Source organism: Triturus cristatus, chromosome 3_2, assembly GCF_964204655.1.
Source record: "Triturus cristatus chromosome 3_2, aTriCri1.1, whole genome shotgun sequence".
Taxonomy (NCBI): Eukaryota; Metazoa; Chordata; class Amphibia; order Caudata; family Salamandridae; genus Triturus; species Triturus cristatus.
Genome location: NC_140584.1, coordinates 151488674 through 151632852, shown reverse-complemented (window position 1 = coordinate 151632852; position 144179 = coordinate 151488674). Strand labels below are relative to the sequence as shown.

General features: G+C 45.7%; 1 protein-coding gene across 3 annotated transcripts; it reads left to right on the top strand.

Annotated features, from left to right (window-relative positions):
• The first annotated feature begins 35409 nt into the window (after nt 1-35409).
• Nucleotides 35410-140041, top strand: LOC146856920 (nicotinamide N-methyltransferase-like). Of its 3 annotated transcripts, XM_085647388.1 has the most exons (4): nt 35411-35597; nt 100977-101184; nt 135244-135449; nt 138804-140041. In XM_085647388.1, exons 1-4 carry the CDS (start codon nt 35444-35446, stop codon nt 138821-138823), a joined length of 588 nt encoding a protein of 195 aa, XP_085503514.1. In that variant the 5' UTR covers nt 35411-35443; the 3' UTR covers nt 138824-140041. The 3 variants fall into 3 exon arrangements, with proteins under 3 accessions (XP_085503512.1, XP_085503514.1, XP_085503513.1); XM_085647386.1 differs by lacking the exon at nt 138804-140041 and having other exon boundaries at nt 35410-35597; nt 135244-138467; XM_085647387.1 differs by lacking the exons at nt 35411-35597; nt 138804-140041 and adding an exon at nt 92301-92443 and having other exon boundaries at nt 135244-138467.
• Nucleotides 140042-144179: the final 4138 nt, after the last annotated feature.

Sequence of the window (144179 nt, the reverse complement as noted above, 5' to 3'; positions counted from 1 at the left end):
GTGTATAGATCATAAGAAGGGGAGCTTGAAGAAGACGATGATGCACTACTAACCCTCCTTTTTCTAGCTGGAGATCCATAAAATAACGGATCTTCTGAAAGGGCAGATTGCAATATTTCAATCTCTTGAACTACTCCTACTTCAGGAGGAACTACTACTGGCAGTTGTGACAGTTCTTTTCATCCACTTCTCTGAGTATCCTGAAATGATTGGGTACTACTTTGCGAAAGAGATAAGTCAATTTCAACATCACTGGTCATTGGGGATGCCATGATTAGACTGTCTGCCTCTGTGATAGACATGGGCTTTGGCCTAGATTGGGGTGGGTCCACTGATTTGGGGATGCTGCTCCCAGCTTGCTCCCCAGAGACCAGAGCAGCAGACACTGCTTTTTTTTCCCCAAAAGATCTGGGGCGACATACCAGTGGTGGTGGTGTTAAGCTCCTTCTTCTTCTCACTGATCACTTTTTGGTGGCTCTTTTCTATGAGGCCATCTTGAAGCTGTCAGTCAGCAAGGGCACTCAGCTTCACAATTTGAAGAGATGTCTGTGATGTGTGACTGTTAGATTTGGTGGTCTCTAGTTGGTATAGGTAGGTACCTGTGACAAATAGGGACCCTTGCGTCTAGTCAGAGTAAGGGGCGACACTCCTAAAATAACCCCTGCTCACCCCCTTGGTAGCTTGGAACGAGCAGGCAGGCTTATCTCAGAGGCAGTGTGTAAAGCATTTATGAACACCTACAGTAATACAGTGACAACACTACAAATGGACATCACACAGGTTGTACTATAAAAATAAGTATTTATATATAGACTTAACACAAGACCAGACGACAAAAATCCACAATACTGTACTCAAAAATAGCTCAGTTCTCTTAAGTTGGAAATGCGACACTTTACTCTCAATGTACCTTAGATGTGTAGCGCAAAGAAACAAAAGGGTTGCAGGCAAGGTGATGCTTACACGCAGGGGAGTGGATGTGTCGGTTCCTTACTGCTGCGCAGGGGAGATGATGCTTGCTTCCTTACTGTGTGGGGATTTGATGCGTCGGTTTCTTACTGCTCTCCGGTGCGATGCGACACGCTGGCACCTCGATGCGATACTCTTCACCGGTGTGATGCGACAAAATGGCGTCTTGGTTGCGATGCGACAACGTTGTTGTGATGCGACACGCCCAACGGCCGTGCGGCAACTCGATGATCTTTGGAGCCGCGACAGGCCCTGCGACGGGCTTCTCCGGTGATGCGACGAAGACCTTTGTGGCACTGTCCCGCATCTCCAGTGATGCGCCGCGCTTCGGCGATACGATGATGACAGCGGCGGCTCGCTTTCTCGCCGATGCGATGATAGCGGCTGTGGCGGCGACACGCTTCTTGTTGTTATGTCACACTTCCAGCTCCCAGCCACATGCAGTCTCTCAGAAGGCCCAGAACAACAGCAGGCACTTCAATTCCCATCAAGGTAACTCCGAGGGGAGCTGGTTGGTGAAGTCTTGTATCCCTGAGACTTCAGGCAAAAGGCAAGCTCTAGTTCAAGCCCTTGGAGATCCTTCTTCAAGATAGAAAGCACACTCAGTCCTTTTCTCCTTTCTTTGGCAATGAAGCAACCACTGCAGGCCAACCCCCAAATACACAGCACAGGGGTAGTCTTCTCCTTCAGCTTCCTGGTTCTTCTCCTCAGCAAAGGTTTGTCTTGATTACCAGAAGTGATCTAAAGTTCTTGGGTCTAGGTCCCAATATTTATACTCCTTTTCCCTTTGTTCTCTGAAGGCAGAGAGGCCTTTGCCTAGTCCAAACCAGTTCTGGTCAGTCCTGGAGCACTTTGTTGACATGTCTCCTTCTTTCCTGTCACAGTGCAGGTCAGAGACATCAGACACACCATAGCAGGTGGAGCCAGCATTGTGGAGGGAAGGCACCTCGATGCGATACTCTTCACCGGTGTGATGCGACAAAATGGCGTCTTGGTTGCGATGCGACAACGTTGTTGTGATGCGACACGCCCAACGGCCGTGCGGCAACTCGATGATCTTTGGAGCTGCGACAGGCCCTGCGACGGGCTTCTCCGGTGATGCGACGAAGACCTTTGTGGCACTGTCCCGCATCTCCAGTGATGCGCCGCGCTTCGGCGATACGATGATGACAGCGGCGGCTCGCTTTCTCGCCGATGCGATGATAGCGGCTGTGGCGGCGACACGCTTCTTGTTGTTATGTCACACTTCCAGCTCCCAGCCACATGCAGTCTCTCAGAAGGCCCAGAACAACAGCAGGCACTTCAATTCCCATCAAGGTAATTCCGAGGGGAGCTGGTTGGTGAAGTCTTGTATCCCTGAGACTTCAGGCAAAAGGCAAGCTCTAGTTCAAGCCCTTGGAGATCCTTCTTCAAGATAGAAAGCACACTCAGTCCTTTTCTCCTTTCTTTGGCAATGAAGCAACCACTGCAGGCCAACCCCCAAATACACAGCACAGGGGTAGTCTTCTCCTTCAGCTTCCTGGTTCTTCTCCTCAGCAAAGGTTTGTCTTGATTACCAGAAGTGATCTAAAGTTCTTGGGTCTAGGTCCCAATATTTATACTCCTTTTCCCTTTGTTCTCTGAAGGCAGAGAGGCCTTTGCCTAGTCCAAACCAGTTCTGGTCAGTCCTGGAGCACTTTGTTGACATGTCTCCTTCTTTCCTTTCACAGTGCAGGTCAGAGACATCAGACACACCATAGCAGGTGGAGCCAGCATTGTGGAGGGAAGGCACGGCCCTATTCAGGTCCCAGGTGCAGCTCCTTCCTCCCATCTTGATGCAGATCTCTCTATTCACCACTGGGCCACCTCATCCTGTCTCCTGGAATTCCCCAGCCCTGTCACTCAAACTCCAGACAAGGACTACACAACCTAGCAGAGGAAGGTTTGGATGGTTAGACAAGAAAATGCCTACTTTCTAAAAGTGGCATTTTCAAACACAGAATGTTAAAACCAACTTCACTAAACAATGTATTTTATCATTCTGAGTTCAGGCATATTAAACTCGAATTTCTACCATGTTCTCTGAGTCAGTTAGGATTATAAAATGTAATAACCGAACTGCCCATTCTGGCCTATGGAGAACAGGTAGCCTTGCAATAGTGAAAAACGAAAATGGCTGTAATTCATTATTAGGACATGCCACACACACCAGGGCATGTCCTAACTTTTACCCACAATGCACCCTGCCATTGGGCCTACCATAGGGGTGACTAATATGTATAAAAGGGAAGGTTTAGGGACTGGCAAGTGGGTGCACTTGCCCAATCAGCCTGGCAGTACCAGCCTCCACACAGGCTCTGCAATGGCAGACCTGAGACACACTTTACAAGCTGCTCCGGTGGGTGGCACAATCAGTGCTGCAAGCCCACCAGCAGCATTTGATTTACAAACCCTGGGCACACATGGTGCTAGGGTCTGACAAGTAAATCAAATAACCCAATCATGGAGTCACTAACCAATACATCAATTTAACATAGGGAGAGTGTTAGACCTGGCACCTTGGCGTGAGTTTCCCTCCCACTTTTTGATGGTGTGCCTCGATTGTTTTGCTGGTGTTGTCCGCTCAGGGCACTGCGCCACGGCTAATCCGTGCCGCAGTGCAAGTGCTCCCTAGGTAAAGTGTACCTGTAATTGATGTTCACGATTGGTTTATTGGATTCACTGTCAGTCCCCAGTAAAGGGCACCAGGGGTGCCAGGGCTTGTGAATGCCAATGCTGCTGGTGGGCTTGCAGCGCTGGTTGCGCCACCCACGGAAGCGGCCGTGTAAAGTGTGTCTAGGGTCTGCCACCGCAGACCCTGTGCGCGGTCCGGGACCGTCCCGCTGACTGCGCAAGTGCCCCCACTTGCCAGTCCCTAAACCTTCCCTTACCTACATATTAGCCACCCCTCTGGTAGGCCCAAGGGCAGGGTGCATTGTAGGCGTAAGGTAGGACATGCCCTGATGTGTGTGGCATGTCTTAGTAGTGAATTACAGCCCTTTTCGTTCTTCACTATTGAAGGCTACCTGCTCTCCATAGGCCAGAATGGGCTGCCGGGATCACGCCAACGCTGTGACCCCAGTGGACTCAGAGAGCATGGTAGAATGTCAAGTTTAGTATGCCTGAACTCAGAATAATAAAATACTTCTTGTAGTCAAGTTTATTTTAATATCCTGGGTTTGTAAATACTACTTTTAGAAAGTTAGTATTTACTGACCTGACCATCTCAGTCCGCCTCTGGTGTGTGTGTGTGTTCTGCCTAGCAACAGTAAGGAGCAGGGTGGGGGGGATCCCCAGAGACAGGTTGGCTGCCAGGTGGTGGGTAGAGAGATTACACCTGGATGGGTGGGAGGAGTACACCTTGACTCTTGAATAGACCTGTGCTCTACCACCACAAAGCCGGCGCCACCCCCTGTGGGGCGGCTGATGTCTCTGCCCTGCTGCTGAAAGGAAAGAGCAGAGTCACCATAACAAAGTGCTCCAGAACTGGACTGAGCCAGGCCTAGGCCCCCTGGCGCTAAAGAACAAAAGAATCATGGTATAAAAGTAGGAGCCTGGCTCCTAAGAAAGCAGAATCCTGTTTACCACAAAGAACCTCTGCCCGACTAGAAGGAGAAGGAGACGCTGGAGGAGCTGGCCTGCTGCCTGCCTTGCTGAGAGAGGAGAGGAAGAGACTTACTGAAAAGACTTTGCTACTTTGTGCTTGAACATTCTCCAAGGGCTTGATCTGAGCTTGCCCCCTGAACTGAACCCCAGGAACAGTGGGTTCTTTGTGCTTCTTGCTCGTCCTCCAATTCGAGCCGTGTGTGCATCCCGCTGGAAAAGAGACTGCGCCCCTCATCGCCCCTCCTAGGGCCGTGACACTCAGAAGCTCGCCTGCCTCAAACCCGTGAGAGCCCCGCTCCGTCCCGAGCCGCTCTCTGTCCCCGGGCCAGGCCGCCTGCATCCCTGTCACCGCCTGCTACTGGAGCGCGCTGACCGCGCTATCACCCCTCCCGCCGGAAGCCGTCCGACGACTGTGATCTACGCCGGGTCATCCAGCTGCACTGACCGTGCCCTGCGACCCCGCTTCGCTATCCCCGGACATCTCAGGCCGCGCCGCCTCCGCTGTGGAGACCCTCCTGCACCGCCGTGCTAAAGGGTCGCTGGCCGCGCCTGCCTACGTGCCCACACCTGCTGATTGAGGACCCAAGAACACTTCCCAAGCCGAGAGTCGCACCGACCTGTGCCGACTCTCCACATCACTAAGGAAGTTCCAGTATCGGGCTCGGGGCCCGCAACGCCTTATTTCCCCGTTCGCAGGAACCGATCTCTGTGAGTACTGGAACTACAAGTAAAGAGACTACGAACTATCCATTTGAAGCTACAAACAAGATCATTTGCCTGCTGTATAACCTGGTGGCCTAGCGAAAACGTTATTGGTCTTGTGATAAGTCTGTTGAGATATATATACCTTATTTTGACATAAAGAATCGTATTTTTATATATATCCAAGTCTGGTGTCCGTTTCTGGGGGGATTGATGTATTTACTGTGTGTACGATTGTAAGTGCTTAACCAACAACGCCTGAGGAATCGCCTTGGCTGCTCACGCCACGCACCTAGAGGGTGAGCAAGGGTCATTCGCGAGGGGTTATCCTGCGCCCTGACGTGGAGGAGAGGGTTCCTGCTTGACACAAGGGCAACCTTGCGCCAACCAGAGATCCCCGACTCTAACATTGGTGGCAGCGGTGGGATTTCGGATTTGCACTTGTAATTTGCATACAGTGAATTATTAATCACCAGATAGTGAGAGCAGACCAAATAACGCAGCCACAGGTTTGTAATTGTTGAACTTTGTTGAGACATCTGCCATTACTGCAACCATGCCTGGCTCGCACTCCGCTGGAAGAGCACTCTCTGTGATTTCTGGAATAGATGAGGTGGATTGGGAGAGACTGGAAGGCTACTCGATGGAGCAATTGAAAGGCTACAGTGTAAAATTCCGAGTCCCCCATGCTGGATTCAAGAGGAGAACCCAGTACGCCAAGGCGCTGAGAGCCTGGAAGGAGTCACGAGACCCACGGAATGCGGGGGACATCGTTCCACCCGACAACCTTGAGGAGCCCAGCAGAGTCCGGTCGCCAGAGGAGCTGGCAGACAGGGCAGCAGACAGGGCGCATGCAATGGAGATGGCAAAGTTGGCAGGACAAATGGAAATGGAAAAGCAGAAGTTGGCCCTGGAGGCACAACAACGCCAAATGGATCACGATATCAGATTGAAGGAGTTGGAGCTGAAGGCGAAAAGTTTGGACACCGCTCCTTCTGGTGGCAGCACTCCACCAGCGCAGGTAGAGTCCAAGGTGTACATCCCCAAAGATGTAGTAAAGGAGTATTTCAGAAAGGATGACATAGGGCAGTGGTTTAGGGCCTACGAGGTGGCCATGTCCTCACACCGGGTCCCTGAGAAAGACTGGGGAGCGGGGTTGTGGGGAAGGTTCCTTGCTGAAGGGCGGGACACACTGTTAGATTTGCCCTTAGAAGTCCAAACCTCATACCCCCATATGAAGGAAGCTTTAATGACCAGGTATGGGTTAACTCCGGAGCTATATCGACAGAGGTTCAGGGAGACCAAGAAGATCCCTGAGAGTACGTATGTGGAATATGTGACCTTTTTCTGCAGAGCGCTGGATGGTTGGGTGAAGGGTAGCAAAGTGAATGATTATCAAGGGCTGCTTGATTTAATTGCATGGGAGCACTTGTCCAGTCAATGTTTTCCTGAGCTACGCCAGCACCTGATAGATAGCAAGCTGTCCAACCCGAGGAAGCTTGCTGAGGAGGCGGACCGCTGGCTCAGCACCAGGGTCCACAAGGGTCAAGTGGGAGACTCCGCCAAAGGTGGGCAGGGTCCCCAGCAGAAGAGTGGGGGGGACAAGGGTAAACAGAAGGGGTTCCAAAAAGGCCCCCAAAGTAATTCCCAAGGGAACCAGCAGAAGGGTTCTCAGCCTCCCCCAACCCCGCAGCAGAACGGGGCCCCGACAGGTAGACCTGTTCCAAAGGGGCCCTTCAATTGTTATAAGTGTGGCGATCCGGGCCACATTGCCTCTGATCCTAAGTGTCGCCTGTTTGGTAAGACCGCACCCACTGGTGCTCCACCCCGGCAAGTAGCTAGTGTTAACTTTGGGGAGGAAGTAGCAGTCCAGGAGGGTGGGGGTCCCGGGCAGATGACCCTAGTCTCGCTAGGAGACAGTGAGATGGTCCCTGTAACCTACCTGCCCTCTAACACTAAGAAATATGGGCAGGTGGTGACCATCAATGGAAAGAAGGTTGAGGCTCTTAGAGATACAGGAGCCAGCGTGACCTCGGTGAGGCAACACCTGGTGTCTCAAGAGCAGATTGTACCCAATGCCTACTGTAGGGTTGTCAATGCTGACAACGTAGAGAGTCGTTGTCCAATGGCTCAAGTTCCCTTTGAGTGGGGGGAGGTCTCTGGTACTCTACAAGTCGCTGTGAGAACTGACATGCCTGTAGATTGTCTGCTAGGGAACGACCTGGAGAGTTCCCCTTGGGAAAAGGTGGAGAAGACCACGCATCTGAGGATGGTGGGTCTACCCGACTGGGCGTGCATGACCACCCGGTCCATGGCAGCCAGTAGGGGTGTTGAGAGGGTCCTGGAGCCTGAGGGAGAGGTCCAGGAACCGGCCTTAGGGAGAAGGCGCAGGAGGCGCGGGAAACCGGCCCCCGAAGTTCCCACGGCCCAGGAGGAAGTAGACCCTGAGGGGGATGCTCTGGAGCCTACCGGGGAACAGATTGCCGAACTGGGAGATCTGCCTGAGCTGACCCATTGGCAGCAAGAAGGAGGTCCCTCCAGGGAGGAATTCTGCAGGGAGCAGAAAGAATGCCCTTCTCTCGTGGGTATGCGGCAACAGGCTGCAGACCAGGCCAATGGTGTTCAGGCCAAAACACACTACGTGTACTGGGAGAGTGACCTCCTGTATTCCGAGCCTAAGGCTGCTGAACCTGGGTCAGCCCGTGTGCTGGTGGTACCCCAGAAGTTCAGAACCTTCCTACTGGGACTGGCTCATGATGTGCCGTTAGCAGGACATTTGGGGATGGACAAGACCTATGACAGGCTTGTCACCCACTTTTACTGGCCCCAAATGCATAAGAATTCAGATTCCTACTGCAGAACCTGTCAGACTTGCCAGGCAAGTGGTAAGAGCGGAGGGAAGCACAAGGCTCCTCTGCAACCTTTCCCTGTGGTCGGTACGCCATTCCAACGAGTGGGTATTGATATTGTGGGGCCTCTGGACCCCAAGACAGCCCTGGGCAACAGGTTCATCCTGGTCTTGGTGGACCATGCCACCCGGTACCCTGAAGCCATCCCTCTGAGGACAGTGACGGCCCCCGTGGTGGGACGGGCACTGATGGGAATTTTCTCCCGAGTGGGATTCCCTCTAGAGGTGGTGAGCGACAGGGGGACCAATTTCATATCCACGTATATGAAATCCCTGTGGAAGGAGTGTGGGGTAACTTACAAGTTCACCACTCCTTACCACCCCCAAGGAAACGGGTTGGTTGAGAGATTCAACCGAACCCTCAAAGGCATGATCATGGGCCTGGACGGTCCAATGAGGTGTAAGTGGGACGTCCTCTTGCCATGCCTACTCTTCGCTTACCGAGAGGTGCCACAGAAGTCTCTAGGATTCAGCCCCTTTGAGCTTCTGTATGGTCACCCGGTAAGAGGACCTCTAAGTTTGGTAAAGGAAGGCTGGGAGCAATCTCCCAGGAAACCTCCCCAGAATGTATATAGTTACATGCTGGCCTTCCGAAACCAGACTAGGCGTTTCAGGCAACTTGCTGAGGCAAATCTGGAAGCCAGCCAGGAGGAGATGAAGCGGTGGTACGACCGGAATGCCACTCTGGTAGAGCTTCAACCTGGACAAAAGGTGTGGGTCTTGGCCCCAGTGGAGCCTTGTGCACTTCAGGATAAGTGGACAGGTCCATTTGAGGTTGTGGAGCGCAAAAGTCCTATCACCTACTTGGTGGACATGCAGACTCCCAGGAACCCTTTGAGGGTCCTACATGTTAACCGCCTTAAGCCCCACTTAGAGAGGACCGAAGTGGGCATGCTGCTGGCCACTGATGATGGAATGGAAGAGGAGACCGAGCCTCTTCCTGACCTCTTAGTGGCCTCTGAGAAAGATGGGTCAGTGGATGGAGTTAACCTCTCACCCACCCTGACGCCCGAACAACAGGAAGACTGCCGCCACTTGCTGGGACAGTTTTCCGACAGATTCTCCCTGGTTCCTGGTGTCACAGATTGGTGCGTCCATGATGTGGACACAGGAGACAGCTTACCCGTGAAGCACAAGGCTTACAGGGTAACTGACAGGGTCAGAGCTTGCATTAAGGAGGAGGTCTCCAAAATGCTTGCGCTAGGGGTGGTTGAGTCCTCCAGCAGTCCTTGGTCCAGCCCCGTGGTCTTGGTCCCAAAGGCTGCTGCGCCGGGAGCCACACCTGAACTCCGGTTCTGTGTGGACTACAGAGGACTCAATTCAGTCACGAAGACTGACGCGCACCCCATCCCCAGAGCGGATGAGCTCATTGATCGGCTGGGGGCAGCTCGGTTCCTCAGTACGTTTGATTTAACGTCTGGGTACTGGCAGATCGCCTTGACCGATGGGGCCAAAGAGAGGTCAGCATTCTCTACACCAGATGGGCACTTCCAGTTCCGAGTCATGCCATTTGGGATGAAGAATGCCCCTGCCACCTTTCAGAGGTTGGTCAACCAGGTCCTGGTTGGGCTGGATGCGTTCAGTGCCGCCTACCTGGATGACATCGCAGTGTTCAGTGCCACCTGGCCCGAACACCTGCGCCACCTCTGGGAAGTGTTGATGGCGCTGCGCCGAGCAGGCCTCACGATCAAGGCAAGCAAGTGCCAGATCGGGCAGGGTTCCGTGGTGTACTTGGGACACCAAGTGGGGAGTGGCAAGGTGGCACCCTTGCAACCCAAAATTGAGACCATCCTGGCTTGGGAACCCCCCAAGACGCAGACCGCAGTGAGGGCCTTCCTGGGGCTCACTGGGTACTACAGGAGGTTTGTCAAGGGCTATGGAACGATCGTTGCCCCCTTGACAGAGCTGACTTCGAAGAAGCAGCCCAGGAACGTGATTTGGACTGACACCTGTCAGAAAGCTTTCGACACCCTGAAGACTGCCATGTGCACGGCGCCCGTGCTCTTGGCCCCTGACTTCTCCAAGGAATTCCTAGTGCAGACAGACGCTTCAGAGCATGGTGTAGGGGCTGTTCTTTCACAGATGACTGAGGAGGGCTGGGACCAACCCGTAGCCTTCATCAGTAGGAGGTTACTTCCACGGGAAAGTAGGTGGAGTGCAATTGAGCGTGAAGCATTTGCTGTGGTCTGGGCGCTGAAGAAGCTAAGACCCTACTTGTTTGGGTCTCACTTTCGGGTTCAGACGGACCACAGGCCCCTCAGATGGTTGATGCAAATGAGGGGTGAAAACCCGAAGCTGTTGAGGTGGTCCATCTCCCTACAGGGTATGGACTTTACGGTGGAACACCGTCCTGGTACAGATCACGCCAACGCTGACGGTCTGTCCAGGTATTTCCGCCTTAGTGACGAGGAACCCCCTGGGCAAGGGTAGTTCTCCCCACATTTCAGCTGGAGGGGACACGTGTTAGACCTGGCACCTTGGCGTGAGTTTCCCTCCCACTTTTTGATGGTGTGCCTCGATTGTTTTGCTGGTGTTGTCCGCTCAGGGCACTGCGCCACGGCTAATCCGTGCCGCAGTGCAAGTGCTCCCTAGGTAAAGTGTACCTGTAATTGATGTTCACGATTGGTTTATTGGATTCACTGTCAGTCCCCAGTAAAGGGCACCAGGGGTGCCAGGGCTTGTGAATGCCAATGCTGCTGGTGGGCTTGCAGCGCTGGTTGCGCCACCCACGGAAGCGGCCGTGTAAAGTGTGTCTAGGGTCTGCCACCGCAGACCCTGTGCGCGGTCCGGGACCGTCCCGCTGACTGCGCAAGTGCCCCCACTTGCCAGTCCCTAAACCTTCCCTTACCTACATATTAGCCACCCCTCTGGTAGGCCCAAGGGCAGGGTGCATTGTAGGCGTAAGGTAGGACATGCCCTGATGTGTGTGGCATGTCTTAGTAGTGAATTACAGCCCTTTTCGTTCTTCACTATTGAAGGCTACCTGCTCTCCATAGGCCAGAATGGGCTGCCGGGATCACGCCAACGCTGTGACCCCAGTGGACTCAGAGAGCATGGTAGAATGTCAAGTTTAGTATGCCTGAACTCAGAATAATAAAATACTTCTTGTAGTCAAGTTTATTTTAATATCCTGGGTTTGTAAATACTACTTTTAGAAAGTTAGTATTTACTGACCTGACCATCTCAGTCCGCCTCTGGTGTGTGTGTGTGTTCTGCCTAGCAACAGTAAGGAGCAGGGTGGGGGGGATCCCCAGAGACAGGTTGGCTGCCAGGTGGTGGGTAGAGAGATTACACCTGGATGGGTGGGAGGAGTACACCTTGACTCTTGAATAGACCTGTGCTCTACCACCACAAAGCCGGCGCCACCCCCTGTGGGGCGGCTGATGTCTCTGCCCTGCTGCTGAAAGGAAAGAGCAGAGTCACCATAACAAAGTGCTCCAGAACTGGACTGAGCCAGGCCTAGGCCCCCTGGCGCTAAAGAACAAAAGAATCATGGTATAAAAGTAGGAGCCTGGCTCCTAAGAAAGCAGAATCCTGTTTACCACAAAGAACCTCTGCCCGACTAGAAGGAGAAGGAGACGCTGGAGGAGCTGGCCTGCTGCCTGCCTTGCTGAGAGAGGAGAGGAAGAGACTTACTGAAAAGACTTTGCTACTTTGTGCTTGAACATTCTCCAAGGGCTTGATCTGAGCTTGCCCCCTGAACTGAACCCCAGGAACAGTGGGTTCTTTGTGCTTCTTGCTCGTCCTCCAATTCGAGCCGTGTGTGCATCCCGCTGGAAAAGAGACTGCGCCCCTCATCGCCCCTCCTAGGGCCGTGACACTCAGAAGCTCGCCTGCCTCAAACCCGTGAGAGCCCCGCTCCGTCCCGAGCCGCTCTCTGTCCCCGGGCCAGGCCGCCTGCATCCCTGTCACCGCCTGCTACTGGAGCGCGCTGACCGCGCTATCACCCCTCCCGCCGGAAGCCGTCCGACGACTGTGATCTACGCCGGGTCATCCAGCTGCACTGACCGTGCCCTGCGACCCCGCTTCGCTATCCCCGGACATCTCAGGCCGCGCCGCCTCCGCTGTGGAGACCCTCCTGCACCGCCGTGCTAAAGGGTCGCTGGCCGCGCCTGCCTACGTGCCCACACCTGCTGATTGAGGACCCAAGAACACTTCCCAAGCCGAGAGTCGCACCGACCTGTGCCGACTCTCCACATCACTAAGGAAGTTCCAGTATCGGGCTCGGGGCCCGCAACGCCTTATTTCCCCGTTCGCAGGAACCGATCTCTGTGAGTACTGGAACTACAAGTAAAGAGACTACGAACTATCCATTTGAAGCTACAAACAAGATCATTTGCCTGCTGTATAACCTGGTGGCCTAGCGAAAACGTTATTGGTCTTGTGATAAGTCTGTTGAGATATATATACCTTATAGCAGTGGTAAAGTGCCCAGAGTCATAAAACAGCCAACAAGAGGTCAGAAAAAATACAGGAGGCCCACCAGCAGCATTGGTTACAAGTCCTGGGCACACGCTGTGCACTGTACTAGGGTCTGACAAGTAAACCATTCAGGCCAATCATGGAGTCACAAATCCATACATCAATTTACCATATGGAGCACTTGCACTGTGGCACTGAACAGCAGTGGCACAGTGCCCAAAGCATGTATAACCAGCAAAAACACATGAGGCAACAGCAAAAAATGGAAGGGAGACCCACGCCAATGGTGCCAGGTCTAACAGTGGGTTACTCACGTGCCAAGCCATGCACAGGCCTTCTTTCTGGCAGTACTGTGGGTGCTGTTGTCTCTTGTACAACTAAAAGAAAAGAAGCAAGAAAGACATCATTAAAACGTGCCATTATTGCAGTTAAATTAGTAGTACAAACAATCACAATATCATTTAGTGTGGTCACTGGTTACTTCGTAATACTTAAAATACTTAGTATCTTCTATTCATAAAACAGAAAAAAAACATAAACTTTCATGGTGACAGACTGCAAACTCAGGAAGGAAAAGGGAGAGCGAAAAAGAACAACATACCGATGAAACTGTTTGCTTTATGTGTGTCATGTGACCTCACTCACTTCTGATGTGGCACTCAGGGAGGTGCAGCTGACAAATGACAGTGGAAGGAATAATGCCTAGACAATAAATGCTGTTGTGCACCTATAGCAGATATGTGATGATTGGTGCCAGATGTAATGGAAAATTGTATGAAACAAATATATTAAATTATTTTTTTAATGTAAAAAATAAAAAATGTAATTTAGCAATTAATACAAAAATGCAAACAAAAATTAAATTAAAAAAAACATAATAAGTGAAGTTATCCTCAAAGATATAATAGTAAGTTATTAAATTGCTATTTCAGTGCTCAACCATGCAATCAGCCAATGGCAAAGGGCTAGACTGGCGGGATGCAAAAATGGCTGCCATCAAGTGCCACATTGTCATCAACAACTACAATACTGAGCAGGGAGGCATTGGGAACAAAGAGGAGACATGAGGACCTAATAGGAAAGCACACTGGCTGTCTATACAAAACACCCACCAACCACATGGTCACAAGAGAACACATGTAGGCCTATGGGGAAACCAGAACACTGGCTATCTAGTGGTAACACAAAACAACCTGCAGTCACATAGTCACAACAACAAGACGAAATGAAATCAAATGACAAATGCAGGCCCATTAACACAGTGTCTGTAAAAAAAATGGCCCCATGTCAAACAGCAAGTGGAAAAAAGGCAAATGTTGGCCTATAGCAAACACACACACTCACACTGGCCAGACGAAGAAGGCATGTGAAAAAAGAGAACACAGCATTAATTCAGCAATGCCGAAAATGAAAATTAACAGGGCTAAAGATAATGTTTACAGCAATACACATCCTTCAAAGGCATTACTTTACCTAGTCCTATAGACTGTTTTCAGGAACAAATATGTGAAATATCACACAAAAACACATTTTGTATTCAACCAAATCCATCCATGGCCTAAATGTTGTTTCAAAATCAACAGACAGCACAGAAACAGTTGTTTCATGCACCCATGACTAGCACTGGGCCTACTGGCTGTAAGCCAATAGAAGGAAAGGTTACCTGCCTAACTACTTCCTTAGGGTCCTCAAAAAGGATCCCATAATAGGCACAACAGGACCGGTACAGACAGTTGCAGCAAATAATCCGATAATCAACTGCTTTAATCAAAAATATTTTTTATTTTTATTTTCCAAGAGTCAAAATCAGTTGATAAGGCAATTAAGAAACAAAGACATACAAAAATTACATCAAAAATTGGTGCAACAGCAATGCAATGTCCCACAAAACTACATCAAAATGATCAGTCATACTAACATGCACTCAAATCAAACCACACATTCACATTCTAAAACAAATATCCGCAACAGCATCGGAGTAGTACAGATGCCACATGATGATAGAATGACAGGATTTCATATATCATCCAAAGGGTGAGGGTAGTTACAGTCCATCTACCCAACACAAATTAAACACCAACGCGCGTTTCGGGTTTCAAGCCCACATCAGGGCGAAGATGGTCAAGCAGAATGGTACATATACACAAACCTAGGATCACAGAGAAATACATAATCAGTGGATATGATAACACAATGGGCCGATTCCGATGGCCGGTCGGACAGCTGTCCGTAGCCTTACCCTGCGATCGACACGTACCCGGAGCCGGTTCGTCCTGTAGAGTAAGTACGATGCGCATAACTGCCAAAAACACGTCCGACACGTAGGCTGTGAATCAAGCCCCATTCTCCGTCCGAGCCGTAACTCCCAAAGAGGAACCGTGTCGCCCGGAAGCAGTATCCATAGCAGTTTCCGGCATGACAAGTACGAATTGTACTTCCTAAGCGCCGGACAAGTCGTCACGTATGGCACGTCACAGCATCCGGAAAACAAGCATATCAGCTACGATTCGCGCCACAAATCAATACACGGCTACGAGACGGACCAGCTTGCAGTGGGTATGAGACGGAGCAACAAGCAGCATGTACGACACGAACACATCATGAATCCCATCGTGCAGGACATACCAGTACTCTACATCTGTGACCGGATCAGGGACCGACGCCGACGGTGCAAGCGGTAAGTCAGACTCCTACCACATAAACAAATGACACGTACCCGCAAAATGGCACACACACACAGGGGATACATATCCTTGCCACTAACAACAGCCCACCATAGGGGTTGCATGGCCAGCACCACAAACACCCCCACCCATAGGGGGCCTGTTGCCAATCACCCCTGCCACCCCCACTCACAGGGGACCTGTTGCCCATCACCCCTGCCACCCCCACTCAAAGGGGACCTGTTGCCCATCACCCCTGCCACCCACACTCACAGGGCTTATGTTGCCCATCACACCTGCCTCCCCCACTCACAGGGCTTATGTTGCCCATTACCCCTGCCACTCCCACTCACAGGGCCTGCCACCCCCACTCACAGGGCTTATGTTGCCCATCACACCTGCCTCCCCCACTCACAGGGCTTATGTTGCCAATCACCCCTGCCACTCCCACTCACAGGGCTTATCTTGCCCATCACCCCTGCCACCCCCACTCACAGGGGACCTGTTGCCCATCACCCCTGCCACCCCCACTCACAGGGCGTATGTTGCCCATCACCCCTGCCACCCCCACTCACAGGGGACCTGTTGCCCATCACCCCTGCCACCCCCACTCACAGGGCTTATGTTGCCCATTACCACTGCCACCCCCACTCACAGGGCTTATGTTGGCCATCACCCCTGCCACCCCCACTCACAGGGGACCTGTTGCCCATCACCCCTGCCACCCCCACTCATAGGGATTATGTTGCCCATCACCCCTGCCACCCCCACTCACAGGGGACCTGTTGCCCATAACCCCTGCCACCCCCACTCACAGGGGACCTGTTGCCCATCACCCCTGCCACCCCCACTCACAGGGCTTATGTTGCCCATCACCCCTGCCACCCCCACTCACAGGGGACCTGTTGCCCATCACCCCTGCCACCCCCACTCACAGGGCGTATGTTGCCCATCACCCATGCCACCCCCACTCACAGGTCTTATGTTGCCCATCACCCATGCCACCCCCACTCACAGAGGACCTGTTGCCCATCACCCCTGCCACCCCCACTCACAGGGGACCTGTTGCCCATCACCCCTGACACCCCCAATCACAGGGCTTATGTTGCCCATCACCCCTGTCACCCCCAGCCATAGGATGGGTGATGCGCAACAAATCCATCATACGCAAACATCAGGTATGTCCGGAAAATACATCCCCCATGACATCATGACAACAGTGTGTAGTCTGTGACAAATGCCCACAACAGTGAATATGGCTACAAGCATACAATGTAAGTAACAGCACATGTGTGACCAACACATGAGTGTGACATACACAGGGCAAGCATCACCATAGCACTGTGGCAATGTAAAAAGAACAACCCCTCACCGTGTAGAACAGAAGTTAAGTGGGGGCTCACAAAATGCAGCAGATGTGGAGCATTGTGGTGATGGGGACCAAACCCCCCTCAACACAGTGACCTAAAGGTAAGTGTCATCATGGTCAAAGCTGCAAATAACAAACAGCATTTATGATCCCTGCTCCCAACACATCAAACACGTCTGGGGCAAACTAGTGGTTGTGTCCCATACACACAGAGATGTGGTGAGGCAAACAGTGCTGTGAAAACATAACTCTCTCGGCCATGTGCAGACAAGCACCACACATGGGGGCTGACAATGCACACAGCATACAATGACAGAACAGAAGAAGTGACCATCCCCAAGCATACACACATCTCGAAAATAGACACACCAATCAAAACAACATGTGTAGACCGTAGGTGTCAGCTCACTAACTCACATTGTATGCCAGCAATGGCACCCAACAACCAGGATGAATGTGCACAATGAAGTGACATGACTCACAGAGACAGCATGCAAAATCACAGAAACAGCATCCAGACAAAGGCCCACAACAGCAATACCGATGCACTGGTGCAGATGCACAAACACAAACAGGCAAACTCACACTGCACATCGGACACAACATGTGTGTGTGTGTGTCACAGTATCCCCAGGCAACTACACAACACATGAGAGGGGCTGAACCACAGTGACACAGATGTGGACACAGTGCCATACAAAAGTAAACCATCTTTAGGACACCCTCACTGGGCAATCAGGCAATGGTAGATGAGAGGAAGCACAACAGACCCATGTGACACTAGGTGGAATGAACCCCAACTAACCCAGCAAGAGACTGACACACAACAGCACTTTCCCCAGGGACAAGACATTGGGGTGACACAAGCATGCATGAAACCTCCACTGTGATGACAAAGGCAGATGTCATACAAACTGGGAAACCCAGACATGTGTCCTGTGCCACAAACGTACATCACACATACACAAACACAAACCACTCAGCATGGCCCCTAAACCATGGACAAACGGGAGCTAGGGGACCATCCATGCAAAGATTCACATCAGTCCACCATCAACACCACACACCTGACCTGCAACAATGTATATCTGTGAAGCCCACATGGACAGGTGACATTGCACATGCTCCCATTACAAACACAGGAATGTTGGCAGGAACTAAGTTGCACGCACACATCACACAAGGACTGTTTACAACCCTGGGGAATGACAGACACACTGCACAGTATGCAGTACATGGCCATGACCTCAAAGCTCATGTGACCTTCACAATCCCTGCCACAGTCCCAGGATTATGCAGATGCCAAGGAGGAACACAAGGCACCCATGCTGACACCTGCCAGCATCGCTGCCGTGAACCCGACAAGTGGGAGCAGTCACACACACATACAAATGTCTCAATCACTGAAAACTACCACCTAGGGACAACTACATGATATTGCGAACAAACAAGTGCCTTGAGGAACCCTCACTGTGTCCCATCTGTATCTGACAACATCATTAACACTCAGAACTGACAAATCACAATGATGATACACCAATTAAGAGTAGTGAGTCATGCACACACACATCTGGTAGCCCATTGTAAAAGTTGTGGGATTAACCCAGTACCACTCAGCAAGCATCAACAACAGGAACATATCAAGGGAACACTGTCTGTGTATGAACAGGAATGTGGACACACATGCACATACAACACACACAATGGGCTCAGAAACATGTTGCGAGTCAGACCAGCAATTGGTACACATCTCAAGGGCACACACAGTTCACATGTCAGATCTCAGGCATTGTGTACACAATTGACCCACCCATGAAACACACAACAGAGTCACGGGAACTGATGCTGACTGGTACCTGATACATAGCTGACTGCAGGGACACAGTGCCCTAGTTACACAAGCAAAAGACTGTAGGGGCCACACCTGTGGAACAGATGAGGAGGGTGCATCACACAGATGAGGGACCTGATTTTGGGACTACAAGACCTACGTAATGTGGAAGTGTGACCCGGACAAAAGACTGCTATTTTCATGTCAGACATAGTACACAGATCAGGCATGGACTTACCCCCTCCCTGCTGCTGTCTGGCCTTCAGCTGCCTATCCAGGTCCGGGAAGACCACCGCCAGTATCCGGAGCATGTGGGGAGTCAGGGTCCGGTGTCCGCCCCTCCTGCGTGGAGGTGACAGCTTCAGCTGGACTCTAGCTATCCTCCGGGTCCAGCCCCGAAGGTCCTGCCACCTCTTCTGGCAGTTGCGGATGCGGCGCGTGTAGACCCCCACAGAACAAACAGCCCGGGCGATGGTCAGCCAGATCTCCTGCTTCTGGTGGGCATCAACCTGTGAGAAGGACAAAGTGAAAAGTACATTAACACACATGCTCCAGATTTGTGCAGCACACAATTAGATATACATGTCATCATCAAAAAGGGAAATTAATTACACAGGTAGTGCAACCCTGGGGAATGAAAACTCACATGCATGTCTGACATGTTAACAATGCCTGGATAGTTTAAGCTGGCAAAAATGCACTTTAGAAGCAGGAAAACTATTCAGTACATGTACCTACACACTTTGGGGGATGAAAGTAGTCAGTGATAATGCTTGCCACTGCTGTACACACTGCTAGTACTGCTAGTCAGACAGCATGCTTAATTAGGAAGGCAGTGGACAGCACACTCACCTGCTCCCCTGGTGTCCCATAGAGCTTTCTGTACTCTGAAAGGAGCCCGTCCAGCAGGGCCTGGTTCTCCTCCTCAGTGAAGGCTGGGGCCCTCTCCAGTGTACGTGCCATAGCAGGAGCTAGAGGATGCAGAGACAGCAGCAGTGGTAGCAGGGATGTAGTCCAGTAGCATGTAGTGCAGGCAAGTGACCTCCCTGGGGTCCAGCCAGCCTTATATCTGTGCTGCAGAGGCAGACTCTGTGCCACGTGTCCAAAGTGATAGGTCCAACACGGTTGCATTCTATGTATCTGGCCAATCCATTCAAAAATACGACTCATACACGCCTTCCGCATCGTTCAAATCTTCACCTTCATGGAACACTTGAAATTGCAACATTGTTGTAGGCATCCAACTTAATTTCCAGTGCACAACTCGTACAAGTTTTGAATCTGCATCCGTCTCCATGACAGTCCTGAGCCAATGGGTGCGCCTGGCTCGTTCAACTGACTCTACAACGCATATTTTGAATGTATACATGCACCCGTCTCCATACGATTCAATGGCCAAGGCGTACGCCTGTCTCAGACCATGCCTGCCCGACGCGTATGCATGATAGTCACCCGCGTCGGACCTCATTGGATTCAATGACAAGGCGTACGCACGGCTCGGACATGACCCGTGCAATGCGTATGCATTGTCACCCACGTCAGACCTCATTGGATTCAATGACAAGGCGTACGCACGGCTAGGACATGACCCGTGCAATGCATATGCATTGTCACCCGCGTCGGACCTCATTGGATTCAATGACAAGGCGTACGCATGGCTCGGACATGACCCGTGCAATGCGTACGCATTGTCACCCGCGTCGGACCGCATTACTGTAACAATTAGATGGATGCAACACACATATACTGGCCATGGACACCTGCACACACCTGCCACACTATAGCATTGGCCACACAGTGTCCCATGGCATGTGAGGCTGCATTACCTGGGTGTTTGTGCAGCCACTCCCAGGCTGTTATCTTGTACATGGGGGAGAGTCCTTTGTGTGTTGTGCACATTAGCACTGTGATGTGCAATTGGACATTAATTGGCATGAGTGAAGGCCACAGTGTCAGGTTGGATATGTTTGGAGCATGTCACATACACCCCGAGTCCTGGGGATGATGGCATGTACGTCACAGTGAGACCTGCAGACCCAATACTGATGTGCACCCACAGTCTGTGAGCATGTTGTGTCTCAGATGTGGATGATCACATGTTACCAATGGGTGACAGTCTCCACATCCATGTGCTATATGCATCAACCTTGATGCGGTGTGTGTCTAAGAGACGTACATGTAGGGCCGGCATGAACAACAGTGGCCACTACCTGTGGGACTTACGCTTGCCTTGTGGTGTGTACGTGCTACGCCATGTCCATTGCTGTGTTGATGTGGCAATACAGGGAGCCTAGGTTTCTGCATGGCAAAGATCTGTGATGCCTGGGAGACATGAGTCCTCATTTGTCACTGGGGTGGGTATTTTGAACGTTGCAGCAGCACATAGGTTGGGTGACACAGCCAGATGATTAGTCCATTGCACTACATGGGACTCATGTGACCATGTGGAATTGAGATGTGAGGTGGTGGTCTTGTAGGTGACATATGTGTCCATGCCCAACAGCACACACCTCAGTACATTGTGTAATGTCATGAACTAGCATGTGATAGTGATTGTGGTCATGGCCACATGGGGGGATGTACTGACAATCTTCCTTTGTGCATCTCTGTACTGCAGGGCACCAGCTGTCCATCGTCCGTTCCCAGACCTTGCAACCATGCAGGAATGTGACAGCATCAGACGGTACCGCTTCACCAGGCCACTGATTGAGGAGTTGGCGGAGCAGTTGGCCCCACATCTGCTACCTGGCCGGACATACCCTACAGCACTGACCCCAGAGGTGAAGGTGATGGCAGCCCTGCACTTCTTTGCTACTGGTACCTTCCAGTACACTGTGGCTACTGCTGGTGGGATGTCGCAAACGATGTTTACTCGGGTGCTACGCGATGTCTTGGAGGGGATGTTTCAATTCCTCGACCTGTATATCAAGTTCCCAAGCCAAGATGAACTCCCTGAAATTAAGGATGCCTTTTATATACTGGGGAGGATGCCGAACGTCATTGGATCCACTGATGGGACACATGTTGCCCTGATACCACCACAGGCACATGAGCAGGCATACCGTAATAGAAAGCACTACCATTCAATCAATGCACTGGTGGTCTGTCTTGCTGACATGTCCATCACACATGTGTGTGCACGGTGCCCTGGTTCAGGGCACCATGCCTACATTATGAGGAGTAGTCGCATTGCAACGCTGATGTCACAGATGCCAGCTCTCATTCTGTGTGTTTGTCACTGTTGTATTCCGCACTCCTAAAAAACTCAGCTACTTGTTCATTTTTGTGTGTGTTGGTGACTCCGGATACCCCAACATGCCGTGGTTGCTGTCACCCCTCAGGAACCCTGTGACACCAGCCGAGCTGTGCTACAATGAGGCACATGGTCGGAGCAGAAGGGTGATTGAGCGGACATTCGGCCTCCTGAAAAGCCGCTTTTGCTGCCTGGACAAGACCGGAGGGGCCCTCCCATATGAGCCTGCAAAGGTGTGCAAAATAATACTGGTCTGCTGCGTGCTACACAACATGGTGGTGCGGAAGGAGGTGCCTCTCATCCTGGATGAGGATGACGACGACCAACGTCCGGCACCTGTGGAGGATCCCGGCCTGGGCCAAGATGCCAGTGATGATGAAGATGATGGTGACATCCGCTCCCAGCTCATCAACAACTTCTTCACCTGAATGTGAGTTTCCAGGGTTGTTATGTGATTGTATGGAGGTAGCCAGGAATGTGTTGAGCCAGCTCTGTTGCTGTCTGAGTGTGTCTGTGTGCCACTTGACTTGAAGCGTGCTGTTATGTGTCCATTCAGCGGGCATGTACTCCACAATAGGGTAGTACTGCTAACTAGTGTTTATGTAGGTGTTTTGCAACATGTTTTGTGCATCTGTATTGCATTTCTCTCCTGTTCGTCTGTGCTTTTAACTGTATCTTGTCTGTCCTTCCCAGGGTCCTTTGCCTGTTGTGTGGTCAACACTGACCCCCAACACCCAGAAGCCAACACCAGTGTGGAAGTTGACATTTCCCATCAACTGATGTACCACACATTCCTGAACTTCCATTCTCCAACACATTGTGAGCGTGTGTCCACTGTTACATAGAATTACCGTGCAGCTATTGTGGAATAAACGTGTTGCTGATGTGTAATGAACCTGTGCTACGCTTTGTTATGTGCGTTGTCAGTCTTCCCACATCTGAGTGACATCTGCTTACCTCACCTGTGGACTTGTTACCACTGACTGTGCTTGGTGTTGTGTCTGTGCATGCCAATGTGTTTCAGGTCAACATCATTGTGTGTGATGAGTGACATGGCCATGGTGAGTATGTTTTGTGTTGCCATAGTGGTGTGTCTCCCTCACATGTGTCACATCCCCATGACTGACCTTACGTTGATCACATTGTTGCAGTGTTTGGTATGCACTGTGTTGTGTAGCGGATCGACTTCGCCCTGAACATGACAAGTTGGAATCACAACAGCGGCAACTATGGTGTACTGGTGAGCTTATTTATGAACATGTGTGAGTGAGGTGCACAGGATGGTGGGTGCTGTACAGTGGTTTGGGAATCCAAAGTTAACATTGGAGTTGGAAGTGCTGGTAGATGAAATGTCCAGAGTAAAGTCCACAGTCATCTGCTACATTGGCCCAACATGAACCCTCCATGTCATGTGGGCGAGTTGTGTGCGATTGGACAATGTGAATGGGTTGCGCACAAAGAACATTGTCCAGAACAGGTTTGGAGGCTCTGGGTGATGTGCTGGGACATCTGCCTCTCACATGTCCTTCTTCGGATGACCCCTCTTCTTCCGGGGGGGGGATCCTCATGTGCCGGCCTCTGCGGTGCAGGGGACTCTCCGCCAGAGTCCTCCTCCCTCCCTGTGGTGCTGGCAGATGGTGTTGCGACAGATATTATGGGCACACAGGGGGGTGTGGACAGGTTGGTGTTGATCTGGCAGAGACATTGTAGTATGTCCCGATGCACTGCAGTAAGGGCATCCCAATTTGCCTCCATGCGGGCATGGTGGGTGACCTGCTCTTGTTGATGTCCTTAAGGATCCCCACTACCTGGACAAATCCTCCAGTGCTATCCAGGTACACATCTAAGATGCGTGCCAGTTGGGGGTCATCATGCAATCCAGACCCCTCTGCAAGGCGTGCCCTGTGCCTCCCACCCCTCCCAGCACCCCTCTCCACACGGGCAGGACCAGCGACAGTATGCACAGGTGACCCTGGGACCCCTTGGGTGGTGTTGCTGGTGGTGTTGGCTGTAGCGTCCGGGGGGTCCTGTGTCCCTGTGTTGTGGGTGTTGATTGTCCTTGGTCTGTCCGTGTTGGCGGGGGTGCCCTGTCGGTGTCCAGATGCTGGAGGCGTGGGTACGGGGGGGCAGATTTTGCTGCTGCTGGTGCCTCATGATGGCTCACACCGGAGGAACCATGTTTCGTCGTCATCCGAACAGGACAGTGATAGAGTCAGACCAGAGATCTTTTCGGTCCCTTCCCACTCCCTGTGAGGCGAGTATGTTTCAGGTTGATCTTGCTGGGCCATGTGGGTGGGTGTAGGTTGTCTGTGACTGCGAGTCCCATCATACTCTTGGCTACACTCCCCTTCCCAGCGTGGCTATGCTTCCTCCCTCTTGACTCTGCTTCCCTGTGAGGGGGTGTGACAGCAATGGCAAGATGGTTGACTGTGTGATCCTGGTGTTTGTTTGGCTACCAGTCCCAGCATGGCCTTGTGCTCCCCACAACAGAGCCCAACGTCAGACATCTTTTCGGTCCCTTCCCACTCCCTGTGAGGCGAGTATGTTTCAGGTTGATCTTGCTGGGCCATGTGGGTGGGTGTAGGTTGTCTGTGACTGCGAGTCCCATCATACTCTTGGCTACACTCCCCTTCCCAGCGTGGCTATGCTTCCTCCCTCTTGACTCTGCTTCCCTGTGAGGGGGTGTGACAGCAATGGCAAGATGGTTGACTGTGTGATCCTGGTGTTTGTTTGGCTACAAGTCCCAAGTGAGCCCCTGTGCTTCATACAGCAGCACCCAGTACAGGGTATATTTTGCTGATATTTCAATGAGGTGTGTGTCAATGCATTGTACCCGGTGAGTTGTGTGGAGTTTGTGTTGGCGGGGTGTCTCCCCATGCTGATTAGTATGGTCAGGGCTGTCAGTACTCCTTCCCATCATGACACGTGCTTCCATTGTAGGGTATGCAAGTTGTCTTTCAGGATGTCAGTCAGTGGTGTCCTGCTTCTGATTTGCACACAAGCACTAGCAGGGCCTTGGGCTCCACTCAGCAGGACCCAGTGTCAGCCATCTTGTCAGTCATTTTCCACTCCATGTGATGTGGGCATGTTTCAGAGAGGTCTTGATGGGCCAATCAGGAGGGGGAGTATTATCTGTGACTACAAACACCATCATGCTTTTGGCTACACTCACTTCACCTGCATCCCCACTATTCCTTCCTGACAGTCAGCTGCACTGTGAGGTGGTGTGTTTGTGGTGTCAAACTGTCTGGCTGGGTGTATTTGGCTTAGTTCCACTGGCTTGCTCTATTTGTTTGTAGGTTGGTGCATGTCATGACACAGTCCCCAGTCACTATGAGATGGCAGGTATTGTGTTTGTGTGACTGGCATACACATCTTGGGTTGCTTATCTATTGGTTAGTGTAGCTTTCCTTGGGGTGCATGGTTTCACTGTCCCCTTGCCACACAATATTGGGTATGTTGTTTGTGTACTCACCAGTCTCTGGGATGTCTGTTAGGCCATGGACGCTCTCTGGTGGCAAGATGTCCCGCACCTTCTCCTCCCAGGTCCTGAAGTATACTGGTTTGGCAGGAGGGCCACCGTTGATGCGCTGACTCAAGGTGTGATCTCTATCGATGAGTTTCTTGACCCTCCTGCGCACATCATATCACCTGTTCTGGATATCGACCTTTGTGCGCAACGTTGGTGCTTATACGTTCACCTTGTCCACAATCGGTCGTGCGGCTTGGTCTCTGTGCGAGTCGGTCTAGTTTTACACGCATTGCATCGTACTGCGCTAATCGCACATCGTGGGTACGGGTCGGTCGGGTTGATTCCGGGATCGTGTCGGTCGGTGAAAATCGCATCGGTTTTCCAGCCGGATCACTATTTTCCCTCCGGCTTGGGCGTACGGCTTGTATTCCGTACGTGTCGGTTGGAATTCACTCACGTTGCATCATACTGTACGGGTCGTACGGCGCTGGTCCGTGTCGGTCGGTATTCGGTCCGGGGCCGTGTGGGTCGATTCGTTTTGCGGCCGGAATCGGAAGCGACCCCATAGTAGAAAGATCGATTAATTGTAGAGACTAAAATGGTCTGAAAGCAAAAAGTCAGGCCCAGAGAGATCTGATAATTCAATTTATTGAATAAGTTTTAAATTAACAAAGCCAATGTGGCTCGAATATCCGGAATAGGGTGCACCAACACCTTGAGGGTAGGGAAAAAACAAAAACTAAAGAAGTGACACATAGTCAGAACAGAACCAATAGATTAAAACATTTGTGTATTTTTTAGAAATAAGCAAGGAGTGATTACCCAACAACCAGATAGAAAATAGTGCAAGAGGATGGACCGTGTAACATGGTAAGGAAGAGAAAGAAAGATAGATAGGAAGTGATAAATAGATTGAAAACCCAACAGGCAATGGTAGAGGGAAAAGATCTATCTGGAGATTCTAAAGGGAATGCTACCTGGGCAAAAGAATAAATAAATAAGTATCCCCAGGGGAGCGAACAGGGAATTAAATGACCGGCTCCAATCCAACAAGGGATCTGGGGTGGGGAATCAGAAGAAGGCATTACAAATATGGAAGGAGGTAAATAGGCACTTTCCCAGAGCATTGAATATGCAAAAACAGCACAAAGATCCTTGATGAGCGCAGCCGTACCCACCAGTGATTATCCGCATATATTAACATTTTCATTCCAGCAAATGCCAAGGAAAGATTCCCAGAGCAGCCACCAATAGATATCTATCAAACGGCAAAAGCAGGAGGCTATAGATGAACCAGTTTCTTTAAAAACATTCAGAAGTTTCTCTACTGGCTGGAAGGCCTACGGGCAGACTAGGCAATGTAGAGCATTACATAAATATTGCAAATGTATTAAAAAATGTAGAAAATGTAGTGAACTGTGAAATATTTTTTCTATACAAAAGAAGAAAATGTACATGCAAAGACATCTCTGTGCCCCTACTGAAACAACAGGCCACCAACCACAGTGGTTTTTTTTTAAATCCATTAAAAGTACAAATACATCTCGGTGCATGGCCCCAATCAAACAAACAACACTAGTTTTTCAATTTACTTATGAAATTTCAAATACAAAAAGTCCTTAAATCCAATGGGATATGCAGCAGACACAAAGAGTGAGCCTTCCAGCTCCAAATCAAATGAGAAGTGCCCAGGAGATGGACAAAGCACTGGGAAGAGACTACTGGACAGGAACAGGAAATTGGATACTCTGGGGTAGTTCCGTCCAGTTGGAAAAACAGTTAAATAAAAGGCTCCTTGCACAAAAAATCAATCCCAAATGCCAATTCAAGAAGGTTTTTTAATCCAATTCATCCGTTTGATAAGATGTTGAGGCTTCTTAATGAGAGAATCTTCCCCAGATGGCAGCCGCTGTAGATCCAGTGCATTCTGGATCTCACATTGCAGAAAACATCTGCTGGAAGTCGCAGGCCTGCTCGATTGACATGTTGGCAACCGCAAAATATCACAGGAGCATGCAGCCAGCTAGAAAATAACAGTCCTGAACATCTCATGCAAGTCGCTCCCGCGCACGCAAAATGGAATTTTGAGTGCGTAGACCAAAAAAACCTCTGCTCCGTTGTGGAGCGAGGAGTTTAATGGTAGCTCCGCTATCTCTGAGGAATGCAGAGTCGCTGAATTCTTCATGCTTCGCGAACAGAGCGGAGTTTTACACCCGGGCTTATTCATTATCATGGGCACACAATGTAGTAAGTCCTGGGGTAAGGGAGAAAAGCGGGACAAACTGCACCAACAACTGTCTGAGGTGCCTCTGTTGCTCTTGGGTCAGGGTAGAGGAGAGGCTGACACACTTCACTGACCCATCTGGCTCTTTGGAAGAAATATGGCCAGGGAGAGGTTTAGTCTCTCCCTCCACCCCATCATCCATGACAGGAGCATGAATACCTCGGACCTCTCAAAGTGGGGTTGGATACAATTGACATTCAAAACCCTTAAGGGGTTCCTGGGCATTTTGAGGTCTACCAGGTAGGTGACTCACACTTGCTTTCTTTCACCTCATAGGGCCCAGACCAGCGGTCTTTTGAGGCTCGGGGAACCACCAGCTCCATCACCCACATATTATGGCTTGGCTGAAACTTCACCAGGTCATTCGTGACATGCAAGTGTGGTACGTAACAGCATCTTCCTGCCAACACCTGTCTTCTCTTTGTCTCACTGTCTTGGTGCAATACTCAAAAACCATCTGCCAGCTTGTGTCTGGTGAGGAAAGTTTCTGGGGTTTTTCGCCCGGTATTTGATTTGAGGGTGTGTATTCTTTTGTCCCTCGAATTACATTTGGAATGGATGTCCTTCCATTACTGGTTCAGCTAATTTTTTTGGCTTCCTTGGATCTGCGGGAAGCATACCTCCTTGTGCACGTCTGCCCTCCTTCTCCGTGTTCCTTCGGTTTTGCGTGGGGGACATGTACTTCTGATTCTAGATTCTCCCCTTTGGTTTGTCTTCCACCCCAGGGGTTTTTGCGACAGTGTTGGCCCCCTTGGTTGGGATCCTTCACAGGGAAGGGTTACGGTTGATCTGTTCCTTAGTGACTAGCTGATCTATGCCTCTACTTTCTCTGAGGGGACTCGTTCTGTCTTGCAGGATTGCAAGGTCCTGATCCTTCATGTGTCCCTAATCAGCCACATGGATTCCCGTCTGGAGCTTGCCCCTGTCTTGGTGTTCATGGGGGTCTCCTGGACATGGTCAGGGGGTGGTGTTCTTGTCTGTGGCCTGGGGGCATCCTTGGGGAGGGATCTGGGTGGTCTCCTGGCCTTGGTTTATGCCCTGTCCAACAGTAGTTGAGAGTGAAGGGGTTGATGTTAGCATCTGTCACTAAGCTTCCATGGGCTTGTCTCCTTCTATACCAGTTGGTATACCATCCCTCGTCCTGGTGGGCTACTTGTTACGCAGATTGCATCCTGTTGCTGATTCGGTCCATTTGGGGTTGGTGGTTAGTGGACTCACTCTCTACAGGGGTCTTCCATTTCTGGTATACCCTTTCCGGTTGGTTTAATCGGATATCAGCCTGTGGTGCTGGGGGGCGGCGTTGGATTCCCAATCTGAGCTGGGTCAGTGTGGTCACTTATCAGTGGGTTGCTGGTCCACTTTCCGGGACATGTAGGCCATTTATTCGCCTCGTCGGAGGACTCATCCTGATCTTCAGGGACATTGTGTTCTGGTCCGGATGGTCATGCGGGTAAAATGGCCATGCCGCCCTCCCACCGCCTGATCTCGCCTGCTCTCACCTGCTCTCAGAGGTTGATCTTGTTGGGCCTGGTAAGTTCCTGGATTGGGGACCACCTGGGATTCTTGGGTGCTGTAGGCTTTTGGTGAGGGGCTTCCTCAAGTTACAGGGGGGTTGCGAGGTTGGCTCCTTTTGGCTAATTGCTCTGGTGATTCTGTCCTGGCCCAGGGTGATGGTGTTGTCACTCAGGCAGTTTATCTACTGGGGTTGGTGAACTGCTTGGCGGATCACCTGCACAGGTTCTTTCCTCCCATGTCTTCCGTCTCACTACCGGAGGCTGTGTTTCATCTGTTGCCAGCCCAGTTTGGCTACCCAAAGGTGGTTCTGTTTGCTGTCCAGTTCTTGGCTCGCCTGCATCACTTCTGCCCTCTCTTCCTGTAGACAGGGGCATGGTGGCTGGATGCACTGTCATTCCATTAGCTGAGCTCCCTGCTTATACTCTTTCTCCGCTTCATTTGATTCCCCTATTTCTGTACTGGAATCGTCAGGAGGAGGTGTTTTTTCTGTTGGTGGTTCCCCAGCTGGGGTCGCCGCCCTTGATTTCCTTCCGTCAGGGAGTGCTGGGTGATCTCGGATCTTCCATTCCCATTGCGGGCCCCCACTTCCATGGGGGGTTCTGCATCGTGTTCTTGCTTGTTTTGTTGATCCTTCTGTCTCTGGGTTGCTCCCTAGAGGTGGTGGGGTTGCTTCAGGGCTCCTGTTTCCCAGCTGCTCTTCTGGATTGTTTTCTCGCCTTTGGGGGTCGTTTTCTTGATGGTGTGTTTCTTTGGGATTTGCCTCTTTCTCTGTTTCCTGTTTGGATGTTTGATTTCCTTTCTGATGGCTTTACCTCCCCTTCAGCTCTTTGGGCTCGGTGGGCGGCCTTGCAGGCGTTTCACAGTCCCCGGTAGGCGGTTTGATACTTTGGTGGCCTGGTTGCTTCAAAGTTGTTGCATGCAGTGTCCGTGGTCTTAGCCTTCCACCTACCTGGGTTCTTCTGTTGGTGTTTCAGGCCCTTCCAGGGTATCCTTTTGTGCCGCTGTGTTCCATGGCTTTCTTTTTCCTTGCCTTCCTGGTGGTGTTTTTGGTGACCATCGTCTCGGCTGTGCGGAGTGGGGACCCGGGCCCTATTGCTCTCACCTCTGTTCTTGCGGGTCCTAACTATCCTTGATGTGTGGCATTGGGGTCCTGCATTCCTGACCTGGGTCCCATGTGTTGTTGAGCCTTCCCAAGGGGTTGTGCTGCCTCCTTTCCCTCCTGTCCTTGGGTCTGGGGTTGTTTCTGTTCACGCTGATTGGTTGCACGTTGAGCGGTATTCTTCTATTTGGAGCGGACTGGTTTTTTTTTTTGCTGATGTGTCATCCTGTTTGTCACTTTTGGCCCTGTCAATTCTGTTCATTTGACTTGTCTCTCCTGCTTGTGTTGATTGATTACATGGCCTCTCATACTGGCATCTGTGACACAGGGTTCTGTGGTGTCTGCCCTGCTGCGGGTTTGGTCTCGATTAGGTCTGTCTGTCTCATGGGCCTTTTTCTGTAGAGTCTCTACTCACAGTGTCTGTAGGGCTACTGCCTGGTACTCTCCGCACCTGTTCTTGGTTCACTGCCAGGTGGTGTTGGGTGGTCCTTCTACGGGGGGCTTTGCTTGGCGGTTTTCCTTGTTGACCTTGCCGTCTGTGCTTCCTCTTGGTTGCTGTCCAACTGTTTTTTTTTTGGATTACGCCTACTTGTTTTGCTTTGTCCCGTTGTCTGTGGTTTCTTGTAAGTTTACATGAAGCTGCTTGGCTTGGGTATGTGCTCACTACATAACTCTGGTGGCGAGGAATAATTACGAGCAGGTAATACCGCGGTTACTTACCGGTAATCTTTATTACTCCGAGTATTGTCTTCCTCGCCACATGAGTTCCCATCCTTCCCTGTTTGGCTATCAGCTTTATGTGGTTCTTTGGGCTTGGTAGTTCTACAGGAAGTGTGTTGGGACCACCTCTCCCCTTATACTGGGTCATGGGTGACAGTGGTCGGCCATGTTGGGGAGGGATTGGAGGCATGGGATGCTAATTTGCTTTGGAGGGTTCTGGTGTGGAGCTAAAGCTCACTATGTAACTCATGTGGCGAGGAAGACAATACTCAGAGTAATGAAGATTACCGGTAAGTAGCCGGGGCATTACAGCACATATAATCGAGTTCTGCAAACCTCACATAACCAAGTCAGAAATATCCACATGTGCAGGCTTCTGCTTGGCTGGCCTATTGTATATGGCAAGTTGTGAAAGCCTCTGCATATGTCCATCATATGAGCAGCTGATACTTGCCCACTACTACAAGCCTCTGACATATTCATATTATATGGCCAACTGATATTAGCCTAGTGCTTCAAACCTTTGGCAAATGCATATTTTTTGGACAATGATGAGTGCCCAGTAGTGCAGGCTTCAGGCATATGCACGGTATGTGATCAGGGAACAATGGTCCACATTTGAAATATGTTTACATTTAATTATCAGGGATAATGACATGTTTTCAATGTTACACACAGCAGCAGCGCACTAGTATTGCTGTAAATAATCTCTGTGACGCCCTCCCATTTCTCATTTGAGAGGTGCTGTTTTGGTCTAAAAGAAAAAATGTATGGAAGTTACATGAAACATAAACACAGCATGTCTCTGTCAAATGTCTGTACTAGACTCTCACATATCACCCATATTAAAAAGGAAAATGGTATTTAAAACAATTTGTGTAAGAATTAGTCAGGGTACTCAGGGCAAGACTCTTCAGAGCTAGCTTTATAAGGAGGCCCCCTGAAAGGCTGGGGCCCAAGGCCAGGGCCCTCTTTGCCCATGCCTTAAAACGTCTCCACTGCCGTGTAGGCCAAGGGTTTCTGACTCTGTAGGTGTAGTGCTGCTAAAAGATATTCAACAGCATGAGCACCAGAAAGGGTACCGGAAAGTACAACTAATGTATGAAGATACAAAGAGGTGTTCTGCAAAACAAAAAGCAAAACAGTAAGCTAAATTGATGGAGGGGAACTGAATTAAAGGGAGTCGGAAAGGAATGGAATGAAAAATGGAACGAGTTGGAAGCATAGAATGTGAAGAGAGATAGAGAAGAAGAGAGAGAGAGAAGAAGACAGAGCCTGGAAGAGAGAGACAGACAAACATGAAGAAGAGAAAGGAATCGATGTACTAAGATGGATGAAGACAGAGCAAGTGCTATGAAGGGTGCAAGCAAAAGAGAGAGCTACAGACATATGGGAGAAAGAGGAGAAGATCTAAAAAGAGGGAAATGGAGTACATCTGTTGAATAAATGGAAGTTGGGGAAAGTTGAGCTGGCAAAGAAAGACATATAGACAAAAGTGGATGGACAGGCACAATAAAGAAGGGGTGAATACTCAGGAATGGAGGCGAAAAGTTATTTATTGTTTTACCAATAACAACATTTTTGTAAAGAATATTGATGCCCTCTTTGATGCGGTGGAATGCGGGTTAAAAAAACACAATGACACTCATGGCGTGGTGTGCTCTGGTTTTGTATGGAGCAAAAGTTAATGGCGAGATCAATTTGATGGTTTGCTTTAATCGCAGAGAAACATCACCCCAACATCACCATTGGAAACCAAGGTCCTTACTGGTTTTGACAAAGATCAATCTAAAGGGACGCTGTTGTGTATTTACTTGATGACTTTACATCATTAGGGAAAGGCTAATCCAGTCATGTGCTTTTGTTTTAGTAAACTGTGTAATTTTGTTTTAGTACAATGTGTGTAGCGAAAGTAAATCAAGATTACACATCCTAGAAAGTAAAGGGATGTTAAAAAAAAAATCCAAGGTGAGAGTCCTGTCTTGTAAGTTACAAGAAAAGAAGTCATTCAAATCCCCTATAAATAGGCCACGTATGGAACTGCATGAATGCCTTAGCCATGCCTCTGAGCACCATAAGTGGTGAGCATCGTAAAAAAAGCAGATTCATTCAATCAGATGTTTGTGATCAACCCAGCTGCCCACCTTTCCAAAATCCGGAACTGGTGTATAAGCCACGAGAATAGTTTGCAGAACCCTCTTAACATGGTTACCATTGCGGGGGAAACCCCTTCCTTCGTAACTATAATACACCTGACACTGTAAAGCCGAAGACTTTTCATTCTGAAGCCAATGTCCTCATCACAAAGTGGACGTTATTGTGCGTAGAATTTATTAATATTGCCTAATAATGAGCTGTGATTTAATTAAATGTGATGCAGCGCGCGCTACGAAATTCGTTTTATTTATTTAATTGTTTAGTTACCTGTAATTATCCATATTCTGGTTTTTAGAACCCCCCACCCTGCCCCTCCCCCGCCCCACCTTACCGCCCCACGGAACTCCCTCCACGGGCCGCGGCTGCAATTAGAGGTCTCATTCACTCACACGACCATACTTCATGCTGCTGTGGGCAGATGCCAGCGAACAGCGACCTCTGCAGCCACCGCGGTGCGGGGGTGGGGGGAGCAGAGCAGAAGGGGCCCTCTCAGCACAGTATTCTGGCCTGAGAACTCCGGATTGAATCCGGAGCGGGGCCCCTCCATGTATCTTGCAGGGGGGCCCCCTCAAGTTTCGTTACGCCACTGTTTCTTTGGCTTTCACTAGGCCCATCACAAGCCTGGCAAAGTATCAAGGATCCATTTTCAACCCTTAGGAAAGGCGCTTTGTGAGAATAAATTACTATAATTTGTTCCAGATATTTAAACTAACACAGTGGAATCTGTATCCGCCTTGAAAGATTTCTGTGAAAAGGATTTTGATACTGAGAGCTAATTTCTAAGGTACTACAATCTACACTCTGATGCATATGTCCAGGGTTGCTTTTATCCACAAATGGCTGCTTTTACTTCTTATTTTTATTTTTGCAGGTTGTCTACAAGTAAACTTGATGGTTTATTTAACTGTTTCTGTTTTATTTTCTTACAGTAATCACTATTTCACCTCGTTTCACCAGTTGTGTGTCATAATGAAATATTCTCTTAATTTTGTGGCAAGAACCTTGACCCCTCTCTGGTTAACACCCAGAAAGATGTGACTCAATGCAATCATATTGAATAGAGTCATTTATAATCATTGCACCACAAATACATAGCACTGCCAAATGGAATTGGCCGTGTGACTATGTATTCAAGTCAATTACTTACTTCATCTGACCATATGTTGGGAGGTGCAAAAAGTACCATTGATGGACAGAATGCAGAACAATGTCATACATTCACCCCAGTACAGAGCTCTGGGCCTAAATCCATCGTTTTTTGCTCACCATGCCATTCCAGTTTGGACCCAGCCATATGCAATTCAGTCCTGACCCTGTGCCCTTTGGGAACAGTCCAGCCCGATCTGCCAGGCCAGGTCCTCCCTGGACGGGAAACCAGCATCCTAGGACCGGTTTCGGGGTTTCACCCCTCTTTAGCCAGGATAGCTTGATTCCAGTGTCATGGAGAACACTGGACTCACGTCTGAGCATACCCGTCGCACTCGGGGTGACAAATGCAAAAAGAACTATTGATGGACAGAATGCAGAACAATGTCATACCTTCCCCCAGTACAGAGATCTGGGCCTAAATCCATCGTTCAACACTCCGTCCGTCATCCCATTTGGTTTTGCATATGTTGGGAGAATCCATCACGGCTGTCCCCGTGTTTACAATAATGGTTTGTTTTTCTCTTGCTAGAATGGGTCTTCAAGCTACAGATGAACAAAAATCAAAGCTAAAACAAGGAATCGTAGAGTATATTAGTGAAAAAACACAATCAGATAACGATGTATTTGACATTTAAAAGAAATATGATTTATTCAGAGGACTGTTTAGAGCGCAGCAGCCAGCCTTCAGTATTAAAGATAAAAGAGACGTGAATCGTGCAAATGAAATAAATCAGAACTAGTGATGCATATAATACTCACCAATGAAAATTAAGTGCAGCACTTTGATCATTCTCGTGGTCGTTTTATCCACTTACATTTTGACCCAATTGGGCACAAGAGATGTCCGGAACACAAGGGCATAATGAAGTGGATGTATAGAGCATTGTTTTCAACGTACATTAATTTCCAGCTCAAGTTTTACATCGTGCCTGGCGTCCCCCTTTTGTCCTGGCGCCATTAGACGGACCTCTTCGCTGCACGAAACCGGCTGCCTATCCTACCCACTTATTGCATATCTAGACTGCATTACCCCAAAGATATTTCAGTGACGTAACCCTCCACATCCCACTAGGGTGCAGTATGGGTACCAAGTCAGCAATTACATGGCCTAGCTCGTGATTGAAGCTGTTGCTGGATCGCCTCACTTTGTTCAAAGCAAAGGGAACATTGTAAAGGGAGTGGTTACATAAGCTCCATTTGGCTGCCGCCATGACTATCAAACATTTGACAAAGCATCATGGACCCATCACTATAAAAGGCGCTGTGTGAGATACAATGACACCACTTTGTTCCAGATATTGAAGCTATGGAATCTGTATCCGACTTAAAAGATTTGTATCAAAAGGAGTTTGATGCAGAGAGATTTTTTCAAACCTACTACAATCCAAACTCTGAAGAATATGTCGACTATCCCATTTTGACCTTTATACTGGAACATCTACATGAAACGTTCTCATCAGGCAAGTAGCAAAGTGACTGCATTGATTTTGCATTTTTATTTTAGCAGGTGAATCTGTGCACGTAAATGCGACGTTTTATTCAATTGCTTCTGTGTCATTTTCTTGCAATTACCATTCTTATTTTATCGAGTTTCATTACTGCATTGTCATGGACGTAGATTCACCAAAATGCTAGGGTTAGCGGAAGTGACTTCACATGCCCTTTGACCTTCCCTTTCAATCACAAATACACATGCTTACACACACACACACATTTATTCACACATATACACATTTACACATACACACACATTCTGCCTACACACACAGACATTCACGCACTCTTTTCCATAAACACACTCAAAACTGCTAGCATGCACACAACATACATATATTTAAGATAATATTTTTACTTTTCTAAGCTGCCAGGGAAAGTCATATTCCAGCTATTTGTAATACATTTTTTATTAAAGTAATAGCGAATAATGTGATATTCTTCACTATTAGTATTATACAAAATCGACAAAATGACCGGCGCCCCCCGCGACTAGAGGAGGGGCGCCCTTAGTAGCGCCACGGGACTGACTGGACCTTCCCCAGGGACGTAAAGGGGGCGGAATGAGGTCACGTCATCGAGGTGCGCTGGAACGGTATTTGAATCCGTGCCTGGCGATCGTCAGCCTCTTTGTCCCTTCTAACCTACGACAAGCTGCAGGGGCACATCGTCAACGTCGAGGGAGTTCAAGTCGGCGGAGTGTTGCGTGTGGCACAGGAGGTTTGAGGGGGCCTAGGCGTAGCTCGCCCACATGGGGGTCTGTTGCGATCGGGTATTTAATTAATTATTTCCTTTTCGAGTGTTTCGCATGTAGTTCCTATGAAGGCCGCGTTGTGATAGGGACCATACTGTTCATAGTGCGAGGCGTCTTGCTGCGATATGCGAGGGGACGCCCACCCCCCTTGTTGTAGTCGAGGGTATTCGCGCTAAAAGTTTTTGAATAATTTTGCGTTGTGCACATTATGGAGTGTCACATGCGGGGGAAGCGCTGTTGTTTTACGTGTATTCCATATAAAAGACCGCGTTGTGATAAGAACCATACGGTTCGTGGTGCAGGGCGTCTCGCTGCGATATGCGAGGGGACGCCCTCCCCCTTTTATGGTGGTTGATTGTATTCGTGCTAAAAGTTTTGGAACAAAATTGCGTTTTAAACATAATGGAGTGTCCGGTCGTTTACCGGGATGCGGACTATGGAGCGAGGCGTCCCGCCACCTTGGTTTTTCGAGTGGTTTCGTGCAGTGGGTTGGAACATTTTGGCCGTTCGCACCCATAGTTGTTGGTGCAATTGTTTGTTGAAACAACGGCTATACCGCTTTACGTCTATTCATACGGTGCTTGCCGTATTATTTCACCTACTGATCACTCCCTCGCATACCCCCGCCAGACATCGGGAGCGGCTCGCGGCTGGATTTCTCACTAAAGCTGGATGTGGCGGGGGAAAAACACCTTTGGAACAGTCTTTAGTCGTACACGAGGGTGATTTACCTCGTGTCATAGAATGTGGGGCGCAGTCTTTTCTCGCTGTCCATCAGCCCCCTCATTATTGTCTCTACATCGACGGTCCTCCCACTTCCGGCGCGGTTCGCATAAAACAGCCAGACGTTAGCTCACAGGTACGGAGGGGGGGGGGGGGGCGCCCCCGTAACATGTAAGAGGCGGCTTGCGGTGAAAGCAGCTCTCGGCTCTGGCTTCGCTATTTTGGAGCTGGGACGGCGGATAGGGATCGAATGCGCTTCAGCTCAAAGTCATTAGCTCGGATCTTGATATATATTCTATTTCCGATCGGGAATTTTGGTCTCCTAATGCGCCGCATGTTGAAGAACGTTTTCACGGCACCATTAAATCTGCCAGTGCGTTTCATGCAAGGACATTTCAAGGCATCATAGTCCGGTTATTTGTTCTTATTTCCCCTGCGATTTGTTTCCTTGCTGTCAATGCTTATGGATAACAACATATATAGCGGAGGTAGTTGTATTACATAGTATTCGAAGTCTTTGCGCATCATGCTGCTGGCTTCCTGTATTTGCTGTATTTTATTGACTTGATGAACGGTAAGTTGGGTACCGGTCGGTGATTTACAGTGAAGAACGTGTCAAGGAGTTAAGGCATGGTTTTTAGCTTCGTTTACTGGCTCTGGGGAACGTATTTCATTTACTGATGAGTTTACCGTATAACCTCATGGGCATTGGTGCAAATGCAGTTAAATTGTGGCCTGGATTATGAAAGAGCAATTGTTAGTCTTGCGTCAGAAGAGCGCTATTTTAACTCCAGGTGTTATCACAACTACAATGTTTTAAGTGCATGTTATGGGAGGGGCGGTGGCCTTGCGCACCCTGATTATGGGGTGATCTTTGCCTTCCAGGCGTCAGTTGCCACCTTGGCCACCTGATGTTGGCCATTAGTAGGGCCTTCATTTGAACCTCCCGCCTCGGTTTAATAAACACACAATAGCCATATGAAACAGTCTCTTACCTGCACGACTGGGGGACCAAATATTGCTGTGCTTCTGAAGTCACGGCCTTGCCAACTATATAAAGGTTTATTTAGCCTCCTATCCATGTTAAAAATGGATTATAAAATACCGGGTAATATCCTGGCCTCCCTTGCTTTTCACTAATGCTGGTCTATACTGAATGAGCGGCTTTTTCCCATGGCTTAGCATGCTACCCTATATGCGCAGATTTTTTCAAGTATTAGGGGCAACCCTTAGCAGTGATTGTTTGCCTGCAGCATTATTGTTAGCTACTGAAAAGGCTCTTCACATGCTGGGTTGACTGGTGTTTCCTGTGAGCATTATTGAGGATGTTTGGGTTAGGCCCCGAACTATTGGATTGGATCCATCCACTGTATAACAAGTCAACCACCAGACAGATAGCAGACCATGCCAAATGGCGCCGAAACACACCCATGCGTTCAGCTGCCGCATACTAATAGTTGGGATTCTTTCTGTGCGGGCGTCTAATTCATGCCAAATGGCTCGGAAGCACACCGCCGCGCACAGCAACTGCACGCTAGTAGTGAGCGTGGCTACTAGGTGGGCGTACGCTCATTACCACTCGCTGTACATCGCAACGAGACAGTGGGATAGGGGCTGCAAATGCAATACTAGGAGCTAATCCAGCACAGTTTTAATAGGCGCTGGATGCGTAACGTTCCGAGCCAGGCGCCCCCATGTGCGGCACTACGTTGCTCTGCTATGGGTCACCTGGTACAATGCATATACAAGTTCTCTAAACAGCATGATTTGCGCGCTGCTTTCCCTCATGGATAAGGTACACGTTAGAATAGGCTCTTGCAGGCGCAGCCGAGCAGAACCTTACGCATTCGTCCTAGCTCCCATTACACCAACTTCAGTAAGGTTAGTTAGTTCAGTAGGAACTCTGTAGATCTAAAACCGGACAATGCTGTAACTTTAAAGGCAGCACATACTCACTTCCGTTTCATGTTACCAGCAATAAGGAAACCAGTCATTGGTCTCAGTCACCTTAAGTACGTTTGTTCCCTATACTCCTGTCAGTGTCAATAACCAAGTTTTCTGGGGGTAACGCTGTAATAAAAAAATAAAAAAAAATAAAAATAAAAAAAAGAATTGCCAGCCATAATGGTCCTGGTGGCTAAGCCTCTGAGGAATGTAAATCTGCTTGTTTGACCCTATAATCTCTTTATTTACCAAATGAAAAGACACCAGACAGGTATTCATTTCAAAATATTTGTATTTATTTATAAATATATTCTTCTAATCTAGTTATGAGATTAGACCCAGGTAATATTCAAAGATCAACAATTCTCAATAAATTAAGCACAAATATGGCTGTAGCCCTAGGGACGTACCAGACCATATATCAAAAAAAAAAAAAAAAAAGAATGAAATTGGTTTAACAGTTCAAAACTTTTACCTGCTACCAGTTATCTGCAAAACGTTATGATCAGTTCAGCAAAAAAAAACAAAAAAAAAACTTGTCTTGCCAACATAATCACATGGCTGGAGTGATAGTATAGGGGGAATCAGCCTTGGCCTGGAGGGAGAACGTCTCATCAAATGCGCATGGTTCTGCTTAGAAGTCAGGAAACAGATGAATTTTTGTCTGGTTACAATTACCCCTGAGCCGCTAGTGCGGGGGAACCAATTCTGGCATGGATGTACTTTCTTTATGTTTTCGCGGTGATGCCAATAAGAGTGAGGAGACAGTGCAAAAACATTCCCAGGGCTTTGTTGCAGGAGGACCCCTTCCAAAACCCAAGTTACAATCACCAGTTGTGCCGATATCCAACAGTATTTATTCCCGTCACGTAGGGGGACCTTTGCGAGGGACTTAATAACCGTTAGGTTAGTAGTCAGTTTGGGGCTGAGCGGTGAGTTCTTATTGCGCGGGCTTCCGGGTCTGGCTAGTTACCAGGCAATATATTAAATCATCCAGCCGCGGCTTCCCTTGACCAAGGGCAACGCCATCTTCACATTGTTTTGGCCATGCGGGGGTGCGAAGTTTTTATATTGAAGAGGCACATAGCAGAGGATACGGTAACAGGAGGCTCCCGGGTAAAGGTGTTTAGGGAGTCTAATCTACAAACTTCACCTCGGGCACAGGGTAATTACCCGGCAGGTGCTACATTATCATGGTAACCCAGCCACGTTTACTCCTGTGGCAGCCTTTAACCACAGGTCTTAACAGTAAGGGGCGAAGCAAAACCAGCAAAACCAGCCTGTTATACCCCTGTGGCGGCCTGTAACCACAGGTCCTAACAGGCCAAAGCAAAACCTCTCACATCACAAAGGGAGCAGCCCTGTCAGTGGGTGGAGCAATAGCTCAGTGGGTGGCTGTGCAGGAGTCCAGGCCAGTGAAAGTCTTCTGGGGTCTTTGGATGGACACAAAATATGTAGCATAGCTGAGTGGTTTCTAGGCACAAGGAGGTGCTTGATTGGTAAGTTAACTATGACTGACGGCAGCAGGTAACGGTGTAACGGTATGGGTCAGTAGTTGTTCTTCGGCATTGAGGCCGCAGGGAGATAGGTCACAGCACAAGCATCCACACATGCCGTGAGTCATAGGGATTCCCAGAGGTTCTGGTGAAGTTGCATAAGGCTATCATCAGCCGGGACTTAGCTTCTGGGGCACCTGGCTGGCGACAGAAGGGACTGACCTGCTGGTGGTCCCGGACGTCACCTGGCTGGTGACAGAGTTCGGACCTGCTGGAGGTCCGGGATTTCAGTGGCATATCAACGAGGCATACTGGAAAGGCTCAGGAGAGTACACGTAGGGTTTCGCTAAGGTGGCAGGCATCCTGGCAGGCAGAATCGCTATTGGAGGCCCCAAGGGATTAGTTTCCTGGGGAGGGAGGTCGATGTCATAAAGGAAAACGAGTGATAGTGTGGGGCCTTCCCAACTCAGGGGACATTAAGCGTGGCTTCTGGACAATGTGCCAGCTACTGAGGTAGTTGCCAAGATATTTTATCTAACACATTATTGGGCCTGGTAATAGTCTGAAGGGATGTTCCTATATGTGGTCAGTAGGATAGCGCGGGCAGTTAAGTTAAGGGGGTTCTGGTTAAGGCAAAGGACAAGCGTGGGAAGTAAGTTATACACAGGCTACCAGTAGAAGGAAGGCAGCGGGTCCAACACCTCCGCCGCTGTCCCACGAGATCAGGGGAGTCTAATTGGGTTGCGCTAGCAGCTAGGCACCCGTATGGGCAAAAATTTTATGGAGGGTATGGGGTAGTAGTTCCCTTTAGGATAGCGGTGGTGGAAATACAGCTGGTGACAGGTTCCGGGCAGGTGGTCATAGATTAATTCATGGGAAACAGGTGATGGTGTAAACTAGGGTCTTCACAACTCGATGGCCACTGAAAAGGGGGCAGGTAACGTATCACCGGACGGCCCAGAGAACAGAAAGGAGAGGTGGAATCAGGATGGAGGACATAATTTTGGTAGACGGGCAGTGCCTCATACAAACAATACTAGGGGCCATTTAGGTGCACAGTTAGCGCGGGGGGAGGGCGAGTGCGCCAGGGAGCTCCTCGCACTGTGGCGGATCAACAACTGGTTTTCCCCCAGAAAGGGGTAGGAGCCACGTGTGCAGAGGGTAGGCGGAAGGGGGGACTGGCCTGATGGTGGTCCCTGACTCTTCTGCCCTAACCCACAACCTATGGACTGAGGTGAACCCTGGGGAGGCTGCCTGAGGGCAGGTACCCCAGTGGGCATGCCAGCGTGCCATGAGGGGCCCTGGTTTACAAGTAGTGCAACTGTTCGCTGTAGCGCGTTGGGGCCTGCTGGCACAATGTGCACAGCAGAGTTGGGGCTTGGTGGGCCGAGACGGCCAAGTTCAAGTGTATGGCCAAGTTCAAGAGTTCAAATGTAATGTGGTGCATATCTTCTTTACTGCCTTTGACAGGCCGAGGCCACTAAAGTGTACGGCCAAGTTCAAGTTCAAGTGTAATGTTGTGCCTAATTGCCTGGCAGCCTTCATCAAGAGTGATGCTTTGATAAGTTTATATCCAAAAGGGGATATTATTACTCTCGTGTTGGTCACTGGTGAATTACCTGTTTCGTGAATAAAAAGAAAGGTTACGCCGTGAACAACACGCACTGTTTCTGAGAGTTATTGGGCAAATGGGAAGAGTGAATGTCACGTGTGCGCCTACTATACAAGAAGAGTGAAGTCCCCGTTGACGTTCATAAGGACCAATAGCTTCTGTTCCTGGCACTGATTTTGCCGCTGCTGACGCTATGGGTCGCAAAGACAGCGACAGGAGTCACAAGGGGCATACCAGCGGTCGCAGGAGGGACCTCTGACGACCCCTAATGTCAGCCATATCGTAATTAAATATCCTATAAATGTTCTGTCTGGAGCTTTGATCCCTCTCTGGTTTTCACACAGAAAGATGTGACCCATGCAACCTGATAGGATAAAGGTATTTATTATCATTTTACCACAAAATAATACACAGCCTTTCCAATTGGAATCGGTCATGTGACTTTGTATTCAAATCGATGACCTCATCTCCCAAATGTTTGGAGGTCCCAAAACGCGGTTTCCATGTTCGCAATAATGTATTGTTTTTCCCTTGATAGGATGCGTCGTCACGTTATAGTTGTATACAAATCAATGCTGAAAAAAAAAAGAATTTTAGAGCATATTAATGCAAAAACACAGACAGATAAGGATATTGTTGGCATTTAGAAAAAAATATTTATCCGGAGCGCTGTTTGGGGGCAGCAGCTAGTATTCAATAACAGTATAAAGGTGGGGAAGATAGAAAACGATCAAATGATAAAAACTTATAACTGCGAATTCTTAAAATTGCATTCGTGGTTATTATGAATAAGTGGGGAGCCAGTGGCTGTCTTCCTACATGTACTATGTATGAGTCAGGAGATGTACGAAGGAGCACTACAAACTGCTACGGATTTGGGCTCTGATTCACAATAACTTTTATGCAGGCACTTTTTTAATAAAGGGCACTAAAAGGGCCTTAACAGCTTATGTGAACACGTGCTGCAACAAATGGAAATCGCACATGTGGAAACCCATTCATTCATTTGTATTGTTATCGTTGTGATCAGAAGCTCTGGGACTGCAAGGCTGCCGGGGGGGGGGGGGGGGGGGGGGTTTGCGCAGCAGCCCCCCTAACAGGGCGGCCGCCTTAGTGCCGCATGAAGGCACTGGGGGCACCCGGTCAAGTCCCTGGGCGGAGCCAGGGAAGACGTAAGGCAAATGGTTACTTCCGGTGGAGGGAGCAGGGGTATTTAGGCTGTCCCCGCCCCTTCCTCGCCCTCTTGTCCTTGCCTCCTGCTTCCCATCACCCAGACCCAGCCCCAGCCCACTCCCAGAACCTACTTAATGGATGCCGCAATGCAACCTCATTGAACAGGACCTGTAACAGCTCCCCCGCTGCAGTCTAGCTAGGTCTCCTTGACTCAGCCACAGTTTAGAGCTGCCACTCTCTCCCTCCTCCCCACAGCTACTTGCCATCACCGGCCGCTCCACCCCTCTGCACACAGCCTTGTTTGGTATTGTTCTCCAACATCACAGCTCTTTAGCCTGCTTAGTCAGACTTTCCTTTCCTGTTATGTTAGCAATATAGGACTAACCATTTCTTTTCCTGTTTAGTCAGCCTAGTGTTTTTTATTTCCGTCTTATTAATGTTGCCTCTGTTCTCTATTGTTTTGTTAGATAGCCAGCTGGGCCACCTACCGACGAATGTATTCTGCTGTTTTCGAAACAGTCCATTTCCTGCCATGCGCATCCCACCCCCTCCCAGTACGTACTTAATGGAGACCGCAGTGTAACCCTATTGAGCAGTTCCTGTACCAGCTCCCCCCGCTGTAGTCTAGCAGGTCTCTCTGACAATGCCATTGTTTACCTCTGCCACTCTCTACCTCCTTCCTGCCACCACTTGCCGCCGCCGGCCGCTCCCTCCCCTCTGTGCTCAGCTCAGCATTATTTGGCATTTTTCTTTGATTTCTGACAGTACAGCTGTATAGCCTGCTTATTCAGACTTTCCTTTCCTGTTCAGTTAGCAAAATACCAGGACTAACATTTATTTTCCTGTTTAGTAGGCCTTGTGTTTTTTTTATATCAGTCTTATTCTTCCCTTTGTTGTGTTGGATAGCACGCCAGTCCAGCTCACCACTCACTTTTCTTGCTGGTTTCTAAGCCTCATGCTACCTGCCACCCAGCGCCCCACCCCCTCCCAAGACCTGCTTAATGAAGGCCACAGAGTGAATCCATTGAGCAGGGCCTGGGCCAGCTACCCACATTGCAGTCTAGCAGGTCTTCCTGATGCTGACATTGTTTACTGCTTCCGCTCTCTCCCTGTTTACTGCTGCTTGCCGCTGCCGGCCGCTCCTGCCCATCTGCACTCAGCTCAACATTGTTTGGCATTTGGCATTGTTTTTCGACATTACAGCTGGTTAGCCTCCTTAGTCAGACTTTCCTGTTTTGTTAGCAATATACCAGGACTAACCATTATTTTTCCTATTAAGCCAGCCTTGTGTTTTTTTATCAGCCTTAGTATTGTTGCATCTGTTCTCTTTTGTTTTGTTGGATAGCGTGCCAGCTACCTTGCCACTCACGTATCCCACCAGTTTCGAAGCCTCCCGCTTACCAGCACCCAGACCCACCCTACTTAATAAAGATCGTAGCATGACCACTCAGCAGACATTCTAAAGGTGCCACAAAGAGATGCCCATCCGCACCTGTCTGCGCACTTCTGCGCACTTCTTTTCCTGAACTGCACCCAGTGCCGCAAACCCCCGCCCTCCTGCGACCCACAGTAACTCTGCCACAGAACTCCACATGCCATGACAACAACTGCTGCATCACATCCCCGTGATCAACGGTAGGACCGTTTACCTGCTTCCCCTGCCACTTCACGTGCAACTCAGGACCTCGCGCCTGCACCAAAAGCCTCGCCACACCCACCCCACCGACCGCACCCACCACAAAACTGTTCCAGTGCCTCCTGCTCAATGCCCGATCCCCTCTGCAAGCACACCATCAAAATCTAGGATACCATGACCACCCTCGCCTGACTTAATCTTCATCACAGAGACTTGGCTCCACCCCTAACATTACCACCAAAACACCCAATGGATACAAAATGGTACCCCAAGAACACACCACAAACACAGAGGAGGCATTGCCATCATCCACAAATAAGCAATTTGTTGCCCTACCACTGATGATGACATCACACCCAGTATGGAACACCTCAACTTCCAACTCCAAACCAACAACAGAATGGCCATTGGAGGCACCCTCACCAATAGACCCCAGGACCACGGACCAGCTTCTGCGAAGCCATCACTAAATTCCTCGCCCCTTTAGTGATTTGCTCCAAGCACTACATCTTCCTTTGGGACCTCATCTTTGCCTCAACGACCCAAAAGACCACAACAACACCAACCTTCTGGAGAACTTGTGCAACATCAGACTCAACCAACTGGTCAAAAACCCCACCCACATTGCTAGCCCCATGCTAGTCCCTATCTTCATCGCCAGTGTTAGAATCAAGTATAGTCATTTCTCCAAACTCACATGGTCCGACCTCACCAAACTCCAATTCACTATTACAGGACCCACACATTCCATCACCAGGCCCTCCAGTATCTCCCAATGCAGCTGGAACAAAGTGACAGAGACCCAATAGACGTACACTTCCAGCACCAGCCAGCCAGACCATGCAACCATCCTGGAACAGGATAACCAGAGCTTTGCCGACTGGGTCAACAACTGCGCTGACAGAGTGGCCACCGTCAAGACAGCCAAGACCAGCAGACCAACCAAACAAGCCCGTTGGTAGCAGAGATCCAACAGACCCAACAACCTTGAAGTCAGCCCTCAACATGTACCACCAATACCTCAAGGAAATGAAAAAAGACACCCCGGGAGACTTAATCGGAGCAAACGCCAACACAGCAAAGAACTCTTCACCATCGTCAGAGAGTTCTCCTGCCCATTAGCCACAGAGAACACAACCCCCCTTCCCAGGAACCCTTCAACATCCTACTAAGCTACTTCAACAACATGACATCCACCATCTACAGCAACTTGGAATCCCAACCCACTTACCTCTACAACCTCCTCACATCAACAAATGCTACCCACAACCACCCACTCACCGCATGCGAACAGCTCACCACCCAGAACATCACAACCATCATGAACTCCATCCACTCTGCAGCATCTATGGACCCCTGGGCTCACCACATTTTTAACCCGGGAAGCAGGGAAATCAGTGCCAAGCTCACCTCCATTCTCAACGCATTCATCTCCATTGCCGCCTTCCCCGAAGGATGGAAGCAGGCAGATGTCATTCCCCTCCTCAAGAAACCATCTGCCAACCCCAGTGAACTCAAGAATTACCACCTCATCTCCCTGCTTCCCTTACCTGCCAAAGTTCTTGAGAATGCCATCAAACCCCAGCTCACCAAACACCTGGAGAGACACAACCTGCTGGATGTCTCCCAATCCGGTTTCTGTGCCAACCACAGCACTGAAACCACCCTGATTGCCAACATCAGAGCCTTTCTCAACTGGGGTGAAACAGTAGCCCTAATCCGACTTCTCGGCTGCATTCAACACCGTATTCCACCACATCTTCATCAAGAGACTCCACCACTTCGGGATCCAAGGAGACACCCTAAATTGGATTGCTTCCTTCCTCACTGGATGTATCCAGAGAAACCACCTACCGCCTTTCATCTTGGAACCTAAGAGCATCATCTGCAGCACCTCCCCACCCTGTTCAACACAAACTTGATGCCACTAGCTGACATCATCAGAACTCACAGCCTCAATATCATTTTACACACTGATGACACCCAGCTTATCATGTTGCTCTCAGAAGACACCTCAACCACTAGAACAAACGTCCACAACTGCATGACGAACATTCCTGACTGGATGAAGACCAAACTCCTGAACTCAACACTGACAAGACAGAAGTGCTGATCTTCAGGAACAACACATCCCTGTGGAACCAGACCTGGTGGCCCACCGAACTCAGACCCGCACCCACGCCGACAGACCAAGCCCACAACCTCGACCTCATACTGGAAAACAAACTCACAATGAAATGCCAAAATAATGCAGTATCCTCCTCCTGCGTCCACACTCTACGCATGCTGTGAAAGATCTTCAGATGGCTCCCCATCAGCACCAGAAAACTGTCACTCCAGGGTTAGTGACCAGCCGACTGGACTACGGAAATTCACTTTACAATGAGTGTTCAAACAGAGACAACTAAAGCTGTCTGTAGAGTAGGTTAAAATACTGCAATCACAAAAATGCAAAGACAAAAAAGGTTTACTGAGTGAGCTACAGGCTACTTTCCTGAATTCGAATCACTTGGGATCTCTCCAGACCAGACTAAGAATGACTCCAGATAAAACTTAAAACACAGGCCCAAACGTGCAGCAGAGTATATTTAACTTCCAGGATGAATACAAAATAATTGCCCACTAGGGAATGAAAGAAACCTAAAACAATTCCAAAAGCGTGCAACCTTTAATTGAAAATATTGAGAATTCACAGGGAGACTTGTATATCCACAATTTATGCAAGTGCCATGTTAAAGGACTGGAGGTATGAATTACACTATATGGATTGTCAAGACTGTTTCAAGACTGCCAGCAGTGCAAGTGGCGTCGGTAATGGGGAGACGAAACACCCCAATGCCCACATCCCACTCACTCTGGTGTATTGGAAAGTGCACATCAGGGGGTGGAAACTAAGAGGCATATTTACAAGGGCATTACACCACAGGAACATCACTTTTAATGATGTTCTTGTGGCCCACTGTCCTGCTCCATATGTACAAAGTGGCGTTAACACACTTTTTTGGCCAAACGACTCTTTGTAAATATGGTACACTTTCATGCACATATCTGCGTGAAAGAAGCAGGATAGACGGCATCCACCTTGTGAAAATAGTGGGTAGACACCATCTACCCATGTGTACCCTCAACTTGTGCCCTGCTTTTGAGGATATGTGCATACAGCACAGCCAGAGGGACACTAGACGCTGGACATTTGCCACCAGGGTCTGTATTGAAGGCATAGTACAGAAGTGTTAAGATTGATATTCCCCTGCTCCCTCCCTGTGAATCTTTTCTCTTCTTACCCTAGCTGCTAGTGCAAAGGAGGCAGTGGAGTCTACTGGAGTGTCAATGCCAACTGTGCAGAAGACCATAAGCTCTGTGGATGATCTATAGGGCTGGGACTGGGGGGACGTGAACTATGAGTTGACAGATGCAGAGGCAGGAGAAAGGAGATTGGTGCTGACTTTCTCGTGTGGTTGCACGTTCTACCTTTCCCCCATCATACTGTACCCAGATCCCCCAGCTCACTTATTTGATCAAGAGTGCTCACCTACGCTGCCATAAAATGACCTTAATATCTGTCTTAGGACTCTTAAGTGTTTCAACCTGCTAACTGATGAACAGATGACTAAGGCCAATGATAAGTTCAGGTCTGCTACTAGTAGGAAAGGACCAGGAAAGCCAGTCAAGCAAAATAGAAATGGCTAATTCACACCCTAATAAGCCCGCATATGCTGGGTGTTGATTTGATATAGATGCCCAAGCACAAGTAGGAGAAAGTAAGAGAGACCAGATTTCAACGATGATGCAGGAGCCCCGAAAGAAGCAAAAGACGCAGAGTCTGATTCATAAAGGTAATCTTACACTTTTGGTGTAAATTTGCTTTTTTTTTTGCTATTCAAAAATTACTTGTAGTTCTACATGTAGTATCTTTATGACAGCAGAGTACTCTTCTTATCAAAAGATAGGACAGTCTCTGCAGTCGTGAAGATAATACATGTAAAATTACTAATGTATAGATGGATGGGAAGTGGGAGTTCTCCTCTCTTTTTTGCCTAGCTTATGGTGCCTATCAGCGCATCCTATGTAGGATGAGAGGGAGCTTGGTGAGGGAAAGATTTAGTCAGGGACTGGGACACAAGGGTTGCGGGGGGGAGGGATTGGGGAGCGAGTAGTATACTCTAGACAGATTAGGGCATGGTTTGCTGGATTTGAATGTGTCTATTCATTTCCCAAACTTATAAGACTAAACTAAAGTTGTTTTGGTTAGCGTCAAAGAAATTAATAATCCTTAGAAGGGGGAGCCCTGCTCTCTTTGGCCATAAATAATAATATGTCACTATTGGGGCGTGGTCTCATCAACCAAGATATTGGTCATCCCTCAATGAGCTCCTGTTTCCCTGGTGGATACTCTAGCCCCCCTTGTGGTTGGTGATGAATCTTTACTCCCCGACTGGAACAAATTGTCTGTTTACATCTGGCAGCCCAGGAAATGCCCTCTGAATTGTCAGAAGGGTGCAAAGTGGATGTTGTGGTCCCAGGTTGGCATTGGCAGGCCACACCCAATATTGGAGACACCGCAAGCTCCTCAGCCTCGGTGGTGCGGCTCCATGGGTTGCAGCTGCTGCAGGGGCCCTCTTGGCATGGTGTGGAGGTTACAGCTGGAGAGTGCGGCCATGCAGAGTTGGGCCCTTGGCAGCATCCTGCGGCTGTGCTGATGCTTCTCTCAGCCCCATGTGGGTCCCGAGGCTTGGAGGTGAGCGTGCGCTGAAAGGTGGGACCTGGGATGACAGTGTTCTAGACCAGAATGGGCATGGGTTGTCTTCCCCATGGAGCATCCTTGTACTCACCTGACTTTTCGTTGGCACTGTTGAGGAGTGTGAGGGGCAAGCGCAGGCGTTTCTGTGTGCTCAGAACTGCACTGCCTCTGCTACCACTGTATGTTGCTAACTGCCAGCCCCACACACCACCTGGCCTCTCGATAAGACTGCCCTGGAATTATTTGTCCACCATGTTAGACTGTTGGGGACCTAGGGGGGGCTGTCTACTGTCATTGAGCCAGTGGGTTTCTTTGTCTCTTGGACTAGTCCCTGGTGACGCAGCAGTATGCAGTGAGGGCCTGACTGCTTGTACTGCTGGAGCCACAGACAGGTCTCTGTGCAAGTGGGTCGGCAGCCTAGCTGCCCTCTGCCCTCTTTTTGCATGGGGCCCATGTATGCCCTGTGTTTGGATTGTTCTGGGTACTGGTGCAAAATCATCATGGGAGCTCAAGTGACGCAAGCCGATAACCTCCACTAGGCCTGAGATGTATCATGTGCTGTGGGGAACCCTCCAAACACAAGCACAGACTACAATAGACAAATACATGACCCCCAAACTACAGGCTCCAAAAATGATATGTGGACAATGTTCTTACATCGCAGGCTGGTCACCCCAACACCTCAGAAATCCTTTTTGCTACCCACGCCTTCCGAACATCTTTGAAAACCAAAACTAGAGAGGTAGGTAGGATGTCTGCACAAGGGCCTACGTAAAGTTGATAACCATGTGGTAGGTATGGAAGGATGCATTTGGGACCAGTAAGAATATCATTGCTCTCAAGACCGAGGAGGCCCTCCTGACCAGAACTTCCTGTACCTTGGAAAATTACACTAAGGACACATAGAATCATGCTTGAACAAATAACCTAAGATTCATGGGTTTCCCTGAGGGTGCTGAGGGAATGTCCACCGAGAAATATCTGGAACAATGGATATTATCATGGATCCCAGGGGGGCAGCTGTAATCCCGGTCCATTGTAGAGGCGGCCTACAGATCACTGGTGGTGGCACAATCTTTTGGAGTTCCTCCATACCTGATGATCGCCAACAACCTTAACTACAAGGATAGGAATAAGATCCTCCATGTTGCTAGAGAAAAGGAGCTATTAATTTACTGTATATGCACTTCTTCCTGGCCAGGTCATGGGTCATGTGCGCTCCCATTCCTTCTTTTTTGACACCCCTGAGGCAGCTTGGGAGTGGGCAATGGGGCAGCGGGTCATACATGGCAGCTCGTCCCCCCTGTGGGGATCATAGTACCAATATGAAGACACATGAAACAGATTTTTCCCTTGGAGTTGGTACAAGCAGAGGGGACCCTGCAAGTGGAGAGTGAAGACCTGGAGTGCCTAACTCCTTTGACCAGGGGCTGGGGCCACTCACAGCCCAGGGCACGTGCGCAGCCACAGGGCCTCCAATTATGCAAATCTCCAACAGGAGGGGGCTTCCCAGACCTTTACCTGACCCATTTGGATAAGTGCAGCTGATTGAGGACCACTATGCCCCAGCGGGTCCCCTTAGATGACTGAAACATGCTCTGCCAGCAGGACAATATCCTTATTACTGAGTTTCCTCCAGAGGGGTGATGTAGTGAGAGTTTCCATAGAATTTTCCCTATACTGCATGTGTTTTTTATTTTTGGGGTGGCAGATGCTTTTTTATGGGTGAAAGTGTGTGAAGGAAGGTGGGTTTGGAGGTGTTTGGTTGGGGTGGTTTGTCTTGGTTGGGCACAATTCACTGTACATTAGGCAACAATCCCAATGGTATTCCATCCTATCCTAGCACAAACAGGGAGCACTGCGCATTCCAGATACACCTTACGTGATGACGACCCTTAAAGTAATGATGTGGGATATCAATGGCCTGAATGACCCAAATAAGCAGGTCGCAGTGATGGTCTTTGTGAAGCGTCATGCTCCAGACATTTTATTGCTGAAAAAGACACATCCACTGTGCACCCGATGTTTCTTCTTTGCTGGATATGGCTATGAGGGGGTTTACCATGCTGGTTACACTAGTGGGTCTGGAGGGGTGGCCATTTTAATTCATAAACATCTGCCAGTGAAGACTTCCCATAGTGTAGTGGATCCACAGGATAGATATTTCACGGGGTGCAGAGATAGAATATTGAATGAAAAATATCGATTTACACAAATATTGAGTGAAAAAATATTGTGGGTCAGAAATATCGACAGAAAAATTCTCGTGGTCAAGAATATCGATTTTAGGTAAGTAATATTGAAGTGTAAAACATCGTTTGCAAAAATATAGTTGTTAAAAATATTGATGTTTTATTAATGTTATGTATTTTAGTATATATTTTATATGTATGTGTAGTTGATTATTTTTAGTAGTTATTAACATTTTTTATTTGAATTTTGCGTTTTTAGTTCCGTAACGGGTTGTGGGTTTATAGGGTAATAGGGTGAGAAGTAATTTTATTATATTACATTTATTGAATATTTTATATTTATTATTATATGTTTAATTGAGATGTTATAGTGTTAAATGGATAAAGTAATTTATTATTAATTAATTAATAATTGACTGTTAATTCATTTTAATTAGTTAATTGGTAATTAATTATGGTCATTGTGTAACTAATTTTAGGTGTGTGTTTTGGTGTTCATAGGTGTAAAGGCTGGGAAGGGTGGGAAGTAATTTATTTTTAATCGATGGATTAATAATTAGTTGTTAATTAATTTTAATTAATTAATTGGTAATTAATTGTGGTAATTGTGTATTTAATGTTAGATGTGCGTTGTGGTGTTTATAGGAGTAAAGGGTGGTAAGTAATTTGTGTTTAATTAATTATTATATAGTCGTTCATTAATGTTAATTAGAACATTGGAATGTTGGAAGCTCCATTGAAAACAATGGAGTGCTCCGGGCTTATAACGGATGGTATAAGCCCGGAGCTCCAACATTCCAATGCTTCTCTGTTCACAGCTCTGGCTGTGAACAAATGCTTCAGGGAGCCTGAGGGGATTTGAATCCCCTTGCGCTCCCTGAAGGCTTTGTTTTATTTGTTAGAACATTCTGCCTTCTAGTGGCAGAATGTTCTAATAGCCTTATAGCACTTCGTAGCAGGGCTATAGCGGCTTTTAAAGTCCCTCTGCTTTGTTAAAGTCTGATAATTATTTTATATAATTGTTTATTTTTGGTGTGTTGTTTTTACTTTTGAAGGGGTAAAAGGTGGGTAATGAATACATTTTAATTATTTAATTATTAGTTTTAAATAGTAATCATTTTTCTTTTAAAAAGAATATTTAATTGTGTTTTATTATTTTATATTTTAATTTAGGTGTATGTTGTGGATATTATAGTGTTAAAGCATGTGTATTCAATGAATGTTTATTTTTTTTATTAATAAGATTTTTTTTAGTTGATTATTAATGATGTTAATTATGGAAATACATTTAATTAAAAATGTTGACGTGTTTTGTTATTGGTGTGGTGTTATAAGGTAGGTTATAAAATAAATACAAGTATGTTTTAACCCCTTCAGCGCGGCGCGGATTACCGCGCTGTGCTGAAGGGTTCGTGCGCGGGCGGGGCCGTGACGGAGCAGTTCCGTCATCCGCACAGCGCGACCGACGCGCATGACGGAACCGCTCCGTCACAAGCATCGAAAGGGTTAAATATTTTGTGTTTGTTAATAATTGCTACTTTAAAATAATTATTGTTTATAAGTATATTTATTAATTTATTTTATATATTATGTGTAGGTTTTTCTTATATGTAATTAGTATTATATGTTTTTATTATACGTTTAATTTTATATTTCTCAAATATTGTGTATTTATTTTATGAATTTTCAAATGTTGTAATTTTTTTTTTTTTCCAATTGTTTAAGTGGTATAAGTTATTTTCGTTACTGTGCTATCCAACACTTTCCCTACTGTTGCACTCACTGGAGTGGGAATAATAAATGTTACCTCTCCGCTATCTAACACTTATCCTACAGGTGCATTCTTTGGAGTGGGAATAGTAATGTTTGCCCCTTCGCTATCCAATACATTTCCTACTGTTGCACTGACTGGAGTGGGAATAATAATTTCTGCTCCTCCACTATCCAACACTTTCCCTATTTTTGCACTCACTGGACTGGGAATAGTAATTTGTACCCTTCCGCTATCCAACATTTTCCCTACTGTTGCACTTACTGGAGTTGGAATAGTAAATTTAATTCCTCTGCTATCCAACACTTACCCTACTTTTGCACTCATTGGAGTGGGAATAGTAATTTTTACCCATCCACTAGCCAATACTTTCCCTACTGTTGCACTCACTGGAGTGGGAATAGTAATTTTTGCCCCTCCGCTATCCAGCTCTTTCCCTACTATTGCACTCAATGGACTAGTAATAGTAATTTTTACCCCTGCACTATCCAACATTTTCCCTACTGTTGCACTTACTAGAGTTGGAATATTAAATTTAATTACTCCGCTATCCAACACTTACCCTACTTTTGCACTCACTCCAATGGGAATAGTAATTTGTATCCCTCCGCTCTCCAACACTTTCCCTACTGTTGCACTCTTTGGATTGGGAATAGTAATTTTTGCTCATCTGTTATCCAACACTTTCCCTACTGTTGCACTCACTGGAGTGGGAATAGCAATTTTTGTCCCTCCACTATACAACACTTTCCCTACTGTTGCTCTCACAGGAGTTGGAATAGGGAACTTAATTCCTCCGCTATCCAAAACTTACCCTACTTTTGCACTCACTGAAGTGGGAATAGTAATTTTTACCCTTCGCCATTCAACACTTTCCCTACTGTTGCACTCTTTGGAGTGGTAATAGTAATTTTTTCCCCTCCACTATCCAACACTTTCCCTATTGTTGTTATCACTGGAGTGGGAATAGTAATTTTCACCCCTCTGCAATCCAACACTTTCCCTACTGTAGCACTCACTGGAGTTGGAATAGTAATTTTAATTATTACACTTTCCAACACTTTCCCTACTGTTGCACTTATTGTATTGGAAAATTTAAGTTATTTTTTTTAATAGTTTAATGTTTTAATTTATTATAGATTTTTTAAAATTATCGATAAATATATTCTATATTTATATAATTATAAAGTTTAAAAATTAAAGAAAGATAACAGTTAATACATTATTTTAAAGTAAATATGTGTATATGAATACATATATATGTTTATGTGTTTATATTTTTTTAATTAAGTGTATTTGTTATATTTAGTTAAAATGTATATTAAATGTAGTTTATTTTGTTAAAAATAATATTAATATTTAATATATTTAATATATTTTTTATTTTATATATATTATATATATTTTTAAATCGATATGTTTTACATCTCTAATTTTTACCTCTATATTTTTGATTCAATATTTTTTTACTTACCTCTTAACGTATTGGAGTAAATATTTTTTCAGCCGATATCATTTTTTATATATTTAGAACATCGATGTTTGTTACATCGATATTCTATCAGTGAACCATGTCACGGTGGAGGGAGCAGTCACAAGCAGGCTTAAAAATTGGTTGAAGTTTTATGTCCCCCCACAGTTGGCTGGGCCCATGCTAGACACAGTAAGGGACATGCTGACAGGGCTTCTGAGGAGTGTCACAGTGGTGAAGAGAAACTCTATTATGGTGATGTCCCCATCCAAGGACAGCTCGAGGAACCTGGAAGGTTCTCGCTCACTGGCCTCATGCCTGGTTGCTGAGAAATCCCGCCTCGGACTCTGTGATGTTTGGCAGACCTGGAATCCTCACACACAGTCATTCACTCATGCATCTACCATGCAAAATAAACAATCATAAATCGACCTAATTTTGATGCCCATCACTGACTTATTCTGCCCCACCGGGTCACTCATCCTTCCAGGGGGATATCAGACCACTTCCATGTGACTGTACGGATAGCTGGGGAGAGACATGATTAAAGTCCCATTTGCTGACCCAATGATTGGTCCCTAACTGACAATGACTTTGTGGACTTCCTCTTACATGATTTTCATTCTTTCCTATCACTAAATGTAGGTTCCCTGGACTCCCCAGGGGACTCTGTGCGCAGCTGGCAAAGCATACATGCGGGGCATTGCTAGTTCCCACCTTCTGTCCCATGACAATTAGACACTGTTACAGATTGAGGGGCTAGAGGCCCAAATCACTCTTGCAGAGGAGCGTTTCAAGGGAAAGACACCGTGCTTGACAGATTTTCCCTGAGACAACTGTGCCTCGACAAGGTCATGCTGTGTTGGATTGCATCCCAACGTAGGATCTATGGATTGGGAGACTAGTGTGCAAAACTTTCATATTGGCTAGTGACACATAATTTGGAGGATAGAGTGGTTCCTAGTATTATAGACCCCATAGAGGAGGAGGGTCTCAGAGGCCTAAGAAACCATTGCCATGTTTGTGGGATACTGCCACACCCTATATGCAAAGCACTTGAGGCCACCGTGCTACTTTTCCACCCAACTAATAGTAGATCTGTCACTGTCCACTCTGTCAGCATTAAATACACCTGACCTGAATAAGCCTATTACGCCCAAAGAGATTGATGATATGAAACTGGACAAGACACCAGTTACAGATGGTTTCCAGGTGGAATACTACCAGAAACTCTGGAAACCGTGGTTACCCTACTTGTCGGCCCTGTTTAATGCAGCTGTAATGAAAGGCCACATCCTTGGCAAACTGAATGTGGGGACCATAGTGGTCTTATCATCCAAACTCTCTCATTAACAGTGAACTCAGGGTGTGCGCCAAGGTGATGGCCAATAGACACTTTTAGATCATACACCAGTGAATCCACCCCAGCCAATGTGGATGTATGCCATGACGCAGTACGAGGGTCTGCATCTGCCGGGTGCAAGTGGCTGTTGCGAGAAGTTGGCCTGGTATATGCTGTACACTAGTTATAGTGGACACCTTTCAACAGTCCAAACAACCCCTTAGAGATGATAGGTTAAAGACAACCTTATTTGAAAGCTATTCTTGTGGTAGCTATGGGGAGCAGCCTAAGTCTTGGAGGAATGTAAAGCAGCTTGTTTTACCAGTCGATAATCTCTTGAATGACCAAATGAAAGGAGAACCACTCCAGGTATATATATAAAATATATGTATTTATTACTAAATACACCCTACTAGTCTCTTTATGAGGCTAGAGGTCAAAGCACATTTGTCACACTTAATATATCACAGTAAATTAGCACAATATACGATAGGCCCTAGGGGTGAACCAAACCATATATTAAGAAAGTGGCATAAGAACCACGACTTGACTAGACACAAGGCCTAGAGCATGTAGAATCGCTGGGACCTCAAGGAACCACCCAAGGTAGTGACACAAGGGACCCACGGGGGATGTGTGCAGTGTGAGAACACAGTTGCGAGCCCTGTTAGCTTCTATGGGGAAAGTCTCGATTGCAATTTTAACGTTTAAGGACACTTAGAGGTGGACTAGGAACAAACCCTTTTGGACTTAGATGATTCTTGGGCCAACACCCACGGGAGCACCGGAGTACTCATGTTACCTCACCCAGGGAAGCTGGGTGCATAGGTGTCAAATGGTGTTGGGTTGCGTCATTGTTTCCAATGGCGAGATGCTGCAAAGTGCTGCTGCAGGGAAAAGGAGAAGTGTCCGAAGAGATCCAAGCCTGGATCGAAGATGTGAAGAACCTGAAAGCAGAGGGGACAGAGTCTGGGTCACTAGCCAGTGACCAGGGGCACGATAGTCGAGTGCCCACTGATGTCAGGTGCTTCAGGTGCGAGGAGGGGAAGCCTAACTCTTCAGCCATGAGGACCAGGAGGCGTCAACGTCAACCAGGAGCTGGATTCAAGCTGTCCCACAAACGATGTCGAGTGCTGCAGCGTTGGTGCCCGGATTGGACACAACAAGCCTTGCAACTGCAACCCATGCAGGAAGAGGAAAGATGCTTCGGTGTGGACCAGCAAGATCCTGGGGACTCCACAGTAATGGAGAGTCAGGGCACGCCTGGAGCAACCAGGGAAGCCCAATAAAAGTTAGTCTTGCCTTCACAGGGACCCACCAGTCAATGGACCAGGGATCACGAAGGCACCTCGAGCAAAAACACAAAGGGCCGTCTCACTGAACACTCGTGGAGTATAGGCCAGCAATCTTCAGTGGAAAAGGTGCTCGGGGTCTGGGCTACAAGTAACCCAATGCACAGCCTCAAGGGATGTCGAGAAGCGAATGCACTTAAAAATGTGCACGGTGTCCAGGGGTTCTGGTTCCACGGTACCCGAGAGGGCTACGGGTTTCAGCTTTGCTGGGGACTCGGGTCAGCATCTAGGAAATCTGGAAACCCACCTCCTGTGTTGCAAATACTTCAGAGTCCAGCGGGAGGTTCGGAGATGCAAACCGGTCAGATGCATTTTTGGTGCCTGCCTTGCAGGGGAGTAGCTCCTTTACTCCAAGGGAGATTCATCAAACATCTAGTCGTGTAGATCGTCGAAGTTCCGGGATTTCTGTATCAGAGTTTCATCCAGGTGTAATCTAAAGTTCTGTAGTCAGTGGTTCCTTCTTTATACCCGAGGAAGGGGTTGAACTAACTCAGGGGAACCACCTATGGGAGGGTTTGAAAGAGGGGTGGCTACACCCATTTCCTTTGTCCAGTTTTGCACCAGAGCATGTGCTGGTAGCCCCTGCAACCGGTTTGAACTGGACTATACACAGGGACACCACATGTGTCCCCAGTGTTGAACTTCAAAGCACTCTTGGAGTGCTCCCACCCAGCCCCAATACACTAAAGCCTGTCTGGCAGGTGGTGACACCGCCCAGTGACAGGAAACCTATTGTCCAGGCCTCTCCTCCCAGAGTTTTGGTCAGCGGCAGGAGACCAGACTTGTGTCTGTGGCTGGCAGCATCCATTTTGTGATGCCAGGGCTCTGTTAGCTGGTACCGGGTATAACGGTGCTGTCATGTCTCTCCCTCTAGAAGGGTGGGATCATACTCCCACACCTGTTACTGGTGTGGGGGTATGATTACAAGGTGTTTGACACCAAACATGACATGTTTCCTTACAGCCATCCCAAAGTTAGCATTTACCACGCGTTTATAATGCACTAAAGATTATATGGTCAGGGTGCATCACAAACAACCCCGGAGAATAGATTCCAAAGGCTGCATTAGGGCTCTGCTCATGCATGGGCACCCTCTCACATAAAACCAAGCACCCTGCCTTCACGATTGATAAGGCCTGCCATAGGGGTGACTGATAGGTTTATATGTGCAGTGATAGGGTGAGATATGGTGAACCTATATCTCAGTAAGGGGTGCATGCACCACCTCACTCAGGCTGCAGTAGCAGTCCTGTGGTGTCATTTTGGAAGGCTTCCCAGGGGTGGCATAATACATGCTGCAGCCCCTAGTAGGCCTCTGGGGTGCCTATGCCCTGGGTAGATAGTATACCATATACTGGGGACTTATAAGGGTACCCCAGAATCCAATCTGGAGTGTGCCTAAGGTACATGGAATTAATTTATAGAGGAAGCAGCTAGGCTGGGGTCCTGGATAGCAGGACCCCAGCCAGACGTAAGTCGAAAAACAGTGAAACATCAGCAAAAAGTGGGGGTAACCATAAGAAGCAGATCCTACTCTCCTACACCTTTCTCTTTATAGGCTTTGAGGCAGTTCTTATTCTATTGACAGTGATTTCTTATGGGATATACTCTGTTGTTTATTTTATGGGCCCCGTTTTGTCTCCAGCATTGAGGCACTGCATGATGGCTCTTAGAAACTGGATTTCTGGTTGGCGGAGGTATGCACCTGCTCCATGTAGGAACCACAATCCTACTCTGGGTAAGTCAGTAACACACTCTAAGGGACATGGTGAGCCACCTAAGATGGCAGGCGAACTATTCTAGAGCTCCATAGGCGCACCCAGGAATCTCCCTCATCCAACACCATCCTGGCTGAAAATGACACCCACACACTACAGTGGTGTTGCCCTGTGCCCAGACCGCCTGAAATAAGAGTCCCAAGACAGGTGGAGCTGCACTGTGGCAGGGATCTGCGATTGTCGATGCTGTGGGGCCAAGTGAGAGGCATGGCCGCACTGCGTATCCTGTTGTTGACCTGCTCCCTTCCATTATTAGGGTGAGGTTCTTCGTCCATTGAATTGACTGTATAGTTCCTCCACCCCTTTCCTGCAGGTCTCGACTGGATCGCTTGACTGGTCCCTGAGATAGGAGTGCACATGACCACAGAGCTCCACAGTGGCTATGTATTATCTTTGGAACTGGAGTGTGGCAGCTCCACATGGCCTAACCAGCCAGCAGCATAGTGCCTGACCAGGACTACCGAACCGAGGTGAGTGGTGTGTCTCCCCCTGAGGCTGTGACTGTGTGCCGCATGCCAAGAATTTTCTTTCCCCTCCCCTCTCCTGATTGCTACACCTGGGTCAAGCCCCGGGGACCTTCTTCCTTCATGGGGAGAGTGGTAATTGCAACAACAAGACCATTCACCAGCCGTGTATGTGCCGCGTGGGAATAGAATGGCTGTAATGTACTTTTGATCTGTCCCCACAGCGGCATTATACTGGAACCTGGAATTCTTGGCGGGGAACCGGCCTCACCTGCCACTGCAGTGCCTGGACTCCACATGTTCTTGCAGCCCACTATCCTAGCTTCATCCAGACTAAAGGTGCAATCCTGACTGCCCGGCCCCGTTGACCTCCCCTGAGTTGCCCTGGCTGGCTGCTTGCCAACCCCCCCTGTTTTTTGACACACATGAGTCAGTATGGGACTGGCTGTAAACACACTACCCCAATGGTTGTCGGTCCTTGCCCTCCGAGATCCATGCGTGACTCTCCACGGCGCATTCCTAAATGGTAAAGGACTCCTCACCAGCCACATTCTTCCACCATGGCTCATTCTCAACAGTAGATGCTGGAGGAATGTCATACAGCCATTGCAACAGTGACCACAAACATAAAGCAACAGACCTGTGTACCCCAACCAGCTCCTTTAGCAGTGCATCATCCGACTCAGTCTCAAATGTCAGTGTAGCCCTCTACTACACTGTGACTCCACAAACATCAGACATCAATTGATGCAACTCATATATTACCTTTGGCCTTACTATTTGTCATCCATGAGCTGGCAAATGGGACCTACCCTGTTATTATGAGTACACTTATCATACTATATATTGCTATGTCATTTCATTGTATGATTGTCTTTCTCTTCAACTCTGATTCTAGTGGCGTTCCAGTAGGGAGTGCATGGAAGTGCTTATCAGTTAGCACTCATGTAGACATACTTTGTATGTTGTCTCTGGCTAGACTGGTCTTCGCCCATGGCAATAGCAACAGTACATGCTTTATTGTGGTGTGTTTGCTTTTATGGTTCAACGAATGTTCCTCACTGGACCGAGTATTAGTGTTTACTTGTTTGGGGCTTAACTTCTGTCATGCATTGTGCATACAATTCTTGAGGTGCGGCAGGGTTTGGGTGGGCATGACACACATAATACATGTTTGTGCTGTACATGTAAACAATTTCAAATGCTTTTAAAATTCAACATAGAATCTCAGGGGCATGGGCTTGGCTCACAAGTGCCACCGTGTCCGATTTCAACTAGGCTATCGGAAGGTTCATATTGTTTCCTTACAGGAGATGCACCTCTCCTCTGCTGAATTCACAAAATTACGCATGAAATGGAGGGGGCAGTTGTTTACAATAACCTTTTCGGACAATCAACCGGGGCTCAGGTTTGGGTGTGGGCGGGTACCCTGTTTGAGTTGGGGTCGTCACGGGTAGATGACATGGGAACTTAGATGGTAAACCGGTGATGCTGGGTTGAGTCCATTCCATGAATTCGGAAAGATATGTTTTCTCTCCCAACTATTGGCCGTACTGGTGGATTGGTCCCACCTGCCCTGGGTGGTTGGCAGAGACTTCAATGCAGTCATGGATACGCACTTGTATTGCTCCCATTCTCCCCTCCCTAGTGCCCCACCGTTGAAACAAGCCAGAGCACTAAGGGTTTGGGGATCAGGGTGGTCCTGGCGAGATGCACGGAGGGTACATAACATGGGGCTGCAAGAATGCTCCTTTTATTCCCCACTGCACAAACTACACTGCTGACTTGATATGATTATTTGCCCCACAATTATGGTGGCAAAAATCACTGACTTGGGGAAGACCCTTTGCATCACAGCCTCCTGACACTTACCCTGTCCTAGGTCCAGATTCCCACAGTTCCCACGTGGCACCTACGACCCGTCCAACTGGAGGACACTGTCATTAAGGATACACTGGATAGTGCCAACACCAGTCCTTTCACTGTAAACACTAATTGAGTGGGATGAATGCAAGGTAGAAATACAGGGGGCATCCATTGCAGCAATGACATGTGTGACATTAAAATCACCGAAACATGTCTGGGGGTGTTGGAATCTGAAGTGGCTCATGATGATTCAGGTTTAGATGACCAACAGGATGGTTGCATTCCATATGCAGAGCTCTTAAGGCGACTGAGGGTCAAAGACTATAATGTATACTCACAGAAAACAGTCACTGAGGGTGACAAAGCAGGAGCACCGCTAGCAGATATGATTCATACACCTTTGTCCCCCACTCCCATTCTCTCTGTATGCACTCTTACGGGGCTATGACATACAACATAAGTAGACATTAACTCTGACTTTAGGGAGTATTATGTCCAACTTTACAGGTCTAATCTCCCCATTCCCTCACTGCCAATGCCACCTTTTTGGTTGATTTACAGTTACTCAGAATCCTGTGCCCTTGCTGGGTGGAATGTGATGCTCCCCTGACTTGGGATGAAGTCAGTATCATGATAAATGAACTCACCTTCAAGAAAACTCCTGGAATAAACAGACTCCCTGTCTAATTTTATGCCAACTGTGCTACCCTACTGTTTCCACATTTGGATTGGCTGCATAGGACGTCCTTGGATTCCGTCTCCCTTCCTCCTACCACATGCCAGGCTCTAGTTATGTCCCTGCTTAATCCTGGCCACAGCAGACATTTTCTCTTACAGGCCACTGTCCCTATTGATGACCAAATCCAAGATACTCAGAAAAGCCTTGGCAACCAGATTACTTCCCCTGTTACCAGACCTGATACATACAGCTCAGAATGGGTATTTTCTATGCCTAAGTTTCTCATTATATGTAAAAAAGAGAGAGACCCCTTGTTGTAGCCATGGTAGTAGGGTACTCTTGACAAGTAAAACAAATATTCCCTTGGGTTATGAAAGGAACAGGACACAAGGTTCAACTCACAACTAGGTCGTACCTCACAAGGTGCAAATAATACAATTCGTCAAGGAAAATACCACCTAATATTTGAATCAATTGCTAAATAGCACTGAAGTTTTGCAAAAATCTTTTATTATTAAAAAATTGGTTACAATGTTAAAATTTCAATACACTTCCTATCTTTCACAGTTTTATACAAAACAATTGATGAAAACAATTAATAAAAACAATAAACGTAAAATCCCACCCACAAAGAAGAGGAGCATTCGTTCAGTGACTCTCTGCAATTTAAGAGTGCAACAAGTTAGAGGAGGTGTAGAATCAAAAAGGCCCTCTACCCTCGTGAACAAACGGACATGGGAGAGTGTACAAGAAAGTGAATACGTAAATAAGGCATTTAAATACAGTAGCCACTCAGCAGGAAATTGAAGCGACCTCTCGGGTCGGCCAAAAGGAAGTTAGAACGTATAAGTACATCGACTGCACTAAGCAGGGCATATAAACCAAGCTATAAAATAAGGAATACAGAGAGAAACGAACAAACTATTGTCTTGATAAAGATGGAATAATAATCAAACCCATCAATCCGCGTTGACGCATCATTGTACATACTCCAAGGGAAAATTTGGACCTGCAGATACGAAAATGAGTGTATCCAGGCCAGGTTTCTAAACTGTCCCATAGGATATGTTCCTTTGAAAGACAAAGTATACTGTCTAACCATTGTTCTCTGTTTCTGTCATAGTATATTGTGTAAACTGATTGTAATTGGGGATTTTACATTTATTGTTTTTATGAATTGGTTATATCAATTGTTTTGTATAAAACTGTGATAGATAGGAAGTGTATTGAAATTTTAAAATTGTAACCAGTTTTTTAATATTAAAAGCTTTTTGTAAAACTTCAGTGCTATTTAGCAATTGATTCAAATATTAGGTGGGATTTTCCTTGACAAATTGTATTATTTGCGCCTCGTGAGGTACGACCTAGTTGTGAGTTGAACCTTGTATCCTGTTCCATTCATAACCCAAGGGAATATTTGTAGTTTCACATTAAACCATAAGGGCCCGATTCACAAAGGCAATCTGAGACAAAAGTCTAACTTCACTACTTTCGGTATTCGCAGAGGTCATTTAAGGGTTGTATCTTTAAGTCTGCAGTCGGGCCGTAATCTCTGCACCTGGGCCATACTCTCCGCACCCAGGCCGCACTCTCCGTATCCGGGCCATACACTTCGACTCAAGCCATACTCTTTGGCTAGGGCCAGATAAAATGTAATCAATGGTCCGTAATACTATTTTTTACAAAAAGAAACATTATAATCGTCTAAATGGTAGAGGAGGTGAGGAAAATCAGTTTGGGCTGGGAAAAGGGTGTGGCCAGACACTACATTATATCCCAGAAAAGTTTGCTCCTTTGCATAATGGTACATGCAGTCCATGATTGCCACTTCTTTCAGTGTTGATTGTAGTGTCACACCATGGTCAACACTGAGGGGAGCACAACTCATGGACTTCATGTACCATGATGCAAAGGAGCAACATTTTCTGGGATATGATGTAGTGTCCAGCCACACCCTTTTCACTGCCCAAACTGATTTTCCTGACTTCCTCTTCCATTTATCACACCTTTCTAATGTTTCTTTTTGTAGAAAAATGTATTCTGGCCCATTGATTAAACTTCATATGGCCCTAGCCGGAAAGTATGGCTAGAGCCAGAGAGTACGGCTGGAGCTGGAGAGTACGGACCCATGTCTGGGGAGTACGGCCCTTGTGCGGAGATTCTGGCCTAACTTTGGACGTAAAGATATTACTTATAAATGACCTCTGTGAATACAAAAAGTTGTAAAATTAGACTTTTGTCTCAGAGTGCCTTTGTGAATCGGGCCCTTAATGTCTGTACCAGGTGATGGAGGTAGCTAGAGACACCTTCTCTGCCACATGCTATCTCTCTGTCTCGAACTGCAGCATGCATTTGACACCTTAAGCTAGGACTAAATGCTTGCCATCCTCACTAAATTTGGCATATCTCCAACCTATATTAATTGGATCAAACTCTTTCACACCAATCTGGCGGCGTGGGCATGCACTGGTCCCCACATATCCTCATATCCTTCAGGTATTTATTCTCCTGTGTCACTAGGCAGGGTTGCCCACTGTCTCCTCTCCATTTCATGAGAGATAGAGCCCCTAGCACAAAGCATCAGACAGTCTGCAGCTGATCAGTGTATTTTACAAGGGCCCGTCAACATGCTGTTACTATGTTTGCAGATGATAGTATCATATATGTGCAGGACCTTACTATGGACCATGAGCCTCAAGCCTTCCTGCTTCATTTGTTTGGTGATCTCTCTGGTCTATGTGTGTACTTCAACAAAACTCATGCTTTTTCCTTCTGGGACTGCCCCTTGGGGGATACCCTGCCACTGCCTCACACACAATATCCATAGCTCCACATATGTTATACTACTTTGGGCTACGGATAAACAAGACTACAGCAGATCTGCTGGATGGTGACCGTATTAAGGCCCTTACCTCCCTCCGCTCACAGGTGCAGTTGCGGGTCACAATACCCCTTTCTATGGCAGGATGGCTGCCACTGTCAAAGATGGTGATTCTACCCTGTCTAGTATACTTTTATTTAAATATGTATGTAGTGGTGCCTGTGGTCTGTTTCAAACCACTTAATACTCTACTTACTGATTTGATCTGGGAGCCGGGCAGGCGTAGAGTGAGCCTAGCCAAATTGCAGCTACCACTAACTGAGGGAGGGGTGAGCACCCTGGACTTTCAGGCTTATTGTTATGCAGGCCAATTGCAATGGCTGTCTTCCTGGCTGGCAGGACTCCACCTAACCGAAATAGACTTCACTCAACATATGCTGCGAATGGGTATACTGCACACACTGCTACTACCAGGAGTGTCACCCCAACTAACATTACTCTTAACTAATGCACTCAGCTGTTGGAAACAGGCCGTGAAGTACACAGCATCCCCTTTTCCATATGCACCCAATTTACCACTGAGAAGACTGGTGACACCTCTGGGTTCACTCACGTCTTCTGGGTTGGAGCCTTGAAAATCAATTGATAGCCATAGGATTGAGAAAATTTTTCTTGACAGAGGGCATGCAATGCACCAAGACTTTATTCACGAACATGACTTGCCAAACTACCTCTTCCTCCCCCATACCAACGTTACTCAATACATTTGCAGGCACAAGGTGCCAATAGGGGTGGAACCAGAGACACATTCTTTTTAATACAATCGTTGTACGAGGTGGACACTGGTTGTCATACAGTACAGTGGCTTACAAAGGCTTGCATGCACATTTCCTTAGCTCCCCTCCACACTCGATGGGAAGGATACCTAGGTCGTGATGGACATGACAAGGTGTGTCACTTTATTCTTGAATACCCCACCAAAGTTGCCTATAATTCCTTGTTCAAATTCATCCAATTTTCATTCCTGCACAGAGCTTATTTTACACTACTCAAGATACACAAGATTTTATCTATGGTACTCTCGGGTTGCGGCCGGGTGCCATACTGACCTAGCAGACCTAGTTCATCTGCTTTGGTCATACCCCTCTTTGCAAGCTTATTGGGCTGAGGTACACAATCCACTGGCAGATGTGTGGGGGTCCCCCACTGGAACTAAATGGAACATTGTCTGCTGGGTTTGTTCCCATGCCTAAAAACTTCCACAACCCTGTCCTGCTTCATGGATCTTGAACTTTTGCTAGCAAAGCGACATATCACTAGGCAAGGAAATTCCCTCATGCCCCCTTAGCAACTAGTTGGCATAAAGAAGCTATACATTGGGGCATAGCTGAAGGTCAGCCCTTGCCTATTGAAGAATGCAGCAGACTCAGGAAGCAGTTAATGGTGTGGGATGCCTTTCTAGAAACATAAATGTCCCAGGCAGATGAGAGTTAAACATCCTTCGGGAATGGGGGACAATCTTCCAATACACTTCCCAGCCCCCCCACTGGTTTCCCACTGGGACTGTAGCACATTAGTGAGACAACTTACTCACTCAGTGGGACCACATGTCTATGCTGCCCTCCTCACTGGATCTTCCCCCATCCTCCTTCCTCACTGCCCTCCTACTTAACACTACATTCTCATCACTCGCATCACACAGAAGACTAGTTGGCATAAAGGTAGAGGGTACGATGTTGTTTTTTTCCTTATTCTTATTCACTATTCAGTGATTTGGTAAATGACTGCTCTTTCCTTTGAGCAGAACTCTGATGTCACATGCCGCATACAAGTGCTGTTCTGAGGAGGAGGGACAGGCATGGCTTCACCTAGAAGATCGCTCCACCAAAAGGACCCCACTGGCCCCTCTTACCCCATCTTTCTTACCGGGGCCTGTAGACAAGTGTGGCAAGTCCTCGGGGGCCTTAGGCAGAGCCCGCCCCTCCAAAAAGCCTCCTCCAGTGTGGTAAGACAAGTCTTTGTCTGCAAGTGTGGTGGTCTAAGGCAGCCACTGCGGAGAGTGAGCCCTGGGCAACTGCAGAGGTGATTAGATCTGAGTGCTCCCACTTGCAAGGCAGTTTCGCCCACACCTGAGCACCAGGTGCCCCCAAGGCATCCACTGGACAGCAGGCATAAGCAATTTAGCCTCCAGGGGGTGCCAGGCCTCCAAGTGGCCTCCAATCTTTCAACGGAAAATATCTCTCAGAGAGCAACTCAAGTTCCAAAAAAGAGGCCATCATTACCTTCAACCACCAAGAAAGCTTGTCCCTGGAACTCCAAGACCGGGGCCCCAAGGCTATTGAGCGCCTATCCCACTCCTGCCAAAGCATGGGGGAGCCACCAGACCCAGTCCATCGCCCCTCTGGTCAGACAAAGATCCACAAAATCCTAAGACTTCCCACCCCACTGGATCACAATTTTGCCACCTGCCAGAATGGCCTAAAAACACACCTAACCATCATTTCCCGGAACAGTTCCATGTTTAAATATCGATGTAACAAATATCGATAAAAAAAACTATCCAGGTAAAATATTGATAACCAAAATATCAACTACCTATACTTAAAAAGGCAAGTACAATAATATTGACTCAAAAATATCAATGTAAAAAATATGGATGTAAAAATATATCGACTTATAACATAACTTAAATAAAATTAATTAAATAATATATATATATTTTTTAAACATAAATTCAATTTAATATATATTTTACCTAATTATAACAAATAAACTTAATTTAATAATTATAAACACAAAAAAATGTGTACATATATTTGCTTAAATAAATTTTATTAACTATTATCTTTATTTAATTTATAGGGAAAGTGCTGGATAGCGGAGGGGTAAAATTTACTATTCCCACTCCACTGAGTGCAACAGTAGGGAAAGCGCAGGATAGCGGAGGGGTAAATATTACTATTCCAACTCCAGTGAGTGCAACAGTAGGGAGAGCACTGGATAGCGGAGGGGTAACATTTACTATTCTCACTCCAGTTAGTGCAACAGTAGGGAAAGCGCTGGATAGCGGAGGGGAAAAAATGACTATTCCCACTCCAATGAGTGCAACAGTAGGGAAAGCGTTGGATAGCGTATGGGTAAAAATTACTATTCCCACTCCAGCGAGTGCAACAGTAGGGAAAGCGCTGGACCCCAAAACAATAAAAAACAAAACCATCAACATTTTTATTAAATTTAATTCCCAGTATTAGCATAATTAATATATAAATTTAAATATATTATTATTAACAAAGATAATAAAAAATAATTAATTACACATTATTTAACACTATAATATCCACAACACACACCTAAAATTAATTACACAATAAAATAAATAATTACTTAATGAAAATTAATGTATTATAATTTATTAATTAATCAATAACAAATTAATTACTTAACACCTTTCACACCATCTACACATATAAACACCACAACACACACCTAAAATTAATTAAAAAATTATAATTAATAATTACTAATTCATTAATGGTAATTAATTAATAAAAAGTAAAAAAAATAATCAATAAAAAATTAATTACTTACCACCCTTCACACCATTTACACATGTAAACACCACAACACACACCTACGATTAATTAAATAATTAAGATAATTAAGTATTAATTGACAAATAATTAATAAACTATTATTATTTAATCAATTAACACATTAATTATTCAATGCATTTTATATAATTAAATTACTTCCCACCCTATTCCCCTATAGACCCACAGCCCGCTATGGACCTAAAAACGCAAAATTCAAATTTAAAAAACAAAATTAACTACTATACATTATTATTTAAATCTGTATTATTAAATGACTTCCCACCCTATTCCCCTACAAACCCACAACCCGTTACGGAAATAAAAACAGAGAATTAAACTTAAAATAAATTAATAACTAGTAAAATTCTAAAACATATGATAAAATGACAGTTGATTATCTAGAGATTATCTAGAGAAAATTCCTGTCCCTAGGTTATCGACATAATAAGTAGCAGGCCAGGTCAAGTAAATCATGCAGGAAGAGTTAGCTGAGACAATCAAGAGCTTATCTAGGGGTAGAGCCACCAGCGATTATACGTTTCCTTAGAATTGCACCATGTCTTTGTAGATCAGTTGAAAGCCCCAGTGGCACAGGTCTTTAATTATATCTTATCTTGTTGTAGCGTTCCTTTATCCTTTTTGAGAGGTAATATTGCTTGCTGTCTGAAGAGAGGGAAGGAGCCCGGCAGTTTGAATTCTTAACTGATCAATAACACTTCCTGACACCTTTTATAACATTTTGGCTGAATTAATTGTGACAAGGCCAGCTGTAGTATGGCCTCAGATTATCCTTAAGGACCAGAATGGATGCATACCAGGATGACATGCACCTGTATGCAAATATGCATTATTTTGTTTGAAGCTATTAATTATGTTTCAGTCAATAAAGTTCCAGCTGACTTCATTTTTATAGATGAGGAAAAAGCATTTGATGTGGTTCGTCTGTCATTTCTGTTTGAGGTACTAAGGAAAGTGCAACTTCGATCTCAGTTGATAGATATTTTAAGAAATCTTTATAAAGGTGCTAACACTTATTTGATGGTTAATATTAAGAAAATGGGTATATTTAAAATCTCTAAGGGCACCAGGCAAGGGTGACCTTTGTTGCCTTTTTTTTGCTCTCTACACCGAGCTTCTAGCAATAGCTATTAGAGCATCCCTAGAGATGGAAGCAATAATCCCATTTTCACTGAAACTCAAGCTTTTTGTGGGTAATCTGACGGAATACTGTTTGCAACGGCTCACTCAATTGAGGAATTGTTTGAAATTATTGGGAATTGTGCTGAATTAGGGGCAAGTAGCCTTTTAGAGGTATTTGGGATTCTATTTTTTGCATGATCCTAATGATCTCTATTAGTTAAACATTCATCCTCTTTTCTCTAAAATAAAATTGCTTGTAAAGAGCTTGAGTCATCTGCCTATTTCTATAGTTGATAGAGCTGGAGTGATTAAAATATATTGTCGCTGGTTGCCTTCCAGTTGTCTGCTCTTCCAATCGGGCTCCCTGAAAAAAAGAAACAGATGGGTTGTTAGTTCCTTTTTTTGGTGACAAGCAGTCTTCCCCACATAAGCATTAAGAAACTCAGGCTGCCTAAAGAATAAGAAGGTCTGACAGTCCCTAATCTGTGCTGTTACTGCCACACTAACTTTCTTATTCCTTGGATGTTCAACCCAAGAGTCACTTTATTTGAGAACTTCTTTTAGATGAGATTCTGGATACATTTTGCTACCTAGGGACCGATTCCGATCCGGGTCGGAAAGCACTCTGACCGATCCCGATCGGGAGTGTTTTCCGACCGAGCCGTAGTCCTGCAGTCCAACCCAGCGAGTACGATGCGGCCGTATGCTCCTGGACTCGGTTAGGTCGGACTCCCATTGAAGTCAATGGGAGCCGGTCGTACGACACGTACATGGGCTCCCATTGACTGAATGTGTATGTCGCGGACAAGTGTGCCTCCTACAGTGGGTACGCGTCGGTGCCATCCGCACCATACATGCCTGTGTTGGGGAGACCCATGGGTCTCCCCCTGTGCCCGAGTCGTAGGGCTGCGGGTGACAGGGGGCACGGAGCAATCCTTCTAGCCCAGATCTTCATGAACAGTTTGTAATCTGTATTTAGCAGACTGATTGGGCGATAGGAATTTGCATTACAGGGACCTTTATCTTTTTTGTGAAAAATTACAAGAACTGACTCCTTAAAACTATTAGGGGTATCCATCCCATCCTTGATTTGATTCACATTTAATTTAAAAAGGGAGTAGTTCTTCCTGAAATACCTTGAATACTTCAACCGGAAGCCCGTCTGATCCACTAGCCTTTGCGTTAGACATACTCTCTAATACTTCACAAATTTCAGACTTTTCTATTGTTTTATTCAGCATCTCAGTGTGCAGCTGGGATATCTGGGGTTACTCCAGTAATTCTAGATAGGACTGTAATTCTGAATCCTCAACTACTAATGTATCTGAATAAATGTGTTGAAAATGGGAAAGGAATAACTCAGATATTACCTGTTTATCCCTTTCTAGCAAACCAGTAGAAGGATTTGTAACCTGGCTGATAGTCTGCGCCGCTTTCTTACTTTCCATAGACCAAGCCAGGAATCTGCTAATTTGCTGACTTTGCTCGTAGACCTTTTGTTGGTAGGCCTTGCTACCTGTGATCTCTTCTAGCAAAAAAAAAATCTTTCATGCGATCTTTCGGTTTTATCAATTCTTGCTGTAATATTTTAAAAGTATGTTCTGGAATCGCTATAGAATCCAGCTTTTGTCTCACCTCCTCTACTGCGAGCTGTAATTCCGAGATTTGTTGCCTTCGTAGATTATCTAACCTGAGCTTATAGGCTATCGTCTCTCCTCTGAAGGTGGCTTTCAATGCCTCCCAAACCACAAATATTGGGGCAGTATTTATGTTCAACTGGAAAAATTCCTAAATTAAATTTTTAGTCTTGGCCACCCAAGTGTTGTCTTCCAATAAGGATTTGTCGAACTGCCATCTTGCTCTCTTTTGGTTTAATCCTCAGTTTTAGTATGAAGGAAGCTACTGAGTGATTGGAAAAGGAATTAACCAATATCTCTGATTTGCCGTTGGCCAATAAATTATCAACAAGAATAGAATCTAAACGAGAAGCGGTTCTATACCTTGAGGAATAGCATATAAATTGAGCAAAACCGGGGTGTCCCTGCCTCCAAGGGTCTGTTAATGCGAAATCCGTTAACAGACTTTTGATTAGCTTCGCAGTCTTAGGTTTTAACTGTCATTTTGTCTTATTTGAGGTATCTAGTGCCAAATTCTGTATATAATTAAAATACCCCCCCCCCAAAAAAAATCAATATTCCTTTCCGCGGTTACTGCAAGTTGATAAATCTGCTCAAGCACCACAACATCATCATCTATGGGGCTGTAATAATTAAATACATTTAACCCAATCCCATCCAGTTGAACCTTCAACCATAGCAATCTCCCTTTTCCATCGTGCAGAACCTCCTCAACCTGCTAATCTAATGTATTTGATAGGAGGATTCCCACCCCATGTACCTCTAAATTAGCTGACGAAAAATACACCAATTAATATTTCTTAGGTAGTGCTGTTTTTGGAGTTTCCGTCCTAAAATGCATTTCTTGCAAGAATATTATTTTGGTAGAAAGGGATGCTACCCAATTTAAAAAAGCAGAACTTTTACGTGGATTCAGTAATCCATTAACATTACATGTTATCACTGTTATATCTTTTGACATTTGATCCATCACTATTAACCTATCTCCGCTTTGCTTATTCTGACATTTCCTTCAATAAACCTAACCTTTCTTTGAACACCACTTGCTATCCTACCCATACTCTACAATCTCTTCAGAACGTATATACATGATCAATATAATTCATTTTTCACCTGCTCATTTTTACTGCCAAACTCCCACACCCCTCCACCTGAAACCCCCTCCCCCTGAAATGTGGAAAACCCCGCTAGCCTTGCTATCCACATTTCAGTCCACCCCACACACCTGTTGGGTGTCATGGAATTACACCCTTGGTGACCTTACCACCCCTTGCTCCCCCCAGCAATGCAAAAACGTTAACTTCCACCCCTAAATCATTTTCATTTACTTGAATAGATTTCTTTCAGTAAGCCCTGGGCAGCTTATAGATTTGAGAAAAGATGAAACTTACCATTCACCAGAACACAGAGCTTAGGTTGTTGCTCCTATTGAGGCCGGGGCACCCTGAGCTTTAAACAGGTATTGCATCTGTACAAATTCTTCGCCAGCGCGCTGCAGCAGCTGACATGTCAGAAAATATGCGACATTTAACAGACTCATTTATGGAGAATTGTCTTTGCTGTATAGCCCTTGCCAAAATTCTCTCTTTAACACGAAAGTCGGCAAAATTCAATAAAATTGTTCGAGGTATCTTTAAATTCGGCAAGGGTGAGCAGGAACTTGATGTACCCTTGTAATTGTTGAATCTCCATTAAATTCTGGAAGGACTTTTTGTTTAATGAACGTATCGGCCCATTGGAGAGTCTGAGTCCCCTCAATCCATTCAGAGACCCCCACTATTCAAAGATTCGATCTTCTAGAGTGGTTCTCGAGTTCCTTAAGTTTGTTCTCTAGAAAGGTTTTACTTTTCACCGCTTCACTCGTCTTCAAACACATGTCGCTCATTTGTTCTTCTAACATCGCGATTCTAGTTTCTGCTTCCTGCAGTCTGGCTGGGAAACAGGCTACTGCTTCTTCAATTTTGCCCAGCCGCAGGTGAAGGGAGGCGATCTCAAATTCTTGTTATGTTTTTACATCTCCCTAATGTCTTCCGGGATAAGATACAGCATATCCTTTATCTACATCTGTTGTGTAGTGCACTCTTCTGTCGAGAGATTGCAACTGTCCAGAGAGGCATTTCCGTTAGGCTTTTGATTCTCAATTTGTAAATCCTCCGTCTCCAGACCAGATTTGCCTGGCAGCTCCCCCTGTATAGGAGGCTGGAGTAGAGCCTGTGGCTGTTTTGGAGCCTCTGCAGATATCATTCTTGTACCTTCAGACAATAACAACGCTGACTTGGTCTGATTCAGTGCCGTGCAAGCTGTTAAAGCTGGTGACATTGCTTGGTCATTCAAAAGTCTGACCTGGTTTTGCGCTGCCATACCCCCCTGTAAGGGAGAAGATGGAGTTTGTCCAAACATTTTTCCAAACATTTGGACTTGTGGTGGGGATGACAAGGCCTGTGATGCCCCCTTCAGCAATTCTCCTGGTACTTCTAATGGTTTTGTTAGAAAGTAGAAGGAGCCAATAGAGATGCTTTTTTTTAGAAAAAGTGGAAAGTCCGGAGCGCCTTTCTGTTCCTTCTTATGACTCCCACTTATTGGAGCATCTTGCTGTTCCCTTACTAACGAAGGTGTGGTCTCCAAGGATTTTTGTACCTCCACTGTCTCTCCATCTAATTGTACCGGAGACAAGTGCTGTTCTTCTTCTGAGCTTTCAAAGCTTGAGTTTAAGCTAGAGTTTAAGCCTGGGAGATTTGCGCTGTGTTGAGTTCTTGCTACTAGTGCAGTGGCTTTTGCCTGAGCTAAGCAGGTCTTAGCTTTCAGCCCTGCCGCTGAATCACCCTTGGCTATTGCATTTGACTGCTTCAGGTAACTTCCCATCTCTCCCTCTACTTTCTAGGTGTAGTACACAAATATGCCTGAGTGCCTCCTTCATCGCGCCAGACTACTCCCCGATTTCGTGAGTACCGTGCACCACTTTTAAAAATACAGCTTAGTCCAGAACCTCCTACCTCCTGGCTCCAGCCTCAGGCTCTGCACCTCCTTCGCCTTTCCACCACTCCGGTCTCCTTAGCCTGCAGCCAGCCTGCCTCCGTAAAAGCTCTGTGAAAGCACCAGGCATTTTCCCTGTATCTTGACTCTCAGCACCATTCACGCTTCAACTACCAGCACCAGTACCTCGTGTTGATGCAATGCTGGTACGAAGTAGCTCACATCTGCGGCGAAATTCATATGTTGCACCTCTTCACCCTCTCAGCCAAAGCCTCCTCAACCTTTTACGCCTGCTGCCAGCAGCTTGTATCCTTGAACAGCATTTCATGTCCGACTGCTGTTTTTTAGAAACAAGAAAGTATTGCGGTGTAATCGAAAGTAGCGCTGTGTTTCAGCTGGGCCTCGTGGGGGGGCCGCGAACAGAAGCTCCGTGCTTTTATGCAGATGCTGCCGACCGGGCCTCAGCGCCTACAATACCATTGCTCTGAAACACCGATACTCCATTGCTGGGGGCAGGGCAGCATCACCTGTGGCTACCCAGAGGCATAGATCTCCATAGCCATCTCCCGCCCAGCGTCCAAAGCTGGAAAAAAATTATTTGAAAACAATTTTATTACCATTTTATTTTTCCAGCTTTTTGCCAAACGGCAAGGGCAGGGGGGGCAATGCATCATTGCTGCTGATTGGCAGAAAGGACGAGTGGCCCCTTCAGTGTGAATTGCGCATGCTGTTTTGTGGGGCTAGCTTGCTATGGCTAAACCGACATGCGCAATTCAAACTCTCAAGTTGGCGATCAGTTACAAGCCTCCAGTGCCTTCCGGAGTGCTAAGGCACACTGCTCCAGCTAATATTGATGCTTCACAGCATGAGAGCAGCGTCTGGATTGGAAAAGATATTTGGCTGTGTGACGTCAGCTCACGCATGGGTGAGTCTGAAGATAAGGACACAAGAACATTGAGGACGTGCTACAGGAAAAGGTAAATAACTATTTTTTTTTCTTGGATGCTTACTTTACTGTGTTTTTGTGTTCTAATGTAGTTCTTTAATGTATGTGTGTGTGTGTTTTAATGTTTGTAGCTGTTAGAAATAGGGGTCTCCAGTTGGCAATGATTTGCACCTTTGTCCAAGGAGGGACTCTTCTTCCTAGTCAGTGTAAGGGGGATACATTTCTATAATAAACCCTGCTCACTCCCTTGGTAGCTTGACAAGAGCAGACAGGCTTATCTCAGAGGCAGTGTGTAAAGCATTTGTGCACACATACAATAACCCAGTGAAAACACTACAAACGGACACCACACTAGTTTAGAAAAATAGGAATTCTTTATCCACACCAAACAAGACCAAAATGACAAAAATCCACAATACACATATTCAGATATCACCAAAAATAGGTTATTCACAGAAATAAAATTTGTAGTAACAAATAACTCCACCTGGAGCTATTACGAAGTCGTGACAATTAAATATCCCATTGGCAGACAATGAAAACAAAGAGGGTGCACGGCATTGGTGAGATGATGCTTCGTTGGTGTCTGGCAGTGTCAGTTCCCTACGACCACAGGGAAGGTGAGGTGCCGGTTCCTTACTGTGATGCAGGGTAGGTGAGGCACCAGTTTCTTACTGTTCCAGAGGATGGTGATGTCACATTGGTGCCCAGTTGTCGGTTCCTTACGACGGTATAGGGTCGCTGAATTTGGAAAGTCACACACATCAGGAATCAGCTCCATGAGGATGAAGCACCGGCATCAGTGAAGTCGGGGCTGCTGTGCGAGTTGGGTGGTGTGTCCTGAGCATCACGAGCAGTGCTATTGGCTAAAGTGCAGTCAGTGGCCTCTACGGTGCGGTGTCGGCAGGTGTCGGGGTTGCGGTGCAAGTCGGGGCGGTGCATTGTGCACTTCAAGAGTGGGGCCCATTGTTTCAGTGCAGGTTGTTGCATTTTTCGCCGGCGTCGGTGATGCTTTTTCCGTGTGTGACAGCTGAAACAGCAGATCTATAGGCAGGAAGATAAAGGGGATGACGTCTTTGTGTCCTGAGACTTCAGAACAGGAGGCAAACTCTACACCAAGCCATTGGAGATCTTCTTCAAGCAGGATACACACACAGTTCCTCTTCTTGTCAGAAACAACCACTGCAGGCCAACCAACCCCAGACAGCACACATTAAAGGGGCAGTACTTCTCCTTCAGTCTTCCCAGATTTTCTTCTTGGCAGCGGTTCCTCTTGAGTTCACAAGTAATCTAAAGTTCTGGGGTCTGGGCCCCTATATGTATACAGAATTTCTCTTTGTTATCTGTGACTGAGAGGCTCTGCATTCAGTCAAAATCAGTTCTGTTCTCTCTGGCCGAGTTTTCTGGCAGGAGGTGGAGACAGCATTGTCCAAGGCAGACCAGGCCTATTCAGGTGCAGGGAAATCTCCTCCCAATACCCTAAATGCAGCCCAGGTCCATTCAGCCCAGCCCTGACTCATCCAGGAAAGTCCGGACACACCACAACCCCCCCCGCCCAGAGGCTGTCTGAAGAGAATGTACATCCCCAGCTCCTGTCACTCCAAAACCAGACAGTCAATCCACAAACCAGCATAGGCGCACAGGATGGCTAAGCAAGAAAATATTCACCTTCTAAAAGTGGTATTTACAAATACACAATACAAAAATCACCTTTACACAAAGAAGCATTTTATATTCTGAGTTCAGGCATACAAAGCTCAATTTTCCTATCTTTTTCCTATGGCAGTGGCAGATCTGAGAACCGTTTGAAAGGGTGCTTGTGTGGGTGGCACACTCAGTGCTGCAGGCCCACTAGCCGCATTTGATTTACAGACCCTGGGCACACCCAGTGCACTGTACTAAGGACTTAGTAGTAAATCAAATATGCCAATCATGGAAATACCAATTTAAAATAACAATTTACACAGAGAATATATGCACTTTAGCACTGATCAGCAGTGGTAAAGTGTCCAGAGTCCTAAAACCAATGAAAACAGGGTCAAAAACAGAAGGCCTAAAAGCAAAAAGTTTGAGGATAAACCCACTGGAAAAGCCAGGCCTAACAGTAGTGATAGTGCTTCACCATATTATTGTGTCACCAACCGCCACTGCAAAGCTGTATCATTTTTATCAATATCTATTGTGCACGCTCAAACTGCAATAGCTGCTATAATCCCCAGAATGACTAAAGATGAGCTCCAGTGCTTTAAGTCAGTTGGCCTGGCTAAAGTGGGCAGTTGTACCATCTATGGCAATGTCACCAGTTCTGATGTTTTACAGCAAAAAATTGTAGGTTATGGAGGGTGGTTCCAATTTGAATTTAATCAGGTTCTAAGCACTTTGAAGAGTATAGGCTTGCAAGATTTAGAAAGATCTAGAATATTGGTCTGAGATAATCTTAAACCGTTCATTTTCACTCAAAGTTCTCTATTGGGTTTCCGTTCTTTCAAAAAATATGAGGATGTGGAAAATTTCATATTTGAATCAATAGCTAGATGAATAGAAAGGGAAACAATATCTTTGATCAGCCCTCAAGACAGGCAGGAGTTTAGCCAATTTGACACTAGGGTGCAGATTTACAAGAAACTGACATGTCTGTATTGATGCGTCAGTGTCCCGACTCCAGCCTGCGATACACTTGCGCCACCATGATGTGCCCTATTTACAATACGGCGCACCATGGCGTAAGGATTGACAGATGAGTCAGAAATTCTGATGCATCTGTTGTCCCAAAAGTCACGCATTGCTGGAGTTGTGTCGCAAGCATAACGCAACTCCAGCAATGCATGTTGAGGCCATACTTCTTGTACTGCGCCCCTCCTTTGAAGCAGTGGCATCCTAGAAGTGGTGCAGTGAAATGTTGTAGATTTCACTGTGTCACTTTTATGAGGCTTTCCCATGTGGGAACGCCCACACAGCATACATTATACCTGACACAGGTAGAATATGACGCAGGGCTTTGCAATGTGACGCGTCTCCCTAGATGCATCACGTTGTAAATTAGCCAGATTGTTTATGCCCCAACTGCATCACAAAAGTGATGCAACAGCGGCGCAAAAGTGTTGCAAGGGACTTGTTAATCCGCCCCTTTGACTTTAATTTTAAACAGATGTAGTAATTTGCACAGTGGCAGGTATATTATACACCGTATTTATTAAATAAAACAAAATCCTGAGATTACCTCCATCTGCCCAAGATATGGTGAAATGGCCTGCATATTATTTGGACATATAGACACTACGAGTTTATTGGGATTGCTATTAGCAGCTTAACAGATGCCTACTTGTAGCAAAATGAATGCACTAGCCATTTTACTGGGAGGATCCGGCTATTTAATCTTATCTTCCAAGTGAGTCAGGAGAGCATGGCTTATTGCCACCTTGATTGCTAGATCTATTATTACAGCCCATGGGAATCAGCTGCCTCTCAGTTTTTGAATAAATGGAAAGATAGTCTGGGAGTCGTCTGTAAAACAAATACATATTCCCAAAAGGGTTGGTGTGCTGTTTGAATTCATTAAGATGTGTTTTTCTTTGCATCCCTAGTTGTAGATGTTGGAGCTCCTTTTTCATGATCCAGAACGACTATCTATTGTTATTTAGATTCATAATGTACACTGGATTGTTGATGTAAGGTTTGAGAGGTTTTTTTGTATCAGTTCTAGGATGAATTTATTGTACTAGTGCAGGGCAGATGTATGTATCAATCTATGTTTTGTATTTGCCTTTGAAAGATTGTAACTTAAGATGAATATATATTGTGATATAATTTTGGGTGAATTGGTATTTTTCGACTGCAATTTAAATACCCCGCAATAGCATATGGCAAAGAAAAATTCTGTTTGACATGTAGGTAAAGTCAAGAAAATATGCCTTTGCAGTGTAGGTAAAAGACTATTTTTATATATTCATAAGTCTCCCTTAAGTGTACTTTGTAAGCCCATAAGGCAAAGAGCTAATAGAGAAAAATGGGACACACTAAATGTTGGGGTTAGTGTGTTGTCATAGTGAACTAAAATCTAACAGTTATTTCACTATGCAGGAATTTGCTGATAGTATTTACCTAAGCAAGCCTTTGTATGAATGAAAGCATAATTCGTTTCTTCTACATGGGAAAATTCTAGGAGAATTCTCACCGAATTTTCAAAATCTGATGTAATGATGAAATTAGATTTTTAGTAATTTAAATGGAAAGGTTTAAAGATGTAGTTTGTGCTGGTGAACCAAAACAACTATTTTTGACACTCAGCTCCGCCTGAACTGAAGCCTACATCCTTGGCTCGGAGAGTTAATGACTCCGGCTCAGAGGACAACAGCCTGCCTCTGAGTCCCAGGGTACTAACTGCTGACCACTTAGCATGTATTCGGTATCTAAGTGGGGACGTTTACCAACCAGCTAAGTGGCTCCAACCTCTGCTCCACTGTGATGAGCCTGAAATCGCTTCTCAGTTTCAGTCAACCCTATACACTGACATGTGATTGCCATTTTACTTCTTGTTGGTGCTTTTGGTTTAAAATGTCAAAGATTCTATCTCCGGTGCCCCTTCAGCTATTTCAATGATTTGTGGTGTCTTTTTGCTCATTACATTTTCTCTATTTTTTCTTAATTGGTTTGGAAAGTGTTTTGTTTTATGATCTTTACTTCAAAACAGTTGGTACTACTTAAACTTCGCACATGCACTTGTCTGGGGATTGCCAGATGCTCGTTCCGTGGCTACCAGAGATCAAGCAGAGCTTCTCAGAACTGTGTTGAGACTGTGTTGAGACCTAACTAGAGTAGATGTGTTAAGTTGGTAGGGGTACATCCTCACAAATTAATAGCTGCATTCCTTACGCATTTCACATCATTTTTATAAAATATAACTGAAGTTGATAAGGGACAGTTCACTGTTGGAAACGAGTTCATTTAGAGTGCCTAACTCGGTAAATGGCTGCATTTTAGTGTGAATTAACTGGCAGCATAAATTCTTATTTTCTCAATATAAAAAATCTTTAAAAAAATTGAGAACAAAATCATGAATAGAATTGAATATGTGGTAGGAGAGAAAATATTCTGCCTGAAACCACAAACAGTGTTTGTAAAGAAAACACACTAGAACAGCAATGAAGCAATCCATTAACAAAGTGGGGGACAGGCACACTAGCAAATTATAGATATTGCAATGGAGCAGAGAAAAAAGTGGCAGAAAATATCATATAAAACGTGCTACAAATTTCTGAAGACAGATTACCTCATCCAATCAGAATACCGTGATACCTAAATGCTCCTGGGTGGGAAAAACTGAAGAATATCAGTAACAAGTAAGAAATGTAGACTGAAAACACTGAAATCTTGTGCAAGGACTGGCCAAACATCTACTGTAAGTATATGCAATGCATTGGAAACAATTGACCAGACCAACAGACACCTAAACCTGTCTGTAGCCAAGACCTAAAAAACACTTCTTAAGATAGGGCATTCAGGCAATAACTCGGATTTTCATATCAACAGTGCAGAGAAACTATTTGTCTAAGCAGCCTAAACAACAAGGTTTAGACTAAACTATGCATAAAGTAAACATTCAGGGCTCCACACCACGACATGAAAAACATGCATCAAACATATGTACACATATGTACACATCCTCCTAAAATGCACCTTCCCAGATGTAATAGTTCTTTTTGAAGAAGCATATTGAAATTAATTTCTCCTGAGTCTCTTCATCCAGCTCCCTCCCATGTTCCTGTCACCCCATCAACCCTTCTTTGCTTGGACCCTGGTCTAAATTGAATATTAACCATTTCAATTGTCTAATGGGTTAATACATTTTCTGCTAGATAGCTAGAGCATAAGCAAAAAGGCTGATGCGCAGTAGCACCTCCGAGGTGTGCATCAGGACAGCTCCAACAGCTGATGCCATTTTAGCCTCCGGAGCTCCCCTCTAGCCTGTGCCATCCTATTCACACCTCCTGGAGAGCATATGAACTCCTCCGACATTGACTCTCACCCAGGACCGGTTCTAGGACGCCCATTGTCCAGCATTTTAGTGCCCCCACAGTTTTAACTTTTAGCCCACAAGCAATTCTCACACATTCAGCCTGATAGGTGCAACAATTGCTTGTGGGCTAAGAATTAAAACTGTGGGCAGCCGCGGTCGGTAGTAGGAGTGACTGCAGGGCGGTGACATGGGAAGGGGGAGGGGCAGGGTGGGGGGTAGTAAACTATGGATTACGGAGGTTTACAGGTAAATTAACATATAAATTAATAAAACGAATTTCGTTGCGTGCACTGCATCGCATTTGGGGATGCAGTGCACGCAACGAAATTCGTTTTATTAATTTATATGTTAACTTACCTGTAAACCTCCGTAATACATAGTTTACTACCCCCCATCCTGCCCCTCCCCCTCCCCACGTCACCGCCCTGCAGTTACTCCTACTACCGACCGCGGCTGACTGTGGGGGCACTAAAATGCTGGACAGTGGGCGCCTGCAGCGTCTCTAAATGGGTCTCCTTGCAATTGGGACAAGAGGAAGCGTCTCCCTCCCCTAGGCCTCCAGACATCATCCCTGAGAGGCCAGGGGAGGGGTCCTCCCATTCTCCCATGGATCCTATTTGCAAGGAGACACTTTTCTTTCAGTTGCATTGACAGGGAAACAACAGGACACATGATTGGTGCAGAGCCCCATGCTGGTGGGCTGAGTGCGAGGCCCTGGGCAGCTGACCACACTGCCCATCCCTAGCGCCGACCCTGCTCTAACCCATCCAGTGAGTTGCGTGTGGCACTTTGGCCTTATTACCGTGCCTTGCTGCTTTCTCCATTGACAGTGGCTGTGAGCCGGCCATTCTATGGGTGTTGGCTTCCTGTCTGGCACTGAACCTCTCTCCAGGATGATGAACCTAAGTTTGTTGGCCCCCCTGACCTGGCACCACAGCCATGTGCTGTGCTTCCCAGGCCCAGGCTCTCATCCGACCAGTGTTTCTCCCAGCATGCCGACGCACTTACATTTCAATAGAAGTGGGTCAATGCCTGCTGAGCCCAGATTTCTGGACTCAACATGATTTCAACAGCTTTAATTCGAGTTGCAGATTGTTCACCCTACATGTTGTTTGAGTTGGTTTATGCAGTCTTCTTTCCACCTGAATGTGGACCAGATTTAGTGAGCAGTCATGAAGTGAGACAAAGGTTTATGCCTTTTGCGCTCATTTGTGATGGCCATGTTTATCATGTGTATTTGTGAAAAACTAGGGCCCAAAATGTAATATTTTTTATGCTAGGCAGTGCAGCAATCAAAGTTTCTGCCCTGCCTTATGTAAAAGAAAGAGGAAACAAATAATAATATCTCATAAGAAGTGGTGCATTTTTTTCCCTCCCCCAGCGCTGGTGCACTTTTGGTTCTCATGCACCAACACACAAACCTTTGCACCATAGTGAAAGTGTACGTGCAATTTCTAAACCATAGATTTTGGACATAAAGGGAACCCTTCTAGTAGAGAATCTATTCGTTTGACTTTTCCCACTTTTGTGTGCTATACAATGCAAAGTTAAACAAATAGGGAGGAATGAAAAGATTTCTCCACATTATGCCTCTCTCGAGGAGTAGTAAGATTTTGGTTCAAATACTGGTCTGAAAATGTGAGTAGATTGGGATTTACTCCCAAATCAATGAACGGTTGCATGAGAATGCCCGTGTGCCATGCATGGAATACACCATGAAGCAAAAAAATGCATAGCGCTACTTTGAGTAAGGTTTGGAAACTTTTCAATGCAAATCAGGGTTAGCGTTGGATAGCAAGTCTCATCCCAACTATTTGTGCTGGGTTTGTGTCACTTTTGCGATCAAACCCCAATACAAAGCACTAGTAAAACTGGGTCTGGCCCGACTGCTGAATGCACCCACTACACACTACCAAATTTTCACAAGAACTTGCAAGATTGTCGGGAGGAGCTATGATTTCAAATAACAGTAAAACATTGATAATGTCATACTTAATCAGCACAGTCTTTGATTGCTTGTATGTGCAACTTTATTTTTGTGTGCAATCATAATAGACACTAATGTTATCTAAACTGCTCTTACACAATATGAAAATGTTAATGTTTGTAGTCTTCTTATATAAATAACTCTTTTGAAGTATGTGACTGTTGCGTAAAGTGTTCTGGCGCCTAAAGGGTCTTGCTCATGCTATATAAAACTGCAACTTAACATTATAATAAACAACTCTGGGGCATATTCACAAGGATCTATTGCCGAGTCAACGGTACTTTATCACAGCCAAAGTAGCGATGAACTTATCACCCCAATCACAAGCTGGTGTTAACATCCCACAGCACCAGTTTACCCGTGATAGCAGCCACAAAAAACATAGCCACAGATGACCCCCGCAACTATCGCTAATGAGATGCAGAGTAGGCCTTCCCATGCCAAAACCCGCAACAACACCACACCTCAACCTTCTCAACGATTAGCCAGATTGGCGATAAGAACCCAAAACAGGCGATAAGGCGTGTTAGCACCTGAAAACGAACACCTGCTCAGACCTGGTGCAAAGTCGGACGACAGCCTGCACCACAAAAGGGAGCCCAGCCCACAGCCACTTTAAAAGGGCAACAGATGCCATGGAGTCACTGGTCATGCGGCCCGGACACCCAAGTGGGCCACAACACCCACCGCCACCACCCCAGGACCCCAACCACCACCCGGAACCCCCCCCGGACCACCACAGAGGCAGCGCAGACATAGACAGCGGACAGCAAGGAAATGGTCCAGCCTCACAGACCCAACACCTGACAATGTCGTTGCCCACTACAGGCTCAAAAGGACAACCATCGTACGCATCCTGACCATCATCGCCCAACAGGCCGACGGCACCAACACAGCGGACAATCAACATCCCACCCCACACAAAGCTGCAGGCTGTGCTGCACCTGTTGGCCCCTGGTACCCCCCAACCAACCCCAGCCAGAGTCAGAGGAGTCTCACAGCAAGCCACATCCAAGTCCCTCACACCTGTCCTGGACATCACCATCAGCCTGGTACCCCAGTCCCTATACTTCCAATGCGCAGGATCCGCTGGAGACCAAGCAAGGACCATACGCCATAGCTGGATGCATGCACGTGTTGGCGGCAATCCACAGCACACATGTCCTACCTGTGCCCCCTAGTGACATGGCACACAATCACCGCAACAGAAAACACACGTCTCACATCAATGTGCAGGCAACAACCGAACACCGTGAAACATCCACCAATGTCGCCTCCAAATACCCAGCTGGTGTGCATGACACCTCCATCCTCCGACAGTCCATTAGCAGCCAGCATTCCCAGGATGGCACCAAGGGAAATGCAAAGCGCCTTGGCAAGTTCCAAATGAACACCCCACTCACCTCAACTCCACAACCATGCAACTCACAACTCTGGCAATACACACGTCACAAAATCACAACCATCATGCAAAACAACATGCTCACACAGCAGACACAACAGAACAACTCCCAATGGTAACCTGGGCAAGTCGTGAACATGATCCATCAACAGAATTGCACCCCAGCCACACAATAGCCGAATGTGGGGAGAAGTGGCAACCAGGCATGTGTGAAGGATGCAGAAGAACTATGATTGGGAAAGTACACAATGCCAAGAGTGGCAGAGAAGTGCTGGACAGACCGCAGTATGCAGAACACACCCATATCGATGGCAACGTACACCTCTGGTGTATGGAGTGTAGTGGACAGTGGATGCAACCATGTCACCCCAGCCAGTAGTGGAGTTTGTGGAAATGTTGCCTGTTACGTCCACCCCGTAAGCATGAGCGGAGTGGGATGGCCCAGCGTACGCCAGGCCAACATAGGGGTGTGAATACAAAGCACGTAGCCCTGGGTGCAGTCCTCTTCCGGGAAGCCCAACGTCTCTGCCAGGGCAGCGCCTCTCACCACGCCACGAGGCCAACGCCGTCCTCATGAGTGGAGTTGCCTGCAATCCAGTGCACCTGCCGTACTCCAGCCCACTGGACCCCGAACCCGTCAGGCCGACCCCTGCGCAGCCAGGCCACACTGATCACCTTTCGACAACGGCGTGTGTCAAGGAGGGCCCACTACGTGCCTGTGCAAGCTCCAAGTCCAAGGCCCGCGAACTTGGCAGCCTCCTCAGACCATCACGGCCTCCACGACACAGGCCCGCTTTAGTCCTTTCTCGTTTATGTACTCTACTGCCGCCTCCAGCCTACGCAACGGTCAAGTAGGCCACACATTTGGAACTGAGTCTTGATTACACGATGGCAGAGTACATATGTTTAATGCAGATTTTATATCAGTGTACTCCCTTCGATAAAGTGCCACCAACTCTCTGCAAGGCATTCTTACGACACATGTCTGCTGTCCCCTGCTGACTATTGCCTTCGGCCGACACTACGGACAAGTAGGTCACACATTTGGAACTGGGTCTTGATCATACATTGTCCGTGTACGCACAAGAATGAAGATTCTACTTCACTGTACTCCCTTTGGTCAGGTGGCACCAACCATGTGCATAGCATCCCAACGACACGTGGCTGTGGGCCCTTGCTGACCGCTGCCCCCGGCCTACACTGCGGTCAAATAGGTCACACAAACTTTTGAATTCAGCCTTGATTTATTTATGGCTGACTTGATGTCATTGTGCAGGTCTCATTGCAGACTGCATCCCCTTTCAGCCCCGGTGACACTATGTCGATTCCCTGAGACCCATGGACACTTTCTGGTTGGACTTTGGTGGTGACTGAGTCCATGGACTTGGGGTTGTCGCCGCCATCATGATGGTGATACTGACTTTGTGGCGAAAATGAGGCCGTGGCATTCCACCCCTTCATTTGCTGCTTCCAGACAGCTTTCACCCTCTGCATCATGCCCTGGAGGACACCTTCCATTGTCACCCGCAACCCTCCTCAACATACACTTTGGACATTGATGAGGACCCACAAAGGTCGCATGGCCCATCTGACTGCACCACAAGTCACCATCCAGTGGCTGGGTGCCTGTGACGGCCGCAGTGCATCCGGGGCCACTAACTCTTTGCTGGTCATGTCCGGGACCCCTTCTTCTGAGATATTGGATGTTCTCTGAAGCGATGGCTTTGGGGTCATCAACGCTATGTGTCTGTGGCCCTGTGCTGTCCACAGCCTCCGGCCTCAAATGCAGTCCACCAGGGCTCACACATCAAATCGAGTCCTGACTGACCCACACATCGCATCACTGCAGGAGGCAGACGCCAACACCGCTAGGACCACCTCCAACTGCTGCCTGCCAGAGTCGAAACAGTGGTCCTGACAGACTTACGAAGTTGCTCACACCTGTCATGGATGCCATCATCAGACTGATAACCTGCTCATAACTCCAGGTGCCACTGACTCAGTGCACTGAAGCCATAGTCCGTTACTGATTGAGTTTTGTGCTGTGGAGAGGTTGTGCAGCAATGTCACCTCAAGCAGTGTGGGAGACCTGGGACATGGATGAGGATGATGCAGGTCCAACACACCCCACTACATCTGCATCAGGAATATCTCGAAGGGACACAATCCAAGACTTTTTCTTCACATGGGAGCGCTCAGCTGTAGTGCCCCAACCTCAGTGCACTGCAACCCACGGACACATCTGTTTGCGTGTTGGGTGTTCTTTGGACTTTCTCCGGCTCCCTCCATGTTGCTCAGCAGTTGACTCTGTTATGCAGGTGTTTTCAGTTTCCGTTGCACTGGTGTCCACTGTTCAAGTGGTTGCCAGCACCAAGCACTTCATGCGGGCTGGCTTACACTTACCCCACACAAATCCAGCATAGTGTACATGTAGCCCTGCCAATAAAGGGGCCGTGCGCACATGCCTATATCCAGTTCAACATATTATCTGTGTGTGTCCCTGTGGTCTTGTTGTATGCATGAGGGCCCTGGGCCCTACGACATTACATTGTGCTGTGTTCAGCGGATGCAGACATGTCACCGCAGGCAGCGGGTTAGAGCTTGGACATGTAGCTTTGTCGTCACCCACTCAATTCGTAAGGGGAGTGGCCTGGACTGTCGTACGCAGAGCCAACATGGGTGTGTGACTGCTGTTTGCGTGTCCCTGGGCATGGTTCTGTACTGTGAATGTGCATCTGCATGTGTCTCTATGGCAGTGTGGGTCTCCTTTGTGGGGCGTAGGTGGTGGTAGTGTTCTGTCACCTCTGTGACGCTGATCTGGTTTTGCTGAGGACTGCACCCCGTTTTCCTCTCCCTCTTCTCCTAGGCCGTCCCAGTTGTTCCTTGCTGGTGGTCTGTGGGGATTTTGGGGTTCGTGTTGGCCTCTGAGCTCGGTCAGGGTGCATTCATGTTGCTACGTACTTTGGATTCTTTCTGGTGTCTTGTTTTTGTTGCTTTTATGGTGCATTTTCCCACCAGACTTGTTGGATTTGCAGGCCTGCCGCTGTTTTTTGCAGCTTTTAGTATCGCAATTGGCCTCATCGCATGATTTTTTGAGTTTGCGTTGCGCATTTTGGCGGCATGGCGTTGATTTTAACACTGACATTTGATGCGTTATCTGGTAACTATCGCATGCTACTGCCGTGTTGTGAATACTTGGTTGGCACAGCGTAAATTACCCACAATAGGCTGCAATGTTGAGAGTTGCGTTAAGCTACTCTTGCGGTAGATATCACTCGTTCTTGTGAATATACCCCTGTGTGTTATATCCAAGTCATAAGTTAAGATTTAGGCATGGCTCACTCTGCATTTCATCCTTCTGAGCTCAAGTACAGGGGGACCATTTAGTAACAGTAATATACATCACTTAGAACTGCAAATTGAATGGCACATGATTTTTTCTTAGGCATTGGTGCCAATTGGTCTTAGACGTTCCTGTACCAGATCTTCCCATCTATTTTTGCAGTAGTGTGAATATGTGGCACATATCAACAGTGTACACTCTATTGTGTTGTGGTAAATAAAAATTCCTTTACCGGGACTGAATTTGATACAGAAACATTATAAAATAGCTCAGTAAAATGAGAGGCAGAATCCGTGATATTAGAGTTTCGGAATGGGCTTTATTCCAATAATCGATTATAATCGGATGCTTCAAGTTCCATCACCACGGGGGTTCAGGAAGTGAAGTACATACTTTATTGACAGAGAAGTAACTTTTATAGTACATACATTATAATGAAGTAAATACAGTAGGCGTGACAATTGATAAGGACATTGACGTTTGTCTGCGTAACCGAAAATGGGTGTAATAATGAGTAAAAAGGAACATGATTGGTTATGATGTCATGTATAGGTGGATCTATAAGATAATACTTGGCATAGATGCGCGCGCAGCAGTATGACGTGTAATTGACGTGTAACTAGGGGGTGACGAGGACTTGACATTTAGCTCTATATGTGGAGACGAGAAGTCTGGGGGGTCAAGTCAACCTAATCCCAAATCATATCTAACATCCTATGTTTAAAGAACTATGTTATCCACAAAAGAAGGACTCTCGGACAGAATCTATTCTATACTGACTGTGCGTGCGTGTACAAGCGTCTAAGTGTCTACACTGAATGCGAGGGGGTAGGAATATTCCCTAGTAACAGGGCTATGAATTACTTGCATGAGGACAGAGAAGATGGGCCTTTTTGCTTGGTAACTGGAAGAATGTTTACTTAAACTACTAGGCAGGAATGCATCGGCTGAGGGAGAGGCAGATAATTCGAAGGTGAAATACAGTTCTTGGCAGAGAATAGGCTGATGTCAGGCTTCGTGAGCCGCGCAGAGAATGAGACAAAGTTCATGGTCATAGATGCAGGCTCGGACCGGAGCTTTCAGAGGCAGAAGGAAAAGGAGTTTTGATGACAGAATCAGGGCCTACTTGCCTGGACTGTAAAGTGCCATAAGTGAACTATATAAAGCCGGTGGCCTTTCATATTTAGGAATGGAATATCCGGCCTATTCATGGCGGATCTGTCAGAGGACATGTTGACGGTGGACGCACATGTATTTGCGTCTTCATAACTGGAACTGGAGGGAACATACATGTACTTGTGACATGCACATAGAACCGTTGGGGTCCAAGATAGGGGACATAACTGACCAGGAAAATCCATATTTCCACATTCCCTCCTTGTCCCCTACTTGCCCTTCAAGAGATATCAATCTTCATCAATCCATTGATCTGTTCATATAGCATCATTTGTTCTTCTTTCTTCTTCCGGGATCTTGAACGTAAATCTTGATGTGGAATGCACGATGTGGCACACAGACCACAAATCGCTGGTCCACATTGTAGACATAGACAGCAACTGAATAGTATGAGAAGGCCAATACCTAGGAAGGATAAAACTCTCCATCCCCAGGCTGATACCGCATTCCAAAACCAACTGGACCAAGTCCAAGTGCCTGGGTTCTGGTGTATCTGGCTTACAATCTTATGAAGGCGAGTGATGGCTTTATATACAGATGGCGAATTTTCTGGTATGAATACGCAGCAGCTTGATCCGATGACCCTACAGGCTCCGCCCCTATCAGCCAGGATGACGTCAAGGACAAGACGATTTTGAAGCACAACAATCCGCATAGCAGACTGCTCTTCCGTTAAATTGCCTAAGGCGGAAATAGTCTCATTCACTACTGCTTCAAGGGTTCTAGTTAATCTACGTATCAGCTTACTATTAGTAACAGTACCTATATAGGGAAAGATGCCTTTATTAAAATCTACATACTTGTCCCATGCCGTTTCAGTGTAATCGACAATTGGGAGATCTCTCCGCTCTCTATCGTGTACTAAATGAATATTCCTATAATAATCAGGAGGAGCTAGGAAAACAGGTGGCAAAAGGAATGCAATGTAGCAGGTACCATCCCAATCTAGGGGTAGACGCATATATGTCGTCTGACCACATATAAAGTAGGAGTGGCGGGAAGCTCTAAATGAAGATTTTCCTTGATCACTGAATTCTACTATAGTAGTGCATTTACTATGGCCCATATGTATGGAACCAACCTTTCTTACACACAATTCACCCTTCGCTGGGAATACTGACATGGTGGGTAAGACTAGCTCAACTTCGGATACGACATTTAGAATCATGAGATTAGGTGTAAAATTACCTAATCCATATACTTCATTTTCTAGATCAGTTCCTGTTCTTCTGGGGCGACCCTCCTTGTCAGGATAGCAGACCTTGAGTAAAGCTAGGTTCAGGTTTCCCCATACCCAATGATCTTGGTAAACTGCTGTGTCTGAGTCTATGGAATTGATTAAACTAAACCATGCTCCACAGGAGCCATTACGTGTAAATGGGTGTGGAAAGAAAGGCAGGACTCCTTCATAATTCTGATAGGGAGGGAGTCGGCCACACACCCAACAATTGGTGGCATTACTAGTCTGATGGGAATGATGTAACATACTGATGAAAGTGTTATTGCGCAGCGCAAGTCTATAAGACAATTCATGCGGAGGTGAGTCACTAAAAGAATGTTCAGCAGTAACATTATAAACATGTCTAGAAATAGGGTAATATATGTGCAACAACATACTTGTAATAATTATTAAAAGACTCAATAAAAACAAAATTAATAATGTCACTATACAGTGGCTACGCAGTGATTTACAATACGCCTGTTGTTTCAACATTTTACGGGTATTTCCTCTACTCAGGTCCAAGGGATACATGTCAGAGACAATTCAACCGCTTCACCTTGGAGAGGACTTAAACAATCAAATTGCTCGACTGGTTGGGCCTAAGCTTTAGTTTATAACTTTCAGATTTGTTCGGTTCAACAAAAGGGAGTTTTGTATCAGTCTGTGAGGGGGTGCAGGGCACAATGTCTATATCCGAGGATAGTCCATGAAATTTCTTGATGTGGCTTGAATGAATCCAGCCCTTGCGGCCCTCGATCTTCACGGCTGTTCTTGTGGTCAACAGGACCAACTTGGGTGCTTTCCACCTGGGCTCCAGCTGAGTCTTTCGGTCGAAATTCCTCACAAAGACAAGATTACCCGGAACAACGTCATGGGGTTTCACCTCAGTGTTGTCGGGAAAGGCTGCAGCTACCTGTGAACGAGAAGATTGTAGTGCAGACATCAAGGAAGCCAAGTAATCTGTCAGCATATTACAGTCAATATCAGTTATTTTGCGTGGTATAGGCGTCCCCCACATATTTGGTGGTCTACCGAAGATCACCTCATACGGGGATAGCCCTGTTCGAGAGTGTGCTACCATTCTCATGTAGAATAGTGCAACTGGTAACGCTACTACCCAGTCGACACCTTTCTCTCTGCATATTTTGGACATTCTGATTTTCAGTATCTGATTATGTCTTTCCACGAGACCTGCTGCCTCGGGGTGTCGGACACAGTGGAATTTCCACTGATATCCTAACAGAAGTGAAACATGTTTCATTAATTCTGATGAGAACGGCTGGCCGTTATCTGAGTAAACAGCACGTGGTAAACCGTATCGTGGGAAGAATTCTCGAACCAACTGTTTGGCAGTAGTCGGAGCAGTGTAATCTGAAACCGGGTATGCCTCCGTCCAACGGGACAGAGCGCAAACAACTACGAGAACATATTTGAATCCTCGACATCGTTCCATCTGGATATAGTCCATCTGGAGTACTTCAAAAGGATGATTAGGAGTATGAAATCCACCCTGTTCTACGGGGACACCTTTTCCTGGGTTGAACTGACAACAGATCATACAGGTACGGACCTTTTGTTTTGCTGCTGCTCGTAAATGTTTATTGAACCAAATGTGTTGAATGCTGTCTAGCATAGCTTTTTCTCCTAGATGTGCTGGACTATGTATAGTGTTAATTATAACTTGGACCATTGAATCAGGAAGGAACCATACAGACTTTTCCTTCATCATCCATCCTTGGTCCGTTTGGATCCCTCCTAATTCAGTCCATTTCTTTATTTCGTCTGGTGTAGCATGTGTCTGTATGTCAATTACGTCAAGAGTAGGATCTTTAACTGTCATACAATGTGTCGGTGTCAGGACTATTGTCTTTGTCATGTCGGGGGTTTGAGTTTGAGCGGTCAGTTTAGCTGTTCTGTCGGCTAGATCATTGCCTTGGGAAATGATATCAGTAACCTTCGTATGGGCCTTACATTTCATAATTGATATTTCAGTGGGTAGATGTATTGCATCTAATAATGCATGAATGAGGGGTCCGTGCTGAATGTGGGCACCGTGGGAGGTTAAATAACCTCTCTCTCGCCACAGTACGCCGAAGTCATGTACAACTCCGAATGCATAACGTGAGTCAGTGTATATGTTGACTTTTTTATTCGTGGCTTGAATACAGGCTTGTGTCAGAGCGATAAGTTCTGCGGCTTGAGCTGACAAAGTATTTATACGATTAGTTTCAATGACTTCAGTATCTGTTGTAACTGCGTAAGCAGCTACTAACTCTCCTGTACTTGTTCTCATGCATGAACCATCTACATACAAGGTCAGGTCTGGATCTGACAATGGGACATCGGTTAAGTCTTGTCTGGGTTTTGTTGTTATTGTAATAACTTCAATACAGTCGTGAGCTAGTGGGTCTGTTCCGATTACAGGTAAAAGTGTGGCAGGATTCAATGTGTTACAGCGTCTGATTTCTATATGTGGCTGAAACAATGTAAGCTCGTATCCTGTAAGTCGTGCTATAGTCAAGTGTTGTGTTTGCGTTCTATTTACAAGAACCTCTACTGCGTGTGGTACTTGAACTGTCAATGGATGTCCTAACACTATGGCATCGCTTTGTCTGATTGCTAAAGCTGTTGCTGCTACTGATTTTAGGCATGCAGGCAAAGCCTGAGCTACGGGATCTAATGTACTAGAAAAATAAGCACATGGTTTGTGTGCTCCTGCTTGTTCCTGTGTGAGTACTGACAAGGCAGTACCTTCGCGTTCTGTAACAAAGAGTGTAAACTGTTTTCTGTAACATGGCGTTGCTAAAACGGGTGCTTGACATAAAGCTTTCTTTAAGCTTTCAAAAGCTTGTGTGTGTTCCTGAGTCCAAGGGAGAACAGTCGATGTGGCTGCCTCCTGTGTGGTTAACTGAATGAGTGGTTTTGCTAGAAATGCATATTGAGGGATCCACTGCCTACAATATGAAGTGAGGCCTATGAAAGCTCGTACTTCCTTTTGTGTCTTGGGTATTGGCATGTTAGCTATTAACTGAATGCGGTCGGGTGTAAGCTGCCTTCCCTCCTTGGACAGCGAGTGTCCAAGATAAATAACTCGCTGGACACAGAATTGCAGCTTAGAAGGGGATACCTTGTGCCCCTTTTCGGCTAGAAATTGTAAAACTGTCAGTGATGCCTTTTCACATTCCGGTTCGCTTCTCGCGGTGATCAGCAGATCATCGACGTATTGGAGCAGAGCAGTGTTAACTGGCATGTGGATACTGTCAAGTTCCCGTTTCAGTGCTTGGCTATAGATGCTGGGGCTTTCTGTAAATCCTTGAGGTGCGCGGGAGAATTTAAAGCTACGCCCATTTAAACTAAATCCGAACAAATATTGGCTTTCTGGATCTATTGGGACACTGAAAAAGGCATTCTTGAGGTCAATTACAGTAAAGAATGTTGCTTCGGAATCAATAGCTGTCAATAATGACGAGATATCTGGGACCACAGGAAATTGTGGCACAATGCATTTGTTTAACTCGCGCAGATCAATAACCAATCGATATACCGGCGGGGCTGTAGGATCTGTTCGTTTAAGAATCGGAATTATCGGTGAATTACATACATTGGAGTCTGTTTCTACAACTACTCCTTGGGCTATAAGCTCGTCAATGATTTGTAGCAAAGCCACTACAGCATCTGGTGGTAACTTGTATTGTCGCATTCGTGGTAGCACCACTCCTGCCTTTAGTGTGACTCGATATGGTGTAATATTCATGCAACCAACATCAGTAGGGCCTTGTGCCCATAGATGTGTAGGTAAAGTCTGCAGTCGGGGATCCATGTCTCTAGATACATAGTGACCTTTAAAATCACGTAAAAACAACCTTACTCCTTCCGGAGAACAACATATTATGGCTCCTAGAGCTTTCAACGTTTTTATTCCTAACAAGTTTTCTGGGCATGATTTAGTAAGCAATAAATCTGTAGTTCGGGTCAGAGGTCCTAACGTAAGTGGAAGAGGCTGTGATACTTCATTAACAATAGGTTTTCCTGAAAAACCAAGGGAAATATTCTGAGAGCCTGAGAGGGGTGCCCCTGGAACTTCACTACGTTTTATAGTTGTTCGACTTGCCCCTGTATCGAGTAAAAATTTTCTATCTTGACCTAATAATTCACTATGTACATAAGGTCCTTCTTGATCTACAGGAATCTCGATAAGGGGTAAGTCAACTTCCCTCTCTAGGCTCGTTCATGCGTAACGTTGATACTCAGGATATTCATACTGTGCAGTCTGATACATTTGTCGTGTTGTTGTCTGTGTGGCAGCAGCGGGCAACGGTGGTGCAGCTGGCACAAACTGTATTGGCTGTTGTGCGGCTGGCATGGCCTGGGCATGCTGCATAGCTCCTTGTTCATTCTGATCTTGTCTTAGTGGTCGTGATCTTTCTTGTGTTTTACCTATGGCGATATTATGTTTTAAGACTGGACAATCGTGTACGTAATGACCTGGCTTTTTACAATAATTGCATGTCCCTTTTACAGGTCCGGTTGAATCGGAATGTGTCATACCCTTTTTATGTCCTTCAGCTGGAACTGTTTGGGAAACTAGCATTTTCATTTTCGTGTCTTTCATGCGTCTGTGTTCATGTTCCTGTTCCTCTTTAATTCTATTGTGGTGGTACTGTAACATTTGTAACATTTGTGTTGGAGTGTTACCTTGCCAGGTACTCTCGAATTTTAATACTCTATTCTTTACTGGGGGCAGGGCATTTTCCACTAATTTTGTTACAAACAGATGCGGGTATGATTCGCTACTTGCTTTTATGCCACTATTTATACCAAAACATTTCTCGAATCGGGCATAGTAATCGCTAGTGTCTTCATCTTGCTTCTGTTTACAGGCTGAAATTGTACCCCAATCTTCCTTTTTCGTAGATAATAAACGTGGCAGTACCTGTACTAGTAGACCTGGTAGTGCTTTAGTTTTATCCCCAAGCCCCGAACCTGGACCTCGGGCCCTTTCTTCTGCTTCTAATGCTGACCATTCTATCTTTTGATCTCCTACCTCCCACTCTTTTTCCTTGAGTTTCTCATAAATGCCAGCAGGCATCAACACCTTTAATATTGTCATAATGTCGGGGTAGGTATACTCTCCCATGAGTAACATGTCTTTAATTTCTCGGTGAAAACCCGCTGGGTCTTTGTCATGACTGGGTACCACTTTCTTCATTTCTAACAATTCTATTTTCGATATGGGCGTATATACAAATACACGTTTAAACTGATCGTCCTCACCTTTTATTGGGTGTACTTCTCGTAAGGGATTCTGTCTATCCATGTGATACGTTGTTCTTTCCTTGACAGGCAATGAGACATGCTCTGAGCATACAAAAAAAATATACTGCTTTCTTGATACTAGAATTTCTTTAATTAACTTAGTACCTGGACCTCTCCATTTATTCATAAGCAATTCAGTTAATATGTCAGGTAAAGGACCAGGGTCCGAATGCTGACTCTGATATAGTATAATGAGTTGTTGAATCATATAAATCCCAGCTAACCTCTGCTCATCTGGGGTGAGATTCAAAAATGTGCGTACTACTGTCTCATCACTATATTTTCCGGGACTGTCCACCCAATGGACAGCTGCCCTTGCTAAATCTTGTTCATCCATAGAATCGAGAAAATGATAACCCCTTCGTTCTCGGAGTAGCTTGTCGGCGGTTTGGAACGAATGCTCGTTAGACCTTACGTTAATTATAGGTATTTGGAAATTCCTGTCATTATCTAGACATATTGGACGTATTGAGTCAGTATGACATCTAGTCTGATTCCTATTACAAGATCTTCCTCTACCTACATAGGCTATGGTGTCCGGCTGTCCTGCGGGCAGTCCTGACCCTTCTTCCTCGCTTTGTTCGAACTCGTCTGTCTCTAATCTCTCCTCGTGTAGGCGCTCTATTTCTTTACGGATCTTTCGGCACATGGCTATTATACAATTTTGCTTATCGTGTCTCCCTTCTGATATATTCTGGCTCCATTTTGTAAGAATTTTCATTGCTTCCGGATCTACCCCCGGTCGGTCTTGATTTCTGATCACACAGTTTATGAGGAAACGTAACAGTTCCCCCTGTATCTCTACTTTCTGGTATTCCATAGCTCTGTTAATACATTCTGGATCTCGCCCTGTTTGAACAAAATGATATATTTTATCTAGATGCGTAGTCATTCCTGGTAGCTTCGCTAAATACCCTGCGGCTCGTCTGATACGTAATGATGCCAGGATCATTTCGTCCTCTTTACCGAGCACCGGGTCATATCTACAATCTATAAGAAGTTCCTTAAGCGTACGATCACTTACGAATTTGGGTGTACGTGAATGCGCTGACTCTTGAAAAATAAGTTTATTTATTCTAGGTGGCGTAGAAAAAATATTGGTAGCACCTCCCGTGGCCCCATCTGGGGCGTCGGGTGTGAAAGGATTCGTCGAACGTGACACAGCAACTATAGGTGTGGACTCAGCTATGGAAGCACCTGTAGGAACAGATGCAGAAACAGATGTGCTTGTCTGAACTTGCGACTCGATTTGTTGCTGTGGGGATACGGGTGCTGGATCTTGGCGTTGGACCTCCCTGGTACGCGGTCTACATGGGGCGGAATTAGCATACTCGGGAGCTGCGTCATCTAGATATGAGGAAAGAAAAACATCTTCTGCGGTTCTAGGATGCCCCTTAGGATGTACCTTTATTGGAAATAATGGGGGTGGCAGGTCTTTCGGTATCTCTGGAGTAGCCTTAGGTAATCCTTCGGCCAGAAGGGGATACATACCATTCATAAGGGCATTTCTTTGTCTGTCTACTTGTTCTGATTTCACTCGGATACCTTCCTCAATTAATAGATTTTCTTGAACCTTGCTTGAACTTTCTTTACTCTTCTCTTCCTGTCTACGTGCTTTTTCTGTACGTCTATGTGATTCTTTACGCCATAATTCAACGGCGTCTTTCTGTGACTGTCTGACTTTCCTTTTCCATAACTCTTCCTCGACTTTCATGATGCACTCTGCATCCCAGGTCCCCGCTGTGGGCCACCTCTGACTTTCTGGTAATCCCTTGGTATAGTCTACCCATAAGTCAAGAAATAATATAGCGTCTAAACCATGTTTGTGATACATAAAGTGCCCTGGAGTGTCCCTAGGAGGAATAGGGACGGCTTCTTCGAGAACCCCTTTTCTGGTAGTGATCTGTCTTAATTTCGAAAAGAGCGGCATCTTGAGAACTGACCTTATACTTGATTTTGACCTGATACTTGAATTTGAACAGACTTAATACAATAAACACGATAATGAACAGTCATTCATACCACGATATTCAGAACATACTTAAACACTTTAAACATCAAACATTAAACCCTTAACTGAAACAACAATGATGATCGTCTGCATAACTAATCACCAAGCTTAAATCTCGACAATAACTAGACAATAACTAGACACTTCGGAATACTTCGGAATACTTGATATACTGCTAAACAGTACAGATACACTGCTAAAACAGTGCAGACCGGATTTGTGTACCCAAACCCGTCTTGACCGGCACAACCTATGTGCACGTCAGAAATGCCTCCCCAGTAATGGTACTCACCGGGTAGCTTCGGAAACGGAAGGCCTCAGTAACTTGAACTTGAACCGGACTGGACTCGACTCGACTCGACTCGTCGAACACTGGGCTTGACTTCGAACTGGTGGGTCTCTGTATACCTCGGATCTTGCTCTCTCAGCTAGGCTCTGGTCGGGATACTTCGCACTTCTCACCGCCTCGTCTGGGTGTTGATCGCAGTCTCAGTCGCCCCCGCTTGACCGGAGGGAGATACAGGAAATCCTGTTGGTACGCGTAATTGTCCGTCCAGCTGTGGCAGGAGACCGGGCCTGCTACTCACCGCCGGCGCGTGAGATGAGAAAGTGTCCCTGTTCGGGCGCCATCATGTGGTAAATAAAAATTCCTTTACCGGGACTGAATTTGATACAGAAACATTATAAAATAGCTCAGTAAAATGAGAGGCAGAATCCGTGATATTAGAGTTTCGGAATGGGCTTTATTCCAATAATCGATTATAATCGGATGCTTCAAGTTCCATCACCACGGGGGTTCAGGAAGTGAAGTACATACTTTATTGACAGAGAAGTAACTTTTATAGTACATACATTATAATGAAGTGAATACAGTAGGCGTGACAATTGATAAGGACATTGACGTTTGTCTGCGTAACCGAAAATGGGTGTAATAATGAGTAAAAAGGAACATGATTGGTTATGATGTCATGTATAGGTGGATCTATAAGATAATACTTGGCATAGATGCGCGCGCAGCAGTATGACGTGTAATTGACGTGTAACTAGGGGGTGACGAGGACTTGACATTTAGCTCTATATGTGGAGACGAGAAGTCTGGGGGGTCAAGTCAACCTAATCCCAAATCATATCTAACATCCTATGTTTAAAGAACTATGTTATCCACAAAAGAAGGACTCTCGGACAGAATCTATACTATACTGACTGTGCGTGCGTGTACAAGCGTCTAAGTGTCTACACTGAATGCGAGGGGGTAGGAATATTCCCTAGTAACAGGGCTATGAATTACTTGCATGAGGACAGAGAAGATGGGCCTTTTTGCTTGGTAACTGGAAGAATGTTTACTTAAACTACTAGGCAGGAATGCATCGGCTGAGGGAGAGGCAGATAATTCGAAGGTGAAATACAGTTCTTGGCAGAGAATAGGCTGATGTCAGGCTTCGTGAGCCGCGCAGAGAATGAGACAAAGTTCATGGTCATAGATGCAGGCTCGGACCGGAGCTTTCAGAGGCAGAAGGAAAAGGAGTTTTGATGACAGAATCAGGGCCTACTTGCCTGGACTGTAAAGTGGCATAAGTGAACTATATAAAGCCGGTGGCCTTTCATATTTAGGAATGGAATATCCGGCCTATTCATGGCGGATCTGTCAGAGGACATGTTGACGGTGGACGCACATGTATTTGCGTCTTCATAACTGGAACTGGAGGGAACATACATGTACTTGTGACATGCACATAGAACCGTTGGGGTCCAAGATAGGGGACATAACTGACCAGGAAAATCCATATTTCCACAGTGTTATCCTTTTTATCAACAGATAAATCCACAGTTTTTGTACACACAGCACTTTCTCTTGCGGTGAAGGTTTTCACTTCATTCACTGTGTGACTTCTTGAGCATATGCTGGGAAATGGTGAACAGCGGCAGCTGCAGCATATGCCCCCCCCCCGCCACTCCCCCCGGGCTGCAAATGTGCGTTCTTTCTTTCAGCATCTACAAAAGCTCAGCAAAAAAAAATGATGCGGAATGCTTAGGTGAAAAATCAAGCAAAGGAGTAAAGAAAGATTTTTAGGCAGAGAGAGTTGAGCAAGTGAGCAAAGCTGTTGGAGTGAGAAAAGTGTTAGTGACAAAGGGGCATATTATCAAGTACGGCGTTAAAATTATCGCCGCTTTAGCGGCAGAAACCTGCCGCTAATGTGGCGAATATGGTCTTGATGATATGCCCGTGAGAATTCCAATAGAAGCCCAGGTTGACACCAGAACATGGGCTTCTATTGGAATTCCCAAGGGCATATTATCAAGCCCATTATCGCCCCTTTAGCGTCAGTTTTCTGCCACTAAAGTGGCGATAATTTTAACACCGTTTCTTGATAATATGCCCCAAAGGACTTAAGAGATGGGCAAACCTGAAACGGAAAAAGAAAGTGAGGGAGGAGGACGAACATGTGAGGAGATTCATGTTGAGGAACGCATAAGAGAGAGAGAGTAGAACGTTTTGAGAAAACGGAAGCACGCCTGTGAGAAGGACTCACATTGATATAAAGAAACAATGTACAAACCCCCATAGGTAAGTTGTCCCATCCCTGCCTAGGTTCCAAATACATTTACCGTCAGGTTATTCTACAGTAAGTAGCTCAAGTAGCTTTCTTTATTGAATTTTAGTCATTCAGTTACTTAATGGGGGAAATCAACCTTTGAGAAGAACTAGTTTGTTGAAAACTGCACTGCCTTTTCCTTCCAGTCTGGCCTACTTCTCTTTTGTATTCCAGGTGAAGTGAAAGGTGATCTCCTTATTGACATTGGCTCCGGACCCTCGATCCATACAATTATATCAGCTTGTGAAAACTTTAAGGAAATCATTGCAAGTGACTGGACTGACACGAACCGCCAAGCATATGAGAGGTGGCTGAGAGATGAGCCAGGCGCTTTTGATTGGACCCCAGTTTTAAGCAAGGTCTGTGAGCTGGAAGGAGACAGGTAAATATAAGAAAGCATATTTTGGTGGTTATACATTCAAAATGACTTTAAAATAATCTACTTCACTATTTCCCATAGTGTGGAGAACTGTACAGTGCAAATCTCACAGTGAGCTAAGCTCAGAAGGAAGGGATTGTGAGCACTCCATGGTACAAGCACACCTTGCAAGTTCATAGATACTCAAAGAGATTCAGAATTCTTTGCAAGGTTGTGGGTATTCAAACATATATGCAAATACGTGAGCACACAGAAAATGTATGGAGATTTACTCTTCAAGTCTAGCAGTATATCCAGTAGCGGCTCGTGAAGGGAGTGCCGTGGGGCGGTGCGGCAGGGCGGGGGGGGGGGGGGGCAGGGTTGGGGGTAGTAAACTTCTGGTGCCTGTTAGTGAGTTGGCCTCTGTGCAGAGCACACAGAGCATATGGTCATGTATTCCAGTTGTAATTGGAATTTTGCGAAAATTTGTGTGGTGGGGTAAACATCTGGCAAAATATTTACAGACCAAAAGCAAAAATAAATAAATTGCTCAAATGTGAGTGAGTGCAATGTATGTTTGGAGATGGTGAAGTGAGTGAGATGCAAGGAAGTGCATTTGGGGAAGAGTGAAAAGAGGAAAGAGAGGTGGTTGAAGAAGTGCAGATGGACGAGATGTCCGAGATAAGGGACATATATATCTAACCTAAAGCACACATAACTGCAGGTCACAATTCCTTCTACAGGCCTCAGTACTTTTGAAATTTCAGAATTGAAACATTATGAAGGTTAATTATCCTTGTTAGTCAGTTATGTTAAACAGCTAACAACCATTGACAAAGCCAATCGGACTGACAGGTTGTAGGTGTAGGTTAATTGCTGTGATCTGGATGCAATTACATCTTAGAGAGAAACCTAAACACCGGTCGGATAGCAAACTATGGGAATCACAGAAATTTATTTTACGTGTCCCCTTTTAGAGAGTCAAAACCCAGGAGCAGCTGGGAGGCGGGAGGTGGGGGCAGCAAATGGACAGTCAGGGGGGTGGGGCCCCAGGGGACGCAGTCGTGGGAACGGGAGCGGTGGGCGGCACGGAGGGCAAGGGCACAGATTCACGGGGTCACAGAAGGAAAAATGGGCACAGAACACGGGGGCACAGAAGGAGAAAACAGGCACAGATCACGGGGTCACAGAAGGAGAAAACGGGCACAGATCACGGGGGTCACAGAAGGAGAAAACGGGCACAGAGCACGGGAGCACAGAAGGGAAAAGGGCATGGATTACGGGGGTCACAGAAGGAGAAAACGGGCACAGATCACGGGGGTCACAGAAGGAGAAAACGGGCACAGAGCACGGGGGCACAAAAGGGAAAAAGGGCACAGATTACGGGGGTCACAGAAGGAGAAAACGGGCACAGATCACGGGGGTCATGGAAGGGGAAAACGGGCACAGATCACGTGGGTCACAGAAGACCTATCTTCACATATTTCTATTTGACTGGGATTGCAATCAGCAGCTGTGGGTCCTTCCCGAAGCCTGGTTAGAGCATTTTCTTCTTAAGTTGATGCTCCATGCAGTGTAAGACACTGGGCAAACACACAATTTAAAAGGCTGAAGTTGTTGAGTTGTAGAATTTGCACAGTACAGTAACTGTTGAACATATTAATACAGTAAGATATAGGGCAGTTTTTATGTGTTTAATATTTCAAAACTATATGTTCCCACTGCTTTAGAAGCCTTGCTATATCACTAAATTCCTTTGATTTAAAATGCACCATTTGGCAATCTTTTTCTGAATTTCTTTCTCTGGAGGAGGATCCAACCTGGACCCCACGTTTCTCCATTAATCCCGCCCGTGTCGCTCACTACATGAAAGTCTTAACAAACATTTACGCCTCACCAATTTCAAATGCCACCAGCCGCCCCTGATCTTGGTGCTATTTAAAGATATCTGCTACACTTGGTTCTCCTTATGAAGCAGCTGTTGGAGGGGCCACATGCTATCTGACAGAATACATATTCTATGCTTCTTCTAATAAGATTTGGGTGGCAACACTTTGGCTTGTAAGGATTTCATGTATTTATTTTTTATTTTTGCACATTTACTGATGTTCTTCTGAGGAGGTTTACTGTGCTGTACAAGCAGTAGAGTCAATACGTTTATTTTAGTATTATCACAGGAGTTCACAGCATGCAAACGAGGTTAAAAATACGCAGCTTCTGTTCTATTAATGTGGGTTGCAAGGCATTCACTATTCTGAGATGGGTTTAATTTGTGTTTACAAATGGTATCTTGCTTAAGGGGTCATGTGCATGGATGGTGTGTAGGGTCAAGTATCAAGGGCCCGATTCTCATAGGCAAACTGAGACGAAAGTCAAACTGTGCAACGTTTTGGTTTTTACAAAGAGCATTTACTACTAGTAAATGCCCTTTGTGAATACCAAAAGTTGAACTGTACGACTTTTGGTATTCACAAAGGCCATTTACGAGTAGTAAATGCCCTTTGTGAATGCTGAAAGTTGTAAAGTTAGACCTTCATCTCATTTTACCTTTGTGAATCGTGCCATAAGTGTTTTTGAATGTACCCGTTATGCATGTGTAATCTGATATAATGCAGCTAGACAAATACTGTTTATTCGTGTGCTGACAGGATTCTTTCAATATATTGTATTGTAGTTAACCCCGATGAAGGGAATATTCCTGAAATGCTTTCGGTATAGGTTAAAACGGATGCCATTTACATCATCACACGTTGGTTGTTGAAACAAGCCATGATACAATTCCTCGTTGCATAAAAATTAGCTCCTAGTTGAACTTTAGCAATTACAGTGAGTGATTGATTGCTCTCTATAGCTCATCCCTTTTGCAATATTAATGTAACGTTTGGGCAATGGTGTGGCATAATAAGAGACACTATGATGTCAGTTTGAACCCTGAGAATGACACCCCTATTTCTGTACAACCTAACATTTTATTTAATTTGGCTATTATCAACTCATTTATTTCTTCAGGCTATATTTATTACATTGTGGTGATACACCTGTACAGGATGTTTACTTGCATTTTAAGTCATCTTGAAAGTACTTTTCCTATTGTAAAGTCTGTCATCTCTCTTCACTGGGGCTTTTCATTACCCCCTCGCTGTTTGCACCTCATCACTTCTTTTCATCTGTCCCAGAATGGGTACACAGTCCATAACATCATTCCTATCACCTCCAGCATATGTCGGGCATCTGGTGTACTGAAGTGCAGGGTCAGCTTTTGCAACATAGTCCTTCACAGTCTGTGAAGGGCATAGACAGTCAAAAGGATACAATCACATCTTCCCTCAGTCCCTGCGCCGACCGACACACAGTAACCATTCGAGTATCTTCAATTGTTGAAGAGTCTGAAGGGTATTTCATCACCTGGTAACCTCTAAAGAATCCTTCTGCATGTGCCAGCAAATTGTAAGTCACTACAGCCAAGGAACCAAAGGGGGTTCTCAATGTATGCGTTTCCTGTAGTAAGCCCGTGTTGGGCCTACAGGTCCTCACCACTCCTCTCTTTCTTATTTCCCAGGACATTGGTATTCCACATTAGACTTTGTATATGCATTTTTGTTCTAAATTACGAAAAGTGTCAGTCTTCTCTAACATCACCCACCATTTTATCCTTCACCAAATTGTTTGCATTCTACAAAACCAATATGCCAACTGATATACCATTTAATGACTGAGTTCACTCAGCTTCCGGAATTGCACCTTCAAAGTCACAGCCATGCCACATTACACTTCTAACCATGCTCGTACATGGGAACTGCCAGTTGCCATCGCCCCTGAACTACTCATGTTAGTAACTCTAGCTGGGACCAAACATCCCCCAAGAAGAGTACACACTAGCCGGACCACTGGTATTCGAGAAGGAGGGCAGGTCTCAAAGGGAAGACAATGCATGTTCCTTTTCCCACAAATCCTGTCAGGAGTGCCAAAATAAAGAGGAATATTTCAATATAAATCACTACCACCTAAAAGATCTTCCCAAAACTAAAAATGTGTGATTGATTGATTGATAGGCTTTATTTCGATACATAAAATATATTGAAAGCAGTTCAACAGTTAAGGAAAAAAAAAAAAAGAAAATCACAATATGTACAACAAATAAAACACTTTCCCAGAAAAAAAGAAAGTAAAAAACAATAACTTGGTAAATACAATTAGTACAGTTAAAATCAGGATTAAATTGATACGGAAAGCCTTTTTGCACGAATCAACCAAGCCCACTTTAAAAATGTAGACACACCACAAACCACCAAAGTGGATGTGTCAGACAATAAAATGCGTAGGGCCACAGTGTGATAGCGAGTTCCCAACAGTCTACAAAGTGGTTTGAGCCAGAGCCTCCTGGGAGAGCAATAGTCAGGGCATTCAAAAAGAATATGTGCCACCGTCTCGACCCGCGTGGAACAGAGGGCACAAAAGGGGGAGGGCTGGGGGGACAATTTCCACCGGGATGTCAGGTCACCTACAGGTAGAATCCCTACTCTAAATTTAAAATATAAAGCCCTATCAAATGGAATGGAAATCATGTCGAGATAGGGTTCATAAGCTACCACGTCTTTAATCCTCAAAAAAGCTACAGTTGACTTACATAGGCGTGGATCGACAGTGAGTTTGAACGAAACCCAATCCCTATACAATTTCTTTAAAGTGGCTTTAAGTGGGGCAGATCGAGTAACCCAAGCTTCACCTAGGCCCAACTCCCCCAGAAGGTGTTTAACGTCCCTCAACCATTTAATCCTATACCAGCCCCCCATTGACATCATCTCGGACAGTCCCTCCGCATAGGTGGCTAATTCGGGCACCCTCCACAAGCGGGCCCACAGGAGCAGGGGACGAAGTCGAGCTTGGTCCGCAATTGATCTGCAGCCTAGATCCAGCAACACTGGAACTGTGGGTGTGCTCAAAGGGAGAGCCATCAGATCTTTCAAGAATTTGCTCTCCGATTTTGCAAGTACATCAAGGTTGCTTGTACCCCACAACTCCACCCTGTACAAGGCAGCACTAACCCCTCTAGCTTTATAAATCTCCACAGCTGGGGCAATAAATTGTTTTGTGGAAGAACGATGTTCCCTAAGCAACACACCACCCACCCTTTTGTGGTTAAGGAGCATCTTGTGAATGTGCGGAGTCCAACACAAAGAGTCGCTAAGGCGGATTCCCAGGTAGTCAAACTCTGATACCCTCTCCAGGTGAGCAGAGTTCAAGACCGGAAGGCGCCCCAGTTTCCTTTGAGGATTCATGATTAAATATTTGGTCTTGTCAACATTGATCACCAATCCCCTAAGGGAACAGAACTCCTGGAAGCGGTTAAGAAGTTTTTGGAGGCCCTGGGGGTCTTTGCAATGAGGAGGGTATCATCTGCAAAGAGCAGTGTGGGGATCCGAGTGCCCGCCAGGGAGGGTGCATCAGCAGTTTCTTGTAGCAGATACTCAACCACACCATTCACATAGAGAGAGAATAGGGTGGGAGCTAACACACATCCCTGGCGGACGCCCCTACTCACTGGAATTCTGTCGGTTTTCTCCCCATTCTTACCCCACCGCACCTGCGCATAATTGTCTGTGTGTAGTTTTATCAGGAGCGATAGGATATAAGAAGGCACCCCCAAACCCTGCAAGACCCTCCACAGTTCCTCCCTAGGTACCAGGTCAAAGGCAGTCTTGAGGTCGATAAAGGCCAGATAAAGACTGCCTTTGCCCAGCACCACCACCTTCCAATGCAGGAGTGCCAGTCTGAAGGCTTGCTCGATGGTCCCGGTTCCAGAGCGAAAACCAGCCTGGAAATCTGACAGGATCTTGTTATCATCCACCCATTGGAGGATCCTCCCCAGAATCACCTTCCCTGCCACCTTTTGGGATGAATCGATAAGGCTTATGGGCCTATAGTTAGCGGGGTTGTCCCGACATCCCTTCTTGAATATTGGGACAACCTCTGCCCCTTTCCAGGATTCAGGTACAGATGCTCCCCCATAATAGCATTCAGTAGAGTGGAAACCAACTTTCCCCATTTCTAGGGATTGGCACGTAACAAGTCACCGGGTATCCCATCAGGCCCAGCAGCTTTTAGGGGGACCAGGGACTTGATTACGACCTCCACTTCTCTGGCAGTAAAGGCATCGGCCTCAGTATCCCTTGCCTCGACCACCAGAGCAAAGGAGTCATTAAGGACCCCTCGGCAGGGGTATAAAGGGACAAGAAGTGGCTAAACCAATTCTCAGCTGGGATATTACATGTCAGCAATGTGCCAACAGGCCTATCCCTGGTTATTACCAAACTCCAAAATCCCCTAGCATTCCTGTCCAAGCTTGCAGCCAAGAGGTCCGCCCAGAACTTCTCCTCCCCCTCTCTTTTTGCTACCTTTAAGGTCTGGGAGTAATCTTTCCTTGCAAGCCTAATTGCAACCTGAGATTTAGATTTGACAGCCCCTACCAGCGCTTTTTTCTTGACTCTGCATTTTTTTGTAAACCAACCCTGCGCTTTGGGCAGCAACTTCCTGTTGTTAGCACGAGGAGCCATGCTAGGGAGAATAAACAGGTTGCTCAGCGCCCTAGTTAAGTCGCAGAAGGTCAGCATGACCTCCTCTGACAATCGGGTCAGCGACTCCAATTTGCACTGTGCTGCAACCAGGAGTGCCCCTATATCTGCCACTTTCTCTTCGGACATGATAAGCTTAGCCCACTTCAGCCGTCTACCACAATTGGATGGGAAAACTTCGTGGGGGTTTGGAGCTATATAAGATGATAATCCCCCCTTATCAGTTAGCCACTGGGGAAAGAGGGCAAGTGAGAGGAGATTATGATCACTCTCAGTTGTCGGTATAATCTCCATATCCCTCAGGATGCTCCATAGACTTACGTCAAGAAGAATATAATCTATTCTTGACATATAATTCGGCCTATTATAAGTATGAGCTCCCACTAAGTCAGACTTTGACCTCCCATTAACAGCCCTAAGGTCAAATTCCATGTTAAGGGAATTAATCTGTACCGCCACTTGGGTCCACCTCTTGATAGGAGGCAGCGCTAGGGCAGGAATCCCCCTCCTGGAGTCCTCCTCACCACTTCCCAATGTATCGTCCAAGCCCAAATGCTCGAACGTACAATTCAGGTCTCCCGCCACCAAGATACGAGATTTATTGGGGCGCTGCCTGAGCAGACCTTCTAATAGGGATATTGTGGCCGATTGTATACCACCCTTTGTGCCTCTGGCATAGATGTTAAAGATGTCCAGGAGGAGGCCACCCCGTGCACCCTTTATTGCAATATTGAGGAGATCGGGAGCGTTGGTGGGGTGCTGAACCACCTGACAATCGAGAGCGACATCAACCCATATGAGGAGACCACCCGAAGGGCGTCCCTTCCCTAGAACAGGGGGGACAGCGGGAACAAAATATGTTGAATATCCTACCTTATGGCAAGGCTCCCTGCACCATGTTTCCTGAAAAATGCAAATAGAGTAACCCTCCACAAGGGCGTTCCAGTCTGGTAGTCCCAGCTTCCTCGAGATACCCGCAACGTTCCAGCTGAAAATCTTAAAGTCTGGATCCGCCACAACCGGCTCCCGGCGGGGCTCGGTGCTTAGTGCCCCCTCCGTCAGATCTATAAAACTTAATCTACTGCCCCCACTTAGTCTTCCTGCGAGCGGGTTAATATCCTGTAGTGGGTTAGTGGCTTCGTCTAACTGAGAGGGAAGAATGGCATTGCTTTCACCCAACTCGTTTAGCCCAGGTACATCACCTGGGCTTAGGACCCTGATGGCCACCCTATGGCAAGTGTCGGTTCAATATCCAGACGGCCCCCCATAAGACCCGGGCCAGGCTGCCGGTTGGAATAATTGAGGGATGACAGGATTCTCGGGATAAATAGGGTTATTGCTCCAACCCCTGCCAAAATGTAAACCATTATAATTTGCTGCAGTCCTGGGGTAGAAATAGGTTAAATCTACTACACCAATGCTTGCCCCCCCAATTACATACTTTTGATTGCAAATAGTTTGTGCAACCCTATTGTCTTTGAAGTTTACCACCACACAATCTCCTTCTAGGTGCTTACGACCATAACCTACCCACCCTACCCTTCTCACTCCTAGGATCAACCCATCTAGACCCCTAGGAAGAGGTCTATTGGTCTTTAACCAGTGCATGGTTTTATTTTTTAAAGCCTGGTGGGATTCATAATAATTATCCTTCAAAGTGGGTACGTTAGTAAGTATGGCGACATACGGGTGGCACTCGGGGGGCAAATTCACCGGTGGAAAAGTTGGAGCCACTTTGGGGGAAGATTCTTCTGGCTGGGTTACTCTAGGGAGGTTAGTACAAGTTCTGGTCGAGTGGGCTTGATCGGGACCATTGCCTTTGGCATTCCCATTCGAGGTTCCCTTAAGTTTAAGAGGTCCCTTCCTACCCGGCAGCTCAGCCCGGATAGGCTTCTGTACCGGGACTTTAAGAGGCTTAGGTACACTCGGTTGTGCTAGGCCTAATTGACTAGTACTGCCTGAGGTATCCACAACCTGTGCAGCAGGGGCATTAGCCACAGCCAACATATTTACAGTGTTTGCTATATTAGAAGCGGTAGGTGTGGCCTGTGTGGATGCAGGGAACATCCGGGTGCCACTATCCCCTCCCTGTCCATCCTCCCTGATTTTAGAGTGCAGTTTGATAAGGGTTTTTAGAGAGAAGAAATTATCCAAGGTTGCCTGTTCAAATCTATCCAACCTCTCTCCCAACCCTTTTACTCTCTCTACAATCGGGGACAATAATGTTATCATCAGATCTTCAAATTGTATAATTGTTACAGAGTCATTGGGTGGGGCTAAATGACAGTCTGATGTTGGATCTACACATGCTTCCTCAATCATATAACCTGAATGATCACCCCCCTTTTCCATCCCATGGTTTTTCGTGCCCAACCCCTCACCCGATTTAGTTCCTATTCCCCTGGCACCATGCTTCCTTGGTCTCTTATAAAGTTTTGGGAAGCTGCCTTTACGTGGGATAGCAATCCTTTTCCTTTTAGTATAAGTTACATTCTTGGATACCGTCAGTGGTAAGACAGGTGGCTGAGGGATATTAACTTGAATAGTAGGAGTGATAGGGCAGGTTGTAAGGACAGGAAATTCACTGGAGCATGGGTCAAAACTACTACTATCAACATGAGGGGGAATAGATATGGCTGCCAAGCTCTCCAACCTATCTATAGTGGCCCTCAGAGATGCAACCCGTAAATGCTCCAGTGGAGGGGATGTAATTGAGAGGGGATCTGAACTACATACAGGCGAGGTAACAAACGCCAGGGAACCCAATGAGGACCGTTTCGACGGAGGAAGTTCTTGGGAGAGACGCCGCTCTGTCATTACAATCTCCTTCTCTATGACAGCAGCTACCCGTGTAATGAACTGATCCATAGTGCCTATAATACAGCTGGCTCCTCCCTCTCCTCCTCCCCTGAGGCTCTTCCCTGAACGGGTGGACATTAACACAGACTATAGTGGTAACCAGATATTAATAATAATAATAAACCCCTATATGTCTAAAGATACAAGTGTTGTTGTCAGGGGGGTGGCCCAACCCGGCCCTGGACAGCCCCGGACTGCCACAGACTGTCCGCCCTTTGCCCGGGCTCCGCTCCGAGCTTCGACCCGCGTGCGCGGTCGTGAGCGTGATTAAGTACGTATACGCTGGGGGCGTGGCTTGCAGGGAGAGCGGGCCAGGTGTCAGCTATTGGCCAGGCAGGGACTCCTGGGAGATGGAGTCCCTGCAGTAATGCTCGCAGCCCTGCTGCACTGCCACAGGCCTCCCCAGCTTCCGTAGAAACTACAGGTACTCCGCTGATTGTTTCCATGAAGCGGGAACCGCGAAGCGGGTCCGGCGAACAGTGATGAAAGATACAGCAATAAGGTCCAGGCAGAAAATTCCTTAGAATGAGGGTCCACTTGCCCAGGGTCTGAGTAAAAGCACACAGAGTCCCACCAGCACAGGGAAAAGAAAGTGTTCTTGAATGCAGCCGGTGCGCTGGGGGCATGGCTTGCAGCGAGAGCGGGCCAGGTGTCAGCTATTGGCCAGGCAGGGACTCCTGGGAGATGGAGTCCCTGCAGTAACGCTCGCAGCCCTGCTGCACTGCCACAGGCCTCCCCAGCTGCCGTAGAAACTACAGGTACTCCGCTGATTGTTTCCGTGAAGCGGGACCCGCGAAGCGGGTCCGGCAAACAGTGATGAAAGATACAGCAATTAGGTCTAGGCAGAAAATTCCTTACAATGAGGGTCTACTTGCCCAGGGTCCGAGTAAAAGCGCACAACATCAGAAGTTTATCAACTGCCACCCCCACCCAGGTCGCTGAGCTGTACCTGTACCCATGGCCCACATCTACCACATGTTGAAACGTGTCCATGATAAAGTTCCAAGACCATGTAATGACCTGCAGTTTAATGATAGACATAAGCATTTCCGGCACATCTGTGATCGTCTGCACTGCTGTCTCTTTCCCCTTGGTTCTGTCGGCTCAAAGAAAATTTGTCTCAAATGATATTGTCAAAGAAACTGAACTCTTAGGCAAAATGTATTCCTAAACATAATATTAACAAAAAATATGCCCACTTCTGTGAATCTCAGATTCATGGACAAGGAGGTTCCCAGGTACTTGCATAGAAGTGAGCACAGATAAGCAAATGCAAGAAAATTGTACAGTATTCAACAAGTAGCCCTTCTATGGAAATCACATGGTTTCGGAAACGCAGGAAGTTCACAGTTGCAGGAGGCTGAGATCATGAGAGATAAAGAACTCGACCTTCAGCTGTGAAAAGAATATACATTTGTTGGGTGAGCAAAATGATCAACTCTTATTCATCATGAAATAAAAGATGTGAATGTGAGGCTCTAAGCATATTGGACAGACATGCCCCTTAGGCACAGTTAGTGTTATCAAGAAAACATGGCGGTGGAAGTTACAGTTACTCTAAAGCAAGTGTTTTATTTAAAAAAACTGAATCCGCTTTGGCTTCTTAGAGCCCCTTGCCACTAGTTGATGGCTTGAAGTAGATCTGCCAGCATTGGCCCCCTTCTATCACTGATATTTCTATTTGCCTCCTTTACCCAGCGCGCCAGCTGTCCTAACCGTACTGTAAAATGTCGGTGCTATGCTGGACCATGTGTGTTGTGTCCTTCTCTGTGCTAGAAGCATCACTTCTCTGTGCCTATTAGTTTCCGATCTGAAAATCACTGTGTGGGTTGAACACAAGACAGAAATGTAAAAGCTAGGAGCTCTGCCGATGGCTGCTGTTGAGCTGAGCAGAATTGTGTTAAGCTGACATTGAAGGCGTGCAGGAAAATGGTTACTATTTTTCACCCAATTACATTTTTTTTGCTCACTCAGAGGTAAAGGGAATTATAATTCATATAGCAATTCAACTTATGTGTAGCCTATTTGGCCACACATTAAGGACCAAGAACCGGTAAATAGAGTTAAGAGGGTTTATTGCAAATAAATAATCATTTCAGTAAGTACGCAGGTCAGGATCATATTATCAAAGTAAATAATTAAATTAAGTAAGCTAAAACGTCAAAACAGATTCAGACTCAATATCATGAAACATGCAATGAATGCAGTCACAACAATGCAAATACCAAGAAATAGGAATTGGGAGTCCTTTAAGAAACTCTGCTCCTGCTTCCTAAATTCTAGAGTCATCTAGCCAAAAAGTGCTAAACTATATGTAACTGGGCCAAAGTCTCAAAGGAATTCAGAAATGAGGGAAGGTGTTAGCAGAGTTATAATTTCAGTAGAAATCTTCTAAATGAAAACAAGTGTTTAGCATAAAGCCACACACTTGCAAGAAGAAAAGGTAAAAGACATCTGCATCTCTCGAAACCCAAAATAAGTATGCTCTACCTTCTAACTCTACAAACACCAATTAAACCAAAAAAGTTTCTAGAACAATCATGTCATTTCACATCACCAAAAATGCAACTACTCTTTCCTTCCTGTTCCCACAGTAGATATCAGCCACATTCATTAAATTTCCCATCCAACATCTTGGACAGTCACTGTAACCTTGAGTATCTCTTCATCCCTGAAACGTGATGAATAGGAGGTTTCATCAGCTTGTTAGCTCTTCATGATTTTGCCAACATTTCTCCTCTTAGGCCTCACCATCAACAATACAGCAATACTCTTTTCTCTAGCTATGAAATCATGAGAACGCACCTTCAAAGAAAGAACACACAAAGCAAGGAAAATGTATTTGAGATTTAATGCCTTTAGTCAAGCTAAAATTAGACAAGTATTTCAACTTCGAATATGTGATCATATATGCATGTATAACTTCAGATTAAAAGCAAAACGCAAAGAAATTAATTTATGGTTGCATATCCAATGCTCTTTCAATAAATGCAATATAACTTGAAACATAGGTGCAAATATGAAGGAGTACTACAAATCTTCATGTTAACCTAAACATTAGAACACACACATTTATAAATCCCTAGTTTCCACAGTGAATGCACTTCAGTAATGCGTAAAAATGTTTCCCTTCACATAAATACAGTTGAGGGACACAAAATATATAGTATCAAGGGCACATAAATATTGCACTTCTATGACGTCTAAGGGTTGAGTATAAATTGCACTGCTCCAATCCCCTCTGATGACAATTGTGGCCATCACAATCATGAGCTGACTATTATCAGATGGACCAACCAAAACCTCATGAGCTTCATACATTTTTGTCTGGACTCTTCCAGAAGGTTAATGTCATCTTAGTATCGACACTGACTCTCCTCTAATTCTACATCTGCTCCATTCCTTTTCACTACCTTTCTTGCTGGTACCCACCTATATTCCATAAAGATTAGAACAAGAAATATTGTACAAAAAGCAATTATCACAAGGGGCTTCAAATTTGCCCCAATATTCCAATTCTCAGGTTTCCAAACCATCTACCTATTGCTGAAAATCCATTTTCAATCTCTTCCCAAGCACCTGTCCTTTCTAACGCCTTCAAATCTGCCTTCTAACGAGTAATGTTCATAATATACTTCTTCAAGTATTTGCTTTTTTCAGGAATGTAAGTAAAGCATTGTTGGACATTTAACATCCTGACAACTCTTCCCTCTTTTGCGAGGAGGCAGTCTAAAGAAAGCCTATTTTGTAAAACCATGGATCTCATAGCTACCATTTCAGTATCTACAACCAACAAAGTTCCTGCTGTATTAGTTGGGCAATGCATCCATTAAGGTGGACAACTTTTTAATCTTGATGTCATTTAAAATCACGCCTAAATATGGGATAATTGCACCACAAAATCACCACCACTAATACTTCTTTTAGTCCTGGAATTTGCATCCCACACAAGATTATAAAAATATTCTACTTGATAAGTTTTTAGAAAAACTATACCTAAATAACACACACCATACCATCCTTGGGTTAATTTGAAGTATGCATGTTCCCCACAAATATAATAAACTTCAGGAATAACAGGCTTCTGATGTCCCATTAATAATGGCCTATTTCCTCCATATTAAAAAGTGTGATCACATTTGCTGTCTCCATCTCTTAGGAATTGGAATGGTGATTTAAATGCTTAAACATGGGAACTTCTGAAATGACCTTGTCCATACAAAAGACTCATAAAAGGCTACAAGCAACCCCATAAGTCAGAGAAATTTAGTGATACGTGATGCCCTTTTCAGCTGCTATTGGTAAATGCGTGCAGACATAGCATTTCCTTGCATCCATAGTGTCAATGTACTCATAAAGCAATTTAAAATAAGCTTTTGCAGAAAAATCTCCCCTTGATGGATCTACCCACAATTTTTCACCATCCAGTGAATGGAAACTACTGTGTGTAGGAAGTGGTGTTTTAGGAGTATTTGTAGATCTTGTCTCCACTAAACCAGAAGATGTTGGTGAATACAATCCCACAGTAACAAAATCCATCAATTTCCACCGGTGCAAATGGCAAAACAGGTTTCAAACAAAGTATTATGGAACTATTTACAAAGTCTTTGTGCGCCTTCCCTAGCTGTACTCAATGTTCTTCTAAATGACACCCTTCATCAGCCTAGGTAATCTTAATTCATTCAAAAAAGTCTATTTAACTGTCTTTAGCGAATGAACAGTTCCAAGTTCAATGAGCGATCATGTTAATAATAAATCATGTCAGTCTATTCAAAGGCCAGGAAAATTCAAAACACTGTTCAGCCACAATATTTGGCTCACTGAGGTTTTCTTTGATTTGCACTGTTATCCTCATAATCCTAAAATTTTCTCTCTCTGTCATCGGGAACAAAGTATGCCCTTTCAGAGGAAGAGTACCTCCGACAGGGTACTCTAGCTTTTTTTGATCTCCCGAATGCAAACCCTTTGTCTTCACTGCAACTCAGGCTAGATTCCTCCGTACCCTCCAAAATAGTATTTAGCACACATCTCTCAGGAAAACTCAGTCTCTCCCTCTCTTGCCTTCTTGACCAACATTCTCTAGCCCCCACTTGTGTTACAACAGCAGTAGACCCTTTGTCATGGTCAGAACCCGACTCAGTCAACACCACAGGATGAGACTCTGCTGCCTCAGCTTCAACAGTTGACTCATCATGCCCCCCTTCAGACCAAACGTGCTGTTTTAGACACTCACTGGTCCACTACAGCTTGTCTAACCTGTTCTTGTTGTCTCTCAGTCACAGCTGCCACTTCTGGGAGAGGTGGTCATTACCAGAATCACCTGGTAATCCCCAGTCCATTGAGGTTCCAAGCCCCTTTTCCGAACATGTTTCCGCACCAGAACCCAGTCACTGGAACTGAGGTTGTGGCACTGCTCCTGATGTGGCAGTGCAGCGGCTGCTCCAACCTGGTGAGACACAGAACACACTATGTCAGCCAGTCTTTTGCCTGTCTTTTGCTTTCTAGCCAGTCCTTTGCTGCAATCAAGAATCATGTCAGTTGTAATGTTCACAAGCGCATATGTAGGTACAGCTGGCAATCTCATTGCTCTGCCCTTGATTATCTCATGCGGGGGCAGTCCTGTCCTTCAATCAGGACTGCTAAGACTCATCAACACAAAAGACAAAGCATTGGAGCACACACTTTGGCTAGTCTGGACTTCAGTGTGCCAGTCACCTGCTCCTCCATGCCAGAAGCCTCTGGCTAAAAATTGCAATGGTGTATTTTCTCCACTTGCAATGCTGCACACAATTTCATGATCTCATTATTGAAAAGATTACCTTGGTTTGATTCCAGAGAAGTTGGGGAACCAAACCTGGGGAATCAGTTTCCTCAACAACAATTTGGCTACTGTAAGACTGGCATTTCCCCAGGTCAGGTAAGCTTCAACCGAACACGAGAAGATGCACATAACCACCAGGACATATTTCAGCCCATTGCACACAGGCATTCCAGTACAGTGCAACTGCATCCTGTTGAATGGACCACCTGATCTCCCATTGTGGCTCTGTATCACTTTACCTCTTTTCCCGAAATTCATCTGTTGACACATGATCCATCGGAAGCGGGGTCTCTGGAGGGGAAAACTTTACTTATCAATCTTCTTCTGATATAGCTTAGACTCAAAATCATCTGGCCTGTTTCTCATTATATATCTGCGATATGTTAGAACCTACTTGAAACTGCTACCACATCGCTCAGGTCCTCCGATGGATCTAGCTCTGAGCTATAGGGGAATAGAGTATTCTGGGAATGACCAATTATCCTATGAGGACCTTGAATAGATAACTGTTATTTCAAACCAAAGTTTCAACATAACTTAGCACCTTTATCAGCTATGAATATAGGTTCCTGGAGACAAAGAACAGCACCAAAAGAAAGAGACAGAATTAATAAAGGTAACTTAGTAAAACATATATTTATGAATTTAGAAAGGGCCTAGGAACAATTGATCAGTGCCTCAACCTTCACTTAATTGTGTCAAATATAAATATGCTAAAGGAGTTTCCACCCATTTGGCGTTTAGGGACCTGTCAAGCGCCTTTGACTGTGTTTCCAGAGCTAAGCTGTGGTCTATTTTAGAGAACATGGGCATTGACAAGGGGCTTGTTTAATTTTTAAGACTTCTTCACTATGACCTTACGGCAACAGTTAGGTATGGTGGTGCCGGTGAATGTACAGTCCCGTTTTGTATTAATCGGGGGGGTGCTCCAAGGATGCGTGCTTGCCCCAATTCTTTTTCTCCTTTACACAAACGATCTGGAAAAAACCCTGAATCCGTTTGGGCAGACGTACCATGTGTGGGGAAACAGCCTGTTCCTGCACTCCTATATGCTGACAATGCGGTGCTCCTGGCAAGGATGGCCAATGATCTCAAGAGGCTTATTTCCAGCTATGTTAGTTTCGCGAGTGAGCTGGGTTTGGAGACTAATCTTACGAAAACCTTTACCATAGTTTCTGGTCTCAGAAACATGGAAACACGCGCTCTCATCATCACTGGTAAAACATTAGACAGGGTTAGCTCCTTCCCTTACTTGGGCTTGGACTTCAATGATGGTTGCACTTGGTTCACCTGTATTGAAAACAGGATAATGCGTTTTACCCAAGCTGTTGGCACTACTTCCACGCTTGCCACGTCTATTGGCAAAACCTGTTGCGTTAATCGTAGAGACCTATAATCGGAAGTGTTTGCCAATTCTGACATATGGATATAGGGATGCCCTTGCTATGCAGACAGAAGAGAACAGATTTTGTCGCCGGCTACTAGGTGCCCTTCCATCAACCCTGCATTTTCCTCTGCATCTGGAGATAGGTTTGGGATATGGTCAAGACACTATTAATGCCACACCCATGGCTCTTTGGTGTTCTATCAGGTACAAAAAAGAAGCTGAATTCAATCAGGCAGTCATCAGAGATTGTTTGGCTTGTGACCGTGGTGCGGTAATCCCATGGTTAAAATGTATCAAAGAGAGTTTCTCTGTGCTGGGATGCGCACACTTGTTTGAGCATCCCGAGACAATTGTTATGTTGTGTTGCATGAACTTATTACGTGCACAGCTACTCAAGAGTGTCCCGGCGCGAGTATGGAGTTGTGAAGAAAGATAGAAACTGGGTCCAGGACTGTTTTTTTAAGCATAAACAAGCAACCAGCGAACAAACGGAAGTGGCCAAACCTGCAGTCCGAGACTACTGCATAATCAAAATGGTCAAAACAACTGCTCCATACTTATTATATGTGTTAAATGTGTATGAGATAACCCTGCTGGCACGGTTCAGGTTCAGCTAATCTCTTTTCCCCTTAGGTCAGTATTCCTCAGAATCCATTTGCATTTGTCCATGTGATGAGCACTCTTGGCAAACAATTTTACACTTCGTCTTCTTTTGTCTAAGTATAAAGCCACCCTATTTTACCTGTTGCAAGTAAATGACCCCTGTGTATGTCATGCAGTCGCCAGCTTCTTGATGTTTGGCTTAGCCAAAAGAAGGAGCATGTTGTTTTGATGAAATAGTTTTTTATATTCTTTTCAAATTGTGTTGTGGGTCCTGTACTGTAAAGGGAAAGTTTGTCCCTGGCATCTTACCTGTACTCATTTTATTCTTTGATTAGATTTGACATCCTCAGACTTAAAATGTGTGCAAAGTCACTTTACATATCGCAAAATATTAGAATGTTTAGTTTATTAACATACATGTCTTAAACTGCAAGGTTTTTCTTATTGTACGTACCTTTTATGATCTGCCCTTCTGGAGATCAAAGAAAAATGATGATGATAAAAAAACATTTATCTAATGTCTCAAGAATGCAGTATGAACAGAAATGCATTAAAGATCAGATTTAATACAATGTTGACATTGCACAGAAAACCACACAGTACATGGAAAATGACAGGTTTAGTGATGCTCATACAAATCAAATCAATGCTGTTTCAGGTTCTAGCCTCAAGAAATCAGTTTGTGTCTGTTATGCAGCTTGGATAGCCACATCAGGAGTCAGAATAACCTCTCAGCCAAGAATGTTTATCTACTTTTGCCTGATTGTCAACTGACAATTGCACAGGTTCTGTTCGTTACCGTCTGTGCCACTCAGAACGAGTGATTAGGGGCAAGGAAAGACTAAAGTTCAGGACAAGCAACATTAGCCATATTTACAATGTATACCAATGCTCAAAGATGCCTCATTAAAATGAACAGGGTGCAATATTAATCATTGGCAGACACATGACAATAGTGGATGCAGATGGTATACATTGTAAATACGGCTAATGGCCGACATGTATTATTTTTGCACAATGATTTGTGGTATTTACCAATGCAACTTGATTATGAATTACATTGTGACATCGGTTCTTTGGCATGCATTAGCATTTGTAAGATTGTAATGAAATGCATATATAACACATTGCAAGATGGCGTCCAATTTTACGCTTTCTGTTTTGTCCATTGTTGATGTTTAGCCTAGTGCATACATGATTAAAAGACGGCTGCCTGCGGTGTGCCGGTAACACCGAACAAGGCAGACCGCCGAAATGCGTTTGTTCTGAAAATAAAAGATCTTTGACAATGCCACCCGTGAGTGCTTACTTTCCTGCAACACAAGGGAATTTTGAGCCTTAATATTTGCGGAACGCACCGCCTCAATAGAGCACCAGTCCATGAGTGATTCTTCTGTGGTGCAGTTATATATAGTTGGCAGCTCGTGACTTCACGTAGTTATTTGACTTATTACAGTCAACTTACAGCCGGACTGACTTCCACTTGCTTGGTTGAAACGTATGCGGGGACCCAGGTGAGGCTTCAGGACTTACTCCAACCGGGTTCACCACGCCTTGCCCTGCAGTACACCAGCCACATTGGTTCCAACTTTGTTTCCCCACGCAACACCTGCCCGAAAATAAAGCATCTTGGGAGTTGCAGTTCTTACAGCGCTGCACTTGGTGGGCGATCACATGACTGGGGATGGAGGGTGCTCCCACCAATGGGAGTCTGCAGTACCATTTAAAAGAGTAGGCGTGGCTATGTACTTGGTGAGCAGCGGCGTCTGAGGAAGGCCACACGGCCGAAATGCATCACGCTTTTTCTGCTGTCCAATAAAGCCCTTACCTGGATTCCTTGTGCGGCCTCTTCCTTTCAGCATGCTGGAGGGGCTCTGGGATATTTGTCGCGCCAGCCAGAGGCGCGTTAAGAGGCCCCGTTTCGCAAGCTGGCTGGTGTCCTCACTGGCTTCTGCATCTGCAGGTTTCGTCGTTTTCCAAGGGATTGGATTGACACCAGCACACCTCGCAGTGTTTGTTCAGTATGGTTTGCTGCCAGTTGGCAGCTCGTGACTTCACGTAGTTATTTGACTTATTACAGTCAACTTACAGCCGGACTGACTTCCACTTGCTTGGTTGAAACGTATGCGGGGACCCAGGTGAGGCTTCAGGACTTACTCCAACCGGGTTCACCACGCCTTGCCCTGCAGTACACCAGCCACATTGGTTCCAACTTTGTTTCCCCACGCAACACCTGCCCGAAAATAAAGCATCTTGGGAGTTGCAGTTCTTACAGCGCTGCACTTGGTGGGCGATCACATGACTGGGGATGGAGGGTGCTCCCACCAATGGGAGTCTGCAGTACCATTTAAAAGAGTAGGCGTGGCTATGTACTTGGTGAGCAGCGGCGTCTGAGGAAGGCCACACGGCCGAAATGCATCACGCTTTTTCTGCTGTCCAATAAAGCCCTTACCTGGATTCCTTGTGCGGCCTCTTCCTTTCAGCATGCTGGAGGGGCTCTGGGATATTTGTCGCGCCAGCCAGAGGCGCGTTAAGAGGCCCCGTTTCGCAAGCTGGCTGGTGTCCTCACTGGCTTCTGCATCTGCAGGTTTCGTCGTTTTCCAAGGGATTGGATTGACACCAGCACACCTCGCAGTGTTTGTTCAGTATGGTTTGCTGCCAGTTGGCAGCTCGTGACTTCACGTAGTTATTTGACTTATTACAGTCAACTTACAGCCGGACTGACTTCCACTTGCTTGGTTGAAACGTATGCGGGGACCCAGGTGAGGCTTCAGGACTTACTCCAACCGGGTTCACCACGCCTTGCCCTGCAGTACACCAGCCACATTGGTTCCAACTTTGTTTCCCCACGCAACACCTGCCCGAAAATAAAGCATCTTGGGAGTTGCAGTTCTTACAGCGCTGCACTTGGTGGGCGATCACATGACTGGGGATGGAGGGTGCTCCCACCAATGGGAGTCTGCAGTACCATTTAAAAGAGTAGGCGTGGCTATGTACTTGGTGAGCAGCGGCGTCTGAGGAAGGCCACACGGCCGAAATGCATCACGCTTTTTCTGCTGTCCAATAAAGCCCTTACCTGGATTCCTTGTGCGGCCTCTTCCTTTCAGCATGCTGGAGGGGCTCTGGGATATTTGTCGCGCCAGCCAGAGGCGCGTTAAGAGGCCCCGTTTCGCAAGCTGGCTGGTGTCCTCACTGGCTTCTGCATCTGCAGGTTTCGTCGTTTTCCAAGGGATTGGATTGACACCAGCACACCTCGCAGTGTTTGTTCAGTATGGTTTGCTGCCAGTTGGCAGCTCGTGACTTCACGTAGTTATTTGACTTATTACAGTCAACTTACAGCCGGACTGACTTCCACTTGCTTGGTTGAAACGTATGCGGGGACCCAGGTGAGGCTTCAGGACTTACTCCAACCGGGTTCACCACGCCTTGCCCTGCAGTACACCAGCCACATTGGTTCCAACTTTGTTTCCCCACGCAACACCTGCCCGAAAATAAAGCATCTTGGGAGTTGCAGTTCTTACAGCGCTGCACTTGGTGGGCGATCACATGACTGGGGATGGAGGGTGCTCCCACCAATGGGAGTCTGCAGTACCATTTAAAAGAGTAGGCGTGGCTATGTACTTGGTGAGCAGCGGCGTCTGAGGAAGGCCACACGGCCGAAATGCATCACGCTTTTTCTGCTGTCCAATAAAGCCCTTACCTGGATTCCTTGTGCGGCCTCTTCCTTTCAGCATGCTGGAGGGGCTCTGGGATATATATATATATATATATATATATATATATATATATATATATATATATATATATATATATATATATATATATATATATATATTATATATGCATGCAATAATAACTCACTTGGTAAATGCAACAGTTAAATGCATGAATAATACCATGAATATAGAAGCAGCAAATAATATGAGATAACACTCAAGAAAATATTATAGGACATCCTGCAAGAGATAAGAAAGTTATATACACTGAATCACAAAGAAAACACCTCAAATGATCACAGCTACTGGCCACACATCACAATGGCAATAATCAAAACTCAAACACTTCAAATGACCACAGCCACTGGAACCACACACCACAAATGCAATAATCAAAACTCAACACCTCACCTGGTGCAAACACTGCATCTTAGCCCACTCCTGACCGGAAGGATTAAACAGCCGGGGATAAGAGGCTCAGCAACCAGGGTTCCGTTGTACCAAAGTAGACGCGTCCGTCCCCATTCGAATTCCAAAATCCCGGTTTCTAGGTCAACAACCCTCAGCTTTATAGTATCAAACCACACACTAGTAGGTTTGAGAGTCTTCCTCCCTGCGCCAAAGGAATCTTACTAGAAATGGCCAGCTTCCAAGCAAGCATTCCATGGCAGGAAGGAGTTCCCACCTTACCTCTACATTCTCGCATGTTCCAGCCATTATCTTGATGGAGCTCACAAAAGGCTTCCAGGGTACATTAAATAATCTCTCACAAAAACAATCCTTGAACGTGATTAACCCAAACAACTTGCAAACATGGCTGTGCGCGCAGAGAAGCTGAAGCCAGGCAGAGTCAGAATTCAGAATGACATGAGGCTATGTCAAAGCCAATAGTAAGAACTTAATAATACTACCAATGTACAACACAATGCTCATTCGTGCAACACTGCTTGTAGCATCACATACTTCATCTCTCAATGTACAACACAGTGCACACTTGTACACCACTGCCCAGACCAAAAAGTACATTCCACACCTCTCCCTCCCCCCCCTCTCTCTCTCTCTCTCTCTCTCTCTCATGCTTTCAAATGCACATCCCACACGTTCTGTTCTTGGCGAGGTTGCTGTTCTCTGTGACAGTTCCCACTGAAAGACAGCAAGATTACAAGAAAGAAACCTTTAAGAGAAACAAGGCATATGCAGGACATTGTACATTCAGGCTAGGATGAAATAACACACCAAAGTCAATTAAAATAATGGTAGTCAAAGGTCATCACAGGGTGTCAGACCGCAAGAGTGCCTCTAGCACTGCACTGCAGCACACCAGCTTACAATTCAATAGTAGCGGGTTTGGTTGACTACTTCAAAATGTTAGGTTATCCAGTGTATCATACCTTTAGAAGATTTGTCCACAGCCAATCAGAAATATAGGTATTTTTCAAAGTAAGATACTACCTATTTTTAAGTTTGATTTTTTTATGAACACCCAATCACTTTTCTCCTTTCATAAACCAGATTGTCTCGTCCATTTTAGGTGCCTTTAATTACAGCAACTGACAGATTCAGCTACAAATGCCTTCTGATTCCTACTGCTCATTCCTTGTAAATGCTTACTGTATGGATTGTGGGTCACTGCTATGTTTTCTGGAGCAAAATGTTTGCTAGAGACTGTGGTATTGATATAGACTTGGGTTTGCATAGTGTTGATATTAAATGGTTTGGGCAGAGAGGATTAAAGAGGCACCAACTGCTGGGTTTGGTTAAAAGCATTTTGTGTTTCCAGCCCCTGACCACATAATTGGACACTGTGATGGCAATGACCTAGGCACACAGACTAGGGTAGGGCTGGAAATCCTAATGAAGGATCTCTTTGCATAACTAATGTTGCTTTTCCCTCACGCTGTCTTCATGTACCCTAATATATGCCAAAGGCAGAAATGGAATCAATAATATCCACACATTGACAAAGTCAGGAAACATGTTAATAAAACTGTTTTTGCTTATCACGGTGACCATAACATGGGCTCCATCTTTAATACCAGCCTACCTTTTGACATGAATGGACCTGTAGAAGTGATGGAGTTTACTTTACAGATAAAGGCAACAGGGTGTTTTTTTCAGCAATCTGAAACTGTGCATCCGCACTTTCATGCAGCTGTCACAATCTCATAATTAACTCAAAGGCTCTTCTCAGAACCACCCTATAGCACAACACGGAAAAGTAATTTTTTTTAGAAACTATATTTCTCAAAAATATTTTTCCAGAGTTGTGACCCCATTGCGGATCCCCAGAGCAAAAGCACAAACTCATTCCACAACAACACATTTCAGATTTTTAACTACAATTTGAACTGTATACATATTAAAATGTTTTAAACAGTTTGTAAATGATAAATGTGAATGTAATTGTGCGCTTCACCCCGAGGACATCTATGATAGGCTTCACAAATGCCTAAGTGGGTCCGTGACAGAATGCGTCAGTCTGACTGGATCTTCAGTGTCTGATTGGAGTTGTGAGTGGGTGCATTAGTGTCTGAAAAGGGCATTGAGAGGGTGTATCTGTGCCTGAGTGGGTCTGTTGGGGAGTATCTGAATCTCTGAGTGGCTCTATGTATAGATACATCAGTGTCTCAGTGGGTGTGTCACTGTCTGAGTGGGTGTGTGAGTGGATGCATTGGTGCATGAGTGGATCTCAGACTGGCAGCATCATAAATTGAGTGGGTCTGTGTAATGGTGCATTTGTGAGTGGGTGTATCAGTCTCTGAGCAGATTTGTCAGTGGCTGTTTCATTGGCTGAGTGGATCAGTGATTGGGTACGTCAGTGTCTATTTGAGTCAGTGAGTGAACATGTCAGTTTCTGGATGGGTCAGTAACTGAGTGCATTAGTGTCTGACATTGGGTGCAACAGTATCTAAGTGGGTCTGTAAGTGGGTGCATCAGTGTCTGTGTGGTTATATGAGTGGGTACATAACTCTATGAATTGGTCTGCGAGTACATGTGTGACTGAGTATGTGACTCAATACATACTTGTTTTATAGGTTTGCGACTCCTCCGCAATGTTACATGATGGGGTGTGCTGAGCAGCATGTTGGGGTCATGCCTCCATCCACATGGAAAAAAAAATCATTATTATTGAGGGAGGGGAGGCCACCTGCCCCCCTCCCTTCTCTGGGCCAATAGTGGCACCGGGAACCCCATTCCCGGGGCATGCCCTTCACTTTTATTTTTAAAACATCAGAGGGGGGCCAGCAGCCACCCTCCTGGGCCAATTTGTGCCGTGGGGGCCGCATTCCCTGAGGCATGGCCACAATACTGGGTGCCCTGGTCGCACCCTGGGCACCCAGTCATTTTTGTTGGGGACTGGGTGGAGAGCCTCAAAGCCCCTGTGGTCCCTGCCGGCTCCCCACATCCTGCAGAGCCAGAATTGCTTTTGTACAGAGACAGTTGCTAAACATGCAGCTCCCTCTGGCCAAAAGCAATTCTGCTTCACTTCGTGTAAGCAATAACATTTTCTGCTTTTGGTTACTCGAAGTGGAGCTGTGTTTGCTATAGCTTGGCGGGAGCCGTAATGCTCTGCCAAGTCATAGCAAACTGCAGGAGATGGACCACGCACCCCCCCTTCAATGCAGAACACCGCCTTGGGGAGGTAGAGGTCCCCTGGGCTGTTTTGTGATTTTCCCCGGCAGAGGTTCCCCATGGGCGCCCGCACTTATTTCATTATAGCCCCAAGGAGCTAGTGGCCCAGGGGATGCAACTGGGCATACAGCCCCCCTGCACTAATGTTGATTTTTGTCCCAAGGAGGTGGCAGTCTTTGGGGCTTTGGGGGGATGGCACAGGTCCCCGGACATTCAATAATAATATGCCCTGGGGAGGTGGCAGTCCTTAGGACACTAGGGTTGCCTAGGGCAACCCCATACAATTTTCAAACTGCCCAGCGGAGGGGGTGGTTCCCAGGGCTTTAATTTTCCAAGGAGGGGGGCCTTGTGAGCAATCCTTATAAGTATATAAGCTTGCCCCCAGGACCAGGCCCATCTGGGGGCTGATTGCAAACGAAGCGCGGGAGACTGCACTTATTTTTTCAAATTTGTGAAGGGAGTCTCAGATCCAGCTCGACTCCCTTTTAAAAAAAATATATTTTTGTATTATTATTATCAATATATTTCAATACAATTACACAAAAACAGCATAGTTGATCCAAAGAGTGGATCCCAGACCTTTCCCTACACTACTAATGCACAAAAAATTACATTATTACAAATCACAGCCATATAAAAAAGGGGGAAAAACCCAGATCTTTTAGAAGTATAGCTAGAAAAGAAAACCTTTTAAACTCTAAAAGTGCATAGTGCAAATCTGTTATAATTCAAATACATTCATTTTAATAAAGTGGAATCGACCAGCCTGCCACCTTGTCTACCCCGTTTAATCCAAACTATAAGTGGAGTCCACCTCAACAGGCCAATTTTTCTACCCTGTGCCCCTTCAATGAATAGATAGCTTATTCTAGATTGCAAACTGCATGGACCCACGCTAACCATTGCTGAAATACAGGTGGGTTTACATCCAACCACGCTGAAGCAATACACATTTGAAGAACGGTCATAGATTTAAATAAAAGCGCTCTCTCTCTAGGAAAATCTCTCCCCTTCTTGTACCCTCAGCAGAACTATGGCAGGGCTCAAATATATTTTCATTTTTAGCTTATGATTAAAGAATTACGGGGCCTTTCATCAAGAAACAGAGTTAAAATTATCGCCGCTTTAGCAGCAGAAAACTGCTGCTAAAGCGGCAATAATGGGCTTGATATTATGCTCTATGGAATTCCAATTGAAGCCCAGGTTAGATGTCCTTCACATTTAACACGGGCTTCAATTGGAATTCCATAGAGCATATTAGCAAGCCCATTATCGCCGTTTTAGCGGCAGTTTTCTGCCGCTAAAGCAGCGATAATTTTATCGCCTGGCTTGATTATATGCCCCTTAGTAATCTCTTCCTTTACAGTCGAAAGTACTCAATTGGCAACTTGGACATCGTGATCCCATACCATTCCCCCATTTAAAAATCCTGCTAGGTGTATCATAAAGATTAAAGCATGCTTTATAATATTGTACTTGCAACTTTGAGGACAATAAAGTGTTTTTTGCCATTTAGAAGGATTCCAGAAAGCTATATTCCACTATGGCAAATTACTCTTGCCATTTCCGGGAAAGTTTATCTAAATCATTTTACATAAGTTTATTTAGAAAACTATAAATAACCCCATGGAGCATTTTTGTCCGCTAATTAATAAATCCACAAGGTTGAGCCTTTGGAGCCCAGCCGGGCCTCCTCCCTTACATGTCAAAAAATCCCATATTTCAAGATACATTAAAAAATCTCTTTGATGGATATTAAAGTCATTCTTGAGATCTTGAAACGAGATAATTCCCATAGAAGAAAAAAATATCATACCCTCTTTAACCCAGTGCTCACCCAACAAAAACAATATTGATCAGCAAAAATCTATGGTAGATTCCTATTATTACCTATTGGAGTATAGAAATGTAATCTTCCTATCCCCATTGTCTTTAAAAGTGCTCCGAAGGGTCTTAAAGTGAACTCACTTAAAATAGCTAGCCTAGATTTCTCTCCAAAGACATCCCCGTACGGCTTCACCAATCAATACCTCAAAGGGAGTGGGAGAATAATCAGCCCCAACTTGACCCGGCAATCTTTCTTGCAATAACCCCAGACAATTTTGAAGCATGGTGGCCCAATAGTATAATTTAAGATTTTGTAAACCCCACTCCCCTCTATCCTTTGTCAGTGTCAGAAATGTTAAAGCCCTTCTGGGTTTAGAGTATGCTCAGACAAACTGAGAAATCAGAAACTCAAATCTCTTAAACCATATAATCTTAAATTCTAGGGGATGGTGCAGAAAAATATTAGATTTTGGTGGAAAATATCATTTTTAGCACATTCCACCTCCCTGCTAGGGACAAATGCAAGTTAATCAATCTGCTCAGGTCTCTTTTTGCTTTTTCCATAAAGGGGTCTAAATTCTTTTTAACAATTACGTCGAAGTCTGAGGAGATGGTCATTTCTAAATATACTGAAACCTTTTCTACACAGCGATCTGATAGTGTAATTCCTTTATTCAAAACCTCCAATGTTTCTAAATTTCCTCAAGATAAATTTTGAGACGGCAATACACAATTATTGTTCTTTAGTCCTGATGAAGACCCAACGGTGATGCTTTTCAAACTCACACGTATTTTAAGGGGTCGAAACTTCGATGTTCATATGTTAAGCGTGTTTGCCCAACCAGACCTTTACAACAAAGAGGATAGATCATAGGTCTTGTTAGGGTTTTTCATTGATGATAGGACGCAGTGCTATTGATTTATGTTGTAGATGTATTATTTGTCATGCATAGTTTGATATATGTAGTAAACCATTGTAATCACTTCCCCTGTTTTCCACCATTGTGTAAAAACTACTTTTGGTAGTTGTGTACACCGTGTATTTGTCCTGTTTTGGATCGCTAATTCTTAAAAATACGATTTTCCATTATATCAATTGACACCATTCAATTTAGTTGAAGTTGTTTGTTTTTTGGAAGTCAGTGTTGTGATTTAATGTATCATTGATTGCAGTCCTGCCAACTGTGAGGACAAAGTAAGAAATGTTTTAAGTACCTTTCATGGCAGAACCACTGCTCGTATAACGTACCCATCCCCAGGTTCTGCATGTGACTGGGTTACCCCATTGGTATTATCGTTTGAGTGACATTGGCACATGGGAAGCTTCCGGGTCATGGCATCATCGGCCACTCCAGTGTGTTTGTGTGTTGAGGCACCTGCAAGTCAGGACCTTGCGTTCTCTGCAGATCGAATGAGTGACATTTGCATGTTGATGACCCCCTGTGTCACTCATTAATTGATGGAATAGAGGTCTACTTACTGAATGTCGCTGGTGCATCACACGTATACAGAGTTAAGTCGATGTTTGTCTTTTAACTGATGTTGGTGCTTAAAAAAGTTTGTGCAACATCTGCAAGCTTTGTCGAAACTGATCCACATCGCCGTGATCTGGGGTGTCTCCATGGTCAGTGGTGTCTCTGAGGTCTCCCTGTGCTATTGTGCTGATTTTAACCTTTGCTCCCGAATGGTCCTGAAAAGGATAATATAGCAAAAAAACACTCCCAGATACTTTAAAAATGCCTATTTCAAAGTGAAATAGTCTGCTAAAACAGTTTCCATTGATTTAAGGCAGGAAAGGAATGATCACGAGTAAAAAAATGTGCTGTAATAATGCCGCAAAATTTCCATTTTTGTGCCAATAAATTTGCTTTTTGTGCCGCTAAATTTGCAAATCTATTGCAAAATATCCTGGGGTCACAAGCGCTATTTCGTCTGCATATGCTAGGGTTTTAGTAAGCCATCCCTTAAAAGACATAGGAGGAATTAAGTTATTTTGGTCAAGCCTGAGAACAAACTGATCAATATACATCACAAATAGGAGTGGGGAACAAGGACACCCTTGCCTTATCCCCCATGTGATCTTAAGCAACTTAAAAAGTTCTCCCGCTACAAACAATCTGACTTCTGGGCTATGACATAGAGCCTTAAGTGCTTGTAGATATATTTGGGCCCAAGATCCTCTCTCCGAATTACAGCCCATAGGAACTGCCAGGAGACCCTATCAAACACTTTCTCTCCATCCACAAAATTAAAGCCATAGGTTCTCCTGCAGCTTGAGCAGCTTTTGATATGATCCGTTTTACCTTTGCCGGATATAAACCTGTGCTATCGTTCAGATACCACCTGATTTAATATTGGAGATAAACAAGAGTCCAAAATCTTTGAGTAAGCTTTAGAATCCACATTAATTGATGTAATTGGTCGGTAAAAGCCGAGTTCAGAAACAGGCTTATTCTTCTTGGGAAACATAACTATGTTTGCAAGTGACCAGGAACGCGGTGGACTAATCCATTAAATATTTGTGAAAACAACATAGTTAGGCAATCTTTCAGCTCTGGCGCAAACACCTTATTAAATTCGGTAAGTAAGCAGTCTATACCGGCGGTTTTACCGGCAGGAAGGCTACTCAATGCAGTTAAGATTTCCTCCCACGAAGGGGATCCTTCCAGACCCTCCCATTCATCTTGAATGAATTTAGTAAAAGGGACAGAGTCCAGATAGGTATGCACAATTTCTTCATCTACTTTGACACTTTATGTAGATAAGATTTAATAAGATGTCTGAATGCAGTCCTAATGCCAACTGGATCAGAGACTATGCCCATGTTAGAGTCTCTTATTTCTTGTACTTCACTTTTCCCACCCTTCTGCCTAGCTCTGGTGGCCAAATGATGTCCTATGTGCTCACAACATTTCGGAGACTTTCTCCCCCAATACTGTAAATTTCTCAGCTGTTTTTATTGCTGTCATTTCATTAATCAATTCTTTGGCTAGAGCTACCCTCATTTGGGCAAAAGGTACATTCTCTTTCTGCTGTGTGGCCATAATTAATTTATTTTCTTCTGCCACCAATGTAGTATAGAGGTTCTGCATTCTTTGTTTCTCTTTTTTTGCCCTGTTCAAAGTAAACCGCAGTCTTCCCCTGTATCCCAGCTTTCATGGTGTCCCAGAATATACCCAACAGGGCTCACCCTATATTGTCTTTAAGGAATATTGGGATCCATTTCATCATATGTAGCAGGTATTCTTGATTAAAAGAGCACACTCAAAGCTCCAATAGGTTGCTTTATTTACAAAACGCCCACTATTTATTTCCAACACTAGGGAATTATGATCAGACATGACCCATGGGTAACTTTCAATGTCACATTCTTGCACAAGTGTATGGGAGACAAGGAAAAATCTAATCGGGAATGCATCAGATGTGGTGCTGAAAAGTAAGTGTATCCACTTTCCATGGGTCTCTTTATCTGCCATACATCAGTCAGCCTGTGATCTTTACAAAGTCCTATAGGGAACTGAAACACTTTAGGTTTCTTCCCTGTGTATTTGTATTGATCTTCACGTAGCCAATACACAGGCAGATTCATTTTCAAATCTCCACACATAATAATGGGTAAAGACCACAGTACTGGTTCATTGGAAACCCAGTCAAATAATCCGGGTTCATCCGATATAAACCCAAAGGTAGAACATAAAGTGAATTTTTCTTCCCAGCGAATTATATTCTGTGATAACCCACCTCTCATGACTATCTGTATGGACTTATTTGAAGTGCCCTAATGGTTTACATGCTAGAATAGCCACAGCATACATGCGTGTCCCTTCCGTTGTCTCACCAATCAATTTAACCCCTTCAGCGCGGCGTGGATTTCCGCGCTGTGCTGAAGGTTTGGTGCGCGGGCGGGGCCATGACGGAGCGGTTCCGTCATGCGCACAGCGCAACCGACGCGCATGACGGAACCGCTCCGTCATGCGCATCGAAAGGGTTAAACCCAAGAGTGACTAAAAGTGATAGCAGTGACTCTTCAATATGCGCCTCCTGGAGACAAATAATGTGAGCCTTTAATATTTGTAATTCAAAAGCAACTCTGGACCTCTTTTTCCTGTCATTAAGTCCACAAATATTGATGGTTGCAATTCTCAACTCATCAATTTTTCAACTTGATTCTTGCCATCCAGTGAAGTTTCGCCACCCCTAAACACCTAAAATCAGGCAGATACACACTTTCCCCTTTGATAAAACATTTCTGAAATAATAATCTGTTTGCTTGTGTAGTACCCCCCAACCCTGACCCTTCCAATGACAATCCCGCACACCCTTTGACCCCGACCCACAATCAGGGCCCCACCCACCCATACCACCGAATGAGCAATCAGGCAACATGCCTGAATAATGACACCGGAGGGAGATGGCATCTCCTGCTGCCCACCCCCCACCCAGCCCCCTGTCAAAAAGAAAAAAAAGAAAATAACAAATAGAAGGTAGGTGACCAAAAAAGAAGAGAGAATAAAACACGGCATATAGAGTGCGCTTTATCTCCAAACCCTCATTTATAGAGGGAAGACGGACCATTTATGTCTAAAATTTGCCCCATGAGGCCCCAAGTATTTTTAGAAACAGTGCCTGACCCTCCGCTAAGTTCTTTTAGTTTTTCCTGGGCCTGAATCACAGACGTAAAACTAAGAGTGTAGCCCTTATAACAGACTTTTAGCTGGGCAGGGTTTTGAAAAATGACTTCAGCCCCCATTTTCTGTAATGGGTTAAAAATCTGCTGTAGCCACCATCACCTCGGTACCGTGGCATGCGCAAAGTCAGGTCTAACAAAAAAAGCAAAACCCTCAACCTCTCTCTTCGCATTGGGGTGAGCTAGATCATATATTTCTTGATGTAACAAGAAGTTCCCAAAATAAACCAACATATCCTGAGACCTCTCAGGATTATTAGGCTGCAACTTCTTCCCCATCACAGGAAATCTATGGGCCCATTGGATTTCAGCATACTAGTTCCAGTTGGTCTTTTCTGAGAAGGCTCCTTTTAGCACATTCACCATACAGACTCATGTGTCCTATCCCACTACCCCCTCGGGATCGCCAAGAATCTCAGATTGTTCTTTTGTTGCCTTTTTTCTTGATCTTCAAGTTTCCAAAGGACCTCTACCATGACTGTTTCCTGAGAGGATTTCTGAGTTTTTAGTGCATTCATTTCAGTGTCTAAACACTCTGTGCATTCCTTGAACAGAGTAATTCCTACGGCAATGTCCGAGCATGCTTTATGTACTTTCTTTATTGCTCCATGTTACTTTAAGCAGCCAGCCGTGCTCGACGACTTTTGTCCCATCGCAGATACTCCAATAATGTAACCCCCTGCTCTTACCACTACCCTCTTGAAAACTCTTCTCTCCTTTCTTCTGTTTTTTACCCCAATATTTTATGCTGTGCTAGACTAGATGGCTATCTGGGGCACTGCTAGAGGAAGAGTAAGAAGCCAGCTCTCAGTTAAGGATGACGCTATATTACACAAATTGGAAAGGCCTGAGTCATCAGTCAAAGAAAATAACTTCTCCCCTATATCAGGAAGCCTAACTGTGGCTTGCAACTCAGCCCTATCCAATCTCCAACTCTGTGCTCCAGTCAATAGTGTTTCCAGATTGATTCATGTGTTTCTGGCCAACCCTTCACCCCTATTACCAAGAGTCGAGACTTGATCCTCAATCTGTGCATTCTCTTTATATCTCGGAAAGATACTTGCCCCATTTAGCCACAGCTGGCTTTCTGGGGTTTAAATTGTTCCTCTTATACTTGCATCTGCCTTAACCTGAGTCGCAGGAGAAGCCAGTGGAGAGGTAGGCTTATCCCCAATCAGAGGATTCTTTCCATGATACTTGTTTCTGGAGTGATACTAGACCCTCCAGTGTCGGGTACTTGGGACTTATTGCTGGCTTGTGATCAAGGGTTGTGTTAACCCTGAGTCCCCAGGTATACCAGTCTTTTCCGGTCGTTTTGTGCCTTTCTGCCCATTATCATTTTTATCAGGTTTGTCTTTACACTTGCCAGTGCTCTCTTCTCCTTTCCTCCCCCTCGCGTCTTTACCGGGTTCACCACAGACAGTTGAGGGGGCGGGTACGGCTGGCAAGTTAGCTGACGCAGATCTCTATGTTCCACGGCGGAGCATTCCATATTTCTGTCGGGCCGCTGGAGTGAAGAAAAAGGGAGAAGAAATTGAAAGGCGACAGATTATTTTCAGAGCTTCAGTAAACACGAAACAGAGAAAACAGCCTTGGACTCTGTGAGAGTTCTCTCCCATTACACCCAGAAGGGACTCCCTCCAATGCCAAAGCCTGATCTCATTTTCCAGACTGCCATGCATCCACTAATGGGAGACTCAGCTCAAGGGAGCTGTAGGTACCTGGTGTTTTACTCGGGAGCCATCTTTCTCAGCACTCAGCTACCAGCTCAACTCCCACTGAATATTTTTTTTGTTCCTGTGGGGCCCCTGTAGGGCTCCCCAATATGGACGGGGGTAAGGGTGTTTCTGCCCTGTCCTTTTTCCTTTATTTTTAATGTTTTTTCCTGTGACTTAGTTCAACCGAGTCACAAGATAGCTGCCAATGTTTCTTGGTTTGAGGGGTTGGCAGCCAATCAGATCGGAGCACGAGATCTTGGGTGGGTACGCTGATCCTTCGCATACCCAGTTGTATATCTGAAAAACATTTCAATAGCTCCCACAACTACTGAACAGATTTACACCAAATCACAAAAAGGAACTTCCCTGAACCAACATCTACCTTCCTTGCAAATTTGGTGTAATTCCATTCAGCAGTTCGGGCTGTAGTCGTGTCGAACTGTCCTGTACGAACTAATAGGGGAAAATTGCTTTTCAGTGCCCCCCGCTTCTCTGCCCCCATTTGATTGAGCACCCTGAAACTTTCAAGATAGCAGCTGAAGTGAGCATCATATCAGATTAGAAAATTCCATGGAGATTCATCAAACTGCCCCAAAGTTATTGGCATATGAACAAATGCTTTTCGTCTGGAAACTAGGTCCTAACTATAATTACCAACTGGCAACTGCCAGTAGATAATATATATAATGCATATGCACTGATACAGAGCAAGTCAGCACATATGTAATTATTTTCAAGAAGGAAGAGTGCTAACAGAAGGACAGTACGTTGTTGGTGATGACAGTGAATCCCCCTTTTTCCAATTGGTAGAATAATGCCTGCAGGTCAACCTATGTTTTGGTGGACTGGAATATATTCTGTGCACCCCCTCTACCACTACACAAATTAACCACTGACTCAGCGAGAGGAGGAAAACTGCAAGATTTCCAGTGTGAGACTTTCAGGTGGATCAGCCAGCAAAAACTCTGACCTGATGGACCTTGAGCCACAGAGACATCAGCTCACTGAAACACCTCTCTCCAGCAGCTTTAAGTAGACAGCAAGGCAGAAATACTCTAACAGGCAACATTATTCAAGATACAATTGCTTTATTAGAGACAGTAAGGTAGACAAGAGGTCGGAAACAGGTTGTTTAGTAGTAAATAAACATATAAATGAGATGATATTGATCATGTTTAAGCAATGCTTGTATATTCTGTAAATGCAATTGAGGATCAACATATTAATTGTGTATTATGAATGTTGCCAATTCATTTTTAGGACCAAATGTGCTGAGAAGGAAAAGAAGATAAGAGCAACAGTCAAGCGAGTTCTTAAATGTGACGTCACAGAGAGCAATCCGCTGAATCCAGTCGTCCTGCCACCAGCAGACTGCCTGGTCACTTCATTGTGCTTAGAAGCTGCTTGCACAGATTTGAACAGCTACACTCAGGCAATTAGAAATATCACAACACTCTTAAAACCAGGTGGGCATCTAGTAATGATTGGAGTCATTGGGAGTAATAAATACCGAGTTGGTCAACAACTATTTCCTGATCTAAACCTTAGTGAAGAGTTTGTCAAGACCACAATAACTGGTAATGGGTATGTTATCAAAGAGATGAAGATGGATCCCGTTGTTTTTAACAAGAAACCTGATTGTGCTAACGGTGCTTACCCTTTAGGGTTTATCTTTTTCCTTGCGCAAAAACACATCTAAGTAAATCAATAGTATAAAATCATACATTTTGGAAAGGTATAAGCAAGTGGTTAAATTAGGGCACAACGAGATTTAGGGCCTTATGTAGGTAAATTACATTTACCGATTCTTAAATACCGAATTTTACCGATTCGGTATTTATGAATCGGTAAATGTAATGTAGGTAAAAAAATACCGATTCGGTAAGTGTCGGTATTTTAGAATCGGTATTTACCGATTCGGTAATGGTAACCTGTATCTCATTGATTCCTATGTGCCAGGAGGCCCATAGGAATCAATGGGAAGCCAGTTACCATTACCGAATCGGTAAATACCGAATCGGTAATGGGGGGAGCTCAATCAAGGGTGGCAGGGTGTCACATTGACACCCTGTTGCACCCCTGATTCCTGCATGTGTGCACATGTGGCACACATACATGCCCTGAGGGCATGTGTGTCTGCCACATTGCACACATCTAAGGGCCAAATAATGCATTAACAGAGACATTCGTCATTTACCAAATAACGAATCCCCACACCCACCACACACTCCCCCTACATCTCATTTCTGTATTCGGTAATTACCGAATCGGTAAAATTACCGATTCGGTAATTTTACCGATTCGGTAATTTACCGAATACAGAAATGATCCCCCTACATCTCAAAAGCCTAAATACCGGTCGGTAACGGTATATTTACCGAAAATCGGCCGTTACCGACCGGTATTGGGCTACCTACATATGGCCCTTAGTGTTTTATTTCGAATTCTAACTAATTAGAATTAAGAACACCTTTTCTATTGTCTTGATCCAATTCATTTAACACTCTTTGCCATGAAATATTGAAATGGATATTTCCGACCATATTGCCTAACAATGTTGCAACATGGCTAAACATCTTTAGCTTTTCTATTGAGGTGTCTTAATATGTCTGACTTTAATATATTTGCCAAATTAGGCCAAGCCAATAAACTAAAATCCAATGTGAATGCCTGAATGGGCCAGTTTAAGCCTGATAGCTGGGATGGTAGTCACACCACCTCTGCCACTCCACGCACTCCATTCCAATAGTCTGTCAACCAACTTGGAGCATTTGTACTATGAAGTGGTTCCTGCTTCCTAAGCTGAAACCACTTTCGGGAAAAAAAACGGATCGACCACGGGTCTGCTTTTTCATTCCAACAGACAGACTGGCATTTCGATTTTTTTTCCAAAGCTAAATCCCCAAATCAGCCAAAAATCTTGATATTATCCCCTAATAGGCAATGTCTGTCTCAAGTGCATCGTGTTACAGCTTGTGGGCGACATTTGTGGACCTTTCCTGTCTGGAATTTTCAAGAGAAATACCTCCTTTCAAGAGGTTAAAAAAAACCATGAAACAAAATATCTAGAATTAAAGTCTAAAGCCTCACTATTTGTATTTCAAGTAATTGTGTATTTTGAATTATGCATTTGTTCTGAAGAATGCCGAGTATAAATAAGGGTGATGGCTCAATAATTTTCAATGCCTCGATCTCAAGAGAAGAGAGGCGGGGGAACTGTGTATGTAAAACTACTCAGTCGTCATATGTGGGGACTTCTGGGCCTGATTCACAAAGGGCCCCCGCCCTCGTGGGGGAGGCCCAGTGGTTGGGGAGACTCCGCACTCGGGAGGAACCTTCGCAATGGGACGACTCATCATAGGGTAGATTCCGCCCTGAATGCAGAGACTCGCCCACCACCCTAGGGTTCTAGGTCTCTCAGCATAAGAAAGCAAGTACATCGGTAGATTATGTAATCCAATTCCTTAATGTGCCTGGCATGTACCATAGTGTTTTCTGAGACTTGTATATTTTCCATAGCAATGATGAGCCTCTCAGCCCCACGGAACACCCTCCACGGGCCGCGGCTGGGATTAAATGTTTTTATGTGAGAAGATAGAAAAGCGTGAGGGCAGGAATAATCCCTTTGTTATTGTCTTATACACAAGGGAAGAAAGCCTAGCCTCTTTTCTTTAGTTTTTCTCTTATGGAATGACGTAGCGAAGGTCTTGATCAGACCATTGCATGTGGAGGCCATGACATTTAACTAGCAACAAATACATTGGGAATGGATCTCAAGTGCAAGCCCAGCATCAGCAAAGGAGTTATATTGACGTGCTTTGACTTCTCAGGATGACACCTGGTATCCCAGAATACCCGAGAAAACTAAATATGGAACTGTATAACTGGATAAATCGTGTCATAAAATCAAAAAAACATTACTAAGTGTCTTTATGAAATATTAATTCTGGGTTTATGTTATGTGTGATGATAAAAGCACCACTATTCTATTGACAATCACTCATAGTAAGTGTTCAGTTTCGATCATGCCTCAACCTGCCAGGCCTGCTCTGGATCCCAAGAAGGGATCCAAGAAAGCACTGTTGAACCTCCCAGGAAAGACAGAAAGAACAGAAAGAACCGCAAGAAGCGCAGAATGGAGAACTATTCCATCGATATTTACAAGTGATAATGCAAGCGCATCCGGACCGGAATCTCCTCCAAGGACATGGACATCATGAACTCTATTAGAAATTTAGCGCTATGACATGTAGAAAAAGAACTCTCTTTCCTGTTTCCTTATATGATCCTCACAGTACATTTTCTGTTTTTACTGTATTGAATGCTTGGTTTCATATTATTTTGTTTCACGTTTTAAAGTTTTTTTTATATGCTTTGCAAGAAATTGTCTGCTATGCATCTCTTTTGAAGTTAGCACACTGTATTGAGAATTTCTTTGTGACAGGAGCATTTCTCAAAGTAGTATAAAGAAGCTTGCATTTACATTACCTGTGTTGGTGTCTATGCAGCATTAAAGCCTGCCTTCATTAACAATTTAATAAAAAGGTTAAAGCTGGTGCTCACAATCCGTAACAGTTTGAATTAAATTGCAGCACAAAATATTTAGGTGACCCAAATTCATACACTGTTAAATATAACAAAATTAACTTAGTATGAACTTACTTTTGACATCATCGCATTGAAATACAAGATCACCAGTCATGTTGGGCCTAGCTGTGTCAATCATGGCTTCTTCTCTTGGATAGCAGCAGGCGTTGATTGCATTAATTTTGACCAGTTGTTTCCCCTTGATTAATTTTTATTTATAACATTTATTTCAGGAAAGGACCAACAACAGTAAAAAATTGCCTTAAGAGTGCTCCGCTGAGATTTCCCAGGCACAAAAAACTTACATCCATTCTGGAAGGACACGCAAAGTATAATTTAAGAAGTGCATTTTTTATGCCATATGTGATACAGCTTTATAGGCTGCAGTAGTAGAACTATGGGGTTTTGAAAATTTAGCAGAGTTAACAAAATCGGAGAACTGTTTCTTTAGAGCTATCCTCTCACTCCCTCAATCCACCCCATTAGTTCCTCTTCGCAGTGACCTTGGTATACATCCCATAAATGATATTGCTAGGCTGCGCCCCTTGCTATACTGGGTCAGGCTCAGAAGATCTCCGGATTTAAGTCAGCATGCTGCGGCCCTGGATGATATATTACACCTCAGAGCCAGTTATAAGATCCCTTGGCTATTCAAATTAAAACATCTGGTGTATGCGTTGGGTTTGGGAGAGTATTGGGAGAGCCAGCAGCCACCTCCTAAACCCATTATGAAAAAAATCTACTGGGACTGGATTACTGCTGCAACCTTAAGGTCGCAGCAAGGTCCCCTTACTGAAACATTTCTAGCCGTAAAACCTGTTCCTAGATTGGAGATTCTTCTGGATTTTATTGAATCCCCGTATGATAGGGCATTGTATCTTAAATTAAGATACGGTACACTCCCACTATCCGAGTTTCAAGGTGGATGGAGAGATGGATCGGAGGTTGGAAAAGGCTGCCCAGGCTGTGCCTCCACCAAGGAATCCATTGGTCATTTTCTGTTTGCTTGTCAGGCCTATAAACATCCTAGGTCTAGTTGGCTGAAACCTATTTGTGCCAACCTGGGTTGCAGGTCGCACTTGGTGGCCTTGCGCATTTTAACGTATGAGACATCCGTGCCCAGTATCATCTGCGGAACTGCCAAATTTTTGGGCAGGGCTTGGAGGATTAGACAGAGGCTTCTTGAGAAGCACCAACTCCCGAGTAAAACTCCATCTTTAACACCTCTGCCCTAGTTTCTAAATCTTCAAGCAAAGATGCTGTCTGATTCTACCTCTCTTGGTACTTCTTACTATTAAATTATTCTTCATGTCGTCTTTCAGGCAATGAATTATGTTGTTTTAATCATGTCAATATTTTACCTGTATATATGGGGTACTGTTGTTGTAATGGGCTTTTTTATTCAATACTGTTTTAATAATGTTTTATACTTTTATGATATTCTATATATCGAATAAAGTTACTACAACAACAACAACAAAAGGCTGCAGTAGTGAAGTGGTGGGCTATAGTGTCCATTGAGGCCGACTCCAGCGTTAAAGGACCGAGCCAAGGCAAAGGCCTTTATTTATCAAGGGAGCAGGCCTTTAATAGCCAGAATAGACTAGCTACAGTGGGCCATAAAGCTATTATAGCATTCCCCTCCTATGGGTGGAACATCATATTTGAGAATGCAAAGGCATCAGAGACAGAGGGGGTAGAATGAGGCTCTGATGCCTTTGTTTCACAGCTGTTGCTGTGACATTTCTATTGTTAACAGCCATACGCAGTGCCAGGGCTGTTCACTGTTGGTCATTCACAGCAAGAGCTTTAAAAGAAGACTGTCAGAAATAATCCACTAGTTCTTCTTGACTTGGCTAAACAGCTTTTCACAGTTCAGCCGAGAGATGGAGACCTGGAAGCTGAGAAGCATTCACCCCTTCCTCCTTCTGAAGCTCTTGTGACACTGAGCTACAGGAGGGGCTAAGGGTAAAGGCTCTGTGTGCCCTGCTTCACTGCCTTTCCATTTTGTTTCCCCTGCCCAATCAATTTATTTTCGAGAGGAAGGGCAAAGAGAAAGGCAGAGGACATTAGGACAAAGTACAAAGTACAAAGGGGCATATTATCAAGCCAGGCGATAAAATTATCGCCGCTTTAGCGACAGAAAACTGCCGCTAAAACGGCGATAATGGGCTTGATAATATGCTCTATGGAATTCCAATTGAAGCCCATGTTAGATGTGAAGGACATCTAACATGGGCTTCAATTGGAATTCCATAGAGCATATTATCAAGCCCATTATCGCCGTTTTAGCTGCAGTTTTCTGCCGCTAAAGCGGCGATAATGTTATCGCCTGCCTTGATAATATGCCCCATCGTATTTTATTTGCACAATTAATTAAAATCATTGCAATTCATACAAAACAAGGTAAAGCACTGTCCATATTCTGTTTAAAAAAGGTGTTCGTGAGAGGATGGGGGTTCATAGCTTGTAGAGTGATCGTCTTCTGGTAACAGGGAATTAATCTGACACATGAACTTTACTAAACGGTCGACCATCTGAGCTGATTCGCCCCTCATACACTCCACTAGAGAGGACATTAGGACATTAAAATGTTGAGAGCAGCAGGGCCTATACCAGTTTGAGGCCTTTGCTGCTCCATTGTCTTCAACGGAGCTCTCAACATTCTAAAGTTCTAATGCACCTTAGAAATCAATATCTTTATTTGTAAAAGTAATTCATGAGCACCAGGATTTGATCTGCCAAAACAGATGCAACATCTTGAGGAAATCTCTGGTGGATAATCCACCATAACCTGTCGCTCCTTGCTGAAATGCTGCCACAAATGATGGGGACTGGAATTATATGTCCCTTGCCAATTTGGGTGTCGAGCTGGTAACCAGTGTTAAAAAATAAATGTCCCAGAGCTCAGAGGGAAGATGCTGCCTGGAAGAACTTTGAAGTAAAACAAACATATTAGTTCAATGAGAGTCTAAGTCCGTACATGCATGAATGGAACCCAAGAGAATAATAGGACAGAATGCATCGGACTCCAGGAGGAAGGTAGGGCACATTTCTAAGGTACTGTTGATCATGTAAGGGGCGGTGTGCCAGGAAAAGAAATATATTAAGGGCTAACAAAACAAAATATTTAATCCCAGAAATAAACACGTAGTTTTCAACCTCAGACATGAGGCAATACACAAAGTAAAAGTGTCATAATTCTAAAACAAGAAGGAGTTCTGTGTCCCATCTTAGACCAGGGTTTGAATGACATCTAAAGGAAAAAGTACGGGAAATATTTAAGCCTACATAGAATGTGAAGATAAATATGGAAATACAAGTATCATCAAATGTTCTGTGTGAAAGATAAAGCCTTGAAGTGATCACCTTAAATGAATATGTAATCCTTTGCATTTTGTTTCTCAAGAGTAGTTTGGCTATTAAGGTATCACTAGTAGAGCTCCTTTCTGTACCTGTGATTTAGACCTTGGCAGGATCATATGACCAATATATCAGTGCTATCCATGGCTGTGCTAGACACTATTTTCATATGGACCCAATGCAATTTATTAAAACACTTAAAACTAAGGTGCAGATTTACAAGCCCCTTGTGCTGCCTGCGCGTAACTTTTTGTGACGCACCAGCAGTGCATTTTTCTGACCCATATTTACAAGAACAGGAAAAGCCGCCCTGCGTGGCTTTCCCTGTCCTTGTAAAAACTGCCCCTTTACACACAGCACTTTGCCTGAAAGGGGTGTTCCATTGGTGTTGCTGTGGGTGTTCCCATGCAACACCCATGGAACCTGACACATTTCCCAATCATAATCTGGAAATGTGTCTGAATGCTCCGTCTCCCCAGGGGAGGCATAGGAGAGGTGCATCAAGGAGAAATGTATTCATTTCTCCTATTTTTTTTCCTCTTTCTATGCATGCTGCCTTCTGCAGCACATATTGAATGAGGAAATCACCTCTAATGATTGTTTATGTACATGAAGGCTTCCCTTCCTGCACATAAATAATCCTTTAAATGAATGATGTTTTGAAAGTTCTATGTGTGGTAATGCAGCACACATAGAAGTTGAAAAACACCATTTCTGATTGTTTATGTGCAAGAAGAGAACCCTTCCTGCACATAAACAATCTCCCCACGACGCAGGCATCCTTGTACCATGGTGCGAGGGTGCCTGCGCGGGCGCATGGCAGCAGTTTGTGCACCAGCGCAGGGGGTAGCGCAGAGATGCAACATATTGTTGTAAATATGTTGCATCCCTCTGCTTGGAAAGTGATTCGTGGCACGCACTGAGTCACCTTCCTTGTAAAACTGGGCCTAAACATCTCTGAACTATGTGGCCAAAATATTCAGTGTTGTAATTCTTAAGGGGAGAAAGTGTTCCCAAAATGACACCTGTATTACCAACTGTGTGCTAACATCTCAAGTGCTCTCCTGTGTGTCCTGCTCAATTTGTCAACTCGCTGTAGGAATTTGCTGTGGGAGGGGCATCCAAACCAGGAACACTGCATCTGAGTGCTCTTGTCACAACAACAGGCAATGGAGGATAAGATGTAGAAACATTTGAAGCAACAGACTATAGCAAGTGGATATGTATATAATTGGGGAAATCGGTATGTGTTTTGAGGTTCTGGTGTTAGAACACTAAAGGGAGGCAGCATTTTTTGGAAGATCAGACTTTAGCTGAGCCGGGAGTAAAGAGTACAGCTTAAAAAGTCTAGAAGTAAGTGCAGAGAGTTTGTGTTGGAAAAAGAAGAATGAAATCTCCTTCCATACTAAATGAGCAAGAGACGATTGCTAGAATGATCAGATACATTTATGAGTTTAATGCACAGAAAGCACTTACAATTAAAGTACCTCTTTACTAATAATCATACCCCATGATGAAAATCTGTTTCAGTGAAAGGCTCTGCAAGTGGATCAATATAAATACATGGGTTTAATTTTTAGGAGAAATATGAATTGGGGTGTGCATTGGGATACCATCAAGCAGAAAGCCCTATTGCAGGCAAGCTGTCTGTCTGGATTTAATGGTAGATTTGGGGGGCTCTCTCATATCCCATTATTAAAGGCCTATGAAGGATGACACCACTGTTAGGCCTGTATGGAGGAGAGGACTTTTCTCTTGATCCAACCTATGAATGGGACAGACTGGAAGGGGCAGTGCTTAAAACAATTCTATCACTCCCGAAGGTACCATGGTCCAGGCTATGAGGAGAGAGTGCAATCTGGTCTCTTGGAACATGGTGGCCTCTACTCGGGCTCTAAGATACTTTAACACGCTGTTGGAGGATGATGAGGTGGCTAAAGTCTCCAAATTTTGTTGGGAAGAGATCCAAAGTAGTGAAAGGATGTGGGCAAAGGCCGTTAGAACCAGAATAATTTCAATTAAGAACCTCCATTTAAATAGTGGCACAGTTACATCTTGGCTCACCTTTCCAGGCAAACGAGCACTGAGAGAATCCACTATTATGGCGTCAGAATCAATCGATCTATTGTATTTAAAGAATAAATCATCCATTAGCTTCTCATTTGCTACATTTGGCCAGGATAGTGTCTTCCCTTATCTATCAAAGTTACCAGACCCAGGTTTGAGAAACAAAATAATAATGGCTA

Coding starts and splice junctions, on each gene's coding strand:
- LOC146856920 (XM_085647386.1), top strand. CDS start 35,444: ATGGAATCTGTATCCGACTTAAAAGATTTGTATCAAAAGGAGTTTGAT. Junction 35,598..100,976: donor ACATGAAACGTTCTCATCAG/GCAAGTAGCAAA, acceptor TTTGTATTCCAG/GTGAAGTGAAAGGTGATCTC. Junction 101,185..135,243: donor TGTGAGCTGGAAGGAGACAG/GTAAATATAAGA, acceptor ATTCATTTTTAG/GACCAAATGTGCTGAGAAGG.